Source organism: Acanthochromis polyacanthus, chromosome 17 (genome assembly GCF_021347895.1).
Source record: "Acanthochromis polyacanthus isolate Apoly-LR-REF ecotype Palm Island chromosome 17, KAUST_Apoly_ChrSc, whole genome shotgun sequence".
Lineage (NCBI taxonomy): Eukaryota > Metazoa > Chordata > Actinopteri > Pomacentridae > Acanthochromis > Acanthochromis polyacanthus.
This window is the reverse complement of record NC_067129.1, coordinates 12,343,146-12,467,955: the sequence shown is the minus strand read 5'-3', so window position 1 is coordinate 12,467,955 and position 124,810 is coordinate 12,343,146. Positions and strand designations below refer to the sequence as shown.

The 124,810-nt window shown below is 39.9% G+C and overlaps 13 protein-coding genes and 1 non-coding gene across 16 annotated transcripts; 1 reads left to right on the top strand and 13 right to left on the bottom strand.

The window, feature by feature from the left end:
• Positions 1-10,201: 10,201 nt before the first annotated feature.
• rpl23a (ribosomal protein L23a) lies at positions 10,202-12,620 on the bottom strand. The gene is made up of 5 exons (XM_022214929.2): positions 12,504-12,620; positions 11,301-11,481; positions 10,857-11,033; positions 10,488-10,557; positions 10,202-10,265 (listed from the first exon to the last, which is right to left on the bottom strand). The coding sequence occupies exons 1-5, from the start codon at positions 12,571-12,573 to the stop codon at positions 10,251-10,253; spliced, it is 513 nt and encodes a 170-aa protein (XP_022070621.1). The 5' UTR covers positions 12,574-12,620; the 3' UTR covers positions 10,202-10,250.
• On the bottom strand, positions 11,183-11,254 carry LOC127530726 (small nucleolar RNA Z17). Its single transcript, XR_007937403.1, has one exon. It is a non-coding gene; the product is annotated as a small nucleolar RNA Z17 (small nucleolar RNA).
• A 1,995-nt stretch (positions 12,621-14,615) lies between the features above and the next one.
• ddx52 (DEAD (Asp-Glu-Ala-Asp) box polypeptide 52) lies at positions 14,616-21,712 on the bottom strand. The gene is made up of 15 exons (XM_022214928.2): positions 21,573-21,712; positions 21,079-21,331; positions 20,670-20,809; positions 20,326-20,511; positions 20,086-20,229; positions 18,446-18,557; positions 18,292-18,364; positions 17,913-18,116; positions 17,731-17,821; positions 17,479-17,601; positions 17,236-17,386; positions 16,759-16,834; positions 16,163-16,234; positions 15,734-16,033; positions 14,616-14,790 (listed from the first exon to the last, which is right to left on the bottom strand). The coding sequence occupies exons 1-15, from the start codon at positions 21,657-21,659 to the stop codon at positions 14,754-14,756; spliced, it is 2,049 nt and encodes a 682-aa protein (XP_022070620.1). The 5' UTR covers positions 21,660-21,712; the 3' UTR covers positions 14,616-14,753.
• Positions 21,713-22,323: 611 nt separating this feature from the next.
• Positions 22,324-33,370, bottom strand: heatr6 (HEAT repeat containing 6). The gene is given in 28 exon segments (XM_051937907.1): positions 22,324-23,580; positions 23,832-24,036; positions 24,552-24,622; positions 24,625-24,647; positions 24,856-24,980; positions 25,079-25,201; positions 25,289-25,423; positions 26,191-26,277; positions 26,391-26,498; positions 26,500-26,514; positions 26,599-26,969; positions 27,065-27,164; positions 28,284-28,313; positions 28,315-28,491; positions 28,548-28,702; positions 28,705-28,745; positions 28,954-29,183; positions 29,276-29,320; positions 29,322-29,415; positions 29,417-29,439; positions 29,549-29,620; positions 29,623-29,649; positions 29,740-29,854; positions 30,172-30,287; positions 30,777-30,917; positions 31,067-31,174; positions 32,761-33,025; positions 33,357-33,370. Coding segments are annotated over 28 exon segments (3,597 nt in total). The 3' UTR covers positions 22,324-22,999.
• An 833-nt stretch (positions 33,371-34,203) lies between these two features.
• dynll2b (dynein, light chain, LC8-type 2b) lies at positions 34,204-35,294 on the bottom strand. Its single transcript, XM_022214932.2, is given in 4 exon segments — positions 34,204-34,942; positions 34,944-34,967; positions 34,970-34,987; positions 35,153-35,294. Coding segments are annotated over 4 exon segments (273 nt in total). The 5' UTR covers positions 35,288-35,294; the 3' UTR covers positions 34,204-34,846.
• Positions 35,295-38,666: 3,372 nt separating this feature from the next.
• srsf1b (serine and arginine rich splicing factor 1b) lies at positions 38,667-43,541 on the bottom strand. The gene is given in 5 exon segments (XM_022214930.2): positions 38,667-40,171; positions 40,174-40,285; positions 41,499-41,671; positions 41,761-41,963; positions 43,112-43,541. Coding segments are annotated over 5 exon segments (750 nt in total). The 5' UTR covers positions 43,306-43,541; the 3' UTR covers positions 38,667-40,103.
• A 1,183-nt stretch (positions 43,542-44,724) lies between these two features.
• On the bottom strand, positions 44,725-50,371 carry pigs (phosphatidylinositol glycan anchor biosynthesis, class S). The gene is made up of 12 exons (XM_022214926.2): positions 50,214-50,371; positions 49,107-49,246; positions 48,886-48,997; positions 48,706-48,795; positions 48,504-48,595; positions 47,069-47,309; positions 46,815-46,957; positions 46,627-46,741; positions 46,377-46,522; positions 46,171-46,271; positions 45,880-46,090; positions 44,725-45,332 (listed from the first exon to the last, which is right to left on the bottom strand). The coding sequence occupies exons 1-12, from the start codon at positions 50,230-50,232 to the stop codon at positions 45,054-45,056; spliced, it is 1,689 nt and encodes a 562-aa protein (XP_022070618.1). The 5' UTR covers positions 50,233-50,371; the 3' UTR covers positions 44,725-45,053.
• Positions 50,372-52,532: 2,161 nt separating this feature from the next.
• On the bottom strand, positions 52,533-63,608 carry aldocb (aldolase C, fructose-bisphosphate, b). The gene is made up of 9 exons (XM_022214917.2): positions 63,467-63,608; positions 56,867-56,983; positions 55,945-56,156; positions 55,341-55,395; positions 55,095-55,255; positions 54,888-54,971; positions 54,613-54,787; positions 53,846-54,045; positions 52,533-53,730 (listed from the first exon to the last, which is right to left on the bottom strand). Exons 2-9 carry the CDS (start codon positions 56,976-56,978, stop codon positions 53,638-53,640), a joined length of 1,092 nt encoding a protein of 363 aa, XP_022070609.1. The 5' UTR covers positions 56,979-56,983; positions 63,467-63,608; the 3' UTR covers positions 52,533-53,637.
• A 1,596-nt stretch (positions 63,609-65,204) lies between these two features.
• On the bottom strand, positions 65,205-74,289 carry rskrb (ribosomal protein S6 kinase related b). Its single transcript, XM_022214920.2, has 13 exons — positions 73,571-74,289; positions 72,142-72,432; positions 71,948-72,031; positions 71,539-71,607; positions 70,824-70,893; positions 69,730-69,837; positions 69,397-69,437; positions 67,917-67,944; positions 67,583-67,672; positions 67,325-67,413; positions 67,011-67,121; positions 66,795-66,908; positions 65,205-66,690 (listed from the first exon to the last, which is right to left on the bottom strand). The coding sequence occupies exons 1-13, from the start codon at positions 73,598-73,600 to the stop codon at positions 66,454-66,456; spliced, it is 1,362 nt and encodes a 453-aa protein (XP_022070612.2). The 5' UTR covers positions 73,601-74,289; the 3' UTR covers positions 65,205-66,453.
• A 142-nt stretch (positions 74,290-74,431) lies between these two features.
• Positions 74,432-81,901, bottom strand: cct8 (chaperonin containing TCP1, subunit 8 (theta)). Of its 2 annotated transcripts, none has more exons than XM_022214919.2 (15): positions 81,733-81,898; positions 81,061-81,151; positions 80,861-80,940; positions 80,618-80,767; positions 79,646-79,826; positions 79,474-79,535; positions 79,256-79,393; positions 78,733-78,911; positions 78,257-78,323; positions 78,080-78,167; positions 77,866-77,981; positions 77,395-77,466; positions 77,101-77,265; positions 76,257-76,376; positions 74,432-74,717 (listed from the first exon to the last, which is right to left on the bottom strand). In XM_022214919.2, the coding sequence occupies exons 1-15, from the start codon at positions 81,790-81,792 to the stop codon at positions 74,646-74,648; spliced, it is 1,641 nt and encodes a 546-aa protein (XP_022070611.1). In that variant the 5' UTR covers positions 81,793-81,898; the 3' UTR covers positions 74,432-74,645. The 2 variants fall into 2 exon arrangements, with proteins under 2 accessions (XP_022070611.1, XP_022070610.1); XM_022214918.2 differs by lacking the exon at positions 74,432-74,717 and adding an exon at positions 74,729-75,711 and having other exon boundaries at positions 81,733-81,901.
• A 1,265-nt stretch (positions 81,902-83,166) lies between these two features.
• LOC110965768 (uncharacterized) lies at positions 83,167-87,877 on the bottom strand. 2 transcript variants are annotated; one of them, XR_007937251.1, is made up of 6 exons: positions 87,744-87,877; positions 86,180-86,498; positions 85,680-85,981; positions 85,420-85,515; positions 84,757-84,795; positions 83,167-84,245 (listed from the first exon to the last, which is right to left on the bottom strand). XR_007937251.1 is itself a non-coding variant. In XM_022214921.2 (5 exons), the coding sequence occupies exons 2-5, from the start codon at positions 86,486-86,488 to the stop codon at positions 84,086-84,088; spliced, it is 867 nt and encodes a 288-aa protein (XP_022070613.1). In that variant the 5' UTR covers positions 86,489-86,498; positions 87,744-87,877; the 3' UTR covers positions 83,167-84,085. The 2 variants fall into 2 exon arrangements, 1 of the variants encoding a protein (XP_022070613.1); XM_022214921.2 differs by lacking the exon at positions 84,757-84,795.
• Positions 87,878-92,149: 4,272 nt separating this feature from the next.
• On the bottom strand, positions 92,150-95,337 carry tmigd1 (transmembrane and immunoglobulin domain containing 1). Its single transcript, XM_051937261.1, has 4 exons — positions 94,537-95,337; positions 93,683-93,970; positions 93,428-93,531; positions 92,150-93,343 (listed from the first exon to the last, which is right to left on the bottom strand). The coding sequence occupies exons 1-4, from the start codon at positions 94,682-94,684 to the stop codon at positions 93,329-93,331; spliced, it is 555 nt and encodes a 184-aa protein (XP_051793221.1). The 5' UTR covers positions 94,685-95,337; the 3' UTR covers positions 92,150-93,328.
• A 3,968-nt stretch (positions 95,338-99,305) lies between these two features.
• Positions 99,306-112,412, top strand: slc47a1 (solute carrier family 47 member 1). The gene is made up of 17 exons (XM_022214934.2): positions 99,306-99,553; positions 99,949-100,050; positions 102,494-102,562; positions 102,662-102,810; positions 103,541-103,583; positions 104,043-104,087; positions 104,869-104,966; positions 105,693-105,790; positions 105,870-105,983; positions 106,549-106,616; positions 106,762-106,870; positions 107,213-107,288; positions 107,366-107,435; positions 107,550-107,682; positions 109,425-109,519; positions 110,650-110,739; positions 110,847-112,412. Exons 1-17 carry the CDS (start codon positions 99,341-99,343, stop codon positions 111,204-111,206), a joined length of 1,932 nt encoding a protein of 643 aa, XP_022070626.1. The 5' UTR covers positions 99,306-99,340; the 3' UTR covers positions 111,207-112,412.
• A 4,202-nt stretch (positions 112,413-116,614) lies between these two features.
• Positions 116,615-122,757, bottom strand: LOC110965771 (multidrug and toxin extrusion protein 1-like). Its single transcript, XM_022214924.2, has 16 exons — positions 122,123-122,757; positions 120,988-121,089; positions 120,780-120,848; positions 120,484-120,632; positions 120,287-120,329; positions 120,110-120,154; positions 119,875-119,972; positions 119,600-119,697; positions 118,358-118,539; positions 118,096-118,204; positions 117,899-117,974; positions 117,550-117,619; positions 117,316-117,448; positions 117,128-117,222; positions 116,934-116,979; positions 116,615-116,859 (listed from the first exon to the last, which is right to left on the bottom strand). Exons 1-16 carry the CDS (start codon positions 122,309-122,311, stop codon positions 116,615-116,617), a joined length of 1,749 nt encoding a protein of 582 aa, XP_022070616.1. The 5' UTR covers positions 122,312-122,757.
• Positions 122,758-124,810: the final 2,053 nt, after the last annotated feature.

Below are 124,810 nucleotides of genomic sequence, written 5' to 3'. Positions count from 1 at the left end.
CATCTCTTTTTCCTCTGCAAGGAAACAGCTCCATCACAACTTACATTTTACAAATATGAGAACATCAGTTAAAGGGCTAATCTCCAACACTGTTCTTTACAACACCACAATATCCTTTTTTGCAATATCAAATATCAAGCAAATTGGTTTTCACAGATGTCTAATCCTCATGAATAAAGAATAATTATTGCACTGTTGTCTGGAAGTTTGTTATTCACAGTATAACATAACTTGCTAATTAAATTTTAAAAATGTTTTTATTTTCATTTTATATTTACAATAACAAGAATATAAAATCAGTAAGAGACAGAAACAAAAAAAAAGGTCTTTTTTTTTTTCATTTTCTGACATCGGAAGTGGTCAGGTGGATCCAAACAGACTATGGTGCATAGACTGTATATTTTTTTCGTTAGTTTTCATGGTCAAAATGAGAGATCAGGTGGCCGATCTTCAAATAAATCATAAAAAGTTTAGTAAGTCGTCCAAAATGTGGAAAAAACGTCATAGTTTAGTATGTCGTCCAAAATGTGGAAAAAAAGTCATAGTTTAATATGTTGTCTAAAGTGTGGAAAAAGTCATATTTTGTATGTCGTCCAAAATATGACAAAAACGTCAGTTTAGTATGTCGTCCAAAATGTGGAAAAAAAGTCATAGTTTAATATGTCGTCCAAAATGTGGAAAAAAAAAATCATATTTTGGATGTCGTCCAAAATGTGGAAAAAACGTCATAGTTTAGTATGTCATCCATAATGTGGAAAAAAGTCATAGTATGCCATCCAAAACGTGGAAACAAATGTCATAGTTAAGTATGTCGTCCAAAAATGGACAAAAACGTCATAGTTTAGTATGTTGTCCGACAATGGACACGAAAATGTCATAGTTTAGTATGTCGTCCGAAAATGGACAAAAAAAGTCATTTGGTGACATTTTGGACGACATCCGAAAATGTTTTCCTCAGCTCCAGTCAGGTCCACTTTTTGGAGCGATCCGGTCCACGTTTTCCTCAACTCCAGTCCGGTCCACTTTTTGGAGGATCCGGTCCACGTTTTCCTCAACTGCAGTCCGATCCACTTTTTGGAGCGATCCGGTCCACGTTTTCCTCAACTCCAGTCCGATCCACTTTTTGGAGCGATCCGGTCCACGGTTTCCTCAACTCCAGTCCAGTCCACTTTTTGGAGCGATCCGGTCCACGTTTTCCTCAACTCCAGTCCGGTCCACTTTTTGGAGCGATACGGTCTGGAAAAAGGTATAGTTCAGTATGTCGCCCAAAAATGGACAAAAAATGTCATAGTTTAGTATGTCGTCCGAAAATGGACAAAAAAGTCATTTTTTGTCCGAAAATGGACAAAAAAGTCATAGTTTAGTATGTCGTCCAAAAATGGACAAAAAATGTCATAGTTTAGTATGTCGTTCGAAAATGGACAAAAAAGTCACTTGTGGTCCTAAAATGGACAAAAAAGTCATTTTTTGTCTGAAAATGGACAAAAAAGTCACTTGTGGTCCTAAAATGGACAAAAAAGTCATTTTTTGTCCGAAAATGGACAAAAATGTCATAGTTTAGTATGTCGTCTAAAAATGGACAAAAAATGTCATAGTTTAGTACGTCGTCCGAAAATGGACAAAAAAGTCACTTGTGGTCCTAAAATGGACAAAAAAGTAATTTTTTGTCCGAAAATGGACAAAAATGTCTTTGTTTAGTATGTCGTCCAAAAATGGACAAAAAATGTCATAGTTTAGTATGTCGTCCAAAATGTGGAAAAAATGTCATAGTTTAATATGTCGTCTAAAATGTGGAAAAAAAACATATTTTGGATGTCGTCCAAAATGTGAAAAAAACGTCATAGTTTAGTATGTCGTCCAAAATATGACAAAAATGTCAGTTTAGTATGTCGTCCAAAATGTGGAAAAAAATGTCATAGTTTAATATGTCGTCCAAAATGTGGAAAAAAAAGTCATAGTATGTTGTCCAAAATGTGGAAAAAAATGTCATGGTTTAGTCTGTCATGGCTGCACAGTGGGGTAGTGGTTAGCACTTTCGCCTTGCAGCAAGAAGATCTCCGGTTTGAATCCTGGGGTGGGCCTGGGATCTTTTTGCATGTCCTCCCCGTGCCGGGCACTCCGGCTTCCTCCCACAGTCCAAAAAATATGCTGAGGTTAATTGATAATTCTAAATTGCCCGTAGGTGTGAATGTGAGTGTGATTGTTTGTCTGTATATGTAGCCCTGAGACAGACTGGCGACCTGTCCAGGGTGTCCCCTGCCTTCGCCCGAGTCAGCTGGGATAGGCTCCAGCACTAGAGGATGTCCAAAATGTGAAAAAAAGTCATAGATTAGTATGTCGTCCAAAATGTGGAAAAAAGTCATAGTTGAGTATGTCGTCCAAAATGTGACAAAAATGTCATAGTTTAGTATGTCGTCCAAAATGTGGAAAAAAAATGTTAAAGTTTAGTATGTCGTCCAAAATGTGGAAAAAATTGTCATAGTTTAGTATGTCGTCCAAAATATGACAAAAACGTCAGTTTAGTATGCCGTCCAAAATGTGGAAAAAAAGTCATAGTTTAGTATGTCGTCCAAAATGTGGAAAAAATGTCATAATTTAGTATGTTGTCCAAAATGTGGAAAAAAATGTCAAAGTTTAGTATGTCGTCCAAAATGTGGAAAAGAAATGTTAAAGATTAGTATGTCGTCCAAAATGTGGAAAAAATTGTCATAGTTTAGTATGTCGTCCAAAATATGACAAAAACGTCAGTTTAGTATGCCGTCCAAAATGTGGAAAAAAAGTAATAGTTTAATATGTCGTCTAAAATGTGGAAAAAAAAATCATATTTTGGATGTCGTCCAAAATGTGGAAAAAATGTCATAGTTTAGTATGTCGTCCAAAATGTGGAAAAAAAATGTTAAAGTTTAGTATGTCGTCCAAAATGTGGAAAAAATTGTCATAGTTTAGTATGTCGTCCAAAATATGACAAAAACGTCAGTTTAGTATGCCGTCCAAAATGTGGAAAAAAAGTCATAGTTTAGTATGTCGTCCAAAATGTGGAAAAAATGTCATAATTTAGTATGTTGTCCAAAATGTGGAAAAAAATGTCAAAGTTTAGTATGTCGTCCAAAATGTGGAAAAGAAATGTTAAAGATTAGTATGTCGTCCAAAATGTGGAAAAAATTGTCATAGTTTAGTATGTCGTCCAAAATATGACAAAAACGTCAGTTTAGTATGCCGTCCAAAATGTGGAAAAAAAGTCATAGTTTAATATGTCATCTAAAATGTGGAAAAAAAAATCATATTTTGGATGTCGTCCAAAATGTGGAAAAAATGTCATAGTTTAGTATGTCATCCATAATGTGGAAAAAAGTCATAGTATGCCGTCCAAAATGTGGAAACAAATGCCATAGTTTAGTATGTCGTCCAAAAATGGACAAAAACGTCATAGTTTAGTATGTCGTCCGAAAATGGACAAAAAAGTCATTTGGTGACATTTTGGACGACATCCGAAAATATTTTCCTCAACTCCAATCAGGTCCACTTTTTGGAGCGATCCGGTCCACGTTTTCATTAACTCCAGTCCGGTCCACTTTTTGGAGCGATCCGGTCCACGTTTTCCTCAACTGCAGTCCGATCCACTTTTTGGAGCGATCCGGTTCACGTTTTCCTCAACTTCAGTCCGGTCCACTTTTTGGAGCGATCCGGTCCACGTTTTCCTCAACTGCAGTCCGGTCCACTTTTTGGAGCGTTCCGGTCCACGTTTTCCTCAACTGCAGTCCGGTCCACTTTTTGGAGCGATCCGGTCCACGTTTTCCTCAACTGCAGTCCGATCCACTTTTTGGAGCGATCCGGTCCATGTTTTCCTCAACTTCAGTCCGGTCCACTTTTTGGAGCGATCCGGTCCACGTTTTCCTCAACTGCAGTCCGATCCACTTTTTGGAGCGATCCGGTCCACGTTTTCCTCAACTGCAGTCCGGTCCACTTTTTGGAGCGTTCCGGTCCACGTTTTCCTCAACTGCAGTCCGGTCCACTTTTTGGAGCGATCCGGTCCACGTTTTCATTAACTCCAGTCCGGTCCACTTTTTGGAGTGATCCGGTCCACATTTTCCTATAATCCAGTCCGGTCCACTTTTTGGAGCGATCCGGTCCACGTTTTCCTCAACTGCAGTCCGATCCACTTTTTGGAGCGATCCGGTCCACGTTTTCCTATAATCCAGTCCGGTCCACTTTTTGGAGCGATCTGGTCCACGTTTTCCTCAACTTCAGTCCGGTCCACTTTTTGGAGCGATACGGTCTGGAAAAAGGTATAGTTCAGTATGTCGCCCAAAAATGGACAAAAAATGTCATATGTCGTCCGAAAATGGACAAAAAATGTCAGTTTAGTATGTCGTCCGAAAATGGACAAAAAACGTCATAGTTTAGTATGTTGTCCGAAAATGGACAAAAAAGTCACTTGTGGTCCGAAAATGGACAAAAATGTTTGTACAAAAATGGACAAAAATGTCATAGTTTAGTGTAGGGGATACTACGTTATAATTTTGCTCTTGTTTATTAATAGGGGCACCACCTTACTTATGTAAGGAAAAATTAATTTATTGATATTAATAAAAAAAATTATTAATTAGAATTTTGATCAATCTCATATCAAAAAGGCTTGAATTCTTGGTTAAATTGATCACATTCTACACAAAGAAACACTCAAAACTTTAATTTGGTCTAAAATGAAGTATTTATTTACTATTCTATGAAAATAATGACAGTGAAATCTATTTACAGTGTAGATATGATGTGTGTGTGTGCGTGCGTCAGTGGAATGTGTGTAGATGTGTGTGTGTGTGTGTGTGTGTGTGAGTGAGAGAGAGACTTGTGTGGATGTATATGAGAGAGAAGGAAATATGGTGAGAATTAGCCAGAGCTATGACGAGGTAACCAGTAATTTGGATTAAAATCAATGATTTGTAAAATAATACACGGGCGGATTTAGTTAATCGAGCAGTTAGTACATCACCCATAGAATGGAATCAGAGCAAATTCAGCTGGATTCACTGAAGTTGGACCGTCTGGTGCTGGGACTCAGAGGATGCCGGTAGATGACTCATCACAGCGCCACGGGAGGGCTTTGCTTCCCCGACGCGGTGTCCATCACTGTGGCAGCAGATAGGCATCCTGCATAAAGAGATCGGTCCGCTGATAGGAGGTCTGATCCAGCAGAGCTCCGGTGGTCACAGCTGAATGGCGCCGGGTTTCGTTTGATGGAAGGTCGCTTGAATTAAAACGAGGGCTCTCAGGCTTTAGCCAAGAAAAACGGGTGTTGATGAAAAACTGCTCAGATTAAGAAAAATAAATGCTGATGCTTAATCAGTTCTCTGTCAAAAATCACGAATAAAAGAATAAACTCAGCGTTGAGCGTGAGCAAATATGTCTACTTAAGTTACAAAAGTAAAAAGGATTAAATAATTAAACTTTGGAACTTAGAACTTTAGGAGATAGAGGAAAAAAATGCACTTTAGAAGGAAATAGTTGGAAACCCTGGCATGGGTCCCAGAGACAGAGAAGAACAGGAAGAGAGAGAAGGTGGGGGCTGCTTAGGCTTATATCAGGCCAAAGGGGCCATGGGAGGACCCCAAGGCGGAGGGAAGCTGCGGCGCGAATCTCTACGTGGTAACATGACTCCTTCCTTTGTTCTCAAAGAGGAGAGATGGAGAGAGATGGAGGAATAATCCAGAATGAATTAAAACGTTGTGATATTAAACGATTAAGCAATCGGTCTATCTCTCACCATATTCAGTTGTGTGAAAGTGAAACGTGTATAGAATTATGTAAATTATTTCATTCATAACTATATGTTTATGACATTAAAAATAAGTATCACATTGAAAATATAACAAGTCAGAGATTTGGTAACAGGTAAATACAATGGTCATCATTCAACCTAAATGGAGAGGAAATTCAGAGGTTAATACTGGAATTCATTCCAAAATCATAGTATCCTGGGGAAGAAATGATTAAACATCACAAATAAATTGACTTCTATAAGACACGTAAATGTGATTTTCGAATATGTCATAGATGAAACACTGTAACTGTGGTAAAGCTGAAAGAACAAAATTCATATCAGAAATATTAATCTGGCAAGTGTTCTTTTGTTTCAGTTCAGTTGAAGAGAATGTGGCTCTTCCTCTGTACCAGTCTCTCCTGTAGCAGGGTCGTAACAGTTTTTATGGCTTGTTATCTGATCTGGTGGAAGGCAGCGACGGGACCAGGGCTCACATTCCAGGAGTCAGAGAAAAGGTTTGGTTAGAGTAGAAATAAGGTGTTTGTTCAACAAAGCATTTAAGCATAAAGTGATAGTTATTGTCTTTTAAACAAAAAAAGTTATTCCAGGTATTTAAATGTTCAGCAGGAACTCCATCTTCCTGTGGATGAAACATACACAGAAATACACTGTTCAATCTTCATTAGTCAGGAATGGGGGAAGAGAGTTCAGCACAAAAGAGAGAGTTCTGGCTCATCTGAGTTTCATATCTGGAATTCCAGAGGTCTTCGGAAAATTCTTACATTATTATGTTGTCCGACAATGGACACGAAAATGTCATAGTTTAGTATGTCGTCCGAAAATGGACAAAAAGTCATTTTTTGTCCGGAAAGGGACAAAAACGTCATCGTTTAGTATGTCGTCCGAAAATGTTTTCCTGAACTCCAGTCAGGTCCACTTTTTGGTGCGATCCGGTCCACGTTTTCCTCAACTCCAGTCCGGTCCACTTTTTGGAGCGATCCGGTCCAAGTTTTCCTCAACTCCAGTCCGGTCCACTTTTTGGAGCGATCCGGTACACATTTTCCTCAACTCCAGTCCGGTCCACTTTTTGGAGCAATACGATCTGGAAAAAGGCATAGTTCAGTATGTCGCCCAAAAATGGACAAAAAATGTCATAGTGTGTCGTCCGAAAATTGACTAAAAACGTCAGTTGTCCAAAAATGAACAAAAACGTCAAAGTTTAGTATGTCGTCCAAAAATGATCAAAAAATGTCATAGTATGTCGTCCGAAAATGGACAAAGAGCATCATTCTTTGTACGAAACGGGAAAAAAACGGTTTAGTAGGTCATCTGAAAATTAACAAAAAACGCAATTATTTTTCCAAAAATGGACAAAAGCATCATACTTTAGTATGTCATCCAAAAATGGACAAAAAATTTCAAAATGTAGAATGCTGTACGAAAAGGGACAAAAAAACGTCATAGTTTAGTATGTCTACTGAAAATGGACAAAAAAAACTCATAGTTTAGTATGTCGTCCAAATTGTCACCAAAAACGTCATAGTTTAGTATGTCATCCGAAAATGGACAAAAAATGTCAGTTTTAGTATGTCGCCTGAAAATGGACAAAAAAGTCATTTTTTGTCCGAAAATGGACAAAAACGTCATAGTTTAGTATGTTGTCCGAAAATGGACAAAAAACGTCATAGTTTAGTAGGTCGTCTGAAAATGGACTAAAAAGTCATTTTTTTGTCCGAAAATGGAAAAGAGGTCATTTTTTTGTCCGAAAATGGACAAAAAACTTCATAGTTTAGTATGTCGTCCAAAATGTGACAAAAATGTCAGAGTTTAGTATGTCGTCTAAAATGTGAAAAAAAAGTCTTACTTTAGTATGTCGTCCAAAAGGTGGAAAAAAAATGCCATAGTTTAGTATGTCATCCATAATGTGAAAAAAACTCATAGTATCTCGTCCAAAATCTGGAAACAAATGCCATAGTTTAGTATGTTGTCCAAAATGTGGAAAAAACGTCATAGTTTAGTATGTTGTCCAAAATGTGGAATAAAGTCATAGTTTAGTATGTCATCCAAAATGTTAAAAAAAATGTCAGTTTAGTATGTCGTCCAAAATGTGGAAAAAAATGTCATAGTTTAATATGTCGTCCAAAATGTGGAAAAAATGTGATAGTTTAGTATGTCATCCAAAATGTGACAAAAATGTCAGAGTTAAGTATGTTGTCCAAAACGTGGAAAAAAATATCAAAGTCTATTTAGTATGTTGTCCAAAATGTGGAAAAAAAACGTCATAGTTTAGTATGTCGTCCAACATCTGGAAAAAAAAACACCAGTTTAGCATGTTGTCCAAAATGTGACAAAAAAGTCATAGTTTAGTATGTCGTCCAAAATGTGGAAAAAAATGTCATAGTTTAATACGTCGTCCAAAATGTGACAAAAACGTCATAGTTTAGTAAGTTGTCCAAAATGTGACAAAAATGTCATAGTTTAGCATGTCATCCAAAACGTGACAAAAATGTCATAGTTTAGTTGGGTGATATCAGCTAAAATGGGCCACTTTTTGGTAAATCGCTTGAAGCACTAACAAAAAAAGTATTCTATTAAAATGTGTTTTTTGGCTAGCAATGGTTGTTTTCTTTTAATTTTGCATTGAAATTATCTAGTAAATAGGATTGTTTAGTTCCTACAGGTCTTGATACGTCAGCTGTGCCAATTTTTTTACACAAGCAAAGTTCAGGTAAAATGGGACGCTTATCAGGTAAGTTGGGCCAGTCCAACTGCAAAGGGATAGTCATAAATTTTTATTGTAAAAAAAAATGTCAATATGGTAACATACTGTGTAAGAACAATTTAATAATATCAGGACAATTCATTACATTGTAAATGATTAACTGATCTGCTCATGGCAAATGTATTGAATCCACATAGCACTGTGAACTTGGGTATAAAACACATGATAAAAAAAAAACAACTGCAACCTACTAGGCCTACAAATAGGATGAATGCAAACACTGAACCTCAATAATATCTGAATAGTCAAAATTTTAAAATGTGTGTGTGTGTGTGTTTGGGTAGGTACATATGTCATGGCCTAGGCTACTTAAACCACAATTTTCTTTATCATTTCCTTTCTTCCTCCATCTCTCAGTCCCTCTCACTTGCTTCTTGTTTGCCATACTCACTGCAGATAGTCAGTGGATTGTTACTAACAACACTGATCATTATTTTGAGGCAGATGCATCCTTTTCACATAAATGCCTACTGCATTCCCTTCAAATGTGTACATGTGTGCATATGTGACTGACAAAAAGGGTGGCCCATTTTAGCTGAAACCAGGGGGCCCAACCTACCTGAATAGATTCACCTCAATTGGGCCACTAACAAAAACGTCAATCTTTGAAAAAAAATGTCCAAATACCAAACCTTAAGCATTATTTCTGATAGGTGTCATCAAGACAGATATTATACATCAAAAATTTTACATATACACATTTCTTTAATTGACTTATCCTGATAATTTTTATCAGAAATTCTTATGCCAGTCCACTCACCACACAGTTTACCGGTGCAGTGTGGATTTGAATCTTATCTCCACCCACAAAAACAACCACAGACCAATAAATTCTGTTGTTTCATGTTAAGTACAGTTGTGGGAAACATTTCAGACCATTTGCTGTCATTGGCTCTAAAAATCAGAGGGGCTAGGACATGCAAAGCTTAAATGGCCCATTTTACCTGATGGCCCAATTTACCAGATGTCACCCTATGTCATCCAAAATGTGGAAAAAAATGTCAGTTTAGCATGTCGTCCAAAATGTGACAAAAACGTCATAGCATGTCGTCCAAAATGTGACAAAAATGTCAGTCATCCAAAATGTGGAAAAAAACGCCATAGTTTAGTATGTCGTCCAAAATGTGGAAAAAAACGTCATACTTTGTCATCCAAAATGTCAGTTTACGGTAGTATGTCGTCCAAATTGTGTGTAAAAAAAAAACAAAACGTCAGTGCATCAAATATGCATCAAAATTTTGTGTAACAAGCACTAAAAGTTAATCAGTGCTTAAATGATGTGAACCAATACTTAGATCAGATTTAGGTCGAACACTGGCTCACATATTGGGCATACAGAAAACAGACTGGAAATTACAGGTAATTCCAGTCTTCAAATATACTGCCACCTGACAAGCCACATTTGCACAAAACAAATTTGCATACAGTGGTATTATAAGGTGAAATAGATGACATTTGTTGGAAATCCAATATATAATGCATGTGACTTTCAGGGTGGAACTCCAAGGTTTCTAAACCTTTAAATCAGTCGCTGCAATTTTATTCACAGCATACAGATCTTACATTAAGGAACTGTAATAAATCAAGCAAATTGAGAAAAGACTCATGTACTGAAACTATCAGTGAGTGTAGATATCTCACAAACACAAGGACACTGATCATTTTGTTTATACAAATATTTATTCTTCCACAAGTCTCTTGAGCCACAGTTTAGATGATGCCAATCTGCAAAAAGAAAATGACATGAATTATACAGTGTTCCTCAACATGCTGTACACACCTGTAACTGCATCATGTATCTGGCATCAGTGGTTCCTTTGAATGCATCACAGACATTCAGACGCAATAAAAGTTTACATCATGTGCTCAGAGTTGAAAAATACAAATATGTTAATCTGGACTAGCCTTAAAAATGTCCCAATCTTACTGAGCTGAATAAAGACTCACTTTGTTTGCAACATCCAACGCATCATAATCTGGCGCGAGACGAACGTACGCCTTCTTCTCACCGTCAGGCCTGCAGGTGGGTCAGAACAAAACAAAGATGAAGCAACAAAAGAACGGTGGTAAGGAAAATCAGTCTATTTTGACAAGCACCGTTTTAAGGTATTACGCAGAGCACATTTCAACAATAATTAAGATTCAAATTTTCTTAACACTACAAGTAATGTCTGGAAAAGGACAAATCTGCTAAGAGCACTCACTCCAGAATACACACGATTACAGTCATCACTTATGGTATTGGCATGTGTCATACAGAAAATATTGTCCTTGTTCCAGCATATAAGTTCCCAGCAGTGTAATCTAAAACTCTACCTGATGAGTGTGTTGACTTTGGCAACGTCGATGTCATACAGCTTCTTGACAGCGTGTTTGATCTGATGTTTATTTGCCTTGACGTCCACAATGAACACAAGTGTGTTGTTATCTTCAATTTTCTTCATCGCAGATTCTGTTGTCAAGGGGAACTTGATGATGGCATAGTGATCCAGCCTAGAAAAACAAACAAAAAAAACATAGAGGTATTTGTTTTTGGATTCAAGTCCTCACTTCTGGTCTGTAAAGTCTGTACGGGACAATTTAATATGAAATTGTTAATCATTTATTCTCCCTACAGACATGTTGGAAAACAGTTTAAGTTGGGTGCATCAGTAGTTTATAAAGCTGGAATCATGCTTTTTCATACTTTGATCGCTTTTACCATCATGTGCACCACATTTATTTCTTTTGTATTTGTTATGGTCAGTCACTGTAACTCACTTGTTCCTGCGAGGAGCACTCTTGCGTGGATACTTGGGCTGTCTGCGGAGACGCAGGGTTTTAGGGCGACGGAAGGTGGGAGAAGTCCTGACCTTCTTCTTCCTCTGGCTGTGGACGCCTTTGAGCACAGCCTTTTTGGCCTTCAGGGCCTTTGACTTGGCCTCAGTCTTGGCAGGGACAGCTAAGAAAGAAAAACACCGCTTGTTATGATGGTTTGTTTGTGCTTGTTTGTAAGCCCCACATTAAGACATTCAAGAAAATACTTCAGAGATCACCATCTGAGCCCCTGTCTATTGAAACATTATTTTACACTCAAATGTGTTGTGAGAGCCTTTATAGCTGGCCAAAGATTGCTCCTACCCGAGTGACTGTCACAACCAAATATAATCATACATCACAAAACTAAAACAGGCCTTTCTGTGTAAAGCTCCAGCTGACATTTCTGTGCCTTGAAACATAGAAACAACATTTTAACGCTTCATGACTGCCATCATCTATACACAAACACAAGTTTTCTATTTACAATATAGCTTAGCTATATTTTGATTGCAGCCTACATATGCAATTAACTGGATTTATGAACTTCATCTCGTCCGATTTGTATACAGTCATTTAGGCCTCTCAAACCGCAGCTACTTTCCTGAGAAGCCCATGTGTAACACGCCAAAGACAATGATTATACGGTACAGAGCCACTACAACACACAATTAAAGAAACGGCCGTTTACTAGAATAAAAAAAAACAGCGTTTAAAAATCTACTCTGCTTTCATGCAGGGCTAATGCAACGTTTTCTACACTGCGCCGGTGCAACGAATGCTAACCCACCAACAGCTAATACTTTCAGTATAACGATAGTATGACGTTACAGAGAGTAACCAAGAACTGTTAACGTTAACTAATTAAGCCTTGCTCACAGCAGAGGATGTAAGAAGACATCACAACCAAATTTAATGGTGAACAGACCACGTTTTGGTCACCAGCATCACCGCTAGCACGCCAACATTAGCTTAGATAGCATCACGTTACATGCCGGAGCCGCAGCCTGCGATATCTACATATTTCCACAGCTGACAGCAGTATGTTCAGATTATTTAGCACACGGTCAATTTATCCTATCATACCGGACGTGTGTGTTAACTATTAGAGGTGTCTCTGTGTAAAATGTACATTTTATTCATACAAAAATGATCAGATTGACAAACCTTCCTTCTTCACCTTCGGTGCCATGTTGAGAAAGGAAGACTGAATGGGGTTTCCTGCAGTATAATGCATGGGCGAGATCTCGTAGCAGACTTATCGCGATAGCTGCCAGAGTCCTGTGATTGCCTGTGATCAGATTAGACGCTAACACAATAAATAATGTTTACTTGTTTTATGTTACTTTGTGTATCCATCAAATGTTGCATGTTAAGTTCTTGTTTGTGTTGGAGTGGCGATTTTTTTCTTTACAGAATAAATACCTACACATTTGTTTCAAGGGAAACTACACAAAACTATTCTATTAATTTTAGATCATTTGGATGTCGGATATATTGTTATATACGACCAATTAGCCAAAAAAAAAAATCAAAACCTTTTTGAATGTATGAAAAGTTCTGTATTAGTGTTTATTTATAGTGTTGTATATATTATTTTTTTAAGAAAAAATATCTTGGCAAGCCAGCAGTTCTGCCACCATTTAGATTTTTATCACTTTAGACATTTGATTTTTTTGTTGAAGCATTGAGTTGACTTAACAGGATTGTGTTTCATTGTGTTTTGCTATTTGTACATCAGTTTGGCAGTTTGGTCAACTCAGGTTGTTTTAGAACATGTTACATAAACTTGCTGATGATGTGCTTTAATGTATTTTCTTGGCCATAATGAAGATACAAAAGGAATTTAAAAAAATAAAATTCCATTGCATATGCTGCAAATACCTAGCCTAGCCATGCTAGACCCATGTTTCTGACGGCACAAGGGTCTAGGGAAGCTCGACAGGGAGGGAGGCGGGCTAAAAGGTTGTCTATCAAATCCCTCTGCAGCAATTGGGTAGGTATACAACCAATCAACGCAATGAATAGGCTGACGTAGTTCCGAGAGCACCGGCGGATTGTGGCTAAGTCCCATTAGCTTCCCAACCAGCGGAGCTGCGGAGCCAACTGGTATATTAAGGATTTGCCATATCCCGTCGGCATAAGTCCAAATACGTCTTTCTTCTCAATGAAACACTTAAGTGCCGTTCTTTGTTTATCTTTCAAGTTGAATTTTAGCTTCAAATCTTTAAGGGCTGTGGCCAAAGCCGAGTCGAAAGATAACTGTTTATTGTGCGCCGGTTGTTTCTGTCAGAATCATTACGCCTCTGTCGTCACTTCGTTACGCCCGCCTTCTGACTCTACACTTCATGGTGATTGGTCCGGCCAGTTTTAGGAGAATCCAGGCATAAACTAACCGTGACATCACCCGTTGGTTTCAACACCGAGAAAATGAAGCCCGGATTTTGGTACTTCCTGGTCGCCGTTTTGGATTTTTTGGAGCCAGTGACGTAAAAAGCGTCATCAAACAGACTGGACTGGAGAGCAACTAGGGGCAGGATTGGCTGAGAACTCTCTTATCCCGCCCACATTTTACCGCAGAGGCTTCTGTTGCTGTCTATCAAGTATAGCCACGCCCCCTGGCTCCGCCGACTTTAACGATTTATTTAAAATTCAGTATTGATTTATTTTAAGATCGGCCACCTGATCTCTCATTTTGACCATGAAAACTAACGGGAAAAAAATCCTGAGCTGTAGAAAATCAGTCTATCAAATTTCATTTTTTCCAAAAATGAATTGGGGTCTATGGAGCAAAAGCTTTTTGGAGCCAACCCTAGCAGACGGCGTGATATTGCAAGTTTTTGACCCTTCCGGGTTGGCTTCAAACCTGGAGCCAGATGCTACGTCCACTATATATACAGTCTATGGGAGAATCCAGCCTCGAGCCTGATGGAGGGTAACTAGACCCACCCTGGCAGAGAATTAAATTCGTTGCCATGGGTTGTCTAGCGCCGCTAGGCTAGCAAATACCACTAAAAGTATTCTTTTTCTTAACCATACATACATTTTTATCCTTTAAACATATGAATATTACATTAGCTAGTTTCATTGGTTGAATAGTGAAGCTACGCTCTGCTTAAACAATTATTAAATTTCTTAGTTAAACTGATTCCCCAAATATAGTAGATTTTTCCTTTTAGTTAAAAATACAAAATTGTTTGTCTTTACAGCCTTTGTTCTTTCAGAAAAACATTATTATTTGTTGTGTCAGGTGAGTAAAGGTGACAAATGGAAACAAAATAACTACATATAAAAATGTTTATTTTATATTTCCAAAATACAAAACACAAACATGAAAATTAGCAGGAAATCAGAGGGCAAGATGAGGAAAAAAAATGCACATCCATTTTCATATCAGTCTGCTTGTTCCACCCTCCTCTAGTCTCCTTTGGACATGTTTTTCATTCCCGTTTTCCTGGAGAAGAGAAAGAAAGAAAATCAGAAGTATTTATAGCCATTTTTCACCTGCATCACAAAAATGAATTCCTGCCAGAGATAAGGTTTTCTATTTTATAATGGCTAATTTCAAAAATACATTGAAAAACAGCTGCTACTTGAAGTAGACGAGCCCTCAGTAGAGGGCAGAACCATGCCCTCTGCTGGCGAAAACCCTGTCCTCCCTATACAAATGATGCAATATGTATCAACTTTGATCATCGTACGTATCTCCCTTCCTACTTGATCTGCTGACCTGTAACTCCACAACTGAGCAGGGGACCTTAGACTGATCTTCAGTGCCAAGTTTGATTATCCTGACTTTAGCACTTGCAGAAATATCGGAACGGACATAGTCACATACATACATACTTACCCAGCCAGCCAGATACCGCACCGAATGCAATAACCCCGCTGACGTTCGTCAGGCGTGGTTAATAAAAAAATATTATTGGAACAGAACTTAGACATTAACTGTACATTTTTATTATATATATATATATATATATATAATTATGTTATTCTAAAGGAGTTTGCAAAACTCAGTTTTGCTGGACTTTTGCCTACAACGGTATCTTTTTTAATCTACCACTACAGTGCTCAAAAGTCAGCATTTTTAAGTAACAGCTTAGACATTGTGGCACTGGTTGTATTTCTATAACATTAAATAGGTTGGACTATTATAGCAGCAGATGATTTGTGAAGGAAGGTGGTGGTTTTTGTGTCTATTTCACTTTGGATGGCCATTTATCCTCTATAACTTTATTCACTTATCAATATAGTAATTTCTATAAGGTGCAATGTGAGGATGTCAAATCCACAGAACAAAAAAAAACACTGAAAATATATCAGGTCAAAAACACAAGTGGGAAAAACCTGAGAACCTTTTTGCACGAGGATGTCCTTCCCCCAACCTTTCTTACTTTTTCAACTTGACGCCTGAGGGTTTTGATGCTGCTTTTTGTGACACCTTCGTGTGCTTCACTGCCTCCCCTTCTTTCTGGGTTCTATTTTTTTTCTTCACTTTCTGTGCTGTTGTTTTTTTCTCCCCCTTCTGCTGTGGCGCTGCTTTTTGAGGGCCACCGTCTCCTTTCTGGTCTCCGCCCGATGCCTGCTTCTTTCCTTTGTTCTGTGCTTTTCCTTTTTTCTTCATTAAGAAGCGAGGAGTTGTGCAAATGGTGGTTCTCTTGGGAGGTCTCCTCTCCAGTCTCCGCTTCACTTTGCTAAACAAAAACATAACAGCGGCACGATTATCACCACAATTTAAATAATAAGGGGAAATTTAGCAAGAAATCGAAGAGCTAAAAGATCCTTAAATGTGTCAGGTATTGTGTTATCATAACCTCTTTTACCTGTGTATCTTCTTGAAGCCGATCATATAGTCGGGTACAGGACAGCCAGCTTGTTTGATAACATTAGCGATGCTGTTGAACGGATATGAACAGAAATAATGCGGTTTGAATGGCTGTGAAATTTAAATTTTTCTACAAGTAAATGAAAATGAACAAAGCACTGATTCAATTCTAATACTTTTAGCAGCTGCAGCGTATCATGCTAACAAGAGTTTAACCTTGTAAAACATAATAAAAACTGACTTAACAACATTGCTTTTGCTTCTTGAGGTCAGAATGAAACAAGGGCAATACTCAGAGTCGCATCTTTTTTTTCTTTTTCTGCTTAATAATGTCCCAGTACTCTGGGGTAGAATTTGTACATCAATTACCTTCTTTGATTTCAGCTGCTTGGCAAAAATCTATGTGTACAGCCATAGATCTTCTCAGTAATGTCATGTTTGTTCTGCTGCTAATGCCCACTAAATATCTGATCATTGTCTCTGTCTGATCTCTAATTTTCTGTTTGATTAGTGCAACTGGGCATCGACATCAGCAGACTAATTTTCCAGAATTATATGCACCAAAAAACCTCATAGACTTTGCTCTTTTCATACCTGCGCAACAAAGGTTTGTCATTTTCTGTAAAGAAGGTGATGGCCTTCCCCTGATGTCCAGCTCGGCCAGTACGACCTGATGAAAAACAAATAAAGACACATGAAGGGACTGGTGGGTCGAGAGAAAACGGAGAAATACACGAAAGGAGACAAGACAAACTGAGTTATGCAACTAACTATGATATTAACTCCTGATGAATCTATTTCTATTCTAACCATTGAGCATACAAAATGTCAAACATAATGATATGCCCATCACAAATTGTCAGACACCGATGTTCCAGGTCTAAACTGGGTTAAAAACCTAAAGCTAGTTAATTCACATTGATATAAAATATGAACAACAAGCAAATTTTCAGATCTGTGACGTTGTGACACGCACATATATTGTCATTTTGTACAATATGATGTGATGATTCTTAATCCTTTGTCCTCAAACAGTCACTGATTTATTTCTTGTCCGGTCCCCAAACCAACCTATTCGGTGGATGTACTCCACAGCGCTGGTGGGGAAGTCATAGTTCAGCACCAGGTTCACTCCCTTGAAGTCGATTCCTCTGGCGAGCAGAGCCGTGCAGATCAACACCCAAATCTTACCGGAACGGAAACTGTTCACCACATTATCCCTCTGAAAACAGAGAAAAAACACGGAAGAGGAGGATCAATGACTGACATAGAGAACACCAACGACTGTGTGTGTTTAGTCGTGTCAGCGTTTACCTGCTGCTGTGTGCGGTCTGCGTGGATCACGTCCACGTTGATGCCTTCATAAACCAGCTCGTGGAAAAGCTCCCGCGCTCTCTCTATAGACTGAACAAACACCAGCATGGGAGGCAGGAAACCCTGAAATACAACGAGGAGCACATGCCTTCATTTCATCTTAAACTGCAAAGATGTAGAACTTTTCAAAATGAACAGTAATTTCAACAAACACATGACTAGTCAAAAATAAAAAGTAAACTAAGCTCCTACTTTTTTGATGATGTCCCTCATGGCCACGAGCTTCCCGTTTTCCGTCCCGACAAACAGCAGCTGCTGTTCCACCGTCTCGACTGCTGTATTTCTGAGAAGAAGATAAATTCATTTGCCTGACGCAATTAAAAACAGACAATATAAATCAAACGAAGCGAGCAGTTCCTCAAGCTGAGCATTACCTGTGTCCGATGTTGACAGAAACCAGGTTGTCGAGGTTCAGGCGACACCATTGTTCTACATCTGGTGTGCAAGTGGCGCTGAAGAAAGCCCTGCGCACCTTTGCACCAGAGCAGGCCAGAAAAATGGTGGCCAGTTGCTCCCTGAAACCCGTCTTACCGTCTTCAAACAGCTTATCGGACTCATCAACAACCAGCCACTCCACACTGAAGAACAACAAAAGACAATGGTGAACTTCTATCTTTTTTAGTAAGATTTTCTGCCTTTAGTGCAAAGCTAATAATTAAGACAACAGTCAAAAACCAAGCAAACAGAAAAGGCATGACATGCAATAAAGGTTGCTGGTTAAATGGTAAATATTAAGACTAAATTAAATGTTACCTGCTGAGGTCAATAGCTGGAGGATCCTGCTTGAGAAGGAAGATAAGTCTGTTTGGAGTACTGACAAGGATATCTGCACACAGAAGGATTCAAACAGTGAGGAAAGGCAATCAGATGTTTTATCTCCTCTGTGAAAACATTTGCTGCTTCTTACCATATTTTTTATTTGACTGTGGTCCGTATTTCTTGGCTGCCACAGACGCTTTATCTATGATGTGAACTCTAAACCCGACCCCATCCGACAGGCGCAGCAGCTCTCTGTAGGTCTGAAGACAACAAGACAAAACTAAACAAACACTGTTGTGAAAATACATGAAAATGTTACTGTAAACTCCAGCTGTATACAACAGGAATCTGAAGGCATATATTTTTTGTTTTCTTATTTGATATCATTACTTATGAGTGTATATTTCATGTAATATGAGAGACATTTGTACATAAGGAAACATTTTAAGAGATATATTAAGTCACAATGTTAATTTTTGAATCTAATAAAGTTGTGCTAATCACTATTTACAGACCTAGTGTGAATCCGCTGCCTACATGTAATGAGAAACGAGTTCCTTACAGTGATGAACCGACCGAGAGAGCATTTTAACCAATCATGTTTTCAGCCAAAAAGCTCCATAGATCAACTGTACACTACTTGTCCAGAGCACCAGATGGACAAAGATGGCGACTAATGATGAGCTGTGATTATCAGGAGAGTGAACAGTTCACCTGAAACTCTCCAAATTAATGCTATTCATACTTTGTTGGTGATGGATGTGTGAATAGTCAACTCATTTGTTAACAATCTTGTGGTCATTATAAGGCTACAGCTCGTTTCACTGTCACCAAATGGTACATGAGTTATCAAATATGCATCCATCCACTGGTTTATATACACACTTTAAATTGGCACGTAATTCCATCAATAAAAACAAAATGGGATCGACTCGTCACATTAGATGCATGTGATAAGCCCAGTGACACCAGACCATGTGACATACATGAAGCATGTGACCTGCAAGTCTGCTGTTGTTGTTTTTTCTATTTGTTTGTGGACCGTCACACTTATGTTTACTTTACATAGCTGATCTGCTGCCACTTTACGAACCATCTCGACCACTGAAATCATCAGGTCCTGGTCTGCTTTCAGTCCCTAGAGTTACAACTAAACGTGGTGAAGCAGCGTTTACTAATTTTGCTCCACATATCTGGAACAGACTCTCTGCTCCAACTCTTATTTCTTTTAAATCACAGCTCAAGACTTTTCTGTTTGCCACTGCTTTCTTATTACAGCTTATTTTAAATTGTTTTGAATGCAACTCGTCATTTTATTTCTTCATATATTTCTAATTTTCCCTATTCTTTTCTATGGTTTATTATATTAAGCATTTTAATCGTGCTTTTTGTGCTTGTCTGAATGTTTCCAATCTTTGTAAAGTTTTAATGTAAAGCACACCGAGTTGCCCTTGTGTATGAAATGTGCTACAAATACAGCTGCCTTGCCTTGCCTTGCCTTGCCTGTATAATCTCATTGTGCCATCTTTGCAATGGTTCCATGGCACTTGGCTATATCATTAGCACCACAAGCTGCTTATTTTACCAAACTGATGCCTAATACTGACATAACAGTTGTGGATAAACACATAAAATTTTTTACTTTTGCTGATTTTCTGGATATTAAGTTTATATTTGTGCTACACCTAGGGAACAAAAGCACATAAATTATAAAATATGAATATATAATCAATCTGAAATGACTATGACAGCAAACAAACTAGCATGTATATATGTACATGTGTGTACCTGGCTGGCCAGTTCTCTTGTCGGGGAGATGATCACAGCTCTGAAGCCCAGGTTTGCTGGTTGCTGCAGGCGTGTGAGCAGTGGGAGACAGAAAGCTAACGTCTTTCCAGATCCAGTGGGAGCGCAGGCAAGGAGTTCCCGATCCTGACCGAGATACCAGACCAAAATAAACAATAACCCTCACAAAACCACCGTCTGTACACTAATAAAACTATTGTGTGTGTTTGCGCATCTACTCACATGCATCATGAGTGGAATGGCCTGCATCTGTATCGGCGTCGGGGAGTTCAACCCTGCGTCTTTGAGGTTCTGGAGAATGTGTGGGTTAAGACGATACTCCGACTGCAGCTCTTCAAATGTGCACACTGGGTCGGGTACATCGCAGCCGTGCACATTTATACGGTGCTGAGAGCGAATACGATTGACCTAAACACAAACAAAGAGCAAAACTATTTAAAGATGACAAACAATAAGGTCAGAGCACACATGCACAGCAATACCTTTGGCTAACGTTTTGGCTTAAAATGTAATTCTTCAACATTAGATAAACTTAGTTGAGCTCTGAGTTGTGTCTCTGTGAGGACCTTTTCCTGATGAAGATGCTTCAGCCTCTTCAGTGAAGGTTTGTCTTTCTCGTCACCCTGCAAGTTTTGGATCTTTCGGTCCAATGAGGAAGTCCATGTGATGCCGTTTCCCTGTGTCTCTTTCAGTAGTCCGCCATCATCTACAGTCAGACAAAAGACAGCAAATGGTCGTGAGTCTCTGGGATGGACAGCTACGTCACATTCATTGCAAACCTATCTGTTTTTTCGCCATTCTTAAATGGAGTTTATTTACATGCTGGAAGCCACATCATGAGTAAAATAAGCAGTCAATACCATGACTGAGGATTTTCACATGGAAATAGGGGTTTGATATATCACTAATTTAAGAAACCATTCCTGTCAACTTGAAACAAGCCAAGAATCACAATCTACTGGGTGCGTCCTTTACCTTCCATCGAGTTGCTTTTCGTCTTCTTCTTCTTCTTCTTCTTGGTCCTTCTGTCTATTTCTTCTTCTCTGCGCTTCCTTTTGCCCCCAGAACCTGAATCTTCACTGTCCCCTTCTCCCTCATATTCCTCATTTCCATCCTCCTGCTGCTCCTTCAGGCTCCAGCTCTGGGATCCACTGGCAGGTTCTGTTCCAAAGTAATCAATCGCAGAGAGGGGATCCGAGTACTCTTCTCCTAACTGAGATCTGGCAGGCTAAAAACGAGACAGGAAAACAGACTGTGTTAATACAGAGAAGCCTTCCACTGTTGCTTCGACAAAGTGCGATATTAAGTCACCAAGGTACAAAAAGAATAGCAGAAAAACACTGTAGCAAGCTTACAGGCTAGCACAAACCACAGATCGTTAGCTGAAACTGAGTAAACTGTAGCTCCTACAGCTATTAAAAGTTACAGTTTTGTCCCAGTACATCATCACATACATTAATATAGTTTACCTTAAAACGAGCAGCGTCTTGACCAAACCTCTTGAAGTCAAATTTAGCTCCTGCTCCGAGTTTTCGAAACAAGTCGAAGGCGTCCATTCCTGCAGCAGCGTGGTCTAGTCGGATCCAGGCATCACTAGCCAACACCCGGATCATCCACCTCTGCCCTCCGCTGCCCCCTACAGGCTGTGAGCGGTACAGCAACTACAGCCAAACCCCACTAGTGTCTCATGTTCATTTTTTCCACACTAATAAATCAATATTGAAATCTGGCCACCAGATACTAAACAAATACATTTAATATGTTAATATTTAACAATTACAAAATAGATAATTACGCGTGAAATTATAAATAAATCACTATGGAATGTTTTTATCCCATATTAAATAAATAAAAACTTAAATATTCACAAAAAATATAGGCTGACTGAGGAAACAGAAATAAATAAAAGTAATTAATTTAGTAACGGTCTTTTTAAAAAAAAATATATTACATTTGTTTATATCTTTATTATCTTGTGTAATTTCTCTTTATCAAACCAAAAACTGACAAATCATAGAAATGTGACAAGTAAGAAAGGACGCATGCCAGTGTATTCCTGTATAAATGTAACAGTGCAACTCATTAAACCACCAAGAATCAGATCACCAGCTATGTGATTTAAGCTTAAATGCAACTAAAAGTATATATCTGCATCCTTATATATGCTTTTTGTGTACCAGTGTAGAACTCCTGCCTGTAATTACTTCAGTAAAGTTGACATTGTGGAAATACATTTTAATGTCATCATTTTTCTCACATTTATCCATGCTGATATTGCTACTAGGTTCCATATGTTAAAAAAATAAAAATACAAAATCAAATACAGTGGTGCCCATACATGATTGGCCAGTTTAATTTTCTTAGTTCACATTATTGTTTACATTTTTTAGGCAATCAGATAGATCTTGATCTAAAATATGAAAGAGATACTTCCAGCTTAAAAAGATTTACCTCTTTTACTGATTTACTTTTGCACAGTTGCTAAAGGCACTTTCTTTTTCTGTGGATTTAGTCTAAATCGGTTGCTTCTGTTTCTTCATGTGAGCCCAGACTGACTCCGAGTGTGAAGATCACACCATCTGCTGGAGGGCTGCTTATTCTTCCAGTGGCTGAAATGAGTTCATGTTTTGTTAATTGTCATTTTCCAGTATGAATTTGAAACTCCTCCTGATGGTATTGCATGATAGTCAAGAACCTATAAAAAGAGCCTTTAATATTTGCACAGTATTAGAATTCATGAGGAAGTTGAACTGGAGGGTTTTCCTGTTTGATAGTGACTCTTATGGCTCATATTTTTGTCTTCAACATAAGACAAAGTACTGTACATGATATACACTTTTATGAAATGTGATCATCTCTGTAGCAAAAGGCTGAAAGTAGGGATATATATGATTCTTCAAGTCTCTTCACAGGTCTTTAGTAAATCCTCCAGGAAGAGAATCACCACCTCCTTACTTCTCTCCTCCTCCCCTTCAGCCTTTAACCCCTTCAGTCTAATCAAAGTCTGTTGCAGACCTCCAATCCTCTGCAGGGAGTGACAACTGTCCCCTCCTGCTTCTTTCTCTCCCTCAGCCTCCTCTCCTCCTTCTCCTCCTCCTCCAGCTCCTTCTTCTGCTCTAAGACACTTGATCAAATGCTCTCTGATGCGGCTCCCCTCCTCGCCGGCCAGCGATGCCCTGAGGGCGGTCATGTCCTGCAACTGGCTGACGCTGAGCAGGTGTAATAGAGCATGTGAGAGTGTGTGTCGCAGGCTGGCGCTGTAGCGGTACTCCAAGAAGTCGTTTGTGTCTTCGCTGTTCTCGAGCGCCGTCGCCAGCGAGCGCCACACGCAGCTGAACCGCTTTGTGTCTCCATAGCAGCTGCGGTGAGCGGGAACAGCCAGGGCAGCGGCAGATTTGATCCGCACTTTAAAGTTCCTACAGGAGGTGACAACATGGCAGAGGGCAGCGAAGGCGTCGTGAGACCACGGGGCTGAGTCTGACAGGAGGAGAAAAATGGAAGCAAACTGTTAAATACACAACTAAAAAGCAGATCAATCAAAGTTAGGAACATTTTACACCTTGAACCAACAAAATCTGCATCCATATAAAATTTAGAATCTTGAAGATCCATTCAACCGGTTGTTTTCCATACAGGAAAACATTTAGAGAAAACAGCTTCTTGCTGATGAGAGTCTGATGAGAAGATTAATCAAACAAAGATGAAAATCCTGGAAATCAAACACTTACCAAGAGGCAAGGCGGGGTTTCTGAAAGCATTTCCCAACGCATAGCAGGCGTTCCACCTGACTTTCATCGTGGCCTCTGATTGCACAGTTTTAACCAAAGCACGAACTGCATCTTCCAGTGGGCGCTGGAAGGCAGACCGGGTCATCTGACTCTCACGCAGGAAATGAAGCAGATTTCCGAGCGCTCGCACTGCGTTACACTTTACCTGGAAGGAAGCAGGTTCAAATGAGAACCAGAAAATGCTGTAATCACAGGGCAGACACTGGGTGCATTCCAATAGCTATAGTACCATACTACATAGAACAAAAAAAAGCAGATTTACTTTGCCCTAATACAGAGTACGTTAAATTGAGTGTGCCAAAATACCAGAATGTCCTACTGTACCCGGTCAAATTATGCACTACTGCAACAGTCACAGCTTATAGGCACAATATTATGATGAAGTAGTATGTCTCAATTGTACACATACTGCATGTACTTTGTAATGGCAGTCATATACATATGTCAAGTAAAAAGTACCTGATCTGGAACGCAGCTATTATTTTCTCACGAGAGCATCAATTATTATTAATACTAAAATAGAGGATTCTCGCCTTTTTTTCTGTGTTTCACAGATTTATTCCGTTATTTCCAAACAGGCTCCTTTTGAAATAACTTGTGTGAATATAAAACCGTCTGTTAGTGCCTTTCTGCTGTGTGTGAAAGTGCAGATGCTCTCACCCTGTCTTTGTCGGCTGCAGCTCGGGTGGCTGCCTGCAGCATCTTGAGCAGCAGCATGTCTGAAAACTCTCCTGGAAATCCACACCTATACTCTCCCTGATTGAAGAGATGGGAAATAAAAGATTACAGATGTAAAATCTCTAATCACAGACTACTCTTCAAATGAGTGAATCAGTTTTACTAAAAATCTCTTCTCCGTCATGACAAACGCTAGCCAATGTTTTCCATAAAATTCAGAGAATATAGATAATACTTCAAGTAAAAATAACTTTATTTCAGCCTTATAAAGATAATTGCATCTTACATGTTAACAATAAGTGTGTCTGTGAGGTTTCCGAGGGACCAGGCAGCCTTGGCACGAACATTTGTAGACCGATCATCAAGGGCAGCGAGGACAGTATTTGCAGTATCTGCCACAAACATGACATCCTGAAAAAAAACAACAGTTTTTCCAGATTTTAACGTCTTCGTGAAAGATTAGAATCTAATGCTTAGTATAATTCATAGTGTCTGGTTAATGTCCCAACCTCTCTCAAACACGGGAACAGTACGTAGATTCCCAAAGCTCTGACGGCTGCCGTCTTCACCAGGTAGTTTTCAATGTAGGTCAGCCCCAGCAGCACGGTGATGCACATCATCTGGGTCTTGTCCTTTAAAACAGCATGATATACACAGATCTATTAAGCTCTGTTTTAGCTACGTGTTACCAGACAGAAGCCAACCAAAGGAGAACTCACCGGTAGCTGTGCAAAAGCTTGTGGCAGGATGGAGGAAAGTGTGTCGCAGGCGCTCGCTTGCAGTGTGGGATGTTGTTCGTTCTGCAGCGCTCCGTTCAGCGGGCCGCTCAACACTTCTGACCAAAACTGCACCACCTACATTGTGCAAACATATGTATGAAATGAAAACAAGTTATTTGTGACACCTGTAACCTTTCTTATATCAAGGACCAGTGTTCTGCCTGACCTGCAGGTGGTTCAAAATGCAGCAGCGAGACATTACATTCCATTCCCCATCTCCTCAGTCATATTATAACACGCCTACATAAAGATAAAGAATGCTGCTTAAATTCTAGAAAACTGTAATTATCTGGGACTGCACCTTCCTTCATAAATATTCCAATGACAGAAAACTTGAAATTGCAATCAAGGACTAGAAAAGGATTTGCTGGTACGTGAAAAAGCCATGTTATCTTTAAAAAATGTATTAAAGAGGTTGTAGATATTCATTCTTATCGGGTTATGTGCCTAATACTATCTATGCTCTGAAGCTTTCCTGAAGACTGTAACCTAAACAGCACAGATAAAAAAAAAAGTTTATTAAAAGCAAAGCATTCCACAATTATGTTTTGGAAATCATTTAAACAACTTACTGTCTTTTCTTGTTGTTCAATAATAAAATTTTCAAGGGGAAGGAGAAGCAGAAGCCCACACTGAATATTTGTTGCTGTACAGTTCATGTACATTCTTTTCATTGTTTGCTTATTGTTGCTGTTAAACTGGAGAGGAGTTAAACGGTGGCTCAATGTCAATTTTCATACATGCACATTGTAGTTCAAATATTTGTTTAGGTAATTTATTTGGTTTTGATTTGTATAAAAACAGCTGTATCCTGCTGCAGTATATAAATGGCCTGTACTTACTTGTTTTAAGGGGACCCTTGAGGTCTCTGGCACATTGTTTTCTGCTCTGTACTGTTGGATTATTCCGGTACCAAATTCCTCTAGTAACTAAAATAAAAACAGTGCTTGCGTTATTTCTCAATAATTAACGTTACAATTTTTGCAGTACAGTAATTCTTAAATGTAAAATTCATGATTGCACATTCACTACAAGGTGTTACCTTTGCTCCGTGCAGCTGTAAGGAGGGGTCTGTCTCCCCGAGGCAGCGAGCGCTCACCTGGCCAATCTCGCAAAGATATACTTTGGTTAGAGAGAAGTAGCCACGCACCCAGGTGGGATAAGACCTAAAACACACACAGTAAAAGAAATCTTCAGACTTCACAAATCTCTTTTTGAAGCCTCCTGTTGTTGCTTTTACTATCTCTTACCTGTAGAGCTTCTAATCGAACAGGAGAGGGCTCTAAAGCAGCGCCTCCTGTTCCCTCGCTGTCTGACTGGTCTTCTCTGGGCTGAGTCACCAGCGACACACACAGCTGCAGCAGCCACATCTGGCCGCCGTCCCCCTCCTTTGGCGTGCGAGGAACACGAGGGGAGTGTGTGCACGAGTTCTGCTGGGAGGGTGTACGAGAGGGCGAGGACATCCCGTCTCTTTGTCTCCAGCTGAGACCCGAGTCCTGCGGCGTGCTGCTGCTGCCGCTGTCGTCCGGCTGTCGGAGGAGAAGCTGCACCTCAGGGAGAGGAGCCTGAGTTGTCACCAGAGCCCCGTAAAATGTCATCACCGACACGCGCACGTTCACATCTAAAGACAGAAAGCAGCAAACAGAAGCATGTTTACTGCCCTGTTCTCTTAAAACGTCACGTGCGGCTATTTGAATACAATGATAATGTACAGACCTCTGTGGCGCACATAAGGACGAATCTGCTTCCAGAGCTGGGTGAGTAGACCCGGTCTGAGACGGTGATAGGGAGTATTAGCCACCAGGTAGGCCAGACACTAGCACACAAAACACGCATGCCAGAGGTCAGCACAGTCTGTTTCATGTTAAGTCTCTTATTAAGTTTTAATTTGGAAGGCGCAACTTTGAGTCAGTTCATTTTTTAGGTCAACATTTAAAAAATAAATAGAATAAAAATTGGAATCGAACAAATATTGATACTTTCATTTAGAGCCACCAGAAGCATGATTTTTTTTAAGCTTGTCACTATTTGCGGCATACAGGAGGTGAGTCATCACCACCAGCATCCATCTGTTCAGTTTGCTTTCTGGTGTGTAATGAGCCTTACAGGGTTGTTAGTGTGGCTGTTGTTCCACAGTGTTCAGTTTTAGGTTCTGGAGGATGTTTTTAACACCACAAAGAATGCAATTCAACATTTGTCTCACAAACAGATCAACTGAAGCATCAAAACAGAATGATGCAACGTACAATTATCTATTATATCAGATTTCAGCATGCCCAAAAAGACATACTGTAGCGATGATTGCTAACGAAAAATTCTTGAAGTAAATGTAATTTTAACCCAGATGTACCATAAAGAGGATGGACTGATTAACTGATTACCAATTCATTTAATACTTGTCCTCAATGAGATGATGATGTCTGATCTACTGAGGCTAGCAGTGGTGATAGCGCTTGTTCTATGGCTGAATGATGCTGACTGTAACACTAACAATAGAAGATTAAACAGCTTTCTATGCACACATTCCTGTGTTACAAAAATTCTGTTATAGTTTAAGAGTCTGTAATGTCTCCTGAAGGCCAGGAGTTGAAAAACATTACCACAGCAAGAGAAATGTTAAAACTTTTAAATACCTTTTTGAGAAAGCTGAATAGAATGCTTTTATAGCTATTCAAGGCCTGCTTGCTTCCATTTGTAAACTCTTTAATGGTAATTTCATTTTGGAGCTACCACATATCAAACCCCAGCAATATCTGCGTACAAGAAGCTTCAGATCTAATTTCACTGTTACAGAAGCTCTACATGGATAAGCTCACTATGTTTAATCGAATAAGGTCAGAATGACAGTAGCAGTAACCTGAGGAAGGAAATTTATTAGAGAAGAATGCTCACACTCCCTAAGTAAAATGTGTTTCTCAAGCACATGCAGTCGTACCTTTATGACCTGCGTGAGTGTTTGAGGGGAAAGTCTCAGCCAGCAGAGCCAGACTAAGAGAACGATGCAGCTCTCTGATGGCAGTAGCCAGTGTAACAGGAGAAGGGGTGTAAGATGTTCGAGGAGACGCTGTATCTTTCGGCATGGCCAGGAACTGACGGGAGCCGTCCAGCATAGCACACAACACCTGAAGCGCGCACAACCGCACCTGGAGGAAGTGGAGAGACACGTGTAATAATCATACGGGTGGAATAGGAAAGCAACATAACCAAGAATAGGCCTGTACCTTTTGGTGAAGGGTCCCTTCAGCACAATTGTGAGGAGAGTAAGAGGTGGTGGTCCACCAATAGGAGAGTCAGGGATGAAGGAGGACCAGTAGCCGTACAGAGTCCTCCTCTCTACAGCTTTCACCACCGCAACAGACAGTGCAGTGCTCCCTGACGCACACGAGCATGGTTAAGTCTGAAAGAGAAAAACATTGCAGCTTGAAGTTCTTTGGAGTGTAAATAACTAGAATGAAATGAGATTAAAATGACCGGACACATGCATTCACGTTAGAAAAAATGCAAAACACTGAAAAACAACTGCATGCATAAGAAAAGCTTCTATTTTCAATAAAAAAGTAAAATAGCAGAGACATGGATGGGCAAAGTACTGTCTTTCTGTACACTTAATATTGCTCTGTGCGTTGCCCTCTGGGTCAGAAAACTCAGAGTCTGAACTGTTTCGCTTCCAGGTATGGGTAGAGAAACGAGGCAGATGTTTTAGTCAAGGTCTCTCCCTCTTCACCCTCCTCTGCTGAAGTGCAGGCACTGTCTCTTTGTCTTCTTCCTCATCATCCCCTCTGCTCTCCTCAGTTTTCGTCTTCTTCCCTTTTCCTTTGGATTTCTTCTTTTTATTCTTTGGAAAGACAACATTACTTTCACCAAACACTGACTTCAAACTTAAACCCCACTAAAGCTGAGACCTACAAAACTGAAAGCTTGTCTTACCCCTGAGGACTTTCCTGACACAGCGGCATCCTTCGGTGGTTTCTGAAGACTTTGGTGGCTCAGCAGGTTTTGCTGCAGAGAGACCCTCATACTGTGGAAGAGGTGCTGGGTAAAGCACAGGCGGCCAGTCGACACTCAACTGGAGCACCCTGGAACATTAGCCTCTACAGAATGCATGAGCAGGACTCAACATGAATACTAAACAAGCATTTGTGCAGGAGAAGCTTTAAAAAGACACAGAAAAATATGAAAGTATGGCAATGATTTTCGCACCTTAAGCACGGCCAGTACGGACCGAGTTCTCCCCTCCGCCAAATTTCCACTTCCACCTGAGAGACAACACTGCCAAGTCCCTTCAGTGCTGCCTGGACCACCTGCAACAGGTGACAGGTGTACGGTTTAGCAGTGATTAAATGCATTTTTTCTCATTTAAGTTTGCAGTACAGGATACAGAGTATCAGTACCAGGCAGTAGAAGAGCTCGTCAGTGTTGGGAGGTTGGGGTGAATGCAGCGTTTTCAGGAAGACTCTGAACATAGAGACTTCTGTACTGATCATCCAAAGGTGTTGACCAGGGATCCTGATGAGAAGCACCCAGCCAAACACAGAAACAATCAAGAAACAAAATACATTACAGTCTGATTTTTTTTTTTTAGTTCTTGTAATGTGACTCTAGCTGAGGATATTAAAGTTACTCTTGAACAAGGGAGACATTTGAAATTAGGAATGCTTTGTTCAAAGATTAGGAGTCATGAACTGACAACAGACTTAAAACATCTCTTTAGACATCAGATCAGACACACTACATCCAGGTTTTCATACAGGCACCAAACCACACATCTGAAAGAGACAAAAATGCACAGCATGGCTACTGGCTTAATTGAATAAGGAGCTTACCTGAGACAGATGTTGGTCATACAGGTAAGAGCAACACGGCGCAACTCCATATTTGGCTGAGATAAAGAGCTATACTGCAGGAGGACTCCATCTTCACCCAGTAAGTCACCAAGGTGCTATGAATGACAAAAGAAATCTTGATGTAAATATTCAATTAGTCCCACTGACCGGATGGAGACTACAGGATGTAAGCCTGTGACTGGCCCCAAACTTCACATGGATTTCTTCTTCCCTTTCACTGTCTGTGTTGTAGTTTGCAAAATCCTCTTCATTACAGGAAACAACAACATCTGGACAAGCAATTAACCACCATGAAAATTTCAAGTTTTGCAGAGGACAAGACAGCCCTGCTTGCATTTTTGCCAGTGCTTGCAAATGTTCTGCCAAAACAATTCCTCTATCACTATTTTGATTGGACACCGTCACTGTATCCTGGGCTTAACGCTGCCTACCCTGGCTGTGATTGGTCTAAACAAATACAAATAAGCCAAGGCTTTTCCTCCCTAATGGCACAATAACAATGAAGTGCAGCCAGACATGTCCTGGCTACGAAAGACTAGCATGCAGTAGAATACACTTCCACAGTGTAAAATATAAATATTTACCCGGTGACACTGTGCTCCGTTCCCATACACTGCTGTGGAGAGCGCCAGGAGGACATCTGAGTGTGTCCATGTACTGCATACTTTCAATGCACTGGCAGTATAAGTCACCAACACATCCAGCGTCTGTTCGTCCATGATTACCTTTAAAAAATGAGAACAAAAGTAATGCAAAATACGAATTTGCCAAACTGTCTCAGAAAGTACAGCATATTTCAAGTGATTATATATGGCATTATATTTATAAATGATGTGTTACATAAGCTCCACTGTTGCTAAAGATAGGTTGTTACCTTTAGTTGATTGAGCAGACGGTGTACTAGCTGGCAGAGTTTGATGACTAAATGTTCTTGACTCAGCGGCACAAGAGAGCTGACATGTCTCAGAAGGCTACACACATCCTGAAAGGGAAATTAAGATGCTCAAGCACAAACACAAACACTTCTGAATATCACAGATGTTGATTCAGGGTTTCTGCAGAAATCAGCAATTCGAATTTTATGTTTTTTAATGCCATTCTAATGCTATACTGTAAAAATTTTAATGCCATGACCGTGAACTCAACAAATTAAACAGGTTTGGGTTTTTTGTTTTTTTTAAAAGATGATTTTTATATGGAAACTGTCCCTTCATTTCATTATTTCTGAATCTGAAAACCACTCTTGACCACACACTTGCTGTAGTCATTCTCTGAATTTCACGTTTTCTACATTATTTTTTTTTGCTGGATTTTGCATTTCATCATTTCCCAGCTATCCTCCACCTGGTCCAGCTTGCTGACCACTTTCCAAACATGTACCCGACAATTGTACCTGATCGGCCGGAGCAATTATCGCAATGCTACGGCATGTTTACGCAGATGCACATATCTGACGAATCGCAGTCTATACATTTTACATTAATAATAATGGATTAGATTTATATAGCGCTTTTTTGGCCACTCAAAGCGCTTCACTCACACATTCTCACTCTGGTGGTGGTAAGCTACATTTGTATCCACAGCTGCCCTGGGGCAGACTGACGGAAGCGTGGCTGCCAATCCGCGCCTCCGGCCCCTCCGACCACCACCAACATTCACACGCAATCATACACCAGTGTGAGAGAGCAGCACTGGAAGCAAGGCGGGTAAAGTGTCTTGCCCAAGGACACAACAGCACATGACTGGGCGAGAGCGGGAATCGAACCTCCGACCCTTCGATCATTGGACGACCCACTCTACCACCTGATCCACAGCACTTTACATATTATGATATTATTATCAAATATTTTTCTTGAAAACTACAGAAAAAATGTTTAATGCCACTGAGAATCAAATTGAATGACTTTTAATGTATTTAAAGGCCTTTTTCACAAAATCAATTTAATGACTGTTAATTCTTTTTAATGCCCTGCAGAAACCCTGTGATTCAGTTCACTTCGGAGAAATAGATGCTAATGTAAACTTTGTGAGTAATTGCTGCCAGAACACAACTGTCTGGCACCACATCTGTTCAGGTGTTGTTGAATGTTCAAGATTCACTACTGCATGACTCACTGCAAGTTGCTCACAGGTCACAAGGTGGCAGAGGTTTCTAAGTGGTTGCTCTTGTGTTTGTAGGGTGGTAATAGGTGTGTTGCTATGACATTCTTAGCAGTTGCCAGGCACTGGGAGAGCCCCAGGTGGTTGCTAGGAAACACTGCATGGTTGGCAGGGTGATGTTCTAACATTTGCATCAGTCTGTGCCCAGTTGTGAGGACAGAGTAATGATGTCAGCATTTGATTTTACTTTATGTTCCTACTGAGTTTGAAGCCTTGGGATCTGATTGCAGTACATTACTACTTGAATTGTAATCACACTGTCTGATTTCTTTAGCCTATTAAACTCTGGTTGCAATTCTGTAGAGACCCAGTGTTTCTGACTCCTACAGAGCCCTTGTTGTGTTGAACTCTCTGGTATCCCGAACTAAGTTAAACTGAGACTACAACACCAAAGTGACTATCAGTTACCTCTGGCTGGATGTTGATGCTGGGGTCGACGGTTTTGTTGTAGTTTTCGGACAGCAGCTGGTCAAACAGCAGGTTGAGCTCCTCTCTCAGCTGGCCTGAGTCTGCCGCAGGGCTCGGAGTTTTACGGCGCAGCGGGAAAAACTCTTTCTCGGCATCTGGTGACGAGTCGGCCCGCCAGCCGTCCCCCCGCATGGGAGTGAACGGGGCGGCATCGGCGGACAGAGCCACCGGGGAAGCAGGGAAGACACGGTGGCCAGAGCCGGTGCTGACAAGCCTTCACTGAGCCGCCATAGTTTCTCTTCTTCTCTGGGTGTTCGGCAGTTGGGCTGACAAACGTGTGTATCTCATTAGCGCCCACCAAGCGGGACTAGAGGTTTAAACCAGCAGGTAGCAGACAAAAAGAGACAAATCTTTCGGTATTAATCTTGTTCCCATACAAAAAAGGTTACCCTCTCACAATGCAAAAAATTTAAAATTTTTAAAAAAAATTTTAAATTAGCAGAATTTGACAGTAAACAGTAAGCAGATAAATTCTCCAAATGTGATTATAGTTGAATAATGGTGATACTTTAGACAAAAACGATACATTTTCTTACTTTGACAGGAACATTGTTCCTGAGAGGCAGGACTGCTCACAGGATCATCTTAAAATTATAGTGGCTTTATCTGTCATTTCAAATTTTCCAGTAGTGCTTGAGTGGAAGCAGGACGCTTATGGCCATGTGGTTCTATAAAAAATGTCCCTTGTCTTCACTCTATTGAAACAACTCTTTTCTACGGTCCTTAAGAATGAGGATGTTTATTTCACATGAAAAATTATTCAAAAAATTTGTTATTTTTAGAATGTGCTGTCTGTTACAGATTACACACAAGCATACATCATCAATCTCATAGTAATCTCAGTTACATTTTGTGGTCAAAGACGTTTTGAAAAGAAGAGCCTGTTTTCTGTTATGTAAAGAGTGCAAGCAGGACTTACAATCTAATCTTGACTACTGAGAAGGCTGTAAAGACTGTTACAATGCGTTGGTTTGTCTTTACATTATCAGTTTCTGTGTTTGACAAACAGATTTAGAATCTGGTCACTTGATGAACTTGACTTTCCCTCTAATGACCACAAATGGACTCAAACCATGCCAGCACAACTCCTCTGACAGATACCAGAGCCACCAGGTATAACCACTTTAGGAATTTGGCATCTATTCTGTATACTGCTGGGTTAGACCAAGATGCTCTTTAACCCCCGCTTTCCTACAACACCAGTCAAAATGCCAACTCCATCAAGTTAGCACCAAAAGCCATCCACTAGGCTGGGATAATGCACCTTAATTTTCCTTACAGCCCCACAGCAGCAATTATGTTTGCTGAATCTAGAAAATTACAAGCACCCAAGACTTTGATTATAGTACATGCAACCAGAACAAAGTCAAGCACACATACAAACACATTTTGAACCAATTTACTGTCTCAAAGTTGTTTTTGTGCTCAACATGATGAAAATTTCCACCAATACCCAGACTGCACACTGAATTACATCGCAGAGAAATACAGCAGCAACATTGTGAATATTCACAACTCAAGTGTAAACAGGAATGTTCAAGCATGTACAAAACCCTAAATCTCATAGCATGTCGGATTCTTTATTTAGTGTAAGCAACAGTCTTGGCATTTTTCGCTCTACTAGTTGACACTTAAAATTAAAAGGCATTTTAACAAAAACTCTGTTGCTCATTTTAATTGAATGAAAATAAGTTATCATACAACAGATCCGCATGGAAAAACGTACGGGCTTGTGCAACAGTGCACAGCAAAAGTAATGGAGAAATGAGAAGTAACCGAGTTTATCAGATGTGCAAATGCAGACCGAGTTGACGTCATGGAAGAGCAGTTTCATAGGAGCCTTTTTTATGAATGACACATCAGTCCAGACGCGACTAATGCACCGTCCACCAATAGCAACTGGCAAAAAGTAATGGACTGAAGGAAGCAGGAAAGCCAGGAGGTAGGCATGTCTGTAGAAAGGTGGAAGCAGATGTACAGCGTGGCACAAAAGTACTGGGAGCTGAATGAGAAGTAGTGTTGGGTTTCAGCCTGACTTGAAGAGTAGAATGGCCACTTGACCCAGGTAGAAGTAGATAAAATGCTTCGTCTCGTGCGTCACGTAACTGCCAAAGTTCCTTCCCGACAATGCAGTGCCATGTGGGGTTGTTACTTTCTTGTCAAACTCCTGCAGGGGAAAACAGTAATTAGTAGTTTGTTACAGGCAAGACACGATCAAGAGATCTATTTCAAGTGTCAACATTAAACCGACAGTGGCTGAAAAATTGCAATCGAATCACTTCCCCTAATCGCTCAGCTCTCTAATTTGTGCTACCCCCTTATATTGATATACCTTTTTGACATAGGCAGCGATGTCCTTCTCAATATTGTACTTTTCCATCGCCTGCATGGCACAGTCCACTGCATCCTTTGCTGCATTTCATCAGAACATATCTGCATTCTTGATCACTGCCTTCTTGTCAGACATGTTGGCGTTTCGGGCTGCAGGGGAGACAAAAAATCATATTTAGAGGCATTTTCCACACAGTTCTTCCAAGATACAGCCAGTTTGGAATTGGCTGCAGCCACTGAGCCCTGTGTTTGCATTCCCATGGACTATTGGCTGGCTGGCTGCCAGCTGCTATGGGAAACAGTGACAGGGCTGCTTGTGTGAACTGGCAAATTTGCATTCTGATTTGCAAGATGGAAGACTCTGTTTCAATACCAGTTTGGAACTGACCAGGTGTTCCGCATTTTACTTGTACAGTTACAAGGCCCTGTGTGTTACAGTGAGCAAGTAAAAGAAGGCATTGATTTGATGTAAACGTCACATAATCACAATTAGGGAAAAAACAACCTGTGGCTGGCAGCTGGTAGTACCCACAGCTTTTGGTTAAGCAAACACTTTCCTGCACGTATTCAACATGCTACTCCTGCAATTGCACATTTCTGTGACTAAAAGCACTAGCTCAAGCGGCCAGGTTTGCATCAATGCAAGTGAGAGCAGCATTCGTTCTCAGGACAAATCCAGGAGGCTCAGGCGGTATTAGCATGCAGCAGAAACCTCAGTCCTCCCTCTCACCTGCTCGCAGCGCACAGGCCGGATTATCACTTAACACCGCGATTCAGAGGATTATACATGCAGCTTACTCTTACCGTGTCCCTGCGAAGTTTAAACGTGTAGTACAAGTGTACGCTACAGCCAGCTACACAGTTTTTCCTTCATTTATGCGCGGAAGCGTGGTGAGTCCGCCCCGCCCTCCGCAGCTCATCCGGCCTGTGATTGGCTGGACCCGAGCCTCCACCCTGCACACGGCGTTTTTTACTTGCGGACATCACCTGCATCTTATTTCCACCCAGAATGCACCGTTTCCCCATCCGCTCCCTCCCCGTCAGAGGGCGTGATCAATGGAGGTGAATCCGAAGGGCGGATCGGTGTAATTGATCTGTGGGAACTGTGGGAGCTTGCGTGCGTTATAATTTAAATTAGACAGAGAGGGATATTCCCTCAGGAAATAATTCCCGTGCCATATGTGAAGCAAAAGGCAGGCCCTTGGGATGGGATTTATCTTCTCAATTGTTTTTTGTTGCCTTACAATGGTAAACAAAGAGGCACTCTTTAAATAAAACATGCTTTTCAGTGTATCAATGATGACAAAATGGCCCACTTTGAAAACCTTTATGATACCAGGTTGCAAGAAGCCTAGAATTAGAATACACACATGCAAACATTTAAGGCCCTGGATAAGAAGATTTTACACAAAGTGATGACTTTTCACTAAGTGTTAACTTCCCCCATTCCAAACTTGACTGCTTTGTTTAACATCAACATCATTTTTTTCCTTGCACTGTGGCACAGTAAATAAGTAAAATGTGAGTTTCATATGTTAATATAAAGCTGTTCTTAACTTCAATTTGTTCTTTTTATGGAAAGAGAATTTTGAAGGTTTTTTTTAAAAATATGTCCTGAGGAGAATCTTGGAAATAACTACTTTTGGAAAGTTGGGTAAAAGGTTAAAATAAGTCGAGTTAGTGATAAGTAATGCACAAAATATAAACTTAGTGTCCAAATGATCTTCTGTTTTGACTTAGAGAAAAAGTTGAAAAACTACTGCTATGATGAAGGGAGTGGATAACCTCAGGTGCGGTTATGATCAGATAGTGTGTCCAGCACACAGACACTCCTTTGACCAGTAAAAATGTAGCTTTATTCTAATGACATGATGTCATAGATGACAAGTGAGAGGCGAGAACAGATTATTGACATGCTGGATGCTGACATGTTATCCACCATTTATTGTCTAACAAATCGTTTTAGACAGATCTGAATGGATATATCTGACAGTGTGATTCTGTCCTCTATATCATCAAGGTCTTCAAGAAGATTTGGAAAACATTTCAGTATCAACAGCCTCATTAATTCTATGTATTACAGATATATGATTCCTTACTGATTTTGGATTTCTGTTCTATGATCTGTCCATTTCCATTTTCCAATATAGTACATGTTTGGTTGTTACATGATGCCTATTCTGTTGTAGACATGCTCTATGTTGCAACAACAAATACATATTTGCCTATGGTAAAAAGAAAGAATAAAATGGATTTAACATGCTACTTCCTCATGGTCTTAGAAGCCCTAACTCTGCAGAACTACATTTTTCAGCATTTGTGTAGCTTTAGTTAGATGCACACAGCAGCTACTGACAACCACTGGCATTCACTGAACAAGCAATGTATGCTAACTATACTTGATGTAAATATATAAAACTAAATCAGACTAACCAAGGCCTTGCTGAGGCATAACGCTATGCAGGTTACAGTGTTAAAACCTTACCAACAATTGCAGATAAAGCTGAGAGCAATGCATACTTTAAAGTGTTGGATGTTTTACTTGAAGTCAAATAAAGCTGTGTAACAAATGTAAATGCAGAAGGTGGAGCACAGGAAGTGTTTGCAGAGAAACCTCCAGTCTGTTGGAGCCTTTAATGCCTTCAGACTCAGTGTCTCTGTCCATGGTGCTGAAACAGTCAATCACGTCTCTCTGTGTAATCAATGTTCATTTATAAATAAAACACACACACAAAATGCTGTGCATATGAATGTGTGAAGCTTTGGTATGTATTTACCTCCCAATGTGCATAAACTATTGTTTCTCATACTAAGGTACAACTGCTAACAAGCAACACAACCAAAGGATCTTTAATGAGCATTCCTATGGTTTTTAAGCCTAAATAAAAATGTATATTAAATTTATCAGGCCCAGGCATTTGGATTTTATTGGTAACTATACACATGTACATTTTTAAAAAATAAATTGAGAAAAAAGGTGCAGAGGTCAACAGGCTACAAAGTAAACATATTTTATGATCACTCTGTGTATCACGATTCCATCAATAATCAATTGAAACAAAAAGTCCTGATCTCAGTTAAATCTTCCTTTCCTCCCCTCTGTGCCAAGTGCTTGCTAAAATAGGCTCTAAAGGAATCTGTGGATTTAGTCAATTTCCCTTAAGATAATTGATCTGATCCCAATATACATAAATTAAGGCTAAAACACAACAAAACCTACACTGTTGAGTAATTATTTTACCCACAAGAAGTTCATGTCAGTATTTCAGAAACACATTCCTTATAATACTGCTTATGTGGGCTTGAATGTGCACAATAAAGAGCAACAGTACCTGCCAAGATGAAAACTTTTAACCGATACCATCATCAGGTATCAAAAAACATCTGATACCATGCACAGGACAAACACAAATACCCCAAACACAACTGCATATGTTGTACAAGTGTTGTGTGTTTGTGTGCCCGACCCTAATTTGTACAAGAAACACAGGGAAAGAAAAACAAAAATCACTTGATTTCATGTTACTGAATGTTTTATTAAAAGAGAATAAAGCTTTGAAATATTGGAGATTATATGTAAGAAATTAGAATTCCTCCACCTTTGGAAAGACTGACCTATGAAAAGAAATACAAACCACATTAAGGTCACATTCCCTTGTCGCCTCCCAGACCTCCCTCTTCCTTCCCTCCCACCTCCACTGGTAACATTTACCCACTATTTACCACTCTCCTTATGCGTGTGGATCCATCCTGCACCTCCCAGCCCTCCTCCTGGATTTGATCCGAGATTTGCTCTTCTTTTTGAGAATTTATGAACAAAATTTTTTTAAAAAATGTATCCCTCCTCACTGTGCCGTCAGAAATTGTGTCTCTGAGGTCCCACACAAAACAAAACAAACAAAAAAACCAACAACAACTATTTGAGTAATTCGAAAGCCAATTCAGTTTAAATTTCTCACTACAATGTTTCCGGTTTGATGGGGGTTATGTGGACAGGGCCGGGGGTCGTGCTCCATGTATCCATCCTGAAGCCTAATCCTAATCCTGATCTGATCCTGAATCCTGATCCGGCTCCGGAATGGGGAGACACTGAGCCCAGTCCAAACCTTCAGAATACCAGCAGAACCAAAGAGAAGGAGGCGAGTTAGAATCACACCTTCAAAAAAAAAAAAAAAACTTCAAGTAATGTCAATAAATGCAACTACCAGAGGTCACCATCTATAATAAAGCCCAAAATACCAAGATTTACTTTGGATGCTGAAAAAAAGAGGAAAAGCAAAACAAAACAAACAAAAAAAGCTTTGGGTCTCCAAAAACAAAGTGGTACACAAAACCTGTAACTACTGAAAACATTCAGAAACGGCACTCCATTTTAAAGCGTGTGTAAAAACTAACAGCCTTAGAATGCAGATTTCACAGTTGACAAGGCACTGCCATCATACCATTGGTGCCATATTTGACTCCTCCTCCTCCTCCTCCTGTTTATCCTAATATGAACTGTCTCCTCTGTCCCATCCTATCCTGATCCACTGAACTCTACAGAGAAACACACAAGAAGGTCAAAAGGACAGTAGTAAATGCTTGAAAGAAGTAAAAATCTTCATAAATGAAATTAAAATGAATTGAAACAAAGTATTCAACAAGGACAAGAGAAAAAAAAAGTACAGAGATGAGGGAACGATAGATAGCAGAAAAAGAACGTTTATGAGAAAAGGAAAAGGCTAGAATGAAGCAAAACTGGGTTATGTAGACAGACCACGCTCTGGTCTGCAAAAATGAGAACGAAAAATAAACTTCAACCAAAAGCATGGGGGGGAAATGTAACATGGCATGACAGCATACACAGGTGACAGAAGAAGATCCTTCGAGAGTATACAAGGTTTGTTGAGTGATGTGAACATTTCCTCTCTGGCTCTGAGGCACACCACTGCTTCAGTGTAGGTCAGGTGTGTTTAGGTACGAGAGCGGGAGCGGGAACGCCGAGGAGAGTAGCGTGGAGACCCTCTGCTGCGACGGGGGAGTAGCTGCGAGAACCACTCTTGCTTCGGCTTCGACTGCGGCTACGAGACCGAGATCGACCGTAGCTGGGGCTCCGAGGACCATCCATCTTCACACGGATGTAGGCCGTCTCTCCCTAAACACAAACACACACAACTAAACATTCATGGCCATGTGGAAGACACTAATGAGACTGCTGCAGACATCAGATAGAGTGTAGTTATAATTTTCAGAGCCCTTCTGGACTCCAGACTGCGACTTTCACGCTCAAAAGGTTGCATTTGCAATAAACGATAAAGTGACGTGTAGCTGATTATTTAAAAAGAAAATGAGGGAAGAGGAGGCAGAAATGGAAAGGTCCAACACACCTGATGATTGGAGAGCAGGTGGAGGCAGGAAGATATTTAACCAGAGAAGGAAGAAGAGCAACTCATTCACTTAGAATGCCTAATGCAGGCCGCAAAATTAAATGAACATTAATCACAATAATGATTTTAGCTTCGCACCATAACATGAACACTATCTATTGGGGCATTTACGCTTAAAAATGCAAACCTGCGCTGCTTTTTTCTGCTCATAGAAAAGATTGCATGTTGAAAAAAATAAATAAATCACTCCGTGTTCCATCTGGGACAAATCTGACATTAGAATGCCCTAGTTGACTCTTTCAGGTCATTTTTGGTCACAGACCTGGCTGACCACCGCAGTCTGCAATATAGGTCGTTAGAGAATATCGCTAACCGTGGTGTCTTTCAGTAAGCAGATGTTCAGCAAATGAAGGGTTCGGTTTGTGACAAACTGTGACCAAATGAGAAAATGGGTTGCACCGGTGAAAAAAGTTAATCTGGAGCCCTGCCCTTAGTGTGTCTATAGATATTGTTGCAAAAGTGACAGCCCTCCAGATCTTTAGATTTCTAATTAGCCACGCATAGATCTTAAGGTCGTTCTGTATAATCCATTCTATGGTTTATACTGGTCATTTCTGCACATGATTTCCTCACTTAACAGTTAACTTGAACAGTCACTTCACTTGTCAACTAAAGCCTCGTTCTGCATGAACCCTGGCAACTCAGAAATGTCACAAATTGGTATGACTGTCTCTGAAAATAACATAAAAAAACAAACAAAAAAGGCTTCATCCAATTTTCATTTTAACATGACAGACATAGAGCTATTAGACAAAACAACATCATAGTCATCCAAGTTAATCAATGAGCTTTACATGTTGCCATGTGTTATTTTCACCGTGTCTCCCGTTTTCTTCCTTTAATGGAGATTTTCCAAATCCAAAATGTAGCCTCAGAGCCACTCCTCACTGAGCTACACAAATGCTGTGATCCTTCACATACCTCATGAGAGCGAAACTTGGTGTTATCCAATTTACGGACAGCGTAGGTCATGTCTTCTTTGCGTACAAACTCCACCACTCCGGTGCCATCACGATACACATCAGCATAACATACATCACCTGCCTCTCGCATGTGATCCTTCAGGTCCTGCCAGCTCCCGCTGGGAGGAAGACCTGACGGGAAAGAAGATGGAATAAAATTAATTTGCACTTGGACTTAATGAGATGAGAACAATCTACAGGGAGAGGAACTTGTCACCTACCTGACACAACGACCCTGTTCTCTGAGCGTCGGGACGGAGGGCCGTACCTTCCCCTTGGGGGTCCCATCGCTCCACCACCACCTCCACCACCGCCTCCGCCACCACCACCACCACTTCCCCTTCCACTTCTAGGAAACTCAACACGCAGTCGGTAGCCATCGTAGTCATAGCCGTCACGCCCATAGACGGCATCCTCAGCATCCCTGTGGAATCCAGCAGTGGAATATCATCCAGCTCAAACCGCTAAATAAATACAGCTTTACAAGTCAAGGAACTTATGCCAGTCATGTAGATTAGCTTACAGCTACTATCATTTACTGCTGAAACGTGGGGGATAAATGCATCTTGCAAAATTACTGATTATTGAATGTGGTTATCTAAATGAGAGCTGTTGACCAGGATTAATATTCCTGTGTGTGCACAGGAAACTAATGGCACATAGAACACAAAATGCTTGAACTCTTAGCTGCTTAGGCCTTTCAAGAATGTCTCTTAAAACAGCTGCCAGTCTCAAGTTTGAAACACATTATGATCCAAAGTAGCTGCCAGTCCAAGCCTTTGTGTGCTTCTTGTGCCATGAAACACATTTGTTTGCACAACTGTTAAAACTGCATACCAAACTTGCTCACACTTTAGCAATCAATGACTCACTTTCTTTATTCTTTGTGTTATCAGCAAGCCTTTATTCATTGTTTTATTGAGTTCCTAGATGTGCCCATTCTATACTTCTCATTTTAAGCATGAAGCTTGTATTGGAAATTTTGAGAGTCTATGCCAATATACTTTAATAACCTCAGTATAATGAACAAGCTTTGACCTCTCACATGTTTTCACCTCAGTATTAAAGCTAATGAAACTAATGGTGTGTGCAGCAAGTTGTTTGAACGTTCTCGTGAACTGGCAGTGCTATGATGAAATAATGAAAATGCTCCTTGGTGAATGCTACAAAAATATGCAGTAAAATATACTGTAAAAAGCGGCAAATTTGATTGATTATTGACCTGAATGGTTAACTGATTACCAAAATAAGTGCCAATTTATTCCTCTCCTTACATAGCTTCCAATTAACACTGAAAATGTGTGCTGAAGGAAGGCTTACTCGCAACCAAACCAACATACAAGCAGTTACTCAGGTTAGCCCAACACAATTCAACAGAATCCAGCATTATAGCCACCAGATGGTGTAATAAATTGCCTCAATACCTCTCCAAAAGCATAAACCTGCAGCAGCACGTCCTAAGAAACGGTAAATGAGTGTATGTGCCTGCTTATGTTGTCTTCTTGCATAAACAGCATTGGGTGTAGCTAGCTAACTGTGCAGATAAGAGACGTGGGGGCCAGTGCAGCTCACCTCGGGTCCTCGAACTGCACGAAGGCAAACGGTGGTCCTCCTCTGCGGTTTTTCAGATCGATATCACGAATTGATCCGTATTTGTAAAACAAGTCCTCCACGTCTTTTGAACGGATGTCGGGAGGGAGATTCCCCACGTATATCCGACAGTCATTGCTGCCCGCTGGTCCTCGGATGACTCCTCCGCCGGACATTATAGCACAAAACTAAGCTGGCTTCTTCTTCTTCTTATAAATTTCCGGCAGGCTGGAGAAACTGGCTAGCCTAGTAAAGAAAATATATAAAACTGACGCTTAGGTAGTGAATTAAACGTAATAATTACACGAAAAAAATGGAAAGCTACACCTACGTCTTGGGGAAAGTTGAAATGCTTGAAGTTGGACGTCAAAAGAGAGCAGCAGCTACAAAGTTCCCTTCTTCTTCGGTGGTGTGATGGAGCGCAGCGCGCTTTAAGGGGGTTCATACCATACCGCCACCTACTGGGGAATGTGAGCGCCACAGCAAGGGAAGTTTAAGCATCAAAGTTTTTTCTCAGTATCTCAATATAAACTAAAATCGTCCTTCCAATTACTAAATGTGACTTTAGTTTTGAAATACCTACATCTATGAATAAAAAACTTTCCCATTAATAACAGAATGTTTACTAAATATTCAATTGTTTTGTTATCATTTTCCGGAGTGGAGGAAGTGGATAAGTAATAAAATTTTAATTTTAATTTTAATCATTTGCTCTCGTAAAGTCTTTAAAAATGTAATTTCTTCTAATTCGGTTTGGGAAACTTTCTTTGAGAAGGAAAATCCTCAGTATTTTGTTGTTGCATTTATTATCACAGAGCTTAATTCCTTCAATCTGTAATGACCTCAGTACTGGAGTTGTGTTTGAATTCAGCATATTTTCTTTTACAAGAGATTGGAATGAACTTGGGATAGATTTCATTTTTTTAAAATAGTTTTTTAGGGCACTTTAAGTGATACTGGGCACAAAATCTTTTATGACCAAAAAAATTCCCATCCAGATCCATCAAATGACCAACTGACTGGATTCCTTTAGCATATCAGTCCCTTTCAAACACTGATTTTCTTTGATCAAAAAGTTTGCGCATTAAAGTTCATTCTTAGCTTGAAAACAGAAGCAGGCAATATAATTTTGGCCTCAGTGCCAATTTAGGAGCTATAACCTGTTTCATCTTCATCAGTGAGAACTCTCAGACCAAAAAGAAAACCAAGTGATCTGATTAAAAGCTACACAAATGCAGTGCTGAGATCATGTTACTTATCAAAGCTGCAAAGTGTTTGAACAAAAGACATTGGAAACAGTATTACAATTGCACATTTAAGACTGTGCTTACCTGCCACTTTAATCTACACACAAATGCATTAAAAGTCTAGTGAGGGTAACCTTTTACCAAACCAAACATTAGCCATGGAAAACACAGCAGGATGCCTCTAAAAGCTCCTGAATCCATTAAGTGGACCTTGTGTTAACACTATTTTGTCAGATTACTGTTATTAATAGTCAAGACAGAACTTGAACACTCAACTCTGCATTACCTGCATTAATAATAAAAAATGTGATTTGGGAAGGTGCCAAAAAAGAAAAACAGACAAAAACATCAGTTAGAATTTTAGTTTTTATTTCTTAATAACTTAAAATAGAAAGTACAATTGAAATATAAAACTTGTATGCATTTACAATTCAAATTTTCAACTGTACAGCATAAGACAGTCCCAGCAGCCACTCATTAAAAACTTAAACAGACATAAATCCTCAGGGGAAACAATAAAATCATACATAACTGACTTGCAAAGCCCAAACCTCAGTGCTGCAAAATGAACCTTTTTTCTTGCCATCTTTGCACTTAAATGTCAAGGCCACCAAAAAAAAAAGTTCATGACAGGCTTTTTGTTCAGACCTCGTGTTCATCACATTTCCTCAAATGTCTCAGTCGTTCTTGGCTTTCCTGTCTCTGCGTCTCTGTCTCGCCTCAGACACTATTTTGAGCAGAGACAGCAGGATGGGTACACACATGGGCAGGAAGAGGGGTATGTAGATAGCAAACTTCTGATCATCAGGAAAGTAAAGGAGGTGGAGGAGTGAAGGGTCGAAGAATGCCTTCTCTGACGCCAAGATGGCCTCTTTACTGTACTGAAGAGCAAAGCCGAGGTTCCCGGCCTCCAGCTCCGCCACGGCGAGCTGTAGAGACGTAACAGCACTAGACACCTGGGTGAGAGCAACAATAGTCACATGTTAGGAGAATATACAAGACATTCCTTTATTTAGAGACAATTAAAATCACTGAGAAGGATTAGATACTAGTCTGATAATCAGACTAAAATGCCTTTACGCCTCAGTTGATTCATTTAGCCAGACAATGTGTTCATGTTGGCAGACTGCATGTTTAGACAGGGAGTTATTTTTTGGTTTCCCCTAACCAAACAATAGCACGTTCATCTGTTCAGTTAACACATTTTCCAGCTGACGTGGAAGTAGCCTCGCATAGACAGACCCATCTTTCTAGGGCTGTGTCAGTGCTGGACAATGGTACAGCCAGAGGAAAGAAAATGAAGAGGACTTTGAAAATGATAACACACAGATGGCAGAAAGGGAGGAAACTGAAACATGAAATGCAAGATGGAAATACATGCTATTACTGTGTCCTAAGTTGGAACAAAAGAAGCACAGCGCCCCAGACTAAATGAAGGATGTATTTTACACACCTTCATATACATGTGGGCAACACAGAAGCAGATGTAAACACGGATTCTACCTGCTGGGCAATGTTGTCATTGATAACAATGTTGCCTATCTGGTCCAGCAGCTGCGCCAGAGAGGTGATGGTCGTGGTTGCTGTTGCAATGTTTTCCACACTACGGCTCCACATGAGGCGGTCCAGCTCCCAGTCAGCGAGTCCTGTGCTTCCACACGGTGCGACCAGGAAGCCAGGAGGAGGCGTTGATGACTGCACACCCAGCAGCAGTCTGACAGGACACAGTACAGAAAAGTTAGATTGTGTCTTGCAGGAAAGGGAATAGCTGTCATACTGTAGGTGAAAACTCACCGTAGCTGTGCGAGGAACACTCCCATGACTTTAGCCATGTTAATGTTGATGTCAACAGGGAAGTCAGTCTTTGATCCATAGAAGCCATTTACATTATAAACCTATAGAAATATTTTTTGGTGATATATTACCCAACATGCCAATGCAAGAGTTTAAAGTCACCTCACAGTTAATTATTAAACTGTGTTGCCTCTAGATTCTCTCACCATAATTCCACCCCATCGTGGAGAGTGAAACGCATTGGAAGGCACCTCTTGCTTTTTGCGGCCCTGGATGTAAAGGGGTGAATGGTGGGCATCTGGGACGTACAGCAGAAAATTCAGGACTGGGTTGGAAGACGCAGCGTTGGAACCTGGAAATCAAACGCAAGAAAAAAAACAGTTCTACCTAAATACACCAGAGGAAACAAGACGATGCTCCTTCTTCTGAAATATGTTTAAAAATAGAGTTTTCTACCAAGTCTAGCCTCCACTGGGTTGATGACATGTGCAAGGCTGTCAGCGTTGAGTGTGTAGGCGCTGCGGCTGGCGTCAAAGCGTGGGTTGACACCGAGCATGGCATAGTACAATGTCTGTAAAAGCAACATGTGAAGGTGAGCCTCTTTGTATTGTGACATGGCTGCTATACATCGACAAACACAGTACCTGAGAGTCGATGCTAAAGTTGGCCACAGGGGACAATTTTGTGAGCAAAGGTTGGATGTAGGTCTCTACAGCACCCTCTATGTCCCAGTGTAGTTGGTGTGACTTTGGATCAGGGTTCAACAGGCTGAACGTTATCTCATAACCTAAAGAAAAGACAAAAAAATAAGCAGGGAGCAGATGGAAAGTGTCCATAGAGTCTGAGCACATAACAGCTGGAACAGACATGAGGTTGGTGCACTGCACGGCTAACAAACCTGGGCTGGATTTGAAGGCTCTCATACTGTCAGCGATGCTCTCTTTGTTGTCAGGACTGAAACGGACTCTGTCGCTGAGGGCGGCGGTGATGTCGGTGTGGCTAAAAGACATCACCTGCAGCACCTGCTTGATACGAGGCTCCAGGTGAGCCAGCAGTTGCTCTAGTGTCTTGCCTACTCTCATCTGAGGACCAATACGCAGCAGGGCGGTCCGTCGCTGACCGATATACACATTCACATCCTGAAAGGCATGAAGGTACAGGTCAGCCAGCATAACGCCACACAGAGACTTTAATCAACCTTTAACACATGAAAACATTTGCACTAGCGACGGGTACCAAGCCCTAGTATTAAACAAGACCGAGGGTGCCTTTGACAATGGAGGAGAAATAAACATTTAAAACTATCATTAAACTTCACTACAGTTGATGCAGAAAATATTTGCTGCCACAAGAGCAACAAGCCGTTTGCATGTCAGAGCAAAAACAAGATCAAACTGTTGAAAAATTCAGGAAAAATTCATAAGGTACACTAACAGACAGAGAAATGTTTGACTGCTGAGCTTGTAGTTCATTCTTCAACAACCAGGTTTGTTACGTTTGCTAGCAGCCTGACCACAGAGTTAACTAAATTATACAAACAGAGGCTAATGCTTAAGTAAGTAAGTGAGTAAGAAGTAATTACTCTCCAGCCGTTTGTTAAACTGTGACTGTGTTCATGAATTTGGTCTGAAATTCTGAGCATCGTCTGAACTGTCATTAAGAATTTTAGTTTCCATTTCAGAGCACAGAGCAGCAGGATTTAGTGATTTGGAGGACGCAGAGAAACTCTGTCTGACTTTATTTTCAGTTTTTCTCTGCCTGAATGTTGGTGTTCGCGGTAGAAGTACTTAAACTGTTTTCTTCCCTAAACTATTAAACTCACACAGTCAAATCCTGACAAAGTTCTGCATTCATTTTACACTTAGATGTGAAAAATGAAACAGGTTCTATCAGCACAACAGACTAACATTTACTTCTTATCTGTTCAAGCTGGAGCTTTTAATTCTGATATAATGCTGGACAGTTTATTGAAACACAGTGGATAATATTTTATTTTGTGAGTAAAAACCTGTGACAATGTCCACATTGCTCTGATGATACCCATCACCACAACATTATAGAAACTGTAACTTTATACAGTGCATGTGAGAAAATAAAGCAATCTTTATTCTGGTCTTAAAACACAAAACAATCAAACAAAAAAATCAAAAGTACCAAGAAAACTGTTCAATTACTGGATCAATAAGCAGTCAAACGTCAAAATCTTAGCGATACTCATCCCTAATTTGCACTAATGCAAAACTGGGAAACAATGAATAGGTTAGCTTTAACAGCAGCCACTTAATACTGTTTAAAATTTAATCTTGAAGAAATCATAATGAAAGAGCTTTAACCTCAGGCAGCAGTGAAGAAGACACCGGGATCACATATACAACCAAAGAACCACATGGACTCTCACTGAGCGTGTGCAGAGATAAATCTGCCTCTAAAGAAGAAGAACAAGAGCAACAAAGAGAAGTTACTATCTGTGGTTTTACTGATGTAATGAAACATTAACATATGAAGCACTGAAAGCTGGATTTGCCAGCAGCTTACCTGCAGCAGTGGGCTGGTTCAGAGCGTCCTCCTCCATGATAGTAGCTGTGCGGTACCTTGTCTCATACCTGTACCTTAAAGCTGTGTCCTCTGGAAGAAAAAGAACATGACATCAAAAAATTAATTTCCAAGTTTTGTGTTTTGCAAAAAGTAGCATCTAAAACAGTATTATTAAATCACCATCTATTGCGTGTTCCTCTTCCTGGGTCTGCGTCAGTGGAACCTTCTTCTGCTGTTCTGGTGTCACGGTGCCACGTGCAAACACAACCTCCACATCTGCACTCAACTGTAGCTGCATAAAAGAAATACAGAGACGGACAGTTTAAAAAAAATAAGGCATTAAAACATGAAAGATAAATAACCCACGAGATGGACACGTAGTAATAGAAGTAATAACAAACCTGCAGCTTTGCCAATTCTTTTATCTGACTGACAGGCAACCACGCACGGTACGTTTCAGTTGTTCGCCACCACAGCGGGACTCCCACGATGATGACCACCGCTGCTATGGACAGAGCAGCAAGCTGACCTCGTCTACGCTCTGAGAGAAACATCAAGACAGACAGACAGCATTTTATTTGAGTACATAAAATTACTTATTAGTGATTACTCTGTGAAAAACGATTGCTTTCTTTGCTCGTGCACATATTTCAGATTCTAAAATATTCTACAGATACCATCATAATGATTAAGATAAGTGCAAATGTTTTGCATTAAAATTGGCAATAATAATTGTCAAAAGCAGCTCTAAATGGCAAATTTCTTAACCCATGTCAGATCTGGGACTTAGATAATTTATGCCAGATACTATTAAAGCATCAACTGTCAGATATGATCTCATACCGTTTATACTGTGGTTTCTATCCCTGTTAAATCCTTGGCTGTATTAGATAATTGTAAACAATTCTCAAAATCAGTAAGCAAGCCTACTTAATGGCAGCAATAGCTTTTGGCATTACTGCGACTCATTCATTGTTATGTTACAAGATTAGAAGAAATTCCTACCCTTACATATGCAGATCGCAAACAACATTTCATATGGCATGACAGAGGATCTTATTTAAGTCGTTTACACCCCATGTACATTTGATTGAAGCCACATGTGCTTACTGAAACTGTGTTAATTCCATTTAAAACTGAGCTAAATGCTACTCCCCCAACAGTACAAGGTTGCAACACCTGATTTAATTTTAACAAACTATAACAAAAAATTAAGGAGAATTTTGGGGGATTAAGGAGATCTTAACAACGCAATGAAAACACAGATATAAGGTGGAAAAAAACTGCAGGTGTTCGTTGGGAGTTCCTCGTTCAACACTGCAGATGCTGCAAGCTAGTTGTTAGCCGTTAGCTTCGCAGGGTCATAACACTGAGAAAACAGGCTCCTGGAAATGCGGTCGCTAAAACTGCTGCACATCTAATAATACTCTAAAAACACACCAGTATAAATGGTACTTCATTAAGGAGTGAAAGCATTTACACAGAATTCAGTGAATGAATCTACTCACCCACTTCCGTGGTAGCCATTTCTGTCAATCAGCTGAAGGGGTGCGCTTGTTCATGTAACTCAACTAGTCAAATGTCACATGACCAATATTAAACACAAACCCAGGATTACATATGAGTATAAAACCACTTCAGTTCTTTATTTATAGTTACAATGTACTGAAAATGAAACAAATATTGTTAATCGTGACTGTCAGTCCGTCCCAAACCAGAGGGACAGTGACCGTCGGTACATCCCGGTATTTATATGTAACGCGCAAACACAATGTGAGACACTTTGGGAAACAGCGCCTCTTGTGGTGGCTTTAATTTACAAGTCGGGGCAAGACCGATTTGTGGCACTGGCAGCTAGCAGTGACACTTTTTGTGGCACCGCTGCGGTGCCACGATTAATGCCACAGTGCAGTGACACTTTTGTGGCACCGCTGCCGTGCCACGGTTAATGCCACTGTGCAGTGACACTTTTTGTGGCACCGCTACCGTGCCACGGTTAATGCCACTGTGCAGTGACACTTTTTGTGGCACCGCTACCGTGCCACGGTTAATGCCACTGTTTGGGCGAGATGCCACTGCCGCAGCGGCATTTCCAGTGGCCTCTGGAGATGCCAGCAGAGATGCCACGGTTAATGCCACTGTTTAGGGAACATGCCATGGTTAATGCCAGTACTTTTACCGCTGTTTGGGCGAGATGCCATGGTTTATTCCGCTGTCTGAGGGAGATGCCACCAGGGGTGAAAGTAAGCCGGAACGGTCCGGAACTGCCTACCGGCAAAAGATCTGGCATCTCCAGAGGCCACTGGAAATGCCGCTGCGGCAGTGGCATCTCGCCCAAACAGTGGCATTAACCGTGGCACAGCGGCGGTGCCACAAAAAGTGTCACTGCACAGTGGCATTAACCGTGGCACGGCAGCGGTGCCACAAAAAGTGTCACTGCTCGCTGCCAGTGCCACAAGTCGGACCTGCTGTCTCTCTATATTCACATATTCAGCTAATAACCAGAAAATGGACCCAATAACGCGTAGTTGTGGACTATGGACAAATACACATCTAACTAAATATTACTTTCCCTAACATATAGTGTTTGTTAAGATGCTGTTGGATTTCAGACAGTAGTTGTTTGGTCGCTTTTATTTTCACATATGATCTATCAACAATATTTTAATCACACTACAATACAACACAAGCCAACACAGTGAAACTGGAGCACTCAGATTCAAAAACTAGGTTTATATAGTGTGTTGGATCAGCACTTCTCTGAATAAAAATAGACTTTTTTTTAAACAGCAGATATCAGGACTTGTCAAGCTACCAAAAACACAGGTGTGACTGTGCTTACTCAGTATGTTATTCCTTTGAGCCAGGAAGCACAGCACTAGGATAAGGACTATCATTCATTAAAGTATTTATACCTGTGCTTTGCCAGCTGTGATAAGACCACTTGTCCAGTTGCTCAAGGACATCTGAGTGTTGTTACTGAGGGAGGCCATAGCTGCTCTTTCATTTGTTCCTTTGCCCCACCCCGATTTAACCTGCTGGTCTCAGGGTCAAACAGACGGCCTCTTTAACCTTTAAGCTACCTTTGAAAGATGCAGCTGGTTTGAGTTAATGGTGCAAGTGACAACCTTTGAATAGATTACACTGACAAGGTCACCTGTCTTTGATTTTTATTCATTGTAACACATTCATTGAAGAGCTGCACCAATGCACACACTGGTAGACACAGAGGCTCTTTCATACTGTGGATGTGTTATCTTGTCAAGGTGATATTTATCTAGCTAAAAGAAAATGGCTTGATGAACAGTATCTGGGGAAATTCATAGGAACTGCAAGAATTGCTTAAAAAATAGACTGTACTGTAAGAGTATTATCTCAGTGATGAAAGAAGTATTTCAATCATTTTCTTACATACAGTTTGTAACACTACATTATACGAATAAAAGCCCTGCGTTAACTTCAGTGAAAGTACATAAATACTGCCTGCAAAATGTACTTAAACTGGCCCCACTCTGTGTTGTATTATATTACTGAATGGCATTACATAAACTTATGTTAAATCTTAATATGAAGGTAAATAGAAACCATGTGTGAGATAAATGTCATGAAGTACAATTTCTCTCTGGAAATGTAAGTATAAAGTAGCACAAAGTGGAAATATTCAAGTACCAACAAGCCAAAAGTATAATATTTGAGTGAATCTACTGACTAACTATTGGTAGGCTTCTATCACTATATAATATGAACTATACAAATTAAATGAAATATGGTCATATGTCTTTCACTGTCAAACATATAGGAGAACAACACAACACAAAGATCGTGGATCGTTTTTCATTATTTTAGTTTATTTTTCTCCACTATTTGACACACCGAGTGCTTCAAGAACAATATTAACATCACAAGATTCCAACACAGCAGTGACTGTTTCCCTGCTGCTAACCCCACATTGGTGCATTTTGCGTGTACGTCAATAGAAACTCATCAGATCTTCCCATGGGGCGGGCAGAGGGAATCAGGAGGGGGGATGACACACAAGCATCACAAAATACTAACACCTTCACACAACTCAATACATTAATTACCGTATGTATTTTAAAGCTAATGTTATACTGAGAACAGACACACACAAGATGATTGTTTCTGAGTGACGGTGCTAAGGAGAGTAAGAACGAAAAAGATTAGGATGAATTATTAGGAATGACTCCGGGTGTGTGGTGGTTCATTACAGTACAGTGTCTCTGCTGGAGCTACAGCTGTCTGAGAGTACAACAAGCACTCCGCTCTTTTGCTCAAAGGATCAACTCAGTGTTCACCATATGCCTCGTCATTTTGCCTCAAAATGGATGTACTGATGCTATTAATAATCAGTTGGTCCCACTGTCAGTGTGTGTATGTTAGTATAGCGTTAGCACAGTTAGCCCACATCTTGTTCTTACAGAAGCAAAACACTGACACACATATGCTGATCTGGCCTGCTTCGGGAGCAGTTCAAGATTTATCAAGTGGTGGAGAAAGGGTGAAAGCACCTGGTGTGGAGACAGGCGCACTGAAGAAGAGGAATGGAATAAATACTGATTATCTTGATCGAATGTTAACATTTTGCGGCCGCTAACTTCCAATCGCTGAGTCCAATAACAGGTTAGACATGAAATTAAACGGTTTTCAATTTCAGTCAAATGGTCTCAGAGCTGTTTTGATTTGTTTGATCAAATAGGAAAACAAAACAAAAAAAACACAAGCCTGTTCCCTTTAGTACTGTGGTTTGACATTATGTTTTCAAATACATATATCTAATAATGTAATTTCATTAACTCTGATAACATAGTACAGTAGACAGTGCAGGCCTGTGACTGATGGAGGAGTGACAGGGAATAGCAGAGCAGATATAAGACTATGACTAGGCCACGGCTGAATGTGGTAATTTGATGTTTAGTAGGCGTGATTAGCTACGTAGAGGGACTTTCCTGCGGCGGTACCAGATCCGGAAGACTCGTACTTTCCGAGCGCAGCCTTACCGTTTGCCTGAAGAATACAGAAGAAACAAATAAAGTTTTAGGAACGGCACAGCATGAATAAAACGTCAATTATATTAAACTGAGCGAGGAAATGTTCGATGCATCTTCGTGCTTATTCTAACCTCAGCACGCTTGATGAACTCCTCGGTGGCGGCCTTCTCGTTGTTCAGCTCTCCTCTCCAAGCGTTGAGAGCAGAGGCCTGCAGGGCGCGGCCGTAGGAGAAGGTCAGGGCCCAGGGCTTGACAAGCGGACAGGTGTTAATGGCATTTAGGTTCACGCTGGCTTCCTCTTCAGACTGGCCACCTGACAAGAATGTCACTCCTGAGGAAAAACAGGAAAATGAACAAGTTATCTACCTGCTAAGACCTGATTTCAATAAATATTTAGGCCTTTTGGCTCCACATTTTCAGCACTACTTTAAGGTACATTCTTTTTTTTTTTCCACAGGTTCATAAAATCCAACAATTTCTCATGTAGTTTTTCAGAAAGTGGTGTGTTCACTTTCTGAAGAGTGCTGTGTAATTGGGCACTAGTCATTAAAATAGAAGAAGCAGTCTAGCTGGTTCAGATCCAACAAATTAATTCCAATTAAATGCTTTAAAGACAAACGCAGCAAAGACACTATGTCTGTCATTATCTTACATCTTCATTGCTTATTGTGTGCAATTTTTGTTTCCAAAAGAATCAATAATTATAATACGATAATAAAAAAATAAAACTGATGCTACCAATTAAAGCCATCTTTAACTTGTTTACTGTATCTTTCGTCTCTATTTTAGCAAATTATTTACATTCAAGATACGAGTAGAAGCAGGTCAAGAGAGTCTGAGCATAAATTGTCCTTCAGGATCCCATACAAGGAATTTTCTCCTTATATCTGCCTCTGACCTGTGACAGCCGGAGGCACGGTGCGGCGCAGAGCAGTGACGGTAGCCATGGCGATTTCCTCGCTGCTGTACTTGGTGGAGCAGGAGTGTCCTGCTGTGACCATGTTGGGCTTCAGCAGTGTCCCCTCCAGGTACACATGGTGGTCTGAGAGAGACTTGTACACTGCAGCTAGGACCTAGTGGCAGGAGACAGAATAATGTATGGAAGTCAAAAGACTGCGAGCATTACAGGACGTCTACATTGGTTTGTGTCATGTACATTTCTCACTGTGTTACCTTCTCAGTGACGTACTGGCAACGCTTCAGGTCATGGTCCCCATCAGGAAGGATCTCAGGCTCCACAATTGGAACAATGCCATTCTAAGAGGCATTGCAAAGGAGGAATTTAATACAAACTCTTATATTTTAAAGATACATAATACCAAAATAAATCGATCTTTAGCCAGAGTAAATTACATCCTCATCCCGTAATTTCATACCAACCTGCTGGCAGATGCTAGCATAACGTGCCAGTACATTAGCGTTCTCAAAGATGGCCAGCTCAGATGGCGTGGTCTCGCTGATCTTCAGCACACAGCGCCACTTGGCGAAGTCTGCACCGTCTTTCTTGTACTGTGCGCAGCGCTCAGACAGTCCGTCAAGACCTACGCATACATGGACACATCCATCAGAAATGAAGCAGGAATTTTGTGCGATCCTTTAAGAGTGTTTGTTTCTGCTGTTTCCTACCCTGAGTAGTGGTTTCTCCATTTGTTCCAGCGAGGGGCACAACACCTTTATCCACCTGGAAAGAGAGCAAAACAAACATTTATGACACCAAATCCCATTGAGTGTCACTCTGCACAACAATCCTGAACATATAACCTGAAAGCTCTTTGACCCAGTTTTTCCTCACAACCTGATCTGCTGTTGTGTGTGGGTCTGCATGTATCCACAATAAACATGTTGACAGTGAGTCACGGTTTTTCAAATACTTTACGGTTTTACCTGCCAAACTAAAGACAGGGGTTTCTTTTTGCCTGTTTAACTGAAATACTTGGTTGTAATGTGATAAATGCTGGAGCTGAGGGACATTCATTACCAAAAAAAGAAAGACGAGCTTTCTGCACTAAAGTTTTTATATTTTAGGATGCTGAGGTGGGGCATGACAACCCATATAAACAAACAGCTGATAACTGACACCAGGTAATGTTGCATTTGTATAAAGAGAGAAAAGACGAGCATTTCTGTCAATCACAGAGATGAAGAGACTCTCTTAAACTGACCTGACACCCAGATTTTCCAGCTAAATAGATTTAAATCAGACTTTAGTGCAGCATTCAGCACTACATACCTTGATGCCGACAACAATGCCGCGGTCTTTGATGAGCTTGGAGAAGCAAGTGCCATCGTCTGTGTTCTGGTAGAGGGTTTCGTGGAAGAAGATGACCCCTCCGATACAGCTGTCGATGCGCTGGTCGGCCGTGAAGAGCAGCTGGCGATAGCGACGCCTGTTCTCTTCCGTGTTCTCAACCCCGATGGGGTTTAGACGCTTCGCCATGCTGCCTGAAGACAGCACATACACACAGATAATTATGAACACACACTGACTCAAATTAAGACAGAAATAATTCATGCATTCACTGCTGCACAGCTGTGGTTGAATTCAGGCTTAGATGTTTAACAATACAAAATATTTCATTTATGATCGCTAAGGATTTAGAACATTCAGCAGAACAGACAAACATAAAATCTAGTTTAAGGCCTCTACACATCAGAAATCTGTGCAAACGAAAACCACTTATTCTCATCTGTAGAGCTTCAAATATTAATCAATTACTTAATCTGCAGCTTTTTGGATAACTGGTTAATAACAGGAGCTATTGCCTGGTTGTACTTTCTCCAGCAAGAGGATTTGCTACTTTCCTTCTTTGTCTTAACTGTAAATCTTTGGGTTTTCACAGAAAACATCATCTTGAAATACATCTTGTAGCCTAAAGATGATTTCTCTAAAAACAAACTTTATTGCAAAGGTTATAATATGTAAAATGCCTGCAATGTACCAAAAAAATTAATAAATTAATAGCTGTCTAGTGAAAGGAAGGCGCTGTATGCTAGTAATACAAAGGGCCAACACATGTTGTACATGTAATATACTCTGGTACTGATTTGGTTTTTATTCTGTATTTTTATGTTTTTTTGGTTTTTATTATTATGATTTATGTGGTGATCCTGCTGGTGTGACACAAACTCCTCAACTCAGAACACAAACATACCGGTGGACTCATCGGCTGCCAGGATGCCTTTTCCTGGAGCGACTATCCTCTGAGCGATGTCCTGGAGCTCCTTCTTCTGCTCAGCAGTCAGTGCTGGATACTGGTGAGTCATAGTGGCTGAAAGAGAGAGAGTGTCACATTGTTTCACCTTGTGTTGACTTGGATGACTGCCTAGCACTGGCCTCCCTTAATACCTTAATGCCCCTCTATTGTCTACAACATGGCTGCTTTCTAAAAGACCGAGCTTCCCTCAGTGATGGTTGGAGGATGGGTGAAAATGACAAAGCTCCTACAAGATGGCAACTAAATTCATACATTCCAGTTGCACAGCATGTGTGCGAGATGTGATAAGAGCAAAGACTGTGAGCAGAAGGCTTCCTGCTTCCTCAAGGGAAAGGAGCCTGAAAAAATAGCTGCAACATAAAGTCAGTAAATAGATTTCTGTGTGAATGTTTAGTAGAACCAAATAAGTCTTCTTCACTGACGTTTATACCATTTAGGGTTTGTAGTAGACTGTGTTGACTCAAACCAAACAATTCTCTTTAATCGGTTGTCTGGTTTCAGTCACACAGAAACCGTTTGGAGGCAGCAGCCATTCAGTCACGACGTGCTAACGTGCACGCACAAGCTCCAAACCACATTATTACGTTCTCTCTCTATTCCCTTCCTCGCTCTGCCGTAAATAAGCAGTTACATAACCCCTCCCCATCCAATCTGAAGCACGGAAGACAGAGAGGCACATTATGCAACAACGCTCCTATAGACCCTGCTGCCAATCCTCGTTATAGCTGCAGGACTGGATGCAGCACGGCTCGTTTCCCTCTCCTCAGCAACACTTTGGTTTCTCCTTTTTTCCTCTAATGTCATTACATCCGTCTTTGTGAATTACACATATGCATGCCTTTTATTTCTTTGCATGGATGAAGACATTACTTAAATTCAAATTCTATCACCCCATCTAGTTTAATGCTGCTGCTGCTTTGTGACTACAAATTATATCTACTGGATACATACAGGATGAACACAGACAGGAGTTGTAAAGTCCCATTATCGCACATCTCTAAAACGCATCACTCCTACCAACGCAGAATGTTCCTGGGAACAAGCTGTGACTTGTCTTTCTGGTTGACTGCACCGGTTACAGAGCCACTCCCCGCGATCGACATCCCCAATTATGGCTTTGTTCACTAAAACCTCACAAGTGCACTGGTATGTGCCACAATAATGGAGCAGACTATTGATGAGTCAGTTTAATGGGTGGAAGGTATAAGGTCAGATTACAAAGCTAGCAGGCTAGCAACAGTCAGATGTACGGAGGTGCATGCTGCACTGAGATTTGTAGCACTATAAGGAAAAAATACCTGGACAAAAATATTTACTATAAATATTCAACCATGCATTAAAGTGCAAGATTAGTGGAACCTAGAATAGTTTTTAGGTACAGTATAGCTCAACAATATAAACTGAATTCCAGATTGAGACTGGTTTGCTGTGGTAGGACACTGCCTGACATAACCTGTATCCTCTGTGTTAATCCTCAGCTTAAAGCTATGAGATAACCTTTAGAGCACATGCAGGCCTCTCAGTGAAAACAGTGTGAAGTTACCACAACAGAAAGGTTAGGCATAGCTTACTGCTACAAGCTACATTTACAGTTCAGCTGAAATTAAAAAAAATCCAGCACTGCAGGCTATAATGTGTCCCTGAGGGGAACACAGACCAGCTGAATAAACTGCATGACGACACATCCGGTGAATAAAAGGAAGCATTTCAGCTTGATAAAGGCCAAGCCAAGGGCACAGGCATGATGTGTGGGCCTTCAGTGCGTTTATCTGTGCTCAACCCTGCTCCACTGTGTGTCACACAAAAATCATGCTCAGCAAATACCTGCTACCTTTTGTGAAGCACCTGCATGCTTCAACAATACGCTCTCTTTGGCTTTGGGTTTCTGCCAAGGAAACATTGCAAAACAATTTGCAAGGGAATGTGAAATCTTCATTTTGCAATGTAAAATCTAAATTTTGCGCAATGATTAGTCAATCACAACAGAAAGTTACCAAATTTGTGAACATACGCATTTTCAAGAAGTAATTTTTCAGTTGAAAAATATGCTCAAGAACATACACCCTTGAAGAAGAATGTCCTACAGTGTGTCCTTCCTCTGACATATGATCAGCCTGAGGCAGGTTTAGTGGCAGCACCACACTTTTCAAAGTTTGTGCTTCGGTTACTGCAGGCACAAATTAAAATGTGTGCGTTTTGTTGGGTTTTTTTTTTAAGAAAAGAAAAATCAATGCTACATAAGGTTTTGTGGAGTGTCTTAGTATCAAAAACGACAAGCTGCTTTTTTGAATTACTTAAAATCGTTTTCTTTCTTCCTCTATCCTCACACTGTAGTCTTGATACTGTGTGAGATTCCACAGGTAGAAGAGACATTGTTTTTGGATGAAGGCCTGGTAGACGCATATGATGGCAGGTTAGCTGGAGTGAGTGGATGCACAGTTAGTTGCTTATGGAAACCCCTAAAACTAAGAGTGCTATTTGAGTCAACTCTGATATAATCCCCCAGTGGCACACAAGAACACATTTCAGTTCTTATGGGAAATTCATATTCTGTTTCAAAATCAAAAAGTAAGTTGCCCTGATGGGACTGCATTCTGAGAGGGTTGTAAATGAGCTGTTTTAGTTGAATTGACTTTCAGATGTGTGCACTTACATTACTATTGGATTCCTGTTCTGCTTATAATTAATAAGTTTAAAATCTGAATACTGCAAAAGTGATCTTGGCAGACTCAATTCAGTGTCTGTGAATGTCAGACCTTCTGGCCAGAACAGACACAGTAAACACTGACATTAGGGTTTTCTATTTCAGTATCTGCCCCTCAAGTGTCTCCAGGAAACGCTGTGTATCCATGGGGAGCACCAAGAATAAAAACAAGATGAAGCCGTACTTCGTGCCTGATGTTAAATTATCATATGCTGCAGGCTGTAGCACCACAGATGTGACAAAATGAAATAAGGGAGTTTGTCTCACTAAGGTTGGCACATTAGCAGGAACACACAAAAAAGATCCAATCAAGTGAACAAAGAGGAGTTTTACTTAAGACTGCCTGGTCAACCTCTTTCAGTGGCTGACTAATTGACCGATTGGTTTATTGGGGAAAAAAAAATAAAAATCAAGCAGTCATGCTGCGCCACACAGAAGAGGCCACCCGTATGCAATGAGTGAGACGACTGTTAAAACCTTAATTTACTAAGTGCACGCATAACGTTACGAGGAATTTCAACAGTTCAACTACATCAGCTTACCAATTTCAAGGAGGTAGAGGCAGAAGTTAGAGGCATATTCTATTTGATATTGACCAATTTTGACTAGTTACTTGACCAAAAATTAAAAAGATAAAACTCAAAGCTACATTTCTTCTTTTTTAATTCAAGAAACTAGAGTACATTTTATCATTACTGCTGCAGATTAACATGTTGGCAGGTGAACTACATCTGTGTCTTCTTCCTGGAAAACCATTTTAATCTATAGTATCCTACAATAGGTCAGGCATTTGGGTTCTGTAAAGCGTCTTGAGACGAGTTGACTGTAATTGACGCTATATAAATAAAATTGAATTGAATTGAAAATACAACATTAGATGAAGGTAATATATGCTACAAGTTTCAAATCGTTTAAAAGTCAATTTCTACTAGCTTAGAAATCTCAGATACTTCACCGCTGCAAATGCAATTTTGAAGAATCATCTTCCTTACTGCCAAAAATGTCACTTTGACATGACTGGAAGTGACACCCCTCTGATGCTGTTACCTCATAAAACTACTGACGATTATGGTTATCTTCCAGTCTCCCAAACTGTGCAGAGATTACATTGTGACATTATTTCACATATACAGCTCTGAAATTGACTTTATAACGACAGGCATTTTATTTTTGGGTTGGCCATTTAAAGAGCTATTTTGGAATCGTTTCCACTAAAATTAGACACAGGATTAAAGTTGAGCATTTTTAGAGAGACACGACACAGAGAAAGCTGAAATTATTAAGCAGCCATCTTGAACTTTCTCTCCATCACGTCTCTGTGATTTTCACTCCAGCCTGTTGCACAGTGGTCACCTCATGAAGAAAAACACCATTTCTGTACTGCGACATCAAGATTTAACAGCCAACTCCCTGATGCGTGACACAGAAAGACTTCAAATTTGGCAAGACATGCGAGACTGTATTTCAAAAACATACCATAATTGCGTATCTGTGAATTGAGCCCAGATTCACCACGCTGTAGGCCACACTTTTTTAAAAAAAAAAAATTCTCATTTGGAACATTGTGGCACTAACTGGTCTAATTACTACCGAGTTTAGACAAAACTAAGTTCAAGCTAGTACATCTATTTCTTGTCTGAAGCTCAACCATCACTCATCTGATGCTTTCATCTTCCCCCTTAAACAGGACCAGCCAGGATGTAGTCAGAGATCACAAATAAATAACCATGTTACATTAAAAACAGTATCTACATCTATAGCAATCGTGCTGCAGCTGGTCATTCTTAAAGCATTGCTGCAAGCATTAAACTATAATATATCCTAAGTTTGCACACTAGCACGCCTAGTATTTATAAGGCTGCAGGCAGGGACTTAGTATGGGTAGTTACTCATTTTATCTACCTAGACTCAGGCTGTCATTGCACTTACAATATTTATTGACAGTTGAAATTACAGTAACAAGCATGTAGGGAGAGGATGGGGGAGTTTGAAGAGAAAATAGGATATATTTTCATCACCTTGTCTGCATCATTATCACTACCTGAGGGTTTAGCTGTCTTCTTGTTGTCTCTACATTGCAAGCGACATGAGCTTTAAGGAAGTGAAATGGCTCCTGCAGGGCAGCACTAGTCAAAAGTAAAAAGCCTGCTTGTTGTGCTGCGTTTTTGTTACCCGACGGGCTGCTGGCCTTGGCACTGTTGCAAGTCTCTGTTTTTGGGCTGCTTCTATCTTCAGGCCTCGATCCAGCAGCGCTAGCAGGAGCACTGTTACCCATGCAGCTCAATGACACAGGAACCTACAGCAGACGTCAAGGCTGCATGCGTGTGTTGCAGTTCAAAGAGAGGTTGACACTCGTGAAAATGTGCAGATTTACACTATAGCTACAGTTACATTTCAAAAAACCAGCAAGGTAATATTCATCTCTCTTTCGTAAAATCAGTTGGGAAGACAATCTGAACGTCTTTAGGGTTGCAGTTGTAGAAGAAAGACATTGGATTAAAGTTAAAGAAGAAAAAAGTAGTTACAGTGCAATTTACACTGAATATTAAACTAAATCAAATGAATTCTTGCATACTCGAGGTTCCACTGTTATGTGAAAACCGTTTTCATGTGGTCTGTACAAACTGCCTCCGTTTCATATATGAAGTTAAGGCATTTTACCCTTCAGAGCTTAAATTATTAGTTGATCAACACAGAATTATTCATCAACAACTATAGTAACTGATCAATTGTTTGGATTTCCTCTGTTGGTCAACAAGCAAATGTGTACCAATGAAAATAAATACATTTAGTGCCAACACCGTACACCGTTACTGCAGCCAATTCTTATTTTTCATTGCTAACTAATCTGCAGTTTATTTTCTAATTAAATCCATTCATTTTGGTATATGGATGCCAGAATGTAGCGAAAAATGTTCTTTACATTTTCTCAAAGCCTAAACTGCTGTATGGAAACTGATTGTTTTTTTTTCCAGTGTGTAGTTTTTAACTGGAAAAAGCCAACATATGGCATTTTAGAGGACTACAAAAATGAGATAAGGTTCACATATAAGAGGATGAAACAAGGAAAGTGTTGTCATTCTGCTTTTAAATGACTTAAACATCATTGAATTATATTGACTTTCTGTGAATGGAGTGATGGATTCATCGTTTTAGTTTTACAATAAACTGTGAATTTCATTAAAATATAAGTTATGTCACGTGTTATGCGTTCACAAAAGGAAGTTTGGTTGTCCAAATTCAGTGATGGGTGAACCATTTTTTCCCAAAAACTGCATATGATCTTATTACACCGTGTCCTCTCAGTCAGCCCCGCCTCCCGGCTCATCAGAGGTCTACGTGCAGAGGAACAGATACACCCTGACAGGACGTGAGCTCACCACCACCCCCATCATCGCCCAACGTTGCTGCTATCCGCACGTTTTGCCCCAAATTCGAACACATTCGGCGCACATAAAGTAACAGGGTGCGTCGTTGTAAAGTGGAAGAAGACGCAACAGGCTCTTCCCCTCCGCTTCCATCCTTGAAGGTCATCATTTCTGCTCTCTTCCTGTTGCGTATTTCACTGGCAGGGTGAAATGCGCAACTCTGAAGAGATACTTGACAAAATTAGAAGAGTTAGACGGTTTAACGTCCGAGTAAATAACAGGGAAAACGACGCTGACGGTCGCTGTTACTTTTTGGCTAACTAGCTAAGAAGACAGCTTGAGGTAGAGTAGAAGAGCATCACATCCGCATCATCTTTATCAATACTAAACCATCGTTTGTGTAGTAGATAGCTCATAAAGAGTGAGTGTAGCTGTCTCGTGGGTGAGTTTGTGGCTGGTTCTTACCTGCTGATGGATAGCTGAGGGGGACAGAGAGCAGGTGAGCTATATGCAGAGGATGCGGTGCGGTCTCCTGTTTCACTGCTGCAGCGCAACGTGACCCTTTATTAAAGCCTCCAGAAGCGGGCGGAGCCAGCGCTGCGTCACGTGACGAAGTGACGTTTGTTGGCTGAGGCGCATGCGCCGCATAGCATCGTATCTCAGGGCGAAAACGCAGCATGATTCTGCATCTTTTTTTGTTGGAAGTTTAACTACAAACAAACGGAGACATCACAATGACAAAAAAAAAAAAAAAAAAATCAAACAGCCTCTACACAATGTGTTTTATGCTTATGGGATTTTTATTTTGTGTGTGAAGTAAATCACAGCTTCCTGTTCCAGAAACCCTCTAAGACAGAAGCAACAGTTGGGCTTATTTGGGGAACAAAGTCACAAATTAAGCAGATTTTAAAAATTACAGTGGCAGAGATTGTAGTTGATAATTTTTACTAACAATACCTCTTATGGATGAAATTTGGCAACTAGCTTTAGTTGACTACGCCACCATACATTTGTTTTGGTAGTGGCCTATTCACTTGTATACTTTTGATGGTCTATTGGCCATCTAAAGTGAAGGATTTTGCATTTTTACATTCAAATCATATTAAATCTGAGCTATTCATTGGTTTTAAAACAACTTCAGTTAACCAAATTGCTGTACATGGTATCAGACAGGCCTGACAGAAAACAGGATGCAACATTTTCCAGTCAATTTGTAAATCAAAAAAGAATATGAAATACCACAACACAAGATAATAACTTCGAAGAGATCAAATTCTAAAATACAATTACCAAAAAAAATAAAAGTATTGAAACCACTTAAAGCAACCAAAGTCATTGAAAACATGTATGTCCATGGATGAGGAACATTTAATTGTAAGAAGGCTATTTAAAACTGAAGCTGAAGCTAACTTCAGAGAATTAGTCCTATGATAGGTATTTTTAAAACAAGTTCCAGCCATCTATGCTGCTTGGAAAAAGTTACTCATACCCTTAGACTACAGAATACAAGTGACAAATACTGGATGAATTCAGATTATTATTATCATAATAAAAAAAACATGATTTTTCTTGTCTTCTTAAGCAAATGTATAATCATATACAATGAACGTTTATTTAGGAAAATCAGTGAAATATACTGCTATAAATTTATCATAGTATTTTTTTTTGCATAAGATACTGTCAATTGTGGAACAAATATTCAGATCCTTTACTTAAGTGAAAGTGACAATAACTCATGATGCTCTATTTTAAGGTAAAGCAATGCATTCAAGTTTTTGCTAAAAAATTCAGTTCACTATTAACAATATATTTTTGGTAATTTAATGTACTCTAAAGCTCCGCATCATATTTTACTTGCTCATGTTAGAATTTTACTATATTAATTTATATGTAAGTGGTACAAGTAACTACTACCTTTAACAAAAAAATAAATGGAGTGAACATAAACTGCAGTATACTGTGTGATAAAGTAGAAACCTTCACATAAACTATAAGTACCTCAAACACACACTCTTGAGCAAATCTCTGGATCAGTTACAAACTTTGATTTCTAAACCCAGCTGAAGAAACAATGTGGCACAGCAGAAAGGAAAGGTGAGGCAATGATGATTATCTGTTCACTCGCTGATAAACTATTTCAGTGCTGCTCCTTTCTGACTGTCATTCTTCAAGTCAACCTGCACAGACAAAACAAATCAGCAGAAACTTGTACAGTAAGAGTTTAATATTCTATCTGTGCTACATGGAAATTACAAAAATACATCATACCATAACACATAACATCAAACAGCATCCAAAATATTCATATAAACCTTATAAAGAGGAATATATACATGTTGTTGTGACCAAAAAAATCAAGCTCAGGATCACACATGTGAGGCATTCTGGGTACACATCAGGGCATACTTTACAAAATCATTATGTAATCCGATGATCAGTGCATGGGGGCAAGATTACTTAGTAGGGATACGGCAGCCTTGTACAATAGAAAAAAAGCCCTGTATCTATCAAAATTGGAGGTAAACAATTTTGTTGTTCATTCAACTCTCGGTCCCAGCTCAAATCTGCCGAGCCAGGTGGAGTCAAAATCAAGACTGAATGGGAAAACCAGCGAGTGCTCCCCTGAGTCACAGGTCATAAATAATAAAACTAAATTAGACATTGAAGGCATACACATATGAATCTGATGTTGCGATGCTTGCTTGAGTTTAATATAGGACAGGACGAGAGATGTTTCTGCTGCTATTCATTTTAAGCAGCTGAGCAAGCATGGGAAAGGTTGTTTCACAGCATGAATAAAGGTACAGAGTAAGTTTTAAAGTAAAGACAACACTAGATGGGGGAAAGCGCTTCTTTTGTCCTCTTCTGCCAGAATGGGTTCATAATCATGCAACACGTAAAAAGGCAGAAGTTCAGAAAGTGACTCACTTTGCTGAAGGGTTTGGATAGATTTCTACTGAGACACAAATACTTTGTTAAAACCAAAAGATAAAGAAACACAGTGCATTGTGATCAACTAGCATGACTTTTCCAGGTAGGGTGAACGTGATAGGATTCGCACATTATGTTTAAACACCATAGTCATGACCAGTCATGAGAAAATTGAGTGGATGAACAATAGTGCAATCTTTCTTGCACAACTGTTGAGCAAATAGGCTTGAGAAAAGGTGCTCAGTGGAGAAAGGCAAACAAGTAAAAGAAACAATAGTGACCAGTACATCACAAAAAAGTATAAAACTGGCTAAAACATGGGGGGAAAGGTGTTTTTTTTTACTCAAATGCAGGATTCCATTCTCAACTGGATTGAAATCAGTTATTTTGGCTTGTACTAAATAAGACATTTTACAAGGCGCACCACACCTGTGTGTAAGGGTGAATAATTGTGCAGAAGTACATACATGTAGGCTTTCACCTTAAGTGTGTTAGTAGCCATATAGTAAACTCAAAGTCCGTCACACAAACACTTCTCTCCGTGGACCTTTTTCCTGAGCAGGCTGCAGTGGGATTGCTGGGCCGGGCAGAGGTGCAGCGCTGTGGGTTCGTGTGTCAGGATCCAGCTGTGTGTCTGGCGTGGCTGGAGGGCTGAGCAGCAGATCATAGTCGAAGCCTTTGAGAGGCTGCAGAGACAAAGTGAGGCCTCGTCGAGCTTTGGCAGCTCGGTCTGGTCTCTCTCTCAGCTGCAGAATCACCTAGGCAATGAGAAAAAGTCACTTTGCTGGCACTTTTGGCAACACATTTCTTGCTCATGTTTGAAATTAGCATAGAAACAACCAAAGTGGCTGCATGCAGATACCTCCACAGGCTGACGCTGCAGTAGTTCGAGGTCAAAAGTTGTTCCATGGAAGAAGGTTTGCCGCTGGAAGCGATCGAGAGTCCTCAGGCGGCGGCAGGGAGTCTTGCACAAAAGCTAAACAGACAAACACGTGCAGATTATGATATGACATTAAATTACCAAACTAATGCTTGTACGTGTAGTCAAATAGTCACAGTAATATGATTGTGGAATTACCTCAGTTATTAGCAAGGCAAATGGGGAGCTGAAACTGAGGGGCATTTCATAGGGAAAACTCCTCACTCTCCTCAGCATACTGCAATGATCTGGTTCTGGAGGCACAGGGAACTGAGGACAGTCGAAGGAATAATTCAGAGTGTTTAATCTTTGAGATATTTGACAGATTTTTGAAATTTTACAAGGAAAAAAACAGCAATAGTTTAATTTTTGCAGTCAAATTCAAGCTCAGTTGTGTCACTGAAAGACTAACAGTGACTAACATCCACTGATCACGCATCACATACTGTGCCTACTAGCAACAAAGAGCTCACCTTCCCAGTAACCAATGAGAAAAGCAGGATTCCCAGCGACCACCAATCAGCTGCATGGTTGTAGGGTCCACCACTCAAGACCTCTGGGGCTGCAGAGCAGACAGAGCACACTCACATAACACGCTACACATTTTTACATTCACTTCCTTGTATAATTTATTAAAAAGGCTCAACATGTTTGTGTATTTTTACATCCCAGCATCTGCAGCTATAACAGGATGAGCTATAGAGGAAGATGAGGAAGGATGACTTTCTCACCCATATACTGGATGGTTCCACAGATAGTAAAGGCTCGTCCTCCTCTCTCCAGGCGTCGAGACAAACCAAAGTCAGCTAAACGGAGGTGTCCTAGAAAAGACCATGTTCCCTGCATTATTTAATTCATGATGCTCTAAAGCCAGATTCCTATTATTCCTATTATTTACAACAGAAGTAAAGTAATAAAATATTTCTACTATATTGTTCCCTTTAAGTGTTAACAGATGTACTGCTTGCATTAATATACATTCCTGTGCATAATAAGGATGATGCTTTTGCTTCTCCTGAACACCAGCGCTATGCTGCTCTCTGCTGGGTAAAAAGTTTTACTCACCGTTTTCTGTCAGCAGGATGTTTTCCATCTGCAAAACAGAAAAGAAAAAAGACTGAATGAGGTTTAAACTTTAGAAAGAAAAACCATATACTTCAGACAGTTCACAGGCAGATTGAGAAACAGCTTTTCCTCTAAGCTGTGGTTTTCATCAACTAGACTGAAGGAAGAACTCAAGGACTGCTAAACAAACATTAACCACCTGCAAAGGTTTTTACCAACACACAAAGACACACACATATACGTACCACTTTCACCACACATGCTGGCATCTAATCATCAGGCACATGCACACGGCAACTGTCATCGCTGCACATATCTGTGATTTTATTTAATCACCATAATCTGTTTACAATGCCTGTCCTATGATAACACTTGCTGCCCTTTTTATTACCACCACGTCATTTACCTGTCATACTGCTTTATTGTCTATTCTACACTGTATGGTTCTTTTGTTGCTTTATAGCTTCTGCACAAAGATGAGATGTCACCATAATCATGTTGTATAAAATGTAATGTCTATAAAGCTCTTTATATAAATGTCTGATTAGCATTATACTGCACTTTAACTGCAACGATACATTTCAATAGATTTCTACTTCAATTAAATATAAATGCAGCAAGAGGTTTTTAAAATTTAATGTGAGGCACACGATTTTACATGGAGGGACTAACTAAACTGTGAATTATTACATCTACTCTGACTACTGTATAAAATATCTAAGTTAAAGGGTCTAGCTTGTTTAGGTTTTTAGTCAGAACTACACAGAATATTGTTTGGTGAGGTAAACACACAAATAAACTATGGATGGTGCAAAAAAAAAAACTGCTGCGTTGGCTGTTCATTTATGAAACATGTAAGTAGGACAGTCAGCTGGAGGAAGCTTAGGAGGTGAGAAAATAGCTTGCAATTGTGATAAAGATTAAGTTTGTAGCATTTCTTATCTTTCTTCTGCTAGTTGGTGGACATTGTTGAGCTTTTCTCCCCCCACATAGCATGCTACCCGAAATGATGCACAATGTAAATGCTATCATTGATCTTTTGCATTTTTTTTCTTTTTATCCTTGTTAATTGGAAAACATCTTGTCAAATTTTTGTGGTAAAACTAGTTGCATGATATAAGTAAGGACTAACATTTTTTTTTTACAGACAAACAGAACTTGTATACATGCACTATTTATCAAAATAAACTGAATAAGCTGGTGAATATTTGAAGAGTTCATTTGCAAAAACGGGTAACTCTGTTTTGATAAATTTTCAGAAAACTTTTTTTTTATTGTTTACTTGAGATAATATCAATCAAACTGAAGTTGAGTGAATTTGACTCAGTAGAAAAGTACATGACAAAATAGAGAAAAAATAAATTATTAGTGTTATTATTATTATTATCACAAGTAAACAATAAAAAAATGAGTTTTCTGAATATTTATAAAACAGAATTATCTGTTTTTGCAAATGAACTCTTCATTTGCTCTTTCTTACCTTCACATCTCTGTGGATGATGCCAAAATCATGCAGAAATCCTGTAATAAGCAAACAAACAAAAAAAAAACTTAAACCAGCATATTAATAAGTTTCAAATTCAACCGTCCCTACTGGCATACTTAAACTCTTGCACTGCTTTGTTGCTGTGGGACGTCCACTGAGGGCTCATCTAATTTTAATTAGACCTTGTTTCACAGTTACTTACAATTAAGTAACTAAGGAAATGTTCATGATGACACTTTAATTAAGATATAAGGAGAAAGGTGAGGTTCACAACATGTATAAGGGCTCATATCCTTGTGCTTTATTAGTATTATGCTGCATACATACCGAGCGCAGATCCCAGCTCGGCTGCAAAAACTCGTACAGTGTCCTCTGTGAACTGACCGATCATCTGCCAGTAGGTGTACAGGTCTCCGGTGCTGCAGTAGTCACACACTGTGGAAGCAGTGAAAGCATTAGAACACATCTATGTAATGTAATGCAAGAGCTGAGAGGTAGGGAAGGTCAGTGTGAGGTGGAACACACACTGGTGACAGAAACTGGGAAAGGGAAGTGTCATCTGGAAGTGAGAAGAGTGTGAAGCTATCTTCCACTTCAAACCAATTTACTGTTTTTAAGCCGGCTAAGCACATGATTTTCAGAAATAGAGATATAAAGTGGGTTGGGTGCAGATTTGAATAGGCATGTGTCTGGAATATGAATCCCCATTCTCCAATTAGGGATAATAATGCTTCCTATCACTATATAAGGCAACATAAGATGAGAATGTTTAGTAGCACTTTGGGAGATTTGTTTATAGAAACGTCCATCATGTCAACATAGTTTAGGCCGTTAGAGAGCTTGTGAGTATCTCCCCAAAGAGCAGCAGCACAGCAGTGAGCTGTAAATAGTTGTGATTTCCATATCCTCTGTATTTATGGCGTAAGAGATGTGATTCAGTGATGATTCACAGTTTGAGCGAGGAGCGGCGTCCTCTCTTTTGAATGTTGACATGTATTCCTGTTGAGCTGCAGCAGCATTCAACATCTGGTCTCCGGGCTAACACGCTCTCTTTTCACAGGGGGTGGGGAAGCAAACAAAGTGGGTCACACTTTCTGAGTCAGTGGCTAATTTGGAATAAAGGGTAAATACTCTGGAGGAGAGGGAAAGAGGGCAGAGCAGCTACACGATGCAGAGGAGGTGGTGGGTTGGGGTTGGTAAAGTCTGTGTCTCTAGGTGGTGAACGAGCACAAGCACCCAGATTGAAAGACTTAATGAGAAGCTCTTTAGCTTTTCTTCATTTTGTTTCAGGCATTGGGTCGGGGATTGGGGGTAGATCCTGGAACGATGCTAGTGGTGCTGAGGTGAGAAAAGGTGGTGTGAAGGGGTTTTTGGATAGTGGATTTGGGTTGGATTGGGTCACTTGTCTCTGGCTGACTCACTAATGTAGAGGTGGCGCTGTGTCTGCCAGCAGTCCTGCAGGTCATGGACAAATGGGTGGCGGACCTGACGCTGTGGGCAAAGGTCAAAGGTCAACCTGAAAAACCTTCATTCTGACCATCGATAAAGAGGGAGACTCATTCTCATTCTTGTTGTCTGGGAGATGGTTTCACTCAGAACTTGAGTATTTTCAAGTCTTGTTGGTGAAATTTAATGATTCAAAATTACACATGAAACCAGTTAGACATGACAGCAACTAAACACACCTAAATAATCACCTCCTTATAACAAACACGTTGTGTCACACGATAGTGTTGCTTATTTAAATAAGCAACGCTATCGTATAGTAATGAATGACAAAATGAACCTAATCCAACACTGTGTCACAATTAATAAATTATACTTGTATAACAGGACATCATCTGCATATAGAAATATTTTATGCTGTTTTTCACCAGTTTTTATAGCTTTAATACTAGAGGGGACCTCAGGGTAGTATCATATCAACAAATGATAACACATCCACGGCAAGGTTTCCCTAACTATGCAAAATACTGGTCATTGTATGAAAAGTCCCATATAAAACTGAAAGAAAAAAAGAATTGAGTGTTAGAATTTCTATAGTTGCATTCTTTCCAAGACACATATGGATGTCTAGGACCTTTTCTCACTCTCTAAAATCCACAAACTAATGATGGTCTTCAAGTCATTACCTACCTGGACTATAACTTCTTCTTTTGACTGCTCCAAGACCCCAAGTCTAAGAATTTCCGATTTGGGGATAACCTGTTGGTAGACACACAAATACAGAGATAAAGTGAGATTGCAGAAGAATGCAATGCTGCAACAGTCTCATTTGTGTGTATTTAAATAGCCTCGGTGATTACTGTTATAATTATAAATCTTGACTGGTTCCTTGAAACATAAAGAAAAAAAAAGCCAAGAACATCATAGTCTCTTCCATGAGGAAAACATTCAATACTTCTTTTACTTTTAAAATTTACATGCTTACAAATAGCCAAATAGTATGCAAAGTCACAACCTTAAAATAGTATTAGGACAATGCCACTTCATCTCAGACCGTCTGCCTTTCGAATTTATTGGTTGATTCAGGCAGGAGACTCACCTTGACTGCATACATTTTCTGTTTGGCCTTGTCCTTCACTTTCAGAATGGGTCCAAACGAACCTTTGGCGATGTAACCCAACACCTGGTGAGGCGAACGGAGGCAGACACAAAGACAAAGAGAGAAAACATCAGAGGAAAAAAATAGAAGAAGCATTACACATTATTGGTGTCTCTGCTGGAACTGAGGCCTACCTGAAAGTGTTCATGCCCAGGCACAGCTCTGTGGGGAAATTCAGGCAGGAACATGGCAACAAACCCTGGGAGGCTCCACTCTGCTCGCAGCCTATCTGGCCCGACTCCCGCCAACCTCAGGACGTGCTCTGGGATCTCGGGGGTCTTGCCTTGGAGCATTCGACGCTGGCCGAGACGCAGGACGGGTGGGGCCAGGCGACAGAGGCCTGCGGGGATAGAGAGGCCAAAGCTGGAGAGGAAGCCACGCCATCCAGAAGAAAAGTGCTCTTCCTCCTGCCCTTCACAGGGCCTCTGTAGGAGAGATGGGGAAGAAGGAGACAGGAAAAGAATATTTAAAAGAAGAATATTCAAAGATCTCACCTGCATTTATGCATGTTTTAGGCAACATCTAGAGTCTCAAACTGACAAACAGTGGTCATTCAGGGCCATTTTACATAAGAGGAAGGATTAATACTAACTGAGGCAGGCATGCACTGCTAAATGCAGGCTTTTATTTCCTCCTTTGGGAGTTGATCGCCCAGAAATCATGAAGTAAGCAATTTCAAGCCACACATTACTGAAAGATACTTTTAGAAATGTGTTATTTTTACTGTTCAAGCAGGAATGTTTTTATTAACATACTAAGCTACTTAGTGCAAACCCGGCTCCTCTGCTGTTTGTTTTCAACTGTGAAGTTCCACTTAAGCAACTGTACATGTACGTATTCAGTATAATATATAGTCTCTTACTCTGTGATTGCTGATGTGAAACAAAGATTAGAGAGGTCAGAATAGTCCATCTTAGTGACTTTATGCAACCCCAGAAAACACGTCAGATTAGTTTCACCATTCCTGCTGGCTTTTGTGATTTAAGAAGATAAAAAAAAACAAAAAAACTTTGGTCTGCATCCAATCTGCAGTCACTCGGTCCCACAGCCCCTCTACCCCTGGGCGGCCCTGAGCTGCACAACAGATCTGATGCTCTGTGGTGCAAGATGTGTGCAATCAACCATGCAGAATGTCATTATCATCTGAGCCAATTGGTGGGACACATCTACAGTCATTCAGCTGAAATAACTGTCATCAATGAGGCATTTGCCTGACAACTGATCAGAAATTAAGTGGCATCAGGATTTAAGCAGAATATGTGTTTAAAATGTTTACTGGCCAATAGATTATGAATGTAAAAGTTGAAATGTTGATACTTAAGTCATCCAGCGCAGATGTTTTAGGGTTAACATGCAAAGTGATACTAATCAATGACTTTCTGATCATTAAGTATGCCATTTCCTAACACTGTAGTTTATGCTGCTGATAAAACGGTGCAGCACTCCTCCAGGATCGGCACTGTCGCTGCTGCCTGGACACCCAAACATCGCCATGGAAACAGGGAACCCCGTTCGTGCGTCACACCTTAGCAACCAGGAATTTCATTCATTCATTCGACTCACCTTCCTGGTTTTACTGCCGTCGGCCCCCATTAGAGTGACAGGACATCAGCACTGTAGCCTCAGTGCGGTGTCTGCTCCTCATCCAGCCGCTCACATTGTACAGCGCGCCATCACCGCACCGTATCTAGCTTCATGCGCAACACGCAGCCAGATTTTAAAGGTTTGGAACAAGGCGAGCAACACTCTTTACTAACAATCTGCAGCCGATCACGCAATCCGGTGTAAAACGTGATAGATATGGCGACATGAAAAAAAAGCAAGTTAATCCCTAGTATGGTCAACGTCAGCGCAAATCCGCCCACATCTTTTCCATCCAATGAGAACCTAGTGGAGTTCAGCTCCCCCTGCTGCTCCGTGTAATCAGAGCTGCACATTAATTCAACAAATCAGCGACAGCGTCTGTTGTCGTGCATCATTTGTGTGCTGTGGTTTCTAGTGTGCAAACAAACGCACATATCTGCAAAATGAGACGCGTGCTCTGGCACCTACATGCCCTTCTCTGTTCACTTGCTCTAAAAATAAGTCAGTGCATGCATAATTTCTGCTTCTTTAACATACCAAGAGAAAACCCAGAGGGCAACATCAAAGGTAAATTCATGGATGTTTACAGCATAAGCAAGAAACCCTGCATGGTGTTGACTCATGGGCTCCAAGGCCAGTAATAAAAAAATGAATAAACAAATAAAATAAACAGGATGGAATTAAGCAACTTGGGAAATGTGTTGTAATTTCAGGCCATGATGGCACCAACATTATGCTGACAATGCACGTGTGCACACTGAGCACAGTGAAACCATCAGCGAACAAAAATCATTTAAATCACACATGAAATTGAGTAAAAGCAAAATTCAAACCAAGACGTGACAGCGCGAGTGCCTTTTATTTGGGTCTAAGAACATAAAAAGCAAACAGAGGCATCTGTACTTCTTACTTCACATGTTACTTGAACCAATGTATGGTGACTTTTACAGAATAAACCAAACAGTTGAGCTTTAAATAAACAAGTAGAAAAGGTTGGTGAATCCATGTGGGAGCGTTCGGGGGTTAAAGGAGCATCAGCTGGACAGCATCAGACTCAGTCATCCTCGTCGAAGTCCTTCATGCCCTGGGGAGGTTTGGGTCCCCCTGCTGGTTTGGCCATGATGATCTGAGATGAGGAAGAAAAAAAAGATGAAGGGGTCAGTCTAGCTGGGAATTAAATGCACCAAGATCCCTACAGCTGACTGAGCGCTTTGAGGCAGGGTGGAAGGTTATCAACTCTGACACTAACACCTGCGTGTTAGACAGCAGCTAGCACAGAAAAACCTCAAATATACATTAATTGTTCAAAAGAATGTGTTGGACACCGCAGAAAACACAGACATTTCTAAAATGGGACAAAAATTTTTATCTTGAACTTAAGCACTGAAGTCTCAACTGACTGGGTGATATTTTCAAAGTAAAAGAAAAGGTTTAAATCCCTTGAGATCTCAATGAAGGCACTTTATGGCAGTAAAATATAGAACAAGCAGTAAACACATTTAAGATAGACTAAACAAAATTAAATGTTCTCAACAAGTAAAAATCAACCCCCCTTAAGCACAACAAGTACTCCAGGCACTGTACATTTCACTCAATCTCTTCTAAAGGATAAAATCAAGACAAAGTTATGGGTTTAAGGACATCTAGTCTAATCTCATTTACATCCCTGTACATCAAATGTTGTTACATGCTGCATGGTTTGAGTGACTTGCCTGAGGACGTCCACTGCAAAGGAAAGAGTTCATGAGAGCATGCAGCATGCTATCACACCATACAGTATCTGTTTTGTGCAAGTTTAGAGAGTGGCACACCTGGTATTGTTAAAAACACTCGTGAAGTTGCTGAATCTCATCATCAATACAACATTTTTCACGCAGTGTTAGTAGTGACGGGCCAAACAACAGACATTTCACAGCTTCAGTATCCTGTGAGCGGGTGAGTACGTCTGTGCAGAGTTTTCACAGAATCACACACACATTCCAGGACCTACTGAAAGAGGGTGTGTGTGCCCTCTAATGATGAGTTTCAAAATTATCAGGCTCTTCATCCCAACCGTCCTTGTCCCAATGACCTCTCTGCTTGGGAGCCTTGGGTCCCCCTGCAGCCTTAGCCATGATGATCTGGATCATACATATACATACACACTAACATTAACTACCTGACGCAATTTACACGGCTCTCCTCACCCACTGCTTTCAGCAACACTCATTTGGAAGAAAATAATACACAGTTTAAAATATGAATAGAACATAAACTATATACCTAAATAGTTCTGTTGAAAGTAACTATAACATGATGGCAGAACAAAGTTTATGTCTGATTCATCTTAAAGAAATACAAATAAATCCACGCATCTGTTTGGCTGTTCAAATTACTAGAGTTGAAAATCTGATGATGAATTAAAAGTTACATATTAATTCCAAGTTCCTAAACAGGACAATCACAAAGACTGCCAGTCATCAGGCATTCGTTCTGTCTGCAAGTTGACTGATGCAAACAAAAAAAATATCTCAAAAACTGAATAATTGCTATAAGTAAGTATTGCCTATGACCAGGGTTGACAATAGCTACATGAGATTTGAAGCTGCCTATAAACATTGTCAACTTTGTATTTGATTTGGACTAGATGTAGAATCTGATGTGTCGTGAGTGTTTCTGTACACACCTGATCCACTCTCAGGACTGTGATGGCAGCGTTGGTGGCCAGTTTGATGCCCCAGTATTTGACCATGTAAGGCTCCAGAATGCCACCTTCAAGCATGTCCTTCAAAGCAATGCCGTCTCCCTAAACAGATATCACACACATCAAGGAATAAATTCATGGAAGGAAGTGGGATTGACGTGTATTCAGAGAAACAAGGTACCTTAAACAACTCTACTTCAATGGCTGATGTGTTTTTCAATGACTGTACAAATCCGGCTACATATCTGAGTGTTCAATGTCACTGTGGTTGCTGAATTTGTGTGTATACATAATATATTCTATTATCAATATCCATGTAAATAAAAATAGAATCTCACAAAATATCTAATACATCACAGTTTATAAAATCTGAATCCAATGTGGCAAAACACAAGAACATATTATTTAGTAACGCAACTGTTCAATCATCACAACAGAAGCACAGACAACCTTATTTGAAGAGATTCTTTGCAACTCAGAATTGGTATGTACATACATGCTGACTATTTTTATGATAGTGGCTAATAAAGTTCATGTGTGAAATTGTGTATCTTTCTCTGAAGGCAAAAGCTGAATAGCAAAGGCAGCTATGGCTTTACAGTACTAAATTTGGTGATGGGGAAATCAGACTAGACAGAAAGGAGCCAGGCTTTACATTTTCAATATTAGTGGGCAACCAGTGACCTTGTTCCCTTTCTCTATTAAGCAGATTGAAATTCATGTTGCGTCAACAGACATGGGATTAACAAGCCATGGATTTTCTAGACATTGCTAATCTTTGAAATAAAATGGTATGTCAAAGTCACAAAGGCATTCTCATACACACCTCGATGTCAAAGCCCATATTTTTGTTGCCCTCGTGATGCGCAGCATACAGTTTGGAAATGAGCTCGCTCCCCTTCACACCAGAGTTCTCAGCCAGGGCGCGTGGCAACGCCTCGAAGGCTTCAGCAAACTTCTTAATGGCATACTGCTCCAGACCAGGGCAGGACTACAGAGAGAGTGGGGAGAAAAGAGGTTTGTGTTGGTGATGAAGTAAATCCACAAAAGGGAAAAACCAAGAGAGGAAGCAGTAGTGTGAACTTGTTATGCCTTAATTAATGCATTTAATTCTGCATACCTCTCCGTATGAGGTGATCTGTTTGGCCAGCTCGATCTCAGTGGCTCCAGCTCCAGGTACCAGACGCTTGTCCTGCAATCAGGTAATGACAAAGACTGTAGCTGTGGTGCAGATCAAGCAGTGAATAAAGATGGTACAGGGGCTAGCTTCAACTCTAAAACTCCAGGGGCATAAAAAACAGTTTAGCAATAATCAACATTTGAGTTGTTTTCCAATCATGTATGATGAACAATGACTTGTGACAGGAAAGATCGAATGTACACCATCAAACAACTCATATTCAGATAATCAGTCCTTGAGAGCAGCATAGGAAATGCAAGACTTAAGCTTAAATGTAGCTTATTCACGTTTAATACAAGATTTACCTATCTTTTTACTAACAGGCATTTTAATTTACATTTTGTATGTACTGATATTTCACAATAATGTTGGGAGGAAAAAGTCCCACTATGGTTTAATGTATTGACTTACCCTGACCAGAACCTTGAAGGTGTTGACTCCATCATCTACGGCCCTCTCAATGTCGTCCATCAGGTTGTCAGTAGAGCCTCTGATCACCACTGTGGAGATGGCACCATCTTCTTTCTCTGTTTCAATCAACACCAAAAGGCATGTTAGGCCTAAACCCCTCAAGAAGCAAAGATATGGTTTAAAATAAAGATTCATAAGAGACTGATTGATTTACCGTGTTTGAAGACCACCACCTGAGTGTCTCCCACCTCTGTAAGGTAAACACTGTCACAGTGACCCATTTCCTCCGGAGTTGGAGCCGTCTAAAGATGGAGAAAAGCATTAGTTCACACCTTATAATGATCTAGTTTAATATAGTTCAAACACCTGACTTGAACAAAACAAGACTCACCAGCCTGGGAAGTGCAACTGCTCCCACAGTCTTGCATAACCTCCTGAGGTCCCACTTGCTGTTAAGCCTGAAAAGAAAAAGGAGGATTTTGGCTTTAATAGCATAAAATGACAGAAGAAGCTGCAGGAAAAAAAGCTTATAATGAGAAGGAACAACTAAAGACCTGAAGCATCACATTTTAAATTATAATAAATCATTTTGCATTATAAAAGGGCTCTTCTTCGGTTTTTTATGACAAAGCTTTCACTTGTGGCACCAAAAAATGCCATCTAATGTGATGAAATATTCTTAAATAAGTGACATATATCTGGCAAACCTGCCATGTTAACTTGGACAACTACTAGTGACTCAGGCAGGGCGTCTGCATTTGACTCAAACTATCTGCTTTAGGTGGAAGATATTTTGATGACAGGTTTTATTTTGAGTAATAAAACCATCCATTCAACAAGATGTGATCCACTGAACTCTTGTCTTACCTGACCACCATGAGCTTGTATTTGTTGGCGTAGTGCAGCGCCATGTCGGCCACTTTCCCCCCAGTTACCACCACATTGGCACCAGCCTCCTTGATGGCCTTCACCTGAGCCTCCATCATGTCCTCCTCTCCTTTACTGAAGTTCATGAGTTCCTGTGCATTATTTATCAACACTGTTCCCTGTGGAAAAGATAGGACTATTGTTAGCAACAAGATCAGTACCTTTGAAGGGTTGCCTATATATAGTGACACCACAACTTTTCTAAACTAAAGATAAGAGGCCACACCAGGAAAGAAGCAGCTAACTGGAGTTCAGCCATAATTAACGGCAACGCTAACACATGCATTTTGTGGTGTGACATGGCAAGTTATTTTCTACAAAAAGAGCCGATGATATGAAAGTGTGAGTTCTTTAGCAGCTCAGATTTCTAGAAAGAAAAGATCAGTGTGTATGCTAGTTACATTGGAGTTTTTGTAGGTCAGTTTCCTCTACAGCACAGCAGAGTGTTTAAAGTATTCGTTACCTTGGTCTCTGTTACCATGCAGTCGAAGGGGCAGGAGAATACTGCAATCTTGGCGTCTTTAACGGATGTAATGTCTCCCTCTGCCTCCTTCTTAAAAACCATACCATGGAGCATGGAGGATGCCGTCACACCACAACCCTGAAAACAGCGCAAACTACAATTTAGAGGCAACCAACATACACAAGGACAAAATATAAGCAGTGGATAACGTTGCTTACCAAAATCTTGCATACTCTGACATTATCAACATTGAAATTTCCGGACTCAGGGAAGATGGATACTGCAGCACAAACCCCATAAAGAGAAGAAAGTCAGAAAAAAAATCTGCTATCGAGGTAATTAACATCTGACAGTTGTAGTTGGTCTGGGCAGCCTGGACTGCTGACTCACCACAGGCCTGGGCGATGAGGTTGGCGAGAAAGTCTTCATTGCCGTACTGTTTACTCATGACTGCAGTACGGATGAGAGACGTGGCCTCTTTAACATCGTGAAGGTTCTTGGCTGAAGAACATACGCAGTCTGGCAGGATCTCCAGAGCCTTCTTACATGCCTTCTCATAGCCTTCAATCACCTGCAGAAAACAGGAAATAGATGCTCAGAAAATGCTGCAGTCCTTCCTTTAAGGTGCAAATACGTGACATTTTAGCCAATTGATTTATCAATATTAGCTCTACAAAGCATTATTTTGACATCAATTTTAATGACAATATTTAGCATTAGCAGTTCTTTCTAGGAGTTTAACACTTAGCATTGGTCCACAAAATAATGGTAATAGAAGTAATATGTTATAGTTAACGAGCAATTTTCAGGGAATAAAATTCTTAGTAATCCAAGTTATGGGTTGAGCCAGTTTGTTAATGTCAGGAAGTTTAAATAGCAGGTATGGCTGTGCACAGGTCAGCAATCAGAGATAAATTTAAGGACAGACAAAACGTTTTCTTTCAGCTCAGAAATAGGAAAAAATTTATATAGCAACTCCATTAAAACCTGCCCAGCGCGCAAGTCTCTTTACAAGGATGGCATAGCAGTAGTAACCAATCCTGCACTAAGTGACACAGAAGCAAGTTGTCTTCTCTAAAAACAATATGCAAAAGAAGACGAGCTTCTCTAAAAAGCCATTTGTGCCAGACAGGCATTAGCAAAGGGTAATGTGTGGGGGCAAAGTGGGAAATTCAACATAAACACTATTTTTCAGGAACTCCTACAAAGCATTTAATGACAACGTTAGACAAATCTTTTAAATCAGAGTAATGGAATATGTCTACATACCGATGCAAACATATTTCTATGAATTGACACAGCAGTGTTTCTCTTCCCTTATGATTACAGACATGGTGATGTCCACCAGCTGCAGTTATTTACCTCTGACACAGACAAGCCCATCCTGAGCAGCTCTTCAGCCAGCTCCAGCAGAGCTCCAGCAAACACCAGGACAAAGTTGGTACCATCTCCGACCTCCTGCTCTTGCATGTGGGACGCCATCACAATCATTTTTGCTGCTGGATGCTGCACCTACAAACCACATAACATTCAAGAAACTTACTACTTTCACACTTCTTAAGCATCCAATGAAATTGAGGGAGCTGCATAAAGACGTTTCCTCACCTCGAGCTCTCTGAGGATTGTTGCAGCGTCATTGGTGACAAACAGTTTCTCCAGGTGATTGATGACCATTTTGTTCATTCCTGAAAGGCAACAGTGGCACAGTAAAATGATTGCCGTTTTGTTTGCTCTCTAGTTTAACTATTCAATGATCTAAGCATGACAATGACAGATTTTTGTTACTGCTGGAGGAGGGTTCTTACCGTTTGGCCCATAGGCAGTGCGTGTGGTCTGTGAGAGCTCCTTACATGCTCTGATGTTACGAAAGACTGCTTCTTCAAGCCCTGAATAGTGCTGTATCGGACAACAAACAATAAATCAGCTGCTGCGACTTTGCAAGAGATGTGCATTAGATTTTTATGAGTGTCCACATCAGACTTATTGTTACTATTGTACCTAACTACTAATGTAAAGCAAATCATATCAGAACACGTTTCCAGTCTTCGATAACTGGAATAGATGTAAACGATTTTCAAAGGCAGGGACAACACAGTCACGAATACAGATGAGTTATTCCATGTAAGATAACCCAAAACAGGAAGAATCAGCATCAGTCAGACACCTCTGTGCACTGACAGGTAGCTAAACGCTAACTGGGTGTGACTGCAGCATGACAGTCAGTTATCACTGCAAGTGAAACACTGCGTGCACATACAGCATAGTTGAGTTATTTAGGGATCATTTAAAGACGTAAAAACTCGGCTTTGGCCCATCAAAGAAGCCCCGCGTCCAGCAGCTCTGAGCGGCCTGGCGGCTTCTAGAACTCTCCCACATGACAGTGAATGAAAGTGCTAGCTCAGCGGCTAACTTTAGCCTAGTTCACAACGGCTCCCAAAAAGCTAAGATACGACCCCAACGCGGTGATTTATCCTCACCTTGGCGCCGTCCTTCAACATTTGGGCAAAGCCCGGAGCTTTGGGGACGTGGAGGGCCATTTTCCGATATTTAGAAGCCCCGGTATCCTTGAGAAGGTAGCCGCGGCGTGGTTCAGCTCTGGGTACAAAGCCGGAGAGGCAGAGGAGGAGCGACTTCAGCGAGGAGTGAGCTCATGACGGGAACCGACAAGGGACAAACCGAGCGAATCTCCTTTTACCTGCTGTACCCAGGGACACACCACATGAGGGAGCTCTTGCCTTTATGGACAAAATACAGCAGTTGAGGGAATACAAAAAAATTAAAATACAGTAGGTCAAAGTTACGAAAGTAAAAAACCTAATATGGCTTATTTAAGAGAATTATTAGATTAATTGTCACTTTAGAATATCACCATTGATGTGTAACTACATAGCAAACAGCATGTACATTTTTTAGCCAGTCATATAATAGCACACTGTTAATCTGCAATATCGCATTGTATCTAATGAACAATCCATGTACATTAGGAAAATATGTCTACATAAATAATGATCATAGCCGTCAAATACATGTAGTGCACCATGGGGTCAAACTTAAATGTATACCCAACAAACGTACTTGAATTTATGGATATAATTTGATTATATTGAAATTATAATGAAGTAGGAAATTGTGTTTCATATATATCTTTAATAACTCATATATAGATATAGACATATGTTAAGCCAAAAGACATGCATACACTGACAAACAACCCTAATGAAAAAACTAGAAATAAAGCAAAGTCCATATAAAATCATCCAGTAACATTATTTCATCAAAAATTTTGTGAAATATTTGGTTTTACACTGGTTTTGGCGCGAGCTATCGCGCGATTTCGGAAGGAGATTTGCTTTCTAGCATCCTGAGATTTGGATACAGACCACAACAAAGAGCGATCGCCAGGTATTGTGGAGGTTTTCGTTCACTTCTCATCTCTAGTGTGTTGTGGGACACTCACTGAGACTATCCGAGCCGGTCAGTGTGGGGAAAAAAGCACGTTAGGGCGGACTTTGATGCGGAGGGGGGCAAGTTGCCCCATACTTTTCACTAGCTGAGCTGCTAAGCTGCCTGCCTGGCTAAATACTGGAGCTATGTCGAAAATTCATTTCTCCATCACTCACATGTATGAAATGGCATATGAAAACAGACCCCAGGTTGAAAAAAAAACAAAGTTTCCCTTTAACTTACAATAGTTTAACCCAGATTGTTGGCATTCATTTAAATGTACAGACAAAGGTGACCAAGAAGTTTGACATTTTTCACTCTTACTTCAGTGTGCACTGAACCAGTGACTTCAGTATCTGTACTATCCAGTACTGTTAATAGTATGTTTTACTTTATGTTACAACCAGATGTTTGTCTGTGCATGCGAACAGACATGAAGCAGGCATAAAAAAAGAAAAGACTTTGGGTTGTTGAAGCTTACATGTTTTATTGTGTAGATATTTTATTTTACATTTCAACAGTTTCTCCCCTTTTTTCCCCATTAATGTAGAAAAAGAAGGTACCAATACACTGAAAATGCAGCAAAGAGAAGTGTTTCGCTTCATTTGAGGCTGTTTAGCTTGACAATCACTACACTAATAACTTACTGGATATTACTTAATAACATCATCATCATCGATGTCATCTGGTAATGAGCCATTAAATCTGCCCCTTATCACATTATCAGATGATTTATGTGTACAATATTGGTATATGAATCATCCACAGGCTGTTATACGTGCCAACCTCTGCCTCAAGGAAAGTTCCCATTCAAATACTGCCTAAATTATCGTATATAAAAAATTCCCCTTTCATAGAAAATACACGTAAAATTTGGTATAATCAAATGCCATTTAAAAACGTACAATAAATGTTAGTAACATCATTGCATACATTTAAAGTAGAGGAAAATGCCTCTCCCTTCAGTCAGTAAATGTAGTGTTAGTCCTGCAGATTTTGGTCTTGTGCAGCATCTCTAAAGTATTTTTCAGAATGTAGGCAGAGAGTGACAGCACAAACTAAAATATTAGTATTTTAAAAATGTAACTAAGACATTTGGTTGTGGCAGCTATGACAGACACGTACACCACAGTATAAAAATCCCTTTGGTAGCTACAATGAGGACATTTTACCCACAACTAGCTAACCTGAGATGAGTAAACACACAAGATTCACACAGGTGCAGCTAATTGGGCACCACACAGATAAAAAACAGAAGACAAGCTGCCACATAACAGTCTCCCATGACAACACTACATGTATATGTAACAGTGACACCACTATAATAATAAATGTGACACATGGCTACAAAAGGTCCTGTATTTTACGTACACACATGCATGCAGTTCAGTTGGGTTTGCGAATAGTGTTCACAGCTGTGTGGGCCCAACCTCCCAGCGTGTTTGAGAAGTTTGTGGCTCGACGTGTGAGGTTTGAGCGACTGAGTTTACCGCTGGGGTCCAACTTTCTCATCATCGCTCCTCCAGAACGTTCCCTTGTACTGGGTCTGTAAAGAGAACAATGGTTACTGAACAAACATAGTGATAATAAGTAATCAAACTCTTTCATCAACTCAGTTGTTGATACTAATAAACTAGACGAAATTGCTCATCAAGACACTTCTCCTTTAGATTAATTTAGGTTTCTATAATTATTCAAAATGCCAAGATGTAAAGAAACCCATTAGGTCATAATGCACATTTACATCCATGACAAAATTTGGAGACAAAGTGGTAAGTAGTGGAAACAGAAAGTAAAAAAAGATCTGATTAAGAGGACAAAGATTGGGTCAGAATGAAAAACACAGGTTGTAAAGTTAGTCTGACAGAGAAGAATTTCATTTGCTTGGGCAATGTGAATTAAAAGAAAGGATTTTCAGTGCAAGGTCACGGACTTTCTCAGTTTCATATGCAAAGCACACATGCATTGACATCAGGTCAGCTCTAACATGCGTTCAGACTATACGTTTCCATAACGTATCAGGTTTTAGTAGGATTTGGTTTAAGATGCAAATTTACCTTCTGGACTACTCCGTAATTAGGGAATAGTTGAACTGCCTGTTGTAGTTGGAAAACAAACTTGTTTAACTTCCCAGAGAAAAAAATATTTTCATATATTGAGGAAAGCAGTTGGCTGCTTGCAATGTGCACAGATAACAGACAAGGTCACTGTTGATGTGCATTTGTTTTTCACAGTCTACCTAATTCATCATGGATCAGACTCTGCCTGAACAGTTTGAATGTCAACACAGGAAATGACGCAAAAACATACAAAACACATTTTTGTCATTTCATCTGGCTCCAATTCCCACACCCATTTCCCCCCACCCGCTCACCCACTCCCTCCTTATCCGAATACCAGAAACACAGACCCAGTTTCAAACCAAGGCGGGAAGAATGTCAAGGGGGAGGGGAAGGAAATCTGGGGACCCACAAGCTGCACCACAGACTAGGATTCTTTAGGTGGGAGGGTGAGGTGGGTGAGGTCAGTCACACGCTTCCTCTATGCAGAGGCACATATACTGGTCTCTTCTATGCATGTAAAATGCACACAAATTCAAGGAAATGGACTGATGGCTTCCTCAGTCACACAAAATTCATTTGTGTATATAAAAAAACCTCCAACGGTTCTTAATCAGCTTTACCAATCAGAACATTTCACTGAAAACAGAAGTTCTTTACCTGTCATCTCTGCGGATGATGTCATCAAAGGCCTTTGACAGATGTTTGAGCCTCCTGAGTCCACTGGAAACTGATTCTAGATCTTGATCAAATTTTCTATTAAAGCAGAGAAAACGAACAGTCAGGGCTGAAAAACTCTCAGAAATAAAAGTAGCCAATAAAGAATAAAACCTTGAAAACGTGAGGACCAACTAACAAGGCTTCAGACACAGAAACTGTACAACATGTAAAGAAAAGTGTAGTTGGTTGTGTAAACTCACAGCCTCTGGTTCTGTGTGTTGGGGGACGCAAAAGGACTCCGTAATGCAGCCATGCGGACCAGTTGTCTCCTTCCTCGTCCTGTTTTCACCCCTCGTACGGACGCCTCAGGAGTCTTTCGTCCTCTAGAGCCTGGAGTACGCCCTGGTGTTGCTGCTGCTCTGGGGGTGCGTCTGGGTGTTGCAGCTCGTCTCGGTGTGCGCCTCGGTGTGCAAGAAGTAGAAGTACCAGCATTTTCTCCATCACGACCTGGTGTTGCTACCAAACACTCCTCACGTGAAAACTCTCTGGTCCTCTGGAACCTCTGTGTGAAGGAGAAAATCACACAAAGGAGGAGGAGGGAGATGAGAACGATAAGAGAACACTCGTAGGATGGTAGCTGTTGGTGTTTATTCATGTCACAAAAATGAAAAGTAAGCTACCTGACTGCAAGAGATTTTCAAATTTAAAATCTCTTCTCATTGTCTGCAACCTCCAGATCCAAGCACAGTAAATACTTTACCTGATATACTCCGTTGATGGAATTCCGAGCACTACGACTGAGTTTGCTGATGGTGCTTGGTTTTGGTTCTTCCTTCAGGGTCTCCCAAGTTGGGTTCTCTGGGAGGGAGTTGGCCTGGACCGAGCGCAGTGGGAGCCTCTTGCGCAAAGACATTCGCAGAGAGTTCAGTGAAGATGAGGAGCGAAGCTTGCGGAAACGGTCAGGGGCTTCTGGGGAGCTCTCTGCTCCGTCAGACTCATCCAGGACTGTGTGTGCTCGCCAGACTCCAACCACAGCTTTACCCACCCCATCCATCACTGAAGACGCCATGCTGACTGAGCTGAAGAAATATGATAAAACAACAAACTATACATTAAAAAAAAAACATTTAAAGCACACGAGAGAAGATAAGATAGATAAGATAAGATAGGTGAAGCATTTTACACAGGTTTGAAGAAATATAATTAGTATAGAAAAAAACAGTTAACTTAATATGCAATAATCACAATAGTCCCTGCCATGTAGCAAGAACAGTTATTTTTATTTGATATTACTGTATTACTCTGTTTTAAATCATTTCAACTTGAATACATTTTTGAACTTGTAGCGTTGGAAATACAATTGTAAATACTTTTAGGTCGTCTGAATTATGTGTCTACAAATTCTTAATAGGCATGTGGACATAAATGTAATGATAATGAATGATCAGAAGCTTGTGAGGAAGAAAGGAAATGTGAGGATTGTCCATGTGTACACCGTCCAAGATAGATTTAATAAGATTTTTTGGAAGTACAATCACATTATTTCACCTGACCATAAGACTGTGCAAGGCCACAATGTTCAGGAATACAAGATTATATAAGGTTTTAATTTAAATAAGGCATGGAGCTCCTGAACATGCAGGAAGAATCAGACAATTACAATATACATTGGTGGACCTACCTAAGTGTGTTAGAAAAATTCAGTATTAGAGTGAGTGTTGTAGTCACAAATATTTCACCACAACAGTTGGAAAAAGGGAACCAGGTTTTAAGACAAAGAGAATCAAATCTAACTCATTACAATCTTGAGCCAGCTCATCTGTGTGTATTTGTTATTTTAAGGAATTACCTCTTAGTAGTTTGTTATTGACAAAAAAATGGGAACAATGTTAACGACCAAAGAACGGGAAATGATGGTGAAAATGACCCGTAACAACCCCCCAAATAAAGCAGCAATAATCGTGTTAGTGAAGGCTCCCCTGCTATTGTTTGATGAAGACAATGGAGCTGTAGAGCCTGCCCTGCTCTGTGAAACTAAACCCGGGATGACTCCATCTAAAACACCGACAGAGAAGGGAATAACAGCGACTTTATGCTAAACGTTTGTGCACTAAATTCGAATAAAGTAAAACATTTCATACGAGGTAAAAACGTTGTCAAGTAGCAGCGTAACTACTCTTTGATTCTCACACAACAAAAGAAGGCTGTGTCCGCGAACGCACCATTAACTCGATACATTCACACGAAAACATGTTGACATTAAATTTCGTAGCACAGACAAAAGAAGACTGACTGTCATCCTATCTGCTGTATCGATAACTTACCTAAAATTATCAGTTGTGAGAAACTCCGTCCTCTTTGCAGTGGCTGCAGTTGTTCGCGTTTCTTTCTGTTTGAATTTGGCGGTGGACCGCAGAATGCTTGCCAACAGGCGTAATCACGCCCTTTACGTACAGCTAGTGACGTAACACGTTGCGTCCAACGTAAAGGTCCTTTCAGACGCTGCAACGTGCTTGAAAGATGAAAATGTGACTCTTTGATAAAATACATGTGAATTAAATTTATGTGATTCGTTTTAAAAAAATAAATTCAGTGTAATCAGTTTTTTCAATAGCAGAAAAGAATGCTTGAAGTTGCTCACTTTTGATAAAAGGCCTGTAGCTGTGTTTTTTTGGATTGATGTTAATCATGTATTTAAAATGCTTTAAGATTAATTTACAGAAAAAGACAACAGATTTTATTTTAAAGCTTCTCATATTCAACGTTTTGTATCCATAAACATAATAGGTGAGATGTGTCCTTGAGATAACTTCACTCTGCAGTGCTCTTTGTGTACTATCTTAGGCTCTTTCTTTCTTCTTGTTTATGTTTAATGTTCTTGAGTGAGTTTGTTTTATAGTATAAAAGGCAATCTTTTTATTTGGATGAGGGCTGAAATGTTACTGTAATTCTGTATGTAAAATGAATAGGTGATGGTCACAAATTTCTACTGTACTGTCCCTAACAGTGTAAATACTTCAGAAATTCATCTTTGCAGGTACATTGCATATGTATTGCATCTTTCCTTCCATTTTTGCACAGTAAATAATCACTAATACAAAACTTTGCGTATGTTGCACATGTGGTGTAATACTGATTACATTCTGGTGCTACTCTGATTTTTTTGTGGTACTGTTCTGTTTTTGTCTTGTTACGTGTCTGTAACAAGACTTATATGCGTGTGTAGGGTTCTGGTCTATTTCACTGGTGCCCTGTTTGGCACTCCCACTTTATGTTTCTGTACATATTCTATTTGTTTTATATTATATATATTTATGTCCGGTTTGTTATTTACATGTAAAGGGAGAAGTTAAATGGGATGTCATTATACACTGGGTAGTGACAATAAAAACTTATTCAGGAAATTTTATTCTTCAGTTTATGTAAGTGTACTGTTCTTTTAGCCACAGTTTATGTAATCCAGTGTAATAAAGCTTATCTTTGAGATTTATAATGTTCCATTTTTACTGACTTGGCATGAGATAGGCGTTGATACAACCAACATGTCATTCAGTGGTTTTGTTGTAATGCTTTATTGTATATTGAGGGGTGTTTCCGATATTTTACCAATTGTATTCACACAAATGGGGAAGAAAGAATAAATAAAAACTAGAAGTTTTACCAAACTCGGACCGCCCGGCGACAAAGATGACCCCTGTGACCTTGAAAATGAGGTCACGGTCACCAAATCCGAACTTGACCTGTGTCTTATTATGGTACACCTGTGTACCAAATTTGGTGAGGCTACATCAATATTTTATGGAGTTATTGCGTGGAAACCAAATTGTTACAGACAAACAAGCAAGCAAGCAAGCAAGCAAGACCATGCAGGTGAAAACAATACCTTCCGGCAAACGCAGTTTTGCCGGGCGGTAATAAATGTAGCACATCTCAGGTTAGCACAGTTCAATACACCACACCTTTCATGTCATCCAAGTGGTATTTTAATCTTCTTTTCCCTATTCTGTAATGATATTTGTTGTGGTTGTAATTGTGATATAAATTTACTCTGAATTACAATTTGAAGTTTCCTGTTTTATTCAATCTATGATCCCAACAGGAAAAATACAGGTACAACTACTGCTCATTCATCATTTCGAATACATTGCAAGGCTTTGGATCTTGTTTTTTTTCTACATTAACATTTCATTCTATTTCTTTATTTGTACATTTACACATACATGTCATTGTCATGGACAGAAGGGGTTTTAAAGTAAGGTGACCAGCAGATGTCACTTCAGACCTGCATGTGAAATGCTTTCACGCACTCATGTTCTGAGATTTTGTTAATGTCTGTCTATTGTGTTTTAGTCCGTGGTGATCTGCCATTAACAAGACTTCTTTTTCATTTTAATTTAATGTTAAATCAGTTTGTTCTTACATGTTCTTATATAACAATTTGTCATGAACTTGTGTTGTGCAAATGCAATTTCAGACATTTCAATTATACTGAATGTGCTGCTAGAAAATGGATGCAACATCTTTGACCCACTAAAAGGGATCCCAGCATGATATCACAGTTACGTGACACAAGGCAAAGAACAGTGCATTGTTCAGGGCTATTAAAGAAGATACAGGAGGTAAGGCTCTGGGTGTTTGCACAGTCATCGTGGCATAATTAAAACAACAATTTATGTTCTTTTCTCTAAATGCAGACTAGATACAATATTTTTGAATTTTTGTATCGGCTGGCTTTAGCCGCAAACCACAGTTACAAATAAACCAGAGCTTTTGAACAACAATCAGATTCTCTTTTTGTTGAGAGTCTTTTCAGTGCTGGGTATCAGTACTCATTTGAACCTAACATTTATGTCTGAAAATATCTGAATAGTAATCATTTAGAAATTCAATAAGGAATATTTAGCCAAGCAAAAAGAAAAATTCTTAATTAGAGATTTAAAAAATGCAAACACAACCAAGCAGCATCAGCCTTAGTTAAGACAATAACCTCGTTTTCATATTGTATATTTGACCACTCATTGAAACTGATGTCACAAATTCTTTTAATTTTTGCTTCACTGTTTTATGTGAGCCTGTTAAGTATTTAATGGCAAGGTAGTGCAACGACCTAGACCTTGAACCTGACCTTGACAACCTTGCAATCCACGTCCTTTTGTCTCATTAAAAGTAAATGTATAACATGATTTTAACAAGCCTTGGTTTTCTTGTTGAGTCAGGAGCTAAAGTTCAGAGTGAATGTCTAAAGTGGAGCCCAAGATTTTGACTGTGAGGCAGTTTAGCTCGATGACCAATTGTTTGATAGACATGTCTCTGAACACTACAGATATTTTTACACAGAGAAGTCTGAAAGCATCAACTTAAGCATTTTAACAGTTCTATTTTCTCTTTCTTTTTTCATTGATTTTAGTTAAGTGTTTTAGTTTACAGCTTATGTTTTAAACAGCTAGTGTGACAAGTATTCTGTCCTACAAAATGCAGCTTGTCTAGTCACATGTTGGTGTACGTATTAACCACTGCAGACAGAGTGGAAGAATACAGGTATTTCATAGCCTAGCCATGCTAGACCCATGCTCTGAAGACGCAAGGGTCTAAGCATGCTCGACAGGGAGGGAGGCGGGCTAAAAGGTTGTCTATCAAATCACTCTGCAGCAATTGGGTAGGTATACAACCAATCAGCGCAACAAATAGGCTCCTAGAGCGCCGGAAATCAGAGGATGCGGTAGTTCGGTGAAGCCTTATTTATACAGTCAATGGGTGAAGCTCAAGTATATTACAGACATGTTAACCCTTTGCGCTTCAGTGCGCTTCAGTGTCCCGCCGGCGGTACACTTACTAATTTGCATAGGAATTTCAAGAATGTCCGACAAATGCGATTATACAAACACTATACGCCGATGGAAAGCTTAGATTCTCATGAATCCGCCGGTATAAACCACTTTCAGATGTGATTACCACAGCGGGTGAGAAAAACACATTTGTCTGACAAAAACGAATATTCATCCATCCGTTCTCTATACACGGCTTCAACGCACACAGCGCGACTCACATTTCCGGGTTCATTATTACACACAGAAAGAAAGATTCTACAAAAAACGGCCATAATCCAACCTTTTACATCCAGACAACACAAGCCAGTAAACTATTTTGTCCAAAACATGTTCTGAAGTCGGTATAAAATCCACGAATCGGTCGTTTTCAAGGAAATGCACCTCGCGATGCGCGTCCAATATTCCCTGTATTTTTCGTCATTTAAAAAAAAAAAAGAATATTAACAATTTTTTGTACTGAAAATGGCTGGAATTGACTGCAGCTTAAAGGGTTAACAGAAAGATTATTCAGAGTCGGTGCTAATGGAGCTCAACGACTGTTGTCGTTTTTGTTCTCGACCCTGGCAGAGAATTAAATTGGTTGCCATGGGTTGTCTAGCACGGCTAGGCTGGTTGTTTCTGTCAGAATCGTCGCACCTCTGTCGTCACTTAGTTACACCCGCCTTCTGACTCTACACTTCATGGTGATTCGTCTGGCCAGTTTTAGGAGCATCCAACCTCGAGCCTTATGGAGGGTAACTAGACCCACCCTGGCAGAGAATTAAATTCATTGCCGTGGGTTGTCTAGCGTGGCTAGGCTAGGTATTTCATTCATTGATCAAACACTAGCAATTACAAAATTGTAGTGTCAAATATTTTATTTGTCTATGTCTGATAGTTTGTCAATGTACAATACATTATAACTGTATTACAATGATTTTGCATCCTTAAGTCATAGAGTCTTGAATCATCTTCCAAATATACACTTGTAGCTTTGATTTTTTTCACATTCCTAGAAGAAGAGGCGCTTGCCATGTCAGTGTGCTTTTCAGTTTGGTTTATTTTATTGCAACGATATTAACAAGAAAAGAGGAAATGCAGCATTGAAACTCACTTCATCATCAAGATCAAAGTGCATCATATAATGAAAAGTAACAAGCTAAATGTCATACTGCAGACTCTGGAGGTCCTCTTGTCTTAATCATAGGTTAAATAAATAGCATATTGCGTACATAGCAGATAGCATAATACATTTGATCAGATTTTGAAGGATATTTTGGGAAAAAATCTGCTTTTTTTGCTTTGCTGCAGAGAGTTAGAAGAGTGACTATATGTTTGCACAGTAAATATGAAGCCATCGCCACTAGGTAGTTAGCTTAGCATATAGCACAAAGACTGAAAACAGCTTGCATAGATCTATCAAAAGCTAATCAGCCAGCACATTTAAAACTCATTAGCATGTTTTGCATTGATTAGTCATAAACCACTGAGAAGTCAAGTCTATACCATTGATTATTTTGTCTCTATGTAAAGTTCAGCTAGGAAACCTTTGGTCCTGCATTCATGTGGATGCTGCTTTAAAACATATTCCCCACCTAACATTGCTTCAGACCAAGAGCAGGACACACTGTAAAAACTGCTCAGGAAAAACTCTAGGAACACAACAAAGAGCCAATCTGACCAATCATTCACAAGATGCACCTGAGCAAGCCTGAACAGGCTTCCCCCAAAAACTACAGAACCCAGAGGTTACAACATCCTGGTGCCAGACAGCAGGAGAAGGACCTAAGCACTACAGGGCAGGTGATTTTAATGTTGAGGCTGATAATTGTGTGTTATCTCTTTAATCTGCAGAGCCCAGCTAGTTATTTCCATTCAAATACAGCCTTTGTGCTGAAGACAGCTGGTTGTAGCTTCATATTTATTTGACAGATATGAGAATAACATCAGTCTTTAAACTCTCAGCAAGAAAGCCCATAAATGCATTTCCCAAAATGTCAAAGCTTTCCGTTAAAAAATGCCAAATATGACAAAAATTGAAAACTTGGTTATGTAAATCGGTAGTTGCAGTGTCCTGCACACAAAAGGGAGTGTTGGTTTCTTCATTTCTTGAAGCACTGTTGAAAGAGAATTAAAGCATTAGGAGGTCCTGATTGTAATGATTTAGTCCTTGTGCTCTATGTGCATCGTTTGTGTGTTACCTTTACGATTTTCTTCCACCGTGAAACAACTGCAAGAAGTGCAGTGAGGACCACCACCACAATTGCTGCAATCGTGGGCATCAGTGGGAACTTAATGGTCTTATCTACAAATGAAGAGACAGATGATGAAACCCCTTTAATGACATCACTAACTGAGGCATCGTTTCATGTGCTGATGACACATAAGCAATGAAATATCCAGTAAAACTATTGAACAATTGGAATTTGGTTTCAGTAATATTGAAGTGAACAGACCTGTCGCTGTGACATAGAAAGTCTTGCTGTATGGTCCATATTTGGGAGATTTTGCTGTGCACATATATGTGCCTTCATGCAAGCTCCTCTCCACTTTGCTGACTGTCAGCTGACTAGTAGAGCCACCAATGGTCACAACGAAGCCGCCTTCAAATAGATCCACCATGCTTCCATTTCGTGTCCACTCCACAGTCGAGACCGGTGGATTGGCCCAGATGTCACAGGTCAGGACGAGCGTTGACTCCTCTTCTACCGTAACCTCCTCTGATCCAGACAACTCTGGGGGATCTAAAGAGGAAATATGGCTGCTGCTGAGTTGTCTTTGCAGATAAGTACAAATATTTCACCTAAAGAAGAAATTTAAGTGCAGCTGTGTCTCCGCTTGCATGTTTAAGTCTGGTTCAGACTGAAATATCACAGTAACTATGAACAATAGAGAGCAAATTTGCACATTTTTTTCAGTATGTTAGCACCTTTTAAAAACCACTAGGGACAAAGTACAGCTGAGGCTGATGAAAATGACATTAGTTTTAGAGATATTTGGTCAGAAACAGTGTTGTCTAGGAAGTGATTCTTCAAGAGGAAAATATATGATACAACAAAACCTACCCTGCAATCTAATTATCAAGATATTTCACTGAAAAAAACACAAATGCCAACCTACTGGTCACACTAATTTTCAGATTAGTGAATCATCAGTGTGACATCTTCTGGGAACTATGAATATATTTCATAGCAGTACATCCAGTGAACAAAAGTAGTGTGCTGACAGGTCACTAAATCTACATAAATTAGAAACAACCGCTTTTATTCTTAACAAATTTCATCATTTCAACATTTTTAAAAGGACTCACATGTGACTCTCAGGGTGACAGAGGCCTTATGTGTAGCGTCTTGTTTCAGCTGACAAGTGAAAGTGGCCTCGTTGTCGTCATAGATGACAGGTGAAACACACACACTGCTTGCACCTTTCTTGTTCTCTTCCTTCAGATTGACCGTCATACCATCTCTGAGCCACACCAGCTCTTCATCATTTGGAGTGTCTGCACCAACGGTACATTTCAGTGACACAGTGTTGTTCAGCTCCGTCTGTATAAGACCCTCACCGTCGACTGGTGGGTCCGTTTTGATATCGACTCCTTAGGAAAGGAAATAGAAACAGTTGAGTGAATCAGTGAAAACTCAAACTGCACAAAGTGCGGGGGATAACCAGTGTGGTATCTTTCGGAATGATTTCACTTAAAGAGGAAATTAAGCTACATTCAGAGTGAGCAGACTTTCACTTACCTACTGTGTGGGTCACACAGTAAAGGAGCAAATGTAAGAGTGAGGTTCTGAATATCAACTTCATTGTGGTCTTTTTCTTTTTTTTTGAAAGAACCTGGAAGTAAAGGAAAAGCCATCAAAATGAGCACTTACACAGAGTTAATTTAAAATCATCATTTAGTTTCACCAAAATATCTGTACTTTTGAACAGAAAAATATCCCACTGTGGCACAGTGACAGCTCGCAGACTTTTGTGACTTCTTTCCACCTAACTTCCTTAATCTTTTTTACTTACTCCCAGCGAAGTCCCCAAAACAGCAATACTATCTATTTTACAGATTAGTGTTTTTACCCTCAGTGCAAATTTCAGCCAAATATGATCAGAATGCACACCAGAACAGAATCAAATATTGACAAAGGCTGTTAAAGAATACCCAGATAGCAAACTATGGGTGAATCAATGTTGAATCTATGTTGAGACCTAACGTCGAAATTATACAGAAAGCGCAAGGTTGATAAAATGTTGAGTTGATTCACCCATAGTTTGCTATCTGGGTACTCAATCAGAGGTAAAATACACAGAACACTGTATTCCTATTAAATATTCCATGTGTATGGCCAACGTGTCAAGATGTCAACTGGTTTGTTCCTGTGCATCATTTAACGTAATTGTGCCGGCAGGTAGGTTTTTGGTTTTGCAGATATGAGATTATTATACCCGGGTGTTTTTGGTACATATTTACTCCAGCTGGTTGAAAGTCAGAATATTGTGCTCAAGAAATGAAAACAACTTGTTGAGGCATTATTTTCTCTCTAGTGTTTGTGTTTTACAAGATTCTTAAAGATAAGTTCAGAAAAATCTTTTATATATAAAATCATCACTTTGGATAAAAGTGTCATGTAAAGTAAAAAATAATGACAGTAATTCCTTTGCAGATGTTATATCATCAACACAGCACCAGTACTCTCTGGGTTCATTCCTGTGAAACAAATCTATACATATAAATTACACTCTACATGTGCTTACAAGCTTTACGGTACCACATACAGTTGAGGAGTCATACAGATTTACATTTTGAGATGAAGACCTTACCTGTCAACTATGGTTTCTTCTAATTTGTTGTCTGCGTTTTCCTTCCAGTGTTCCTGGTGTGGTTTGAGGATGACAAGGGCTGTGTGAGTCCTCAGTAGCTCTTATATGCTTCACAGGACACTTTAATAACTCCTCTCTTGGGTTTAAATGGCTTTCGTCATAATTTTATTTACCTGTTCCTGTCAACAACCTTTCTACTCCTCCCACTCCTGGCATTTTATTTCTTTCTTTTATTGTTGCACAGTTATATTGTGCAAACACAAGGAAACTTTTTATGGATTGCAGTCATTATGATGGTACTAAAATGTCTTGGGCGTGTATGTTGAGTCTAAAATACACATTTTACAAGGTTCTTGTCATATTTGTTTTTAGTTTGTATGTTCCTGTAAAAATCCTTTTGATGGAACCTTTAAAGCCCATAATTCAATTCAATTAAAGTACAGTTATGCATGGAGCTGATTTTATGCAGTTTGTTTCCTTATATTTAACATAAAATGCTCATTATTGTATTCTTTGATGTTCTTATAAGGGAACAGACTTCAAGTTTTTTGATGCTTCATGAAGAAAAAGACATGAATGTGACAACAGAGGTTGGAAAATTATTTCCTTCCCGCCTCTTTTGCTCTTGTTTAGTGTCAGAAGATTGACAGTAACCTAAAACCAGTGTACTGGATATAAGCACAAGCAAAAAAAAAGGCTTACTAAATATCTAATGTGCTGTAAAACAACAAACAAACAAACAAACAAACAAAAAAAGTGATATAAATATAATAAGGATACCATGATAAAGGTGCCTGAGTGCATGTGTTGATACAATATTTATTCATTATGAGACATGAACCCATTATTCTATAACTTCTTAATAATTGTAAATGATGTTATCAGTAAATTCTATACTACATATAATACATTCAAGGGTGAAAATTAGTTTTTTTTCTTAATGTTTATTGACAAACTTAAACACAAAGGAAGAAATCTGCTTATTTAGTTTGTGAAAATACAAATAGCATTAATAACTTAATACCCTGCATCATCACACTCTTTGTAAGCCATTGAATACTTATGTAGACAGACAAGAATAGATACCAGAACTTAAAAGACAACATAAGAAATGGATCATGAAAGAAAAAACAACTCTTCCACATGGTTGCATTGTTTACATATTACTAATTGTTACATTATTATAATTATTATTATAAATTCTTGTATTTTGGTTGGTGGAATAGCCTCAGCTAAAGCTAACTTAGACACTTCTTATTATTTTCTGAGATTGAAAACCCAAAGTTGAAGCTTTCTCATCTTACTAAAGTGGGTATTTTAAAAAAATAATAAATATTGTATAAATAAGACACCTTTAAGCAGAACATTAACTAGTTTTGCTAAAAGGAAACAAACTGGGCTGACCAGTGCAGCAGTAGCTGTTGATGTCAAGCTACCTTTAAATTACACATTGCAAGTAAAATATTCATATATTACACCAGCTTGTTAGTTTAAAGGGGCAAGAACACTGAGCATGATACTGTTTATGTACATTTTGTCATAGGCTTTATGCCACTGCTGAATGTTTTTTAAAAAAGTAGTCTAGTAGTTTGGTTTTACAATTTTTATATTTGCTACAAGGTTTGCTACCTTCATGAGAAAAACAATGAACCGAATACATTCATAATAAGTTATAGTAAGGTAAAGTTTTGCCATGGTATGGGCAATTGTCCATTCTAATGCTGTTGTTATACAGGAGGGTAGGAAGACAAATAGATGAGTGTCAGATTTAATAAGCAAGCAAGCCGGAAAAACAAGGAGGGGAAACAGGGGGGGTCTGGGGATGCTCTTTTGCATGTGGACAAACATATCTGTGCATGTGTGTTTGGTTTCAACAGCCATCCCTTTCTTCCCCGCTAGAGAGAAGCATTGGTCAACGGGAGAAAAGTTTTCGGATTAGTTATTTGTGAACTGCTGATCTGTTCTCTCTCAACCTGAGCTCACACTGGAAGCTTAATAAAACTGAAGGCCTGTATCTGCAAATTCTGTTTTCATTTTTTTGACTGCAACCTAAGTCCTTTATCTGATTTTGACCGAGCATAGTCCGTGCAGTGGGAGTTGTGTTGGTCGTGGCTCCTTCAGAAACTTCCATCATCTGTACTCGTTGTTTTTCTTTCAAATGCATCATAGGCCCTGAAGTGTTTTTGTTTAACGAGTACATAACATTCTCTCAATAATAGTTTGTGTGTGCTTGTTGCTTGTGTGCTGTTTCATGAAAGATCAAAGGTTAACAGCAATTGCAACACTGACGTGCTCATAGAAAAACGTGCTGTTCATGTTGTATTGCACAACTGACTAGCTGGTAACATATAAAGCCTGCTACACACAGGCACACACACCTGTAGCCTCTTCAGCTGTAATGCATAAGCTGATTGCTGCAATTGTGATCCCTCTGATAACAAAGGTTGAAATCTGCTTGATCACTTGTACTTTGCCACAAAAACTGACTATAGCTGAGTCTGGCCTTGCTGCTGGAACAAATTCTACAACTTTACAACACTCGATGTGTTTCAGATCAATCCTGTTGTTCCGCTCAGGTTATTTATTCACATTTATTTTGAAGTTAACAGCAGATGCTGAAAAATAAATGTTTCCAAAGCTGTGTTAGGAAAAATGGATGAGGTGCTTTGTGTGTTTGTGTGTTTGTTTATTTGACCCCTACATAAAGAGGACGACCCCAGGGGTAAGGTCAGTGCTCAAAGTACACTCAGTGGCAGATAAGATCACTGGCTAATACATACATACACAAACATCATGGCTGCCCTGCAAGCAATTAATCAATCCTGCAGAGTTTTTGCCATCAGAGCTGCTTGTATACACCGTGCAAACAGGCATTCCTCATCAGATTACTACTGAGCCCTGCAAGACCACTCACACTCTTGCACAAACTCACACACCTGCATATGTAATGAAATATCCCCACAAAGCATTCACTCGCTCACTGTATACACGGTGCAAATATATAAATGCAATGTATTTCCTTGAAGATACATTTATCAGCCCTACTTTGACCCTTGTGTCAAAAAAGGTGTGTTTTCCACTCCCCGTTTTCTTCATTTATTCTCATCTTCATACTCTTCCGATCCTCAATATTTAATCAATAACTCAAAAAAGTGTATGTGTCGTACTTCTAAACCCAGATAGGCCGACTGCTGCTCTTACCCTTGTACTCTCTTTGCTCCCTCCCCCCCTCCCTCCCTCCAGTGTTATGTAGCTTTTCTCCCTTCTCTCTCCCTTCTGTCTTCTTTTTCTGTGTTTGAATGGAGAAGCTGGGTTCCCCAGGACCTGCACAACCCTTGCAGGGTGAAGGGCCCGTTGCTGGGGTTTCTGTTGCCAAGACTGCAGGCGTTGTGGGAGATGAGGAGGCGACACTGGCCAGCTCAAAACTGTTTCGGTGTGCATGTGTGAGACGTTGGCTACCACTGGCCTACAGAGAAGAACTTTACCAAGTCTTGCTGCTCACAGGCCCACTGGTGAGTAGGGTAAAGTTGAAGTGTTGGTGGTGGGGGGGCTGTATGCTCATGTTCATTAAGTGCCGTGATTGTTGTACATTCAGCTACTGTACTCCTGTGCTGCAGAATTACTGTTAATGTGCAGTGTTACATAATGCAATCCAAGAATGCAATCAGTTACCACTTCTTAAGTGTATATGTGCAGCATATAGACTGTACACAGAGAATTAATGGTGTCAACACTTACTGAATGTTAGTGCAAACCAGCCTGTGCCAAGTGATTTCACAACACTGCTTTCTAATATACTTTGCTGAGGACGCCTGAACACAGTTGGCAACAATTTGTTGCGCTGATTTCACCTGATTAGTCACGTGTTGTGTGTGAAGTAGTTAAGTCTTTATGTTTGTTTCTACAGCTGCTGTCTCGGATTCTGAACTTTCTCCTGCCGTTTGTTATCAGCATATTCTGTGGTCACATTGGCAATGCTGAATTGGCTGGATATGCACTGGCCACAGCGGTACGATCTATATTTCTTTCATGTATACTCCTTAACTGATTTTACCTGCTGTAACTGAAGTAGAACAACGGATACCACTTCCCTTTTTAGTGACTCTAATACTGTTTAAAACCTTTTTCTCTACTACTCACATCTGCTACAAGTTGTTGTGATGGCGGTTTGACCTAAGATTCTGGTATCTGAATCCCACAGGGACGATGTACAGTAACTGGTGAGGGAAGCAGTGGGTAAAGCTCCTTTAAGTATTTTTAAACAGCACTCTAGCAAAAGGACTTAACAATACTCTGATAATATATCTTAAAAGGGTGCGGAAAGACTTTAAAAAAAAGAGAGAAGAGCAGTTGTGCAACAGCACAAACAGAAACAATGTATACATGTAGAAAGTTTGCACAGGTTGACAAAAAGAGGCGAAGAAAGCTTAAACATAGTTTCTAAGGGGTCATTCAACATGCAATGAAGTTGAAGTATTTACAAAAAAAACATCCATAGATATCCCTAATATTCATTATCAAAGCCTTCAACTTTGTAAATTCTAAAATTACCTCCTTAGTTTCAAGAAATATCTCTATATATAGATAGAAGGAGGACAAATCAATAGAAAATCCAAATGTATGTGAAGCTATGACCTCAGGTCTTTTAAAAGATACTCCCTCATTTTCTCTAATCAATAACCAGCTATAATTTTGAATGAAACACAGGCAGAGTCAATGGTTGCACAAGTTGGTCAAAGAACTAGGATCCTGTAAGTTGACTTAAAAGAATGTACAACTTAATCGTGCTCATCCATGCATCAGTTGTTTTCTATTGTTATTTATTATGTAGGAAATAGTAGACTAACTACTATGTCAGATTTTTCCAAATTACAAAAAACAACCATCAACAAGCTCTCCAGTGGACCTCAGGTGTTTTGCTAAAGAAAGCTGAGATGTTTTAGGATTTTTTTCTTCTTATTTGTTTCAAAAGGTTTGGAAAGTACAACATGCCTTCCTACATATCAAGTTTAAACACTTCTGGCATTCTCTGTAAAGCATAGTCTGCAGACAAGAGGTCACTCACTGTGTTGTTTCTGCCCTGAAGCTTGACTTTTGGGTCACTGAGAAGGGATGTTCTGTCTGTCAGAAATAAAAACAGCTTCCATGTTCTTTTCATTTTGCATGAAACATTTTAAGTTCAAACGACCAAAAACGCATTTGTTTCTGCTAAGCAGTGTGATATTGTTTTGAGGAGCAAATTATCGAAAGTTACATCCACCTCTATCAGCAATGTCTTTTGTTTCAAACACCTCAAACAGTCGACAAGTCTCATCACAGCTGTCAGGACTTCAGAGTGTATTTCACTCACACACGCACATAAAATAATTTAGTGAGTGATGAAAAGACACGATATCAGAACAGGATGAGGAGTTTTTTTAAGAATGACATTAGTCCCTTTCCTCTTCTTGTGTAAAGTGGCTGTGGACACAATAAACTTCCATTTTTTTTCTCTGTTAGGAAGCATTTGCACAACGGTTTCATAAAGTCTCCCCTCTTGTTTGATCACAACAATGTATTAGACATTAAAATGAATGTGCAGGTCTGATCTACGTTGAGTATGTTTGCCCTGTATTACATCCTCAACAGTCCTTTGTTAACTTGTTAGAGTTTTCACTTTTTCTTTCTTGTCCTGCAGACAAAGGAACATGCAAATCCACTGGACCTATTTTATTGACACACATTTTTAAATTTCAGTTTATATTCAGAGACTGAAGTCTCTTTTGCAAGACTTGGTACAAGAAATAGACACATGTAGAGATGAGAGTGTAGCATAGCCACACAATTGTTGCACAAAGACAACATTAACCTGAATTTGGTTTCCTGTGTTGAATTGCTATGTATTTGATTCTTTCTTCAGATAGTCATTAAAGGTGAAGTGTTCATTTCTTCTGCCTTTCTCTCTGTCTTGTGCATGAGCTTGAACCTGAATAGAAGAGCTGCATACATTGAGCTGAGCCACTTTTCTTTTGTTTCCCAGTGACAAAGCCATTGCTGTGCACAAAACTGACAGCTAGCAGACCATCAGAAGATATTAGCAAAATGTGGTAAAATGGCTAGCACTGTCACCTTACACCTGAGTTTGAACCGTGGCTTCTCACACTGGACATATTGCTTACAGTCTGTGTGAGCATTTGAGTTGAGAGTGGACACCCACAGTTCACACATGGCTTGGGAAATGGCAATGAATTGCACGGACTTACAAACCAGTGAGGTCAAATTGGCTGAAATTTGCGACAACCTGCAAACTGATTGTTGTTGATTCTCTGTGGCACCACTATATTAACTCCTCCTCTCAAAATGCAGTAGTTAAATTAATAGTCATGAACATAAACAAAATACATATGAATAACAGATATTAGAACATTCAATAACTCAAGTCTAACTTGCAGTTTCTGTTCTTCACCTCTCAGACCATTAACGTAACCACATCTGCGATAGGCCATGGCCTCGCTCTGGCTTGTGACACACTTATTTCTCAGGTGAGCAAAACCCCATAATGTGTGCATTAATGTCGTTGTGTGTTATCCACAGGGAGGCTTTCATTTTAACCATTGCAATCATTTGTTTGTGCTTTGTAGACATATGGCGGTAAGAACATGAAACGTGTGGGAGTAATTCTACAGCGGAGTTCACTGATCCTGCTGCTGTATTGTGTGCCATGCTTTGGTCTTCTCATAAACTCTCAGAACCTACTGCTCCTCATGCACCAAGAGGAAGAGGTGGCAAGGTAAATACTGCTGAGGACAAACAGCTCGGTTGTTTTAGGAAGAAATACACGCTTTTATCTTCAGTGCCATGGCTGTTCTGCTTATCAGTAGAGACACTGATGTTATCTCATGCTGTAAGTTCAGCTTTATATGTACATTTATCAGGGTGTTAGATCAGCATTTCAGCTCAAGGATAGTTCTCCTACACTTGTACATTAACAGTTTTAGATGCCTGGATATGTGAATCCATCATGTCATTTTGCGATTTAATTCTGAGACAGTGGACAACAAAACAGAAATTTAATGTGAACACATGCTTTTTATAATGTACACTATCATTCAAAAGTTTGGGGTGACCCATGCAATTTCATGTTTTCCATGAAAATTCACACTTTTATTCATGTGCTGACATAATTGCACAAGGGTTTTCTAATCATCAATTAGCCTAGAACACAAGAGTGATGGTTGCTGGAAATATGTCTCTGTACCCCTATGTAGATATTCCATTCAAAGTCAGCCGTTTCCAGCTAGAATAGTCATTTACCACATTAACAATGTCTAGACTGTACTTCTGATACGTTTAATCTTCATTAAAAAAATATTTTCTTTCAAAAATAAGGACATTTCTAAGTGACCTCAAACTTTTGAACAGTAATACATATACTGACAGGTAAATGTCAGAACAGAAAGAGAATTATTTTCATTCTGTTTGCTTTGCTAAATAAAAAATACTTTTTGTGTCCCCTTCAGAATTGCCCAGCTCTATGTGATGGCATTTCTACCAGCTGTTCCAGTGAGTGCAATGAACTACAACACTCTCCAGAGCATGAAAATTACAGTACATTCTCATTTTCAACAGCAAAAATTCCATACATAGAATAACAGTAAATCACATTTTGCATCAGTAAAGCAATTAAGGAAAAGGACAAAAAGCTGCATCTTTGCAATAATGGGAATAAAAACTCGTAAATATGCAGACTTTGTTCCTAGTAGTAATCAAACAAAAGCTTATGAGTGCCAAAAGCCAGACAAGTAAGCCATTTCTGTCCATCATCATCAGTTACCTCCTTTATTTGACTGAGATAATCCAAACAAAGGACGAGCATGTAGGATTTATAGTTTAGTTAGCAGAAACAAAATGTAGAATTCATATTTAAGTTTTCACTAGTGGATAATCATTTGCACATTTGGACTGCTGTGTGTCTTGTATGTGATCCTGTTTTATTCTATCAATCCTTATTCTTTGCAACAGGCCATGTTCCTGCATCAGCTTCAGGTTTCCTACCTGCAAAACCAAGTAAGTTCATAAGTGGAAACAAGTGTGCTTCTGTAGTGCTGAAGTTGAGTGTTCTTCCTCTCCCCAAAATGAATTCAGGAAAAGGTGGTACTCCAGGATTAACAAAAAGAAAAAAGATTTCTTGTGTCTGTTTGATAAAGTGTTATGCTGAACCATGTCAACAGTTTTGCCATGCTAGCAGCTTTATACATTGGTACTACATTTTGTTTTGGTTTTCTAATACGTCTTACTGACAGTGCTTATCATTTCATGTTTCCTTTCATGGCATTATTAGGTTCACATTGTGGTTTTAAGTGATATGTAATACAACTAATTGATTTCCATGAAACTTGGCTCAGACATTATGTAAGGATGAGCTACAATGACTTTGCTAACCTTTTTCTCGAGCTCCACCAAATTTTCAAAACTTCACCACTTTGGTTTATGATTAAATACCTGCAAATGAAACAACAATTATCATTAGCTGCACTATATGTTAAAGGCTGATTATGGGCTAAAATGAAAAAAATGAAGAGAATGTAGCTGCTAAATATCAAGCACTGGCATTGTTGCTTCTCTGTTTACAGATAGTGTCAGTAAATAGATAACATTGTTATAGTCTCTTAGCCTTTATTACCACTGGAGTATGGCCTTTTACCTGAATTTTCTTATGGAGAACAAACACAATCAATTACATTTTGGCTTCTCCATATTATAGAGAATCTATACAAATAATTTTGACATTTGAGCTCTATCGACTTGGATTGCTAATCATGGATTCCATGTTTTTTTTATGTGCCAGGGGATCATTCTGCCTCAGATGTACACAGCAGCAGCAGCAAACATCCTTAACATATTATTCAACTACGTGTTAATCTTCAGCCTCGACATGGGCGTCACGTAAGTGTGTCTTGCTGCTTCTCAAAGGCTTTTCCTTTTTAATGGACTTTGTATGACTTGATATCATATCTGGCATAAAGTGACACAACAGATAAAATATACTAGTTAAGCATTTAATGCATTAAAAGCAGAGAAACTCTCTTTCTCTCTCCGGATCACTCCACTGTTGTCCAGAGAGGGGAGGCTAATGTGCAGATGCATAGCCTGGAGTTTGTAAAGAAGAGGACAGTAGGTCAGAACACTCCTTATGCATTTTATCTATTCATCCAAGAATGATTTGTTTTTTTCTGACAACTGAGTCAGCAGTGCCCTGGTGTTTATTATCTTAACTTTTTTTAAGGCGAGCGGGAGGCACTGCATAGGGCACAGAAAGACAAAAGAACTCTGAAAGGACTTGATCTTGTTCCAGCTGGACAAACATTAAATACATCAGGCAGGCAACTTTAACCAATTAAGTGTTTATAGTTGGGTCCTGCCTCCCCTACTGCTTTCCATATCTATCGCAGACTCCTGCTTATTGTCAAGGACTATTCTCAGACCATAAAAAATTCAGTGTGCTCAAACAACAATGCAACTTTAAGTGTCTCGATCCACATTTGGTCTTTGTGCCGTCCTTGACCATGTTCCTGCCAAGAGACAAGGTTGGAATTGCATTTAATGTTGACTGTTACTAGACATCCCTCCATAAATATAGATATGAAGATGTTCCATTATGTGTGTTTGCAGTGGATCAGCGATTGCTAGCACTTTATCTCAGATCACCATCTGCCTGCTGTTGTTTGGCTACATCAGGTGGAAGAAGCTCCATCTGCAGACATGGGGAGGTAAATTCCATTCACAAAAGTGAAAATCAAATGCTAAATGACCAAATCTGCATTTTACTCTGTCTGAAACATTCTGCAGGTTGGACCACTGACTGTCTGCAGGAATGGGGCTCTTATATGAAGTTGGCTGTTCCCAGTGCATTTATGATCTGCTTTGAATGGTGGATCTGGGAGGTTGGAGGTTTCCTTGCTGGTCAGTGTTGTTGCCAAACACAAACACAGTCATGTTCACATCACTTCAGAAGATACCTTGATCTGCCCTGGAGAATTACTCTAACCATAACCATAACTACTATTTCTTTAGCCCTACTCCCCACCATAAGTTCACACAATTGCTCATGTTTTTTCTTTAAATTTTCTCTACTTTCATGAAGTATGTATCAAAAGATGTAGTCCCACAATGTTGTGTAATTGTCCTACAAAAGTTTGTTTGCATAGCATCTTAGTTATCTAGGCCTTCACAATCCTAAATACTTGAGTAGAAGATTACTGAACTTCTTTTTGCTCTTGAGCGTATTCTACCTCTAATCCAAGAGGATCCCTAGCACAGTACTTAGCTACTACAAGAGAACAACCCCAGCTGCTACTTCAGACATTTAGATGACTTCTGTGTCCAAATCAAAACCTAACAAGTGAAAGTCTTTACAGAACAAATCAACTCGATAATTGACAACATCAAGTTCACAAGAGAGCATGTCAGGGAAAACAAACTGCCTGTTATCGACTGCGCTGTTCTGTCTGAATCTTTCTCATATCAGGTTCACTTGGTGAAAAGGATCTGGCTGCCCAGCACATCATGGTGGAAATTGGAGCGATAACATATATGGTGTGAATCAGTCGTGTATTTACTTGGACATTTATTTGCATCTTATTAGTATACAACAGTTCTGCTTGTCTGGAAATGTGCTTATTGATTAGAAGATAAATACTAAATGTAACTGACACCACAAACTGATATGTGGTGTATGCAGTTTCCTTTAGGTATCCATGCAGCTGCCTGTGTGCGTGTTGGAAATGCTCTTGGGGCTGGAGACACCGAGAGAGTCAAAGTCACCTGTAAAGTGGCCCTAGCTCTGTCAGGTATGAAGACTACATATACTTGTAAATACAAACGTACATAGTATAGACCTTGGCCACTGGTAATTCTTGCTTCTTGTTGAATGTGATTTGTAATAATTCCTGATAATACAGTATAACTGGACAGCTCTGATGAACAGTTGTGAACAAAATTTTACATACACTTGTCAGGAATTGTATAAAATGGTTAATTACAGCAACCCCAAAGTTTAGTTTAAAAGGTTGGAGTTTAGTTTAGTTTTGTCTGCACACACACAAAATGAACACCTGTGGGTACAATGTAACTTTCATTTCATTAACTACAACTTGTCAGGTATTGTGCCTCACATAATGTCTTCGCTATAGGAGTTCTTGCTGTGTTCCAGGGTACTGTCCTCGCAGGCTCTAAGTCAGTGATTGGCTACATATTCACTAATGATGCGTAAGTTTCTGACCAGCGCACACTCATTTCTATGCAAGGGAAACTCTGTTTTGATGATCTCATTGTACTGTCTGCAGCGACATTGTGGAGACTGTGTCAGAGAGCGTCACAGTCTACATTTTTTTACAATTCTTCGATTCAATTCTGGTATGTTACCATAGAACAGGACAAATGCTCTTGGCTTGTTTTAAGTGGTTGTGTTGAATAATACACATGCTATTCAATGTCCTTTTTTTTCTTATTTTATGTGTATTGTTTCAGTGTGTTTGCTTAGGGATTGTTATAGGATCTGGGATGCAGAAAATTGCTGCCTTCACCAACTTGGTGGGTTACTACTGCATTGGCCTGCCAGTGGGAATAGCTCTGATGTTCAAGGCCAAGCTGAGGATATTGGGTAAGTCTTTTGTCCCATTTTATATCTCTGCAGACAAGTTATACGTAACATTATTTGGAATAAAAACAGTGATCCTGATCTTCTTGTGGGTTTCCCCTACATATTTTCAGCCCAATCCTAATTTTATGTTTAAAAATATTCAGAACCAACTGCTCATTTTGTATTGAATACGTTTCAATAGACAAGGATATTAATGAGCATAATGGAAGATTGTTTTGAGTCAGCATCACCACTGTACTAAAGTGCAATAAACATGCAGTGATGTTTATCTAAACTCAGTTTACTACATGACTGTGGCTGCATGCAGCAATGTAAAGTCAAGGTTTGGAATTTAGAATACATATCTCATCTCGTTCATAAGATCTGTTCTGAACTGATACTTAGATTCCATTCGAAGAATGCTAAATCCAGTCCCAGTCCTAAACTGCAGACTTACAGCACATATCAAGTAGACTTGCCTCCTTCATCATATACAGCTATACTGAGTGCCATCTTGTTTAAGCATGCAGTCATGTAGAAAACAATAAATGTACTGATTTTAAAGATGATTTTGTTGAATTTCTACATCATATTAAACTATTTAAACTTAGATTTAAAGGAGTACTGCACTGATTTAGCTGTTCGCTCTGTTAACATTACTGGACTTGCAATGCACAATTTCAAAACTGAGGCAGACCTGGGGATATAATCTTTTTCTTCCTTGTCTGGATGTGATTCCTAAATTTCCCAGAATCTAACTAATCTGCTGACAGCTTAAGATTCTGTGGTGATATGTATCATAAAGCCTTTGCCTCTGTAGCTTTTTTCACGTTGTAAAACTCCTTAGACCTGGAAGAACAAGCTGTGATGTATTGAATTGTTAAAATTCCCCCTTAAATTGGAATTTTAATGGTCTAAATAAAATGAAACCCATATTTAATTGACAGAAATGATAAATAGTACTTGGAAAATCAACACTTAGCAACTCCAGGCAATCAGGCAACCCTATATATTATAGGACAGCTAAAGTAAACAGGCAGGTCACAAAGGTCAAGCTAGTTTGCTTTAATATGTTTTCTTTATTTAATAATTTCCGTTGTTGCTCCAGATATCACAGCCTGAAGCTTTGCGTTGATCACAGCAACATATTTCTTACTTGTCCACTGAACAGCACCCTAGAAGTATGCCTCAGGAAGTTGAAAATAAAGCAGCGTAGCTATGTTTAAATCGAGAGTCGTTAGTTAAACCCACAAATCCCTGGTCCTGCTGTACCAGGCATTCCTTAATTTCTTTCTCTGCGGTCCACCATTTACCCCCTGCCAGAGTGGAGCTCTGTGCTGTCCACTCAGTGTCTGCATGTACTGATGAAAGTGTACAAGCACACACACACACTTACACACACAAATGTGCATCCTCTGTCCTGCGCACATCTGTATTTCCTTTGGTGACCCACAAGGAAACCTGTCATAAGCAAATGTGTTTGATTGATTGACTGATGCTTTTATAAAGCAGACTGAATTATTTCTAACTATAATAGCTGCAGGGTTTCCATAGTATAGCTCAGACAATAATGTAATAATGACTCTGACTTAACATGCAGATATGCAATATATTTCAGTTTGATCACATCATCTCGCTTGTATGTATCTTTAAATACAATATTACAGATATTGTTTGCTTTTCTTGATGAGCAGTTTTATTTCTAGTGCGAATAAAGTAAATACATGTGTAATGTGTGTGTTTGAATTTGTGTCTGATTTTAGGCTTGTGGCTGGGTATCGCTATATGTTGCTTCAGTCAGACGGGCTTCTTCCTTGTTCTGATCTTTAATCTCAACTGGAAAAAAGTCTCATACAAGGTGGGATGCTCTTATCTTTCTTTAAAACCACAAACTAATATATATATATATATATATATATATATATATATATATATAGTGTACACTACAGTTCAAAAGGCAATTTCATGCTTTCCATGAAAACTCACACTTTTATTCGTGTGCTGACATAATTGCACCATGGTTTTCTAATCATCAGGTAGCCTTTCAACACCATTAGCTAACACAATGTCGCATTAGAACACAGGAGTGATGGTTGCTGGAAATGTTCCTCTGTACCCCTATGTAGATATTCCATTAAAAATCAACCATTTCCAGCTAGAAAAGTCATTTACCACATTAACAATGTCTACACTCTATTTCTGAATAATTACTTTTCTTTCAAAAAATAAGGACATTTCTAAGTGACCCCAAACTTCTGAACGGTAGGGTGTAAATATATATATCTTAGCTTTTTTCAACTGATTGCTTTTGTTCATCTTTTGCATAACTTCTTAGCAATCACTTTCAATATAATTACAATATAAAACAAAAGGATTAACTAAAATTGAGTACACTCTTGTGCCACATATTAAAACCTTTTGAGACAGCAGCAGAGGTTAGGTCTACCATATTTGTTTTTGGATTGTGGATACTGTGGAATTGTGGCAGTTGCATAACCACTTTCCATTGTTTCCATAATACAAGAGCAAAAGGTGAAAACCACACTCCATCTTACAGTTAAGTTTTTCTCTCATAACCTAGTCCAGCAGGGAAAAAGATTAGGGGTCAGCCTTTTTTGTGCGAGTTTTGTTTGCTAGCTAGGTGAATACAGAATTATTTGTGCAGTCCTGTCTTCCTTTCTTTCTCCCTGAAACTGGACCGTCTGATTTTTATCAGGTAAGATAAGGCCTCCGCTGCCCACCGAGGCACCAATATCAAGCTGGCTTCGCAGCTTAAACTAAGAGTGGATGAGAGATAAATCTTCACATGAAACAGGACACAGTTTATTTATAAAATACAGTAAACTGATATAGGTATTGTGAATTTATGTAGCAAAATGTGGAATTTCCATCACAATAACATTATTTTGTAAGTCTTATCTGGGCTATTAAAAATGTGTACCTATTTTTTGTATGCGTCTCTTAAACTTTTCTCTGATTTGGTTTTAGGCTCAAAAGCGAGCTGGGAAAAAATCACTGGCGACACCAAAATGTTCTGCATTGATGAATGAAGTGATGCTGCCGGGCCTTCCCGACACAGTAAGTAGATGTGCACACTATGTGGTGTGAAATCTGTCAGGGTTTTCTCACTTTGTCTTATCATATTAGAGTTCGTCAGTGACACCTGTATCTTTGCACCCTAAAAGGCCCAGCTGAACAGCGCAGGAGCTTCTAAAACCAATGACTACAGCAGGGTCAGCACCCAGGATCAGGAGCTGAAAGTGGATCATGAGGGCAACAATATTAATGCAGGAAAGGCTGAGAGGGACGCAGAGCAGAGCAAAAACACCAAACCTGAAAAGCTGCTCTCTGTCAATCAGCTGATCTTGCGTCGGGGATTAACCCTCTTGGTTACAGTTCTTATTTTGGCTGTAGGTGTTGCTCTCCACATTGCTTTTCCTCCTCCAGAGCCCAGCGCTCAAGGCTGGGCCAACGTCACCCTGAACTTCACCAGTGACTCCACTCCTACACCACTGACCTCACTAAACCTGACCCAAAACATCTGAGCTATCTTAGATGTCCAAATGTAGACAATTGAAATGCTGAATTCCTCCATAATTGCACATCTTCTCTTAAACTTGGGCTATTATTTTTTAAAACCACCTGGAATGGCCTAATGGTTATATTTTTTTGAAGAGAAACATGTCTCAGTTATGATGTTAAGCATCATAAGACTGAAACTGGCAGGAAGAAAGCAGGTCTTGTTACAAAGATCATGTTTTCCTGCAGATAGTTTAATTTTTCAATGAATTCTTGACTTGATTTGCATCTTGCACCCTTTAAGAGATATTCTTGCTTACTGACCTAAAATCATTTTCTTGTGTTTTAACTTCAAGATTGACTGTACATATCTGATGCAAACTTTGCATTTGTGCATATAAATATAGAATGCACAGTGTAACTGTATGAGCAGGTGATACATCACTATTGCACTGTCTTTACTGTATAACTGTTACTCTGTCTTGATAGTCTTCAGGACAGAGGTGATTGATAAATAATAAGCTGACAACTTTGTATTAATATATGTACTGTGGTAGCACACTAATCAATAAAAAATTACGTTTAAAGTGTGTAACAATGTAACAATCACATATGGTGGACTACCAAATTAAAAATATGCAGCTCTATAACATATCATTGCCCCAAGAAATGTGACATAGCCTCTCATCTGAACTCTTCTTGTAAATATTTACTCAGAGGGAAAGAATTCAAAAAATCTGTTACTGAGATCTATCTGTTGTTTTTACAGCATTCAAGAGCAAAATGAGGAAAAAATACTATTCTTGCTAGTATGTAATACGTCCCAAAAAAACCACTATCACAAGATACTTTTGCTAAAGAAAACAGAAGATGTGCCAAACCAGGATTTAAATGTCATCATAGTCCCTGTAAATTAATGTTCCTGAGGTGTGCACAAAACCCTAGTGTTGGGACTGCTGAAACAACCACAGTTTTATTAAAATGTTGAGTCTACGTACTGTAGTTCATATCATTTTGCAGTGGCAATGTTTTAAATCGGGGCTTTTATATTTTATCTGCCAATGTTCACAGACTGCATTTGAAGAAGGCTCAGTGCAGTGATTGAAGAAAGGCAGGGTACTTCTATAGTTGATATAGCAACTCAGGAATGTAGGTTGTAAAATGGCATGGAAACTGGATGCTGTAAATTTAATTAAAACATTTCATGATAACAAAATGAATTACACACTATAGACCTGGTGCTTCAGACCTTTATTATGACACTAATCACTGTATCAATATAACTGCTACCTAACATATGATGACTTGTGTCAGTCATAACTAGCCTAGCCGCACTAGACAACCCACGGCAACGAATTTAATTCTCTGCCAGGGTGGGTCTAGTTACCCTCCATAAGGCTGGATTCTCCTAAAACTGGCCGGACCAATCACCATGAAGTGTAGAGTCAGAAGGCGGGCGTAACTAAGTGACGACAGAGGCGCGACGATTCTGACAGAAACAACCAGCGCACAATAAACAGTTATCTTTTGACTCGGCTTTGGCCACAGCCCTTAAAGATTTGAAGCTAAAATTCAACTTGAAAGATAAACAAAGGACGGCACTGAAGTGTTTCATTGAGAAGAAAGACGTATTTGGACTTATGCCGACAGGATATGGCAAATCCTTAATATACCAGTTGGCTCCGCTGGTTGGGAAGCTGATGGGACTTAGCCACAATCTGCCGGCGCTCTAGGAACTACGTCAGCCTATTCGTTGCGCTGACTGGTTGTATACCTACCCAATTGCTGCAGAGTGATTTGAAAGACAACCTTTTAGCCCGCCTCCCTCCCTGTCGAGCGGCCCTAGACCCTTGTGCCTTCAGAAACATGGGTCTAGCGTGGCTAGGCTAAGTCATAACAGCACTAGTGTATGGAATTTGATGCAAGATTATTTATTGTAGCTTCTATGCCAGCTTTTCAGACTGTGAAGCCCTCACATGTTAGTTTTTGTGCATATGGCAGTAGTTCTTGACTATGTTTCACTGCACTAACATGTAACGTTATTATCAACAGCCATGAAGCAACTGAGTCCCAGATATGTTATGGTGACACTACCCAGAAGTTGTTTTTGGCTACTAAGTTCTAATCTAAAGATACTGACAGCAAATCTTTACCCTTGCCACTTGTTAATGATGCCACAGCATGCCACTGATTGCAGTCTCTGGAGGTGAGCGGGCCAAGATTATGGTCTCAGTGAGGAGCCTGTGGCAATATCTCCGCTGATGAGCAAGACTGAAGCTCAGACGATGACGTAAGCGCCTATGAATCAAACCTGATTTACATGTTGAATAACGCTTAATTAATATGCAAGTTTTTCAGTCTGCTGCAACTCCGGTGGCTTGTGGAAGCACCGGCTTCATAAAGGCCAGAGTGGAAGATTTTAAGGAGACCTCTCTAACGTCAGAGCTCTTTTGAAGTTAGCACCTACGGAAACGAATGAACCAGAATATGCAGCGATTTGTCTCAAAAAACCTTGAGTGTCTGGGTGTTGCCTAAATTCAAATATGACTGTGCTAAAAAAAATTAAGTTTTCAGCTGATATGTGCTTCTGTAAGTAACTAAATAAAAGGACATGTGAAATTAATGTTAGAATATAAGTCATAAACATATGCTACTAAAGGCTAAATGAAAAAATGTGAGATGGGACTGGATGGAAAGTGTCTACTTGAAAAAAGTTGAAAAGGTGACGTGCCATATTGCCCTGATGCCCTAACTTCTGTCACTGTCTATTTACCAACTAACATCAAGTTAACATTTGAAGTAGTCACATACATGTTCATTATTTAATAGAAGCAAAAATAAAAAGCAACAAATAAAGCTTGCCATTTTAGGAAATACACTCATTTACTTTTTTTAACTTGTTCACTAGTGAGCTTGAGAAATGTTGAAAGGCAATTCGGTTATACTCAGTTTTAGAGAGATCACACTAATATACAATAAAATTCATCTCAAGGCACTTTGCATAAAAAGTTGAGCACTGTGCTATACTATATTTTAGAGAGAAATGTAACAAATTAAATGGTTTCCTTTGAGCACCTCTTTGGCAACCTTAGGGAGAAAAAACTCCTCTTTAATAAGAGGAAACCTACGGCAGAACCAGGGCCAGGGACGTCGGCCCTTTGCCTCGACCAGTTGAGGTGAGGGCAAAGAGGAAAGAAAAAAAGGTAGTGCACAGCAAACAGGCAAACAATGCATAAGAGAGCCATAAACCTTGGGTAGGATAGTGAAGTCAGTCACGGCGGATCAGAAATGTGAATGTCCAAAGCCAGAGACACCTGCAGAGAGGATAAAAGACAAACTACAAGAGAGAGAAGACACAAAGTTAGTGACATGCAATAGTGGTATACACAATAAATATATATATAGAGAAAAAGAGCCACAGAGCAGAGCAGAGCAGAGGGCTTTATAACAAAAGGAAGCAGAAGGTTCTGCCTCCAATTCTAGTTCTGGAAACTTTAGGAACTACATGTAAACCCACACTCTGTGAGGAGGTGCTCTTTTAGGTTAATATAGTACAATAGCACCATTGAGATGCAATGGAGATTGATCATTAAGGGTATTGAAAGTGTGAAGACAGATTTTTGAATTCTATTCTGAATTCCAGAAGAGGTCAATAAGAGAAGCTGGTATGGGACAATTATAGTCTCTCTATTATGGTTCCTGTCAGCGGTCTTACTGCAGTATTTTGGATCAACTGGAGGTAAAGGAACACCGGGGGCAGATTTGCTTATAGTTAGGATGCTCAGGTGACCGTGAAGCATTCCTTAGTCTTGCTGCCATAAGCCTGGAGTGCTGGGAGATTTTCCATGATGCATTTTGCACCTCTGCTCTGCTCTCCTATCTTTCTCTCTCCATGTGTTTATATTCCACTATTGCGCATCACTAACTTTGTGTCTTATCTCTCCTGTAGTTTGTGTTTCTCTGGCTGCGTAGTTACCCATGTCTGACAGTCGGTCACTGGCTCTAGTGTGTTGTTTGCTGTATTTCTATCTGCTGTCCTTTCCTCTCTCAATTTACTTAACCCCGAGACATTGAATCTGGTTCTTCCTGTTTAAAGGGACTTTTTTCCTCAAACTGGCACCAAGGTATTTGTTTAAAAGAAAAACCTGAAATTGTTGAGCTTCTCACTATTAAAAAATAAAGTTTTTGTGTAAGTTCAATAAGGAAGGTATGTTAAATCACATTCAGCTCTGTAAATAAAAGGCATTCCTGCTGCTGTCTTTGTGCCCTACACTGGCTTATATTGCAAATTGGTGCTCTACAAACAGTGAACTGATTGAATTGAATTTTTAACTGTTTCTACACTTTATGTACCTTCAAAATGTGGCCTCACATATTACAGACACACATACTGTAAGTGGCATCAAACGTTTCACAAAATACCACGCTGCTACTTTATTGTACATTTAGAAACACCTCATATTCATGCATTACAGGAAATCCGCCATGATTATCTGCTTGATGTTAACCCAAGTCAATTCTGTATTTAGGAGCAGGTTTTAACTGCGAGGGCTGCGCTAGCTAGTTATCTGCTCCTGCAGAGGGAACAGGTGGATGATTTGTTCGGTTTGACATGTCTTCATCCAGCCAGCATGTTGCAGCGTGAGCGTACAGACCTTTCATTATCATCAAATTTGGCAACACAGATCAAAGGAAAAATAAACCAAAGAAAAAGAGCAGCCTTTCTGTCTTTGATGATGAAAGCACACATCCACCGATGCGCTGTAGCCTAAATATAACATTTAATCATGCTACTTCTAATTGTGGCATCCATTCAGACTATAGATTGTGGGAAAATAAATTTCTTCAGCGTCTTCATTGGATCCCATCTTACACATCATGTTTCTATATAAAGAAGACATGCCTATACATATTTTTTAGTTCAGCTTTTGATTGGTTGTCTAAATAATGTCCTATTTCTTATAGATTTTCCGAATGCGACAAATTACGACAACTGCAAACGTGACTGGGTCTGACTAGGAAACAGACAACTGCTATCAAAAAATGTTCTGTAACTTTAAAAGACATTTCCTGATGCAGTAATGTCAGAAAATCCACGTATTATCCGATTAACTTCCATCAAATATGTTGGACTTTCATAATGATCAGTAATTACCAGTCAATCTAATTCAGCTATTTTAAGTCTCTGGTCACAAGTGCACTAAAAATGGCTCCAAGAGGGATTTTTTTGCTTCTAAATTAGTTGAAATGAGGCAGTATGTGAAAAGCTGCTTCTTCTCTGCTATCCTTGCGGGTGCAGATGTGGTTAAGAACAAGTTGTGGTTAACATCTTCCTGCTTTACGAGACGCTTTGAAGATGCACATCTACTCTCAGCCTCTCAAAGTTTTGTTTTTTTTCCATGCTGCAAACACACACACACACACACAATTCTAATTATGGTGTCTCATCTAATTCGAGCAGCCTGACGAGCAGCTCACTGATGACGACTCCAGTGGCAAGGATGACGAACATGAGCAGCACAGCGAAGCCACGTCGAACCACCAGCTGCCTGACTGACAAAGCCTCTCCAGCTGACGCCTGCTGACCTGATTTGAGCACTTCAAGCTTCCCCTGTGCTGGACTCAGAGAATGTGATCGACTGGTCTTTACGGTGACCTGTTTCTCATCAGAGTCCAGAGCTGTGAGGAATCATTTAGCATCTTTAGTTGCTAGAAAGATGAGCAAATGTAGTTGTAGATAAAATTCTGCTTACCAGAATGTTTCTTCACTGTAATATGGACTCCAGCTCTTACCAGTGCCTATTCAAAAAACAACAGATTTTTAGAGAAGACACAGAAGACCGAGCTGCAACGTTACTATCATGGTCTATCTGCATGATTGCATTTGCACATATAGGTATGTTGTGTTTCTCCTTTGATAGATGATGCACCCTGTGGAGTTACTGACCTCCTCCTTGGCTTTGTCCCAGTTGAGTTTCCAAAGAAAAACTGTAAAAAACGCGGACATTACCAAAGCACAAATTAGGAACCCCGTCCAAAGGCCTGCAACCAAGATGGACAGTGGAGAGTTTGTCAGTTCCAATTGAAAAATGACAGAACTCTCACTTGCTGCATGCATCTTGTTTCCATCCTCACCTATAATACCCATTTGCAGGGGAAACATCAAAGACACTCCAATGGGCAATCCAATGAAGTAGTATCCAACCAAGCTACATACAGCACCAACCATTGGCTTCCCCGCCCCCCTGACAATGCCTCCTGTTACACCCTGTGGAGGTTAAACAACAAAAGATCTCATACTTGTACCAACACACCAGTTTTAGTTTGCTCAATGGAAGGATAAAATAATTTTGGACTGGAAACTCTCACCGAAAAGGCCTCAGTAACATGGATGAAACTGTACATCTTTATAACGTCTGCCACTCTCTGAATAATGTCTCTAAAAAGAAACACGTATAGAAATTGAATTATAACAAAGGCAGCTAAGAGCAAAGTTGATAGAAATAATTTTGCTCACATGCAATAAGTCCATCTACCATGTGTGGGGTAGTGACTGTGCAAAAAGCATAAACCCTGGTTTTCTTGACAGGCAAGGATCAATGTCCTCTGAAGTTAATACATGATGAATTACACACTGAGATGCCAGTGAAGGGATCTGTGTCCTGATTTCTGAGCTAAGAATACATAAACCTATGATTGTTACACAGACTGCACTTACTTCTCGTTGGTGAAAATGTAACCAATCACATTGTTAGCTGCACCAAGACAGGCTCCAAGGAAGCATGCAACAATAACTGGATTGGGTATAAGAGGCATGAAGTTTGCCGATCATTACATACAAAAACAAAAGACAGAAGCATGTCTTTACTGGTACACTTTGGTGGAGATTTGTTGGGCGACATGTATAATTCGTACTTGCACAGATCAGGGAGACCTTGCTGGACAACTTGGCCTGCTCTATGTTCCCAGCACCAAGAGCATTTCCAACCCGAACACTCGCAGCAACAGAGAAACCCAAAGGAAACTGCGCAACAGAGAGAAAACAGTCACTTCATAGCAAGATTACTGAGTGAGCGTCTGAAATTTAAAATAACTGAGGCGCCTCCACAAATCTCACCCAATTAACTAGAAAAGTTTCTGTTCGACTACATGAAAAATGTGATGTGAAAGGAGTTACCATGTAAGCGACTGCAGCCAGTTGATAAACTACAGACTGAGCCCCCAACTCAGTCTCACTGATGATGCCCGCCAGGAAGCCTGCAATCTCATACAGCCACCACTCCAGACAATACATCAGCATGCTTGGGAGAGCCAGGCGCAGGAAAGGGCCCCATTCCTGCAGGCAGTCTCTTGACCAACCTCAGAGATAATAGGAGGGATGACAGATTTATAGGAAAGTATTTATACTCATTAAGATGACACATAGCCACGTTACTGTCGCTTCACTGAAGAACTGCGAGACTTTTTAGTGTCTGCAAAGCAGAACTGTGGGAGGTAGTGTTGGATGATATTCATACTGTATATAATGCACTTTACAGTCAGTTTTACACTCCTGGTTAGATGATAAACTGCATTTCGTTGTCTTAGTACTTGTACACTGCATACTGACAATAGAACTGATTTTATTGTAATCTAATGTAGTATTAATTTTGATGTGTTGATGTGTCGTGTATTTTTAAAGACTTGTACACAGGTGATAACAGTTAATGGAGCATTTTTTATTTACATGAAAGGTAAATAAAAATGGCATATATATTACATTTATGGCCTTTTTTAAGCAACTTTCAAGGAAATTTCCTTGAAAAAATATAATTTAGGTGCAATCTGATGTAAATAGGCTGTGTACTACCTAAGCACCACTAAAAATCTACTAATATGAACGCATCTACAGCCAAATGTGCAATCCAGCATGCACTGAAAATAAAAATCTAACACAAATACATTATCAATATACACTAAGTTGTTTATCTCAAGTTAAAACCAGTGCAGTCTAATGCACCACAAACTGTTCATACATCCAATAGCTATACCAGCTTTGTCCTGCAGAGGGTCACGGTGGGCTGCAGCTTTTCTCAAACTCTGTTGGATGAGATATGGGTGCACCCAGGACTAGGCCAGTCCACCTCAGGACCACAAAATACATCCTCCATAACAATCAGAATAAAACAGTTCATCTCTAAACCTGAACACTGCAGCTGTTACAGCTCTGATGTTTTAGACTGTATTCATTTTGACTAAAGAAAAAATTAGTTTTAATGAAGTGTCTATGTTTCACTGGAGCAATAGTTTCACAAAATTTAACTATGCTGACTAAAATAACAATCTCAGAAGTTTTCTTCCCCTGATACTTAGCATAAAATTGTGAAGTTATTTGTAGAAACCATTTCTTTTAACACCAAATTGAACCACCTAAACTTACCATTCCATGTAGCTTTGTGCAGCCCTCTGACCCAGATGTACCCAAACAAGAACAAAGTCAAGCAGTACTGTGAGATGGCGTTGGCAGCTGCTGATCCACTTTATGAAAAGGAAAAGGTATAAAAACAAAGCCCATAGTCAGTACCAGGAACTCATATCAAGATATCCAAAGATAAAGGTACTACTTAATAGCATAATAACAATTAATGATAAAAAAAGATTAAAGAGTGAGTACAGTGTGTGAATTAACTATTAGAAGTACAGTGGTTCACTCACGTGACCCCTAGATCCAGAACGTAGAGGAAGATGTAATTGATGAATGCATTTAAAACATTCACCACGGCGCCACTTATCACCTGGGGCCACATGATGCCCTGCGAGTCAGAATGAGTTAAATGAGAGAACACACAACATCTGCTCTCAGTTATTTTCCCTTCTAACTATGCACAAAACAATCTCATCCCCAATAAACTTTCAGACATTATTTTGTTCCAGCAGTCATTAAATGCACCTGATTCTGAAGATACCTCCCCTGCAGCTGGTACATGAAGGCAGCCTGCAGAATCCAACATGTTGAATGGGGTTAATTAGATTGACAATGCAGCACAACAACAACGATTTAATACAGTGTATGCAGATGAAGATACAAAGGATATTTATGAAAAACCATGAAGGCAGCTGAACTCACTGGCAGAGCCGGCATAAAGATCTTCACATACAGCTGGGAGAGTCTTTATGGCAGACAGAAAAAGGAAATGCAAATCTGAAAAACTTGCTGCATGAATAATAAGGGTATATATTTATATAAATAGAGCAATGGCGTCAATTTGTGCTATTGTACGAGCATAATGCACTGATTTCGTCGACCTAATGAAAAGGGTTCACCTGGCGACTTCAGTGCTCTGTCTGATCGCCAGCAGAATGGGCTGAGTGTTAATAAGTAAAGCCCAGCAGGGGAAACAGGCTAAGAGCAGAATCAAAACTCCCCTTTGTGCAATCACTCCCACATGCTTTAGGTTACCACTCCCGTAAATCTGCAATAAAAGGGTCAGAACAACAGGAAAATACAATAAGATTTGCTCATAGGTCATGGTCATAAGTGATACAGAGAGACAAATCTGACAAAACGTACTGAGAACACTGCCCGTGACTGACCTGCTGGTGTAAAATGAACTGAATACCTGAGATATGAGGGTATCACATGCTGATGCCAAACCACAGCCAATGGAAATGCCTGTGACATTTATTACCTTTAATGGAATAAAATAAAAAAACATAGGTCCAGACTTGAGAAGATGAATGTATGCATATTCAAATGCAAAAGCAGGGCTGTTAAAGTGATGTTTGGAAGCAAAATTTTTCCAAAAGTGTAAGTGTGAGATCTCTCACCGCTATTGCTAATGCCACGCCTGCCAGCTCTGTTTTCCCCAGGTGACCGCAGAACACCATGCTGACGAAGCCGATCAGGAAGCTCATCAACTGTGAAATGAGCTGAAAAACACAATCAAGCTCCTTCGTTTTCTAGATCTTCAAAAACAGAAATGGACTTCACTAAACATGAATGAAATATTAAACTCCAAATGCAACACATAAAGTAGCTAATTGTATCATTATTCATTTTTTAAAAAACAGTTTTGAGAGGAAAAGTTCTTATTTGCATTGGCAGCTGACATGTGTCGCACTTTGATTTTGCTGCGGCTCCTTTGTATTGCTAAATGTCTTTTACTACTTTGCTTTTCTTCTTTAGAAAATAGTTCTTGTGATTGCTGGTGTAGGTTTTTGACGGGTTTTTGGCATCAAAAGGTTTGCACAAAAGGGAAACTAAATGCCCTCATCTATCAAGTTCTGGGTTTGCTCAATGAATAGCATTCAGTGAAAAGTGGATACATGTTGGGTTGCTAAAATTTTTTCCCCTCACAAAGTTCTAATTTTTCTGTTGAGGAAGCACTTGAAAATGCACCTTATTTCATATGGAATATTACAAAAAAATATTTGAAAAGTAGCTTCGATTTAACATTTGAAATGAATATCAAGAGCGTTAGGGTTGAGTGTTTATTCGGATTCATTGAATTAATGCAGATATTGTTCAGATTTATGTGTAACTTCAAGCTTCTTCAAATCTCTCTAACACAACCAACACATTGCATTGTAAATATTGTATGACATGTGAACTAATGATGCCTCTAAACCATTTCTTTGGCTCAGTGAAAGGATGTCATTTTTTTTAGTTAAAAAGCTCTGCATCGTGGCCACACTTTCATCACTATCAGGCATCTCTTTCCCAAAGGTTTAAAGCTATTAACCTGTTAATTACACTTATAATTAAGCTGGTGGCAAATTAAAAAAATAATCTCCCACAGTCCTCATGTTAAAGTAAGACTGCAAATTACTAAATATACAAATGAGACAGATGTTCCTGTATGTAATGAAAGTCACGCCCAGTAATTCTCATATCGCCTTGTTATCTTTAGTTTTGAAAATGATCACACATTATTTCAACAGTTGTTTCTAAACACATACGTACCATGGGTCCCGCCAGTTTAAAAACCTGGACTGCCTCACCCTTGTATTCCACAGGTACCCAGAGCTTGATGCGTTTCAGGCAGGATCCGCAGCATGAGTCAACACTGCGAGCAGCAGGAGAAGGTGATTCATCTGTTTTGGACTGTCCATTTACTCCTCTACATGTGTTTTTTGTGGCTAAATCATCCATACCAAAATGAGATTTGGCAGAAAACAGGACGGAAGAAAATGTCGTTCGCAGAGTACAATCCTCTGTGTCCCTTCAGACTCACAGCAGAGGGCTGGGGGTAATCAATAACCAATTACCAGGGTAATAATCAATAACCAAGGCAATGTCTGCCCACCTTGCTCCCTGCCCGTGAGAGTGGATGTGTATTGTATGCTGCACTGCTACAAGTCAGATATCTTCACCTCTGAGCCACCAACAAGGTGTGCATTCCTCTGGGAAACGGTGCTAAAATGAAGCTGGTCAATGATCACTAAGTACTAACTACTGATATCAAACGTTGACCAGAGAAAGATGTCAGTAGTTAAACACACTATGAATAACCAACCCTCTTAGCAGGGTATTTGCAATAGGTGGAAGTTATTATGATAGAGAAGAAGTCTAATCTCTTCTAAGAATGCCTTTCTGCTTCAAAGGTCTTAGCACAGTAAAAGACTTTAACATTGTAGGTAAATGACGCATTATCGTTGCAACTAGATATGTAATGAGGGATTAAAAAGATACTGTCACTGGTCACAGAGGCTTAGGCTGCTCTGGACTCTGTGGATTTTGGCTCTTTTTCCCTGCATATCAAGTACATGGAGCCATTTTGTTTCAATCATTCCTAAAGGACTGAATGAAACTGCTCAGTTACACAAAAGTCTTTGTGAGTTTTCTCTTACAAGTGACCACATTTTTGGCTCATTGTGATTAAGCAAAAATATTGATCAGGAAAGGAAATAACACCAGATCAGTTAACAGCTATTGATGGCTGACACAAGCAAGACATAAATCCAGTGCACTCCCATTTAGGCACAAATTTGCAATTATTTGCTTCTTGTAAATGTTTGCAGATTACAAAACTTGCCCGGATCTTTATAAAGAGTCAATAAGTATTTGAGTGGGTAAAATATCTTAATGCAATCTTGAGCATTAAATGTAGCATCTTTGATTGCTGTTTTTCATGAAGAACACCCATCAGCAATTCAAACTGCACACTGTCTGCTGAAATCCAGCAAACTCATTTGATGACTGCAGAGATATAAAAAGGTTGTGTTTCTCACACACAGACTTGTGTATTTTTCCCTGAGGCAAGTCACTGAGTCCGTCAGCAAAGCAACACACACTCTTGTATCCTGCCAACACATCATGTAATGTTCCTCCTGCCACAGTAACACCTCGCACTGAGGTGTTACTCTCTCTGGTTGCGACTGTGAGAACCTTCCATTGGGTGGTGCTGTTCTGCTCTTGTTGGGATTCATCCACTCAAAAAATTTCCGGTATACCAGGCTGGAGAAACATTTGTTTCTCCTTCAGCTGATTTTAATCATTAAACATATTCAAGGAGCCCTGCAACATACCATCAAACATATTGTCAAACACTTCATTTCTGCAGTTTCGACTGTTTCCTATTCCTTAGGGGGCCCGAAGGAGAAGAGTGGAACACACACAAAAAAAGGAAGGGAAATTAGCGGAAGCCAACGGGAGAGGAAGGGTGTGACACCTAATGTAGGCTCTCATTCATTTTCCTGGTTCAGTGATGCAGCAAGGCCCAACGGGTCCACCCACCCACCAAATTGTATTCCTCCGTCTCCCCCCCGTCCCAACCACACGCACAGAATCACACACACGTAAATATGATCCACCAACCAGCGGGGCCTTCGTCCGCCGTGACGTCACACTGCAGTTCTTCTCGGGCTCCACTGGATGACAGTGGCAAGTCACCGCTTCCACGCGATGAGCCGTCACTCTTAATGGCGACTGCTCAAAGTGTGTGGACGTGAGTGCATTTGTATACGTGTTTCTGTGCATGTGCACTTGGGTGGGGTTTGCGCGCCGGATGGGTAGCGATGGGGTATTGAGGAGGTGGAGAGGGTTTATTGAAGGTGGGGGGCGAGGGGGGGGGGGGGGGGTAGGTGGGTTTGATGGCAGGTGTAGGAGGCGGTGGGGGCGGGTGGGCAGTAAAAATCGCAAATGAGAGGAAATTGTTTTGAGTCACAGCAGATTTGGTGGAGTGAGATAAGGGCTGATGACGGTGGTGGTGGTGTGATTAGGATTAGGGTAGCGGTGGGGGGGGGTTGTAGGGGGTTTGGAGAGAGTAGAAGGTGGTGGTGGTGGTGGTGGGGGGCGAGTGTGTGCACGGGGGAAGGTTTTGGGAGGGGTGGGCGTATTTGCACGCACAGTGTGTGTGTGTGTAGGTTGTGAATTTCTTTTTCAACCCCCCCCCCCCCGAGTATGAGAGAGGGGAATTGAGGAAAAGATGAGGAGATGGGTGGTTTAGATAATGGCGGCCACAGAGAACGGACGAGGGCAGAGGGTGTCACACAGAAAGATAGAGTGCGATGGAACAAGAAAGAGTCGATGAGACAAAAGAAGTGAACATTTGATAGAGAGGCGAAGAAGAGAGACAGAGTGCAGAGGGTCCACCGGGGGGGAGGGAGGTGTACAGGCCGTGGATGAGAGGGGAGACATTGAAAGAGTGCC

Excerpts from the sequence above, each read along its gene's own strand:
- rpl23a (XM_022214929.2), bottom strand. The coding sequence starts at position 12,573 with ATGCATTATACTGCAGGAAACCCCATTCAGTCTTCCTTTCTCAACATG. Across the intron at positions 11,034-11,300 it reads AGTGCTCCTCGCAGGAACAA|GCTGGATCACTATGCCATCA; the intron begins GTGAGTTACAGT and ends TTGTTTTTCTAG. Across the intron at positions 10,558-10,856 it reads AAAGTCAACACACTCATCAG|GCCTGACGGTGAGAAGAAGG; the intron begins GTAGAGTTTTAG and ends ACCCACCTGCAG.
- slc47a1 (XM_022214934.2), top strand. The coding sequence starts at position 99,341 with ATGGAGAAGCTGGGTTCCCCAGGACCTGCACAACCCTTGCAGGGTGAA. Across the intron at positions 102,811-103,540 it reads CAAGAGGAAGAGGTGGCAAG|AATTGCCCAGCTCTATGTGA; the intron begins GTAAATACTGCT and ends TGTCCCCTTCAG. Across the intron at positions 104,967-105,692 it reads AGCCTCGACATGGGCGTCAC|TGGATCAGCGATTGCTAGCA; the intron begins GTAAGTGTGTCT and ends GTGTGTTTGCAG.
- pigs (XM_022214926.2), bottom strand. Across the intron at positions 47,310-48,503 it reads CTTCTTCACTGCTGCCTGAG|GATGTGAATGTGTATATCGG; the intron begins GTTAAAGCTCTT and ends CATGCCTTTCAG. Across the intron at positions 46,091-46,170 it reads GTGTTCCTCGCACAGCTACG|ACTGCTGCTGGGTGTGCAGT; the intron begins GTGAGTTTTCAC and ends GTGTCCTGTCAG.
- aldocb (XM_022214917.2), bottom strand. The coding sequence starts at position 56,978 with ATGACTCACCAGTATCCAGCACTGACTGCTGAGCAGAAGAAGGAGCTC. Across the intron at positions 55,256-55,340 it reads TGGAGAAACCACTACTCAGG|GTCTTGACGGACTGTCTGAG; the intron begins GTAGGAAACAGC and ends ATGTATGCGTAG. Across the intron at positions 54,972-55,094 it reads ATGCTAGCATCTGCCAGCAG|AATGGCATTGTTCCAATTGT; the intron begins GTTGGTATGAAA and ends AATGCCTCTTAG.
- LOC110965768 (XM_022214921.2), bottom strand. The coding sequence starts at position 86,488 with ATGGCGTCTTCAGTGATGGATGGGGTGGGTAAAGCTGTGGTTGGAGTC. Across the intron at positions 85,982-86,179 it reads CCATCAACGGAGTATATCAG|AGGTTCCAGAGGACCAGAGA; the intron begins GTAAAGTATTTA and ends TCCTTCACACAG. Across the intron at positions 85,516-85,679 it reads AACACACAGAACCAGAGGCT|AAAATTTGATCAAGATCTAG; the intron begins GTGAGTTTACAC and ends CTGCTTTAATAG.
- tmigd1 (XM_051937261.1), bottom strand. The coding sequence starts at position 94,684 with ATGACGGTCAATCTGAAGGAAGAGAACAAGAAAGGTGCAAGCAGTGTG. Across the intron at positions 93,971-94,536 it reads TGTCACCCTGAGAGTCACAT|ATCCCCCAGAGTTGTCTGGA; the intron begins GTGAGTCCTTTT and ends TTTCCTCTTTAG. Across the intron at positions 93,532-93,682 it reads TTTCTATGTCACAGCGACAG|ATAAGACCATTAAGTTCCCA; the intron begins GTCTGTTCACTT and ends CTTCATTTGTAG.
- LOC110965771 (XM_022214924.2), bottom strand. The coding sequence starts at position 122,311 with ATGGATGATTTAGCCACAAAAAACACATGTAGAGGAGTAAATGGACAG. Across the intron at positions 118,205-118,357 it reads TGGCTGCAGTCGCTTACATG|TTTCCTTTGGGTTTCTCTGT; the intron begins GTAACTCCTTTC and ends TCTGTTGCGCAG. Across the intron at positions 116,980-117,127 it reads GGGACAAAGCCAAGGAGGAG|GCACTGGTAAGAGCTGGAGT; the intron begins GTCAGTAACTCC and ends TTTTTTGAATAG.
- cct8 (XM_022214918.2), bottom strand. The coding sequence starts at position 81,792 with ATGGCCCTCCACGTCCCCAAAGCTCCGGGCTTTGCCCAAATGTTGAAG. Across the intron at positions 78,324-78,732 it reads TACAAGCTCATGGTGGTCAG|GCTTAACAGCAAGTGGGACC; the intron begins GTAAGACAAGAG and ends TTTTCTTTTCAG. Across the intron at positions 75,712-76,256 it reads CAGTCCTGAGAGTGGATCAG|ATCATCATGGCTAAGGCTGC; the intron begins GTGTGTACAGAA and ends TGTATGATCCAG.
- ddx52 (XM_022214928.2), bottom strand. The coding sequence starts at position 21,659 with ATGGACGCCTTCGACTTGTTTCGAAAACTCGGAGCAGGAGCTAAATTT. Across the intron at positions 18,117-18,291 it reads CCAGCTATTGACCTCAGCAG|TGTGGAGTGGCTGGTTGTTG; the intron begins GTAACATTTAAT and ends GTTGTTCTTCAG. Across the intron at positions 14,791-15,733 it reads TCAGGCGTCAAGTTGAAAAA|GAAAACGGGAATGAAAAACA; the intron begins GTAAGAAAGGTT and ends TCTCTTCTCCAG.
- rskrb (XM_022214920.2), bottom strand. The coding sequence starts at position 73,600 with ATGGGGGCCGACGGCAGTAAAACCAGGAAG. Across the intron at positions 72,433-73,570 it reads ACGGCAGTAAAACCAGGAAG|AGGCCCTGTGAAGGGCAGGA; the intron begins GTGAGTCGAATG and ends TCTCTCCTACAG. Across the intron at positions 67,122-67,324 it reads TCTCATTGGTTACTGGGAAG|TTCCCTGTGCCTCCAGAACC; the intron begins GTGAGCTCTTTG and ends GACTGTCCTCAG.